The sequence below is a fragment of the Ostrinia furnacalis genome, unplaced genomic scaffold (assembly GCF_004193835.3).
Source record: "Ostrinia furnacalis isolate ACB-3 unplaced genomic scaffold, ASM419383v2 OfSCF4779, whole genome shotgun sequence".
Classification (NCBI taxonomy): Eukaryota; Metazoa; Arthropoda; class Insecta; order Lepidoptera; family Crambidae; genus Ostrinia; species Ostrinia furnacalis.
Window position 1 is genome coordinate 97,687 of NW_021135018.1, and position 144,179 is coordinate 241,865.

Below are 144,179 nucleotides of genomic sequence, written 5' to 3' on the forward strand. Positions count from 1 at the left end.
CCACATCACGACATAGCACACTCATACCACACTATACTAGCGATTATTGTAGTGCTAAAGATCGTATCATCCACGAAGACGCGCCCCACCACATTTTCTTTCGTTTTTGGTCGAGGGAAGCGCGGAGTGCGGGGAGTTTAATCGCAGCAATCAGAATGTCGCCGAGGGTAGCAGGAAAGCGCTGGACGCAGGCCGCTACCAACCGGGCAACATAGAAAGCATTGGGGGAGGCCTATGTTCAGCAGTGGACGTCCTATGGCTGAGATGATGATGATGAATCCGAGTGTCATTATTGTAGTGTGCATGTGCACTCATGGTTAATTGTATGAAACGATCTATACGTTCAACAGCGTTGTTTCCAAAGATCAGCACTCTATAGAGTTATTTTCAAAAAACAACCGATAATATCATAGCCACGATAGCCCAACGGTGAAGTGGTCGGACTGGCCGACTCGAGATCCGAGGAACGCGGGTTCGAATCCCACCGTCCCTCGACTATTGAGGTGAGCCCACTCGTAACACTAGCTTATTTAGCTTAACACGAGGGGCTAACGGGACTATTAGTCATTTGTGTAATACAAATTGCTAATAAACCTTTAAAAAAAAGGAAAGGAATATTCCTAACCCAAACCACTCATATATAGGTTATACTTATGGCGCTAGTGATAGTGATCCACTACACATCAGCCATGGTAATAGCGCTTAAATTATTCAGTCGTGTTTACTAAAGGCTGCCGGATTATCGATTCGCCCTATTGTCAGGTAAGCACGTCTAGGCAGACATTAATGAGTGCCGTACAATATTTATAATCTGGAAATAACCAGAGCTATGGAAACCTTATGGATTAAAGGTATCCTGGATTCATGCTACGTAGGCGGTTTACCTTTTCAGTTAACTTTTAACAGTCAATAGTTTTAACAAACCAAAGAATAAGGCTGATTTGCACCACCTTATTTTAAACGTAACATTTATAATAACCGGTGCTTTTTGTATGGAGTTTTTGAAGTTTGTCAAAGTTCATGTAAGAGGCTGTTGCACAGCCTAAATAAGTTACATAAAGTAGTAATAAATAAACTACAATAGAAAATGATTTAATTCTAACTAACCTGAACTTCTACTTAATAAACTGGATTTCCGTAGAAAAGGGCCCGGTTCAAATCATATCTAAATAGGTTCACACCAAATATCTTCACTTTAAAAAATACAAGACCCGCAAACTAGCCTATAAATGAATCAGACCAAGGTCGATTCTAGAACCAATTAACGGCTGAATTTAATTGAGAAACAAATCAATTTGTCTCGAGCAGACGTTAGAAGTAGGCCGATGACTCACCGATGATTCCAGCTGATAACTTGGAAATTGATGGGCTGACTTAGTAATAGGCTAGTTTCCTAAAAAATTTTTTTTAGTCCGTCATGTTTAATATCAAAAATATTGGACACGTCATATATTTTTATTTGTCAATCTAACAAATAATTACATAGTTATGGTGCGTTGAAGTTCCGCACGACGTCACAACGTGCGGCACTTTTATGCAAGCATTGACGTCACGGGCCTCTTCTTATGAACTTTGGCGCGCTTTATCTCTTTAAATTTTCATTAGTTTGAAAAAGTGAAAAATACGTGTAGAGTATTTTTTGATAAGTTAACTGACGGACTAATTAAAACTCTTGCTTTTTGACCCAGGAAACATCCCTATTGTTGGAGCAAGTTTTTGAAGAGGTAAACCGTAAATATTTGACTGTCGTAAGAGGATACTGAGGAAAAAAGTATGCAAGCATCAGGCTTCACCAACTTGTCACCGTGGAGACTGAGGAGTGTAGGTCAAATCATCCATTTGCCTCTGGTTAGAGTGTCATTGTCTAACAGTGGAGTCTGAACCTCCTGATGAAGAAGACGGATTCTTTTTCTAATTGATGCTTCTCATACCTGGATGGTTTAAAAAAAATATTTTTCCAAGAACGACTGGACCTTTCGTGATCTCTGATTTCATGGATTCCTCTCCGCTCTAAATATTAGCAGAATAATTTATTCTCACATTAGAAAAAAAAATCTTTTTAAAAATTAATAAGGTTGAAAACTCCCCTATCTTCCCCAACTGATAGCTCCTGTCAAGCTTAACTCTGTAGCATTATAGTAATAAAAATAAGAGCGATTTTGAAACAGAATTGCATAGTCTGGTGTGCTTATAAGAACTCCCTAACTTCCCCAACTGACAGCTAACGTCAAGTTTACTCTGTGGCGTTATAGTAATAAAAATAAGAGCGATTTCGAAACAGAAATGTATAGTCTGATGTACCTACTTCACTGTACAATATGTTGCACCATGCATTTTCCCATTTGCCCTGAAATGCCTCGCTTGAGGTCTATTCAAAGATAATCTCAGTTTTCACACAGCCATAAAGTGTTCATGGCGAAAACACATACATTCTTGCAAACTCATTTGCATACAAAGTTTCAAACTGTTTGGTTATATTTTTACTACAATTTTTTTTTCATTAAAGAAAACATTCAACGCAAAAATAAAAATAGCTCGAATAAGGCTAAATTAGTCATATAGCTCATACAGTCTTTAATCATTCAGTCAGTCAGTTCAGTCTTCATTCAGGGAGAAAAAAACAATCGAGCATCACTCATGTCAAAATTTAAGAAGAAAATCCTCATAAAGCCTGGTCCGTGAGCACGTAGAATTGTGTCCAATGACCCCAAGCTACTCATCCTTATCGCTATATAAGGATGGGTAGCTAGGGGTGATTGGACAAAATTCTACGTGCTCACGGACCGGGCTTTACCTATCGTGAATGTGAAATTGTGAAGTCACAAAGCCAATAAGTAGTTAAGTGTGGCAATAAATATAAGGTGAGTATATTCATAGCTTCTTTGATAAAGCATTAGTCAATGACTGTAGCTTTGCAGTCAAAAATAAATATTGACATGAACATAATAGAACTAAAATAACTATTGAAAGTTCTTTCATAACACACAGTCATAGAACCCCGTAAGCTGTCACATTACATCAATCCGTGGACCGTAACGCGTTAACAATAGAGGCTAATTTCGCAAAGCGTTGCGTCAGTGACGCAGCGACGCGTGCGCATCTTATACCGCATCTCCGCTTGCGTAAAGACACACGGGCATTGTGTTCAGCGAACAAAAGATTTAAGTGCATTGGGTCAAACTGAAAAGTGACTGAAAGTCTTGAAAAATGTCAATTGTAATTATATTGGGCTGTTAATTTGATTTAAATTCCTAGTCGTATGCTAACATAGAAAATAATCATTAAAGTATCAAAGAAAAAAAAAACACTTTTATTTAACGAACCCAAATAGTATTCAAACTGTATACAACATAGTTATTACAAATTTAAATTTCGCGCATTGTTATTGCGTCAAATTCACGCACTGCGCGCGCGCATCTCGCCGACGCATCTATGATACACACGGTCGATACGTTCGGCAAACATAATAAATAATATTATGATGATATTGATTACCCCTTCAAGTACCACCATGGTCTTATGCGACCACTTCGTTCCACGAGTTACAAAATAAATTTTCAACAGCACTTACCTATAAAGCTAATTTATTTAATAGTCAGTTTGAACATAAGGCACTGAAATCCCAAGAACAACAAAACCTGTAATATAAGTTCAGTCTGTTCCAAATCGTTACTCAGATAAAAAACATAAACTTCACTTACTTCCGTTAATTTTTTTCAACCACAGAATAATTTTTAAAATAACAGAAAATAGCTCTTTATTTTTTTCAGTGGAACTCAAAAACCCCACCCTGCCAGTTAAAAGCAAATTTTATGTTCTTTTGATGACTTTTATGTGGTTTTTATTAAGTTCGCCGGCTGTGTGTATCGTGTATCGTCCGTCGCGCATTTCGCAAAGCTGTCACGCGACGTTGCCATGTGGAGCGCACGACAACGTATTTCCGCCGATTGTCGGTGTAGGCAGAGGGACTGACACCCTATTCTGAGTAACTTATGCCCATTTTCACCATCAATTCCTAATTGTTAAGTGACCCCTATAAAAACAAAATTCCTGTTACACAGGGGTCACTTAAAAATTAGGGATTTATGGTGAAAAAAACGGGCATTAATCGAGTAAAAATCGGAAAACGCAGCGTCGGATATCCAGTCACAAGGTGGACCGACGACCTCATAGAGGTAGCAGGCAAGCATGATAATCAAGTACCTAATTGACGCACATTTTAAATATTTTTTTCTACTAGATCGACAGATGCCTAAAAATATTAGTATCCAATCCAGAAAAAAAGGCTCGGTTTTTGGATTGGAACGCTAAAATATAATTAGGCACAAACAAGTATTTCAGTCGGCTCTTCGACTATTTTCACTAGGATAGAAAGTAAAATCAGTTTTGAAAATGGTGTTTGTACGTTTCCACGCAGTAAGCACCGCCGCTAATTCTCGGAAAACATCACTACACGTAGTGATGTACTTGGGGGCTATTGTTCATTCTCTATACTCTATGGTATTCGGAACGCCGGACATGGCAGCTTTTGTAGGAAGTTTCTGGGTGAGATGAGAGAGTGATAGGAAGAAGAAGCTTGTGGCTGTTAAGTGATACTTAGTAAAAAATATAAAATCCGTAGTCCAATAGTACATTGGTTTATTCCACTTCGATCACCTGGGTTTGATCACCCAGGTGATCAAATTGGACTCCTGGTGACACGTTGGTGTCCTTTGATCACCCATGGATAAGATATCACCTAGGTCATCAAAATGGAGTTCTTATCCATGGGTGATCAAAGGACACCAAAGTTCACCCTTCGTCTTTGTATTTCCTGTTGTCTAGGAGCTTTCTATCCTCGCCATGCGCCAGCCAGCACATCTTGTTTTATTTTTGCTTTTTTTTATTTGCATTATTGTTTATTTTTGTAACCTAAAATAACAAATTACATTATTTATTCTGTTGTTCCTACACATTTAAATTAGCTGTGAGACTCTGTAATTGGCTAGAGTTATATAATGTACTACTCTATTACATGTAAATTGTCGACCAAGCTGTTGAGTTTCCAAATAAATAAATAAAAAAAAAAAGTGTCGCTTGTAGTCCACTTTGATCACCTGGGTGATTAAATCCAGGTGGTCAAAGTGGAATAGACTCAATAGACCGTACTATTATGATATTTTGTTCAGTCGTCGAATGCGTTAAGTAAAGACATAGTAAGTTATTGTCTTGTTTTGTTACCTTAACTTTACATTCGATGCAAATGAGTGTCAAATTAACGCATGCGTCGTTACGTAATTGAAATATAATTGCGAATGATCTCTGTGTCAGATGCGATTATGACAATATGCACTTGCGCAAAAACAAAAGCAATAAGTACTAATGGCCGCCATTTTCAGGTCAAAACGTGGGATTCACTTTTAACAATAAAAAAACCGCAATATCTTTTTATGTTTCATTTTTGGCTTCAAAGAATTTTCCAAAATACGAACAATTAAAAAAAAAATTTCAAGAGCCTAATTTTAATTTAATATAAAATTTTGATATAGAAATAAATGCCTAACTTTATTGCGGTATTTTTACTTTTTTAAGATTAAAAGTTGACCTTTATTAAATTGTAACGAGTTCTAACTCTATCTTTGTGGGCGCCTAATTTATTCTGCGAACTCTTTATAAATCTTACTGAATTATCTTTACGAAACAGAAGCTCGATACCGAGTTAATCGACACACCGACGATATATCAATCAAGCTGTCTGTTTGTGTATAATTTAGCCACAAACTATAGATTAGATAATTATTTGAGGATATCAAAATGAACGGAGTACCCTAAAATTATGCTGAAGGGCATCGATTGTGTGTATTCTTAGAACATAGTATGTCATTAGATACTGGCCAGCAATTTTAGGGTAAAAAAATAACCATAAAATTTTAAAAACTATTCGTTTTGTTCGAAAAACACTTTGAAAATGGAACAGCAGAATAAAAAAGTATTTCAAAAATGTATCAAACGTTTCCGATTTTTAAAAAGATTGTCATCGAATAATTTTAAAATTGGAATGACGTCAAACAAATGAATAACGACAACACTAGATTATATTCAATTGTTTTAGTTCTATTCTTGGAGGTAAAAGCTATTTGTGTCTTTGGAAAATTGGTTTCCTTGTATTGAAATTGGTTATGATGAAATAACTTGCGACGGAATGGGGAAAAAGTTAAGTTTGCCGTCCATTTAGCCTTCTTTTTGGATGTTAAACAATTATTGACTTCATTTGATTTAATAATAGACAAATATTTTCAAACATAGGGCTGGTTTTCAATATCCGGACATCTTATAACTAAACAATAAAATTATCATTTTGACACCTCTCCAATACTAAAACTGCCCATATACCGAAATTATTCTTCAGTTAAAAATTATTATTCGATTGTAAAATCAGCATTTAATTATTTAGCTACAGCTGGGTAGGTTTAATAGTTGCACGTGTTTTTAGGTTATTTAATTTTTAGATGTAGGTTAGACCGTATAAACTATTTTGCAATAAATTTAATATTATTATTGTAGTAATTTGTTTCTGCCTAACGAAATGAGATTTAGGTACTTATGAAATAATAACTTTTGAAAAAAAATAAAACCGACTTCAAATGCGTGAACACAAAAAAAAACTAAAAATTAAAAATATTGCGTATAAAAAAGTTCATCCCCAATTTTCCACCCTTGGGGGTTGTTTTTTCTATTATTAAATTTAAATGGGACCACCCTTGAGGTATTACCTATAAGCCAAAAAAAGATTTGTTCAAATCGGTTCATAATTGGCGGAGTTATCGCGTAACAAAGATAGAAAAAAAAAAAACATACGGATCGAATTGAGAACCTTCTCCTTTTTTGAAGTCGGTTGATTAAATAGGTAACCAGTTAGCAAACATAAACAGTTTACTCTCAATTTATGCTATTAATAAATAATTGCACATAGCGTTTCCCATACAAGATTATGTCTAGCACTTCCGCTGACGCTATAGCGTGAAATCGTATTGCGATATATTTCGACATCCCGGACAAGCCGTCCTAGTGGACATTTAGCACTAATGAGACTGTGTGACGGTGGAAATTGAACAGCCAGTACATTTTACAGACCTAGGTTACCTATCATAAAAATAACTCATAAAATAAAGCTCATTTATTTTTTGCAAGCAGGCTTTTAAAAAGCTCTATTTCTTTAACCCTCACTGTTTCGTGGCAATAAATGGCCAATGGAGAAGAAGCAGTGCAAGAAACTCGGTCACTATTGTCAATTAAAGTGAACTTTGATTAGTCTATTTTTTTTTGCTTTCGACGACACTTAAGTATTTTAGCCATTTAATATCTTTTTTTTTGCACACAGTCATTCGGTATCAGGTAAAAATGACACGATTGGGAGTCAAGCTGTAGATATTGGCTACCTAATAGCTATAATACGCCTTCCTGTCATAACTTCCACTACCACTATGGAAAACTATTAGGTAGGTAGGTACAGCATATTTTTTTAAAGAATATATTTCATTTGTATTGCACAAATCTGACAAAATAAGAAAACAGTAAGCTTTCATTATTATACAGGGTGTTAGGCAAATGGGTATATGAGCTGTCACTAGCCCATGTTAACATGGCCATATAAATGGTATGGTGAAGTCAGAAAATTGATATCTTCATTTGTATTATTTAAATTTTTATACAAATCGGAATTCATAAAATTTATTTTGTATGAAAATTAAAAAAAAATAAATGATGATATCAATTTTCTGACTTCACCATACCATTTATATGACCATGTTAACATGGGCTAGCGTTGGCTCATATACCCATTTACCTAACACCCTGTAGGATCGTTATTTGTTAGCTGTTCTCCTCCAGGCTGTGACCTGTATTTGAATACGCGATTAATTCACACTAGCACAGCATAATTCATGTGGTGCCGTGAAATAATAAAATATTCATTACGATAAGTCTAATGCTCGCTTAATGAATTTGTCGGAAAGCCGTTAATGATCGAGCTTGCTTGGTAAAAGACACCGCGGATCGTTTCATCATTTTAACTGAGCTTTGTGAAAGATGTGATATTAATATTTGTAACTTATATTTACATGGTTATTTTACTATGGTGAATTATTTTGTATGAAAAATAAGTCGAAAGAAATTGTTGAATTTGAAAAAATAAAGAGTTCCAGGATATTAAAAGGAGTACGCTGTATAATAAATGTAGTCTAAACTCTTAGGTTTAGGTGTTCCTCATGTGAAAAGCTAGCTTGATAGCTTTGCTAAGAAAAGCTCAGTAAAACTGATCTAGTTGACTTCATAGCTTTTTGATTGTAATTAATTCTTGATTTGGTGCTCTGTATTCCTACTTGATTAAAAGCTGGCATTACAAATAAACAAGATAGCCTAAACATTTATTGGTTATTTTGATTCAATGAGTCTATGGTTTGCTCAATTTATTAGGCCTTATTAACCTGCTAACTATTTTGCTCCAATATTTAAATGAAATTAGTGCAGCCTTGTAGTAAATGCTCGTACAGAAGCAGTTTAATAACCAAAACATCACATTTATCTTAGAATGAAGTGATTAGTTAAAAGTTGTATGGAGAGCACTTTTACATTACCTATATCTTTTTAATGATTTAGATTTTAGAAGATCAGAATTCTGAATAACAATTTTTTCAATTAATGTTTTTAGATAATATTTTAAACCTCATATTATTACAAGTATGGTTTATAAGGTTTCCCTTTAATGTAAGTACATATGCATACTGTTTCTTCAACTCTCATTACATGAACCTTTCGAATGTCCTGTGTATTTATAATATTCATTGTGCTTTTAATTAATATGTCTTATTTTTGTTCACAGGTAAGTCAGAAACAATATTTTAATCTTTTGGAGTCACTCAATGTTTATGTAAGTGTTTCTCTTGAATTGACTTTTTTGTAAGAACTTACTTAAGTTGGTTACTTGGTACTTCCAAGTTGCTATTTTGTGCTACGGGTAGGTATTTATGGGCGGCGGTATTCTTACCATCAGGTGATCCGTTTGCTTATTTACCTCCTATTCCATAAGCAAAATAAACTGGGTCAATTTTTAACTTACTATTTAAAAATCTAGTCAAATGTGAAACCCGCTTCCATATCTACCTAGCACTCTTAACATGACACACTGATAGAGAAACATTAAAATTCATTAGCTTCTATTAAATTTAGCCGGATCGCTAAATTAGTTGGCACACTTAGAGATAAAACTTAGAGATAATCAGTTGGGTGGTTTATGTATTCCACTTTGAGCACCCGCCCAAATAGCACCCGCACGAATAGCACCTGGCCTATTCCACTTAGAGCACATATTGATATTATGGGCAGGTGCTTTTAGTGGAATTTTTATATCGATAGGTACTCTAAGGCTGGGTTGCACCATCTTACTTTAACTTTAACAAACGTCAAAAATACATCAAAATCCATACAAAAACACCGGCTATCGGCAAAGTTACGGTCAACGTTTGGTGGTGCAACTCAACTCACTTCATCATCATCATCATTTCATTCATAGGACGTCCACTGCTGAACATAGGCCTCCCCCAGTGCTTTCCACGTTGTATTTTAAATCGAGAAGAGTTTAAAAGGGCTTTATTAGCAGCCGGGCCTTATTAGGTAACTCTACCTACAAGATAGAGAGCACAAATCAAACACCGATTATAAAATCAGTACAACGGTGAATTTAAGTTATACATACAGGGTGGAAACGATAAGTGATAGAACTCGATTATTTCTAAACTATACCAGATATCGAAAAACTGCACATTGAATTTTTGGATAGATTCAGTTTTATAGAGCTTGTGAAGTGCTTTGAGTATCAGTAACCAATTTTTCGATATCTTGCAAGTATATTAAAATTTTCTTAGCGATTAGAGTCGATTCTCAAACTAAACTTATTTAAAATCTTGTAAGTACAGTTTAGAATTGAGTGAGATCACTTATCGTTTCCACACTGTATTTACTTATAAAACAAGCCAGAAAATTACTGTGAAACACTTAAATGGTTCCTGCCAACTCATTAGTGCTAGTACTAGGTGATAGAGTGCTGGTTTGCGACAACTTGTCACAATGCGTAAGGCTTATAAAGCAACGGTGGGACAACCGTTTAGTTAATTAGAAACGGACAAGTGCGAGTTAAATTTGAGTAGAGGGCTCCGTATATTTTTTAATGTTTTCTACATGGATTTCATAACCAAGAATATCACCTCCGTTCGGGCTCTATCATTCCGTTTTTATGCTTTTTCTCGATGTTTTTCAGGATATTATGTCTATAAATTGTTTTCACCAGAACGAAATGTAACTTAAAAAGACGTAGACGTAAAATAAGTAACGAGATAACAAAGAATTAAGTAAATAATTTTGTTATTATTCGTTTTATTTCAAATACAATTTCACTCATAAAATAACAGTTGAATTATTGTTTATAAGTATAATATATTAATTGTATATCAAAAGTTATTACATGTGCGTGCACACCCAACCAAAACACCCTGTATGCGTATAACATTAATAATTAGTGCTCAATAAATTTAAAAAATTAAAATATTGTGTTACAGCTTTAATTGGACATAAAACTACTGGTTTTCCGTTCCGCCACAATATAAGTTAAATCAGTGCTTCCACAATTAAAACTATCGGCCGAATTACATAGGCACACACAAGGTGGACAGACTAACTCATAAAGAAGGAGCTGGATGGCTAACCTGGAAATCATTGAGAGAGGTCTATGTTTAGCAGCACGTCTACATTCCATTTGTCCCAAGATAATTTGTTTCTCCAGACAATGCCTTGGAGACCGCATAATGTGTCCAAAGAAACAGAGTGTGCGCTTTAGGCACTTAATGGAGAGCCGCGTGGTGCAGTCTGTGGAGGAACACTACATATCTGTAGTCTGTGAGTCAGTCTGTCATCTGTGAGGGACCGAAGAAGAAGAATCAGCTTTTTTTAAAATAGTTGTTTTCTTCACTATGCCGCACTGCCTGTTTTACATAATGCTTTGTTCACGTTTTTATTATTACAGCCTAATCCTTCTGTACCTTTTTCTATTGTTGACCCAGAATGTATTTATTTACTTAATAACGCATAAACATACGGATCTTTATCGGCATTGGGTGTTTGATGGTGTTGCTTATCGAAAACAATTTTAATTATTGAAAATGTTGATGGCGTGCGGTTACTACTGACGGATAAAGATTTTAGTACTTAATGCGTACTCTCTACTTAGTAAAGATGTCAGTCCATCTGTATGTTAGCTTAGATCTTTACTTTATAAAGTAAACTCATTTCTAGAGTCATCATCATCATCATTTCAGCTATAGGACGTCCACTGCTGAACATAGGCCTCCCCCAATGCTTTCCATGTTGATCGATTTGTAGCGGCCAGCGTCCAGTTCTAGAGTGATTAAATAAAATGGTTCGGGACGGATTGCTTAATAACTAAGCTAAAATATGTTTTTTTTTAATATAGTTTGAGAACCTCCTCCTTTTGTTGAAGTCGGTTAAAAACACATTTAATAAACAAACATTTTTAGCTTTGATTTAATTCAGTTCAACCGACCGTGTGTCAATGGATGTTTGGATTTAAGATCAATATACAGTGTGAGTCACGTTAAAGTGTACATATGAAAATAGATGAAACTAGACCTATTTTTATCGACAAAAAAGAGGTCAAAAATTTTTTTAGATTTTTTTTTAATTTTTTATAGAATTTTTTTTCTTCCAAATACTTATTGTAAAGAAAACGTAATAACTTTTAAACTAAACGGTATATCCTGATAAAATAAAAACATTAATAATGCTAAATAACAGGCGATACTAAAAAAATGCATAAAATACACAAAAAGTGCCAAAAAATAATAAAAAATGATACTTTTTGAAAAAAATCAGCTTTTAAATTCGTGTTTTTTTGGTTATTTGATAAATTTCTCCAAAAAATGCCCCTATAACAGGTGGTTTTTATTACTTTGTACTATTCTCTATCGTATTACCTTCGTAAAACCAAAAATAGCATGTCTCTATCCCTATCACAACGTTTGCAATGATCGTTTGAACTAAGCCTCTCCGGGCGCGCCATTCAATGCTTCGTTAACAACGAAACTGAAAATGACTCTAGATTTGTAATTTTGATAAAGACAAGTTAGATTTCAAATAAAAACAAAAGATTTCGACGTAAAATAAGCATTTTAGTTAAAATTAAAATTGTCTCTACCTGTAGCGGAGAATAATGTTGTGGCAGGCCTTTGTTCAAACGATCATAGCAAATGTTGTGATAGAGATAGAGACATGCGATTTTTGGTTTTACAAAGATAATACGATAGAGAATAATACAAAGTAATAAAAACCACCTGTTATAGGGGCATTTTTTGGAGAAATTTATCAAATAACCAAAAAACACGAATTTAAAAGCAGATTTTTTTCAAAAAGTATCATTTTTTATTATTTTTTGGCACTTTTTGTGTATTTTATGTACTTTTTTAGTATCGCCTGTTATTTAGCATTATTAATGTTTTTATTTTATCAGGATATACCGCTTAGTTTAAAAGTTATTACGTTTTCTTTACAATAAGGAATTGGAAGAAAAAAAATTCTATAAAAAATTAAAAAAAAATTTCAAAAAATTTTTGACCTCTTTTTTGTCGATAAAAATAGGTCTAGTTTCATCTATTTTCATATGTACACTTTAACGTGACTCACACTGTATTATAACTAAGCGCTACTGTACCTACACATTAACATCTTGATTTTGATATTGGCTCACATTTTATGGTCTCAGACTTTAGTCGATATCAAATGTAAAAAAAAATCCAATATTTAAAACTCCAGACGACAATAAAAGAAGCAGAATAATAAATGAACTTATTCTGGGAATGTTTGCGTGTACAAAAGTTATTTTAAGTTAATGTATTTGTTTTAGAACTTGGTATGCTTTGGACTTTAAAATACCTTTTGATAATTGTTGGGTAGTTCGAATGTTTTCATAGATAGTTACTAAGATTTAGTATGTTATGCCTAGCTTAGTACCTATCCATGCAGATTAAGAGCAAAGCAGTCAATTTTGTTGAAAAATAAGATGTAGGTATAACTCAAAATTGATATTTTGCAAGTAGGCTTTTAAAAAGCACTTAACACGTCCCAGTATTACCTTTAAATAATAAATTAGCTAATAGTAAGAAGGTATTGTACAGTAATAAGTTTTTTTTAATTATTACTCTCTCTACTACTCAGCACGCAGGAAGATTAATCATTGTTACTGGCATCGCCACTCTTGTAGCGGAGTTTTGGGCCGACACTGTTAGGTTTGTTGTCGAAACGACCAAAAGAAGACTCTACTTAAAAAAGTAGTACATTGTTATGTGCCAGCGACATAAATGTAGATTAAGAGTAGGCTCACACCGTTGATTTTTAGTTGGCCGATAGTTGTGCCCGATTTTAAATTGTATGAAGAATCGGCCAAATCGAATTGGCGTAGTGTGCGCACTCCCATACATGCCCATACTGATCAGCTGCCCGACTAAACTATCGGCCGACGAAAAATCAACGATGTGCGCCTACAAGAAGCCAGTGCTTAGCTTGAATCTTGATGTGATGTCGTTGCTTGATTACTTTGGTCAGTAACTTCACTGCTGATATTATCCCCCCAGAACATAATGTTTAAAAAAAAGTGTTAAGAATGTGTACGAGAACGTCATAACATTTGATATTAAACTTTACGAGGTAGGATTAAGACGTTTTGAGACGAAGTTTTGAACATATTTTCTTACGAGATTGGTTTTGAGTTTTGACTTATTTAATTCAGTCACAGACATTGTAAAAATAACTTATAATACAAAGTATTTAACGCCCGTATTCACAAACCATGCTTGCTTAAGTGAAGCAGAAAATTTAACGCACAGTGTTGAATATATTTGATGTACTTAAATTTGACTATTCTTACCGTTAGATAATTCCTGGCAATAAGTGGTGACTGAGTTTGTTCCGGCGTTTCTTCTCAGCACTTGCCATATGTTTGTCTCGAAGCGCTGGTAGGGCCCAAAAGATAAGGAGACATGTAAAGTGCCCCATAAGGGCTACCTTTTTCTTTTTTTATTATTTTCTATTGACGTTCATAAGTGCCACTTGTGGTCTAAACTGAATAAATATTTTTGATTTGATTTGATTTGATTTGAATAGAGCTCTGTGATTGGTTCGTGTGTCACCCTGTGCGTCCACGCGCACTGTGAGACCTCATAGTAATGTTTGTGAATACGGGCGTTAGATAACTTGGAAACCTCGTACAGTCAGCATCAATTCGTGACATACAAAGTGGCCAAAAAATGGATAACAACCTTAGTCAAATTGTAACTAAAACGTATTGTGTTACTAGCTTTCCGCCCGCGGCTTCGCCCGCGTGGAATTTTGTCTGTCACAGAAAAACTTTATCGCGCACGTCCCTGTTTCAAAAACCGGGATAAAAACTATCCTATGTCCTTTCCCGGGACTCAAACTATCTCTATGCCAAATTTCATCAAAATCGGTTCAGTGGTTTAGGCGTGAAAGAGAGACAGACAGACAGACAGAGTTACTTTTGCATTTATAATATGGCATGTATTTAAATGATCTTTTTAAATTAGCAAAAACGGCAAAAAAAAAATCTATTTGGTCATCTATTTTAATGATTGATCCTCTTTCTTTGAGACATAAAATAAATAAAATCGATCGATATTTTAACCTCTTTTGAACTACGCAAAAAAAAATTGAGATGTAAAAATTATATCTGATCGTTACTTGTTGGTCCTCAAAAATAAAAGAAATGAGCACCAAATATTCAATATTGTGATACTTTTTTAAATAATTCGATTTGTATAAATTATTTTTTGTCTATATCAAATAATCTTCAAAATAATTATGTTATGGTACTTATTGTTATTAAGTTGTAGTCAAAGGATGGAAACTATTTAAAGGCACTTGATGTTCAAAGATTTTTTTTTATTAAAAAAGCATACTTAACACGTTCACACTGCGTTATCGGGTCGAATTGACCTTAGGTGCTGGATGCGTTGGTGCGGGATGGATATATTCGGTATTTTCAGTAGTACGAAAGATAAATATTGTTTTGAAATTGTTTCGTCAAACACAGTAAATATTTGGAAAAAAAAACTTATCAGGTACTTACGACCCGATGTCGCACTAAAAGTAAACAAATATCGTTTAGTGCTTTTATCGTGTCTAATCGACCCAAAAGTGCACATACAAAAAAGATCAATTAGTTTTTAGAGGATCAAATAATATTGTCCCTAGGTAATTATCGGATGTACCGCGCGGAGTGAGCCAGGCCTGCCTCTAGTCCCAAACTAAGCAAAGCTTGTAATTTAAACAAACATGGCAATGTACCATTCTGCTTGCTTATTGGCCGCTAAGCCCTTGGCCAACTCAGTAACCAATGACGGACGATTGTCACTCAACCACAAAGTACCGCGTAAATTAAAAGATATTTTTTTAATAAAAATATTAACCAATAATATTTTTTGTTAGATCAAATATATTTTAAAGTTAAGTTATACATAGATCGAAATGTATTTATTAGGTGATCAATATTAAAAGGCAAACTTGATATAAAAATCATCAAATTAACAAAATTAAAGATCAATAACTAAAAAAGAGGATCAAATATTATTTTTGTTTACCAAATATTAAAAGAGTATGTACCATTCTGCTTGCTTATTGGCCGCTAAGCCCTTGGCCAACTCAGTAACCAATGACGGACGATTGTCACTCAACCACAAAGTACCGCGTAAATTAAAAGATATTTTTTTAATAAAAATATTAACCAATAATATTTTTTGTTAGATCAAATATATTTTAAAGTTAAGTTATTACATAGATCGAAATGTATTTATTAGGTGATCAATAATAAAAGGCAAACTTGATATAAAAATCATCAAATTAACAAAATTAAAGATCAATAACTAAAAAAGAGGATCAAATATTATTTTTGTTTACCAAATATTAAAAGAGTATGTTAAACATAAATATTATGTTACCTTTAATGAAGATCATTCATAATTTATCCGTAGATCAACTAATATAGACCCAAAAATTAATATAAAGATAAAATATAATAAAAAACATCATTTATTTTTAAAAGTGCACATACAAAAAAGATCAATTAGTTTTTAGAGGATCAAATAATATTGTCCCTTATAATATTAGTATAGATAGTATAGATTATGGTCTACTTTGGGCGTCACGAACTATTTGACGCTGACTGTGCCTCGCACAATTCTCTGTGAAATCGTATGGGCATATATCGATCGATAACTGGAATAGTTTCAAAGTTAACCCGATAACTGCCGGGTAAATACTTTCAGAAATTCCCATAAAGCCGGCGATAGTTAATCGTCAATTATTAAAATACGGAGTAATTAAAGACCGGCGCTGACGAGACAGGTGTACATCGAATATGGAAACTTGTAGATACATTTACGTCGAATCGAGCATTTTGTTAAACCGACACTATTTTCAGATAAGCCTGTTTAAATTGGTACTTATAAGTATGTCTTTTAATGACAGTTGTTTAGCCATAAGTATTCTGCGGGTTGTGCCGCGACTAAATCTGAATATTATATTCAAAAAGTATTTCCTAAAAAATAATATGTATTTCTGTTTGATTCAGTATCATTTAGATTCATACTTACGATGCTAATACCTTCTAGACTTGGATGTCAGTATTAGATGGAAAACTTTAACCTAAATTTTATTACTGGGTTTTATTAGTATAGACTAAGAGCTAATGAACGCCAGACCTACGTCATTTTATAAAAGCTGAAAGTTTGTCAGCGTATGTTCCCAATATAGTTTAGAATGTTGATGGATCATGAAGTTTGGGTCATCGTGGCTTTGGCAACTATCCTAAAAAAACTGTCTGGCAAGGAGTTGGAACTGTCAAAACTCTCTGATTGATCTGGAAACAACTTCTTAGACACCTTTTTAAAATCATCCAATTAGTTTCATTTTGGATTTCAGTTCATTACAACTGCACTCACCACCTGCGTAAAATTTTGAAACAAATCCCTCTACCTGCATCGTGACAGCGTACCCTAATATTCAGTCGGCCAATACGATCGCGTTCTAGGAACCACTAGCTCGATAGTCATGCCGCAAATGCCGCAATGCGCTTTTTGACGCGTGATGACATTATTATAATGCCCTCCGCAGATAGGGCAGATCACGGAATGGCTGCCCTGTAATTTGTAGGTGTGACACGGTCATGCAACTGCATTTCAATTTAAGTTGTTAAAGTTGTATTTGAGGGAAATTATGAAGTTGGCTTTTTAGTAAATTATTGCGGCGTGATTTATGTTTTTAAATACTTGGAATGATGTAGGTACCTATTTAAAAAGTCAAACTAGCCAGAATTGTATAATGGTACCCAATGGGTTATTTTTCATCGGTTTAAAACATGATAATATACTTCTGTGTTATTTACACCGCTATCGCTGGCAATTGATTGTGGACCATAATCAAAAAAACTTAACTATCGTAAGGGATCTAATGCCCGTAACTATTCACAAACATTACTACGAGATCTCATTGTGTGCGTGGACGCACAGGGTGACACATGAACCAATCACAGAGCTCTATTCAACGCTGTGCGTTCGATTTACTGCTTCACTTAAGCAAGGATCGTTTGTGAATACGGTGTAAGTCAGTATCTGTATTTCAGGGAAAGTGACGAAAATTCTTTAATTGTATTTTCTACTTTATTCTTTCAGGGAGTTTTCACGAAAATAGGTATTTCAACTTATTATATTTTACAGATCTGTTATAAAAATCTATGTTCTAAACAAAAAGAAAAGACAACTTGAAGATAGATAAAATGCATCATTCTAAACACCCAACTCTTTATTACAAATTAACAAGGAAATAAATTATAACTTACACACAAATAATACCTAATTAGCACTCACTAGCCTATTATTAGATAATTAACTGAGTTTCTATTGTCACTAGACGTTATTAATTACTATGATAATAATAGTTAAGTGGATGTTAAGTAACTATTTTAAAGAAATTAATTCCCTATGTGAATGAAAACTAGCATATATTAAACTCTTACTTTTTGAATCTATAAATATAAATAAAAATAGTTTCACAAAAGCACTTAAAAAGGTTTGTATAGAAATGTGTGCCATAGAAAAGAGTAACTATTGATTTTCGTAGAGTCAGATGTAGAAATGCACATATTATGTATTAAAATTGTATGTAAATATATTTAAAAATATAAAATTTACATACAATTTTACGCAATAATTAAATTTTATTGCGTAAAGATTGTGCTAAAACCTATTGAGTCTCTTAACCCTTTCGCTACCACGTTAAGTCCCAAACAAAATAATTTGACTTCCTGAACAATTCTTAATAACTACCAACAATCAAGACAAGTTCTAAATGGAAAATATTCCCATTTATTTATAACCATCCCCCCGTTCTAGACATTTCGAACCTTTGAATTGTTGAACTGGACAATCAATCACCCGCTCACTACATAATTAATAACGCCCCAGACTGAAATCACCACCCCACGTCAATTGTCGGCCCCACGAATGGTGGTGGTTTTTCTTATCGGTCCATCATAGAAACAAGGGTACGAAATAATCAATACGGCCCCACCCAACCCCACGCATGCGTGGTGGTTATACCACGGTGGTGGTGGCACGGCCCCACCGCCAGAATAAACCCACGCCACCAAAGGTTTTCACATTTGAGTACCACCAACGGGTGAGCCAACACGTCGGTATGGATTCGAGGATTGTGGGTGCCTGGTCTCTGAGACCACCATGTAAGTAGACTGGTTACGCAATTTTGGTTTTTCAATAGACTCGTTAGGCTTTTAAGGGGTTAATACTTTGAGTGAGACCATTATTGGAGATCGAGTACCTATTCATTTTTAATCAACTTTTTGGGTAAATTCAAACTTGTGCTAGATTCCTATTTCAGTGATGACATAACCCAGATATAATTATTTAAAATATCTAAAGTTTGTTAAATTGTTTAATCGATAAAATCAGTATCGATTTTCCGAAAATAGATTTAAAATGTACCATCGATTTTCGCAGAGTCCGAGGCCGCGCGTCGGAAGACGGTAAGACAAAACTAGAGTATTTTGAGGAGTACGCTTTTTTTTGTTTGAATTTTTGTTGGTTTTGAACGCTGTAAATAATTAAAGCTCACAAGCACAGTGAAGTGTAAAGTATACCACGGACGTGTACTAACATTTCTATGTACAGAGTTGAATAAATATGCTTTAGCAAACACACACGCTATTTTTTTGTGCCTCACCTCTCCGTATTACACCACTCACGCTCGTGTCCATTAGTAGGATTACGTTTTGTTTTTAAATACTACCACTGTTAGTCGTTTAGGAAATTAATTCCATTGTGGAGATTAAACGTTCCTTTTTCGGAATATTTTCTGAAAATAATACTTTGAAATATGTTCAGACTTCTAATAATACTTTAAAATATGTTTAGATTATTTGTACGTAAGTACCAATGTCGTAGATTTTACGTAATATGAAAACGTAGGTACTGGGTATTATGACAACATTTGATTACACCTTTGATCATTTACGTAGTTAATTAACATTTGAACCTAAAGTTAAGTTTGACAGTTAGATAATTTTATGGGTTTTCATTAACTCCATCTAGGTAGACCTTTATTGCAAACCTGCACATAGATTTATAGAAGCATTCTAGTGATTAAATTGTGTATGAAATTTAGGTTTTAAGAAGATCTTATTTATAAAATAACTTAAAAAAATCCAATTGCCTAAGGTGGGAATCGAACCCACGGCGAAGTTTTAGGCGCGACTCTTAACGCTGGAAATTCTTTTGATAAATAGTAATTTTACAGTTAAAGTAATTAACTGTAGAAATTCCTCAAACGATTTAATTATCTTAAGAATAAACAAATGTTTGAAACACAACGACAATAGATTTTTATATTCTCGGTATATGAACATTTAAATTTTCTTATAACTTACTTTGTTAAATACGTAATTTTAATTGACTGACGCCTACTTAATTCTAAGTGCCACCACTTTAATTAAATGTCCTTTCAAAATTAAAAAAAACTTGCGCCTTCGTTCGTACACAAAAAAAGCCTTTTATTTCGTTACACAAGTCAGTTTCCTATGCAAATAATGTTATTAAAACCTAGACAATTTTTAAGTATCACAATATTTGTGTCTAGCCGTCATACCTGCAATTTTAGTAGTTGTTTTTGTGTAATCCGATAAAGTGAACGGTTCGTTCTCAACTTCACCTGTCATCGATCCCGGCACTTAAGTAATAAGATTAATTTACTTTACTCATTTTAATAAACATCGTTTTGGAACTGAAATATAAAACCAACGCTCTAAAAGTTTTTCGGAAGGTTTTCGTAGATTCGGACTTACAAAATTAACCAATTTGACATACCTATTACAACAAGTAAAAAATAAAACAGAAATCTCTATTATGACTAATGTTCTAACTAAACTAATTTGGGTAGTGAAAAAAAAAATAGATCGATAATTTGAATAAATTCTATAATTTAATTCAAATTCAATTCTATATGACTTATATTTTGTCCTATTTTTACGGAGATACTTATAATTTTTGTACTTAGCAAAACAAATAGATTTAGTGCTTCTACCAGAACATACTAGAGAAAGTTATCATACCAAAAAAAACTAACATCTGAAGTTACGCAACTCTGCCACACGAGCTCTTTTGACAAATTACAGTTTAACTGTTAATTTTACTTATTTATAGCTCGACATTTGTAGAATTCGACCGTAAAAGAATTTTAACAGCATGTCAGCGTTCGGAATTTATTATTTTATTACGTAGGCGCGTGCCATACGTCGTGAAAATTTACGATCGCTCAGATTTCGTGCTGTGGGTCCGCCTACTCGGTCATTACGGTTTTGGAAGAAACACAATGAACAGTTAAAAAACTATTAGTGGCCATGTCTACCGGGTTGACAACAAACGAAGAATTGGACCTTTATTTTGCACCAAATGGTGGTAATTTGGTCCACGAGTTGAGTTTACCGTTAGTGTTTTGAGTTTAAAAAGATTAAGTGATTTCTGGTTTTTAGATTAGCGTTACAATAATGCGTTCAAGTTTATGTATTGTTGTAAGTTATAAGCAAGTCTACGTTAGAAATATTTTCTTTCCATTCACAATACCGACGACAAATTCCAAATTAGGTAGGTACTATCATTAGTAAATATTTAGTACAATGACATTTTTACCTAAAAGTCTTATTGAATTTTATCACGGATTCGAATATAAAATCAATTCGAAGATCGAGTTCACGCCAGATACGGATGAATCTTAATATTGATAAAAAAACATACAACAATGTGAAATACACATTGAACTGCGAACATTAGCAACAGAAGGCAGACAAGCAGGCAATGTAAAATACATTCAAATCCCTCCCCAACCTATCTGGTCAACATGGAGAGTGCATGCGAAATCCTCAATTTCCCTCTGGTTTTGATGGTCTTTCTCCTGTTTGGAGACTAAACTACATCATGCTAATGATGATGATGATGAAAACACTGTCAAACATTATAACACTGTTAAAACATGTAGGCACTGTAATTGCCTACACTCTCTTATTGGCAAGCAAAGTTATTATGTCCAACCAATAAATCAGTGTCCACCCAGCTTGTCAAACACCTATGGTTTGTTTTGTAACAATTGACCCAGATCTGGTAGATTGCAGATAATCAGCCAGTTTAGGAGGAGCTGCATCTTAATATCACTCTAGTGTGAACAGTTTCGTAGTGAAACCATGATAGGAACTCTACCAATACATCTGACATCTTTGCGTTAATTCTACGACTTTTTCTTCTTTTTCTGTGAGTTTTCTCATTTCTTCTTCTGTCTGTCTTCTTGGGTTGTCTGATTTGCTGCTGAGAATTGGGATTTTAAAGAAAGATAAATTGAACAGTCCACTGCAGTAATAAAAAAAACTACTTATAGTTTCCGAGCCCAGAAGTACTTAACAATGTTCCTACACATAAATAAGGCCATCACACTTTTTTTAACTATACATATTGCATATGTAGTTATAAGGTTGATGGCCTCTTTTTTAACTTTATACATAGTTATAAGAATATTAAAGAAGTCTGCGTAACTACCAAACTTTCGTTGAAACTCCAGGGAAGTGAGTTCAGATTCGTATGATCTGTCACGTCATAAAATGTCAAAATCACCCCTCCCATGCCGATCCCATATCTCAGGCACTAACTGAGGTAAGCGTTAGTAGCAACAATTTAGTAGACCAATCATGCTAAGAGCGTTCGTTCGTTCGTTTCAGCCGAAAGACGTCCACTGCTGGACAAAGGCCTCCCCCAAGGATTTCCACAAAGACCGATCCTGCGCCGCTTGCATCCAGGTACCTCCCGCGACCTTCACCAGATCGTCAGTCCACCTATTGGGAGGCCTGCCCACGCTACGTCTTCCAGCTGGTGGTCGCCACTCAAGAACTTTCCTGCCCCAGCGGCCATCAGCTCTTCGAGCTATGTGCCCCGCCCACTGCCACTTGATTTTAGCGATTCTGCGTTAAGAGCGTATTGTCACTTTTGTGACACAGTCCCAGGTCAAGAACTACTAGTAACTTGCAACTAAATCTGTCATTTTGTACCGCGCTGTTTTAATTATAAGACAAATGTTTTCGCCAGATCAATTAGATAACATAAAATAAGAATGGCTATCATTTCGCGGCCATGACATAGTTTATGGTCGCGCTAATATAAATTGGAAATTTTGTTATTATAATATGACTGTAAAAAAAATTAAAATGAGTGAATGAAAGATTTAACAGTATAACGTTTACTATGCAATTAAAGATCTTTACTCAAATCATTGGATACCCTTAGTAGACAGGAGTATTCAGCACGAGGAAGCACTTAGCCTGCATCTTACTTTATGGAAAGAGATGATCAGGCCGAGTTTCACCTGGAATCCTCAACCACAGAGGAACTGGCTATCTTACCTCCAAATGCCGAAACACAACAGTACTCGTACTTTTAACCTTGTTGCAATGGAATGGAGGATTCCATTTACCTTTACTTAGGTAAATGGAAGGCTAGGCAGAAGGACTTAGGACAAATCCACCACCAAACAAACCGAGCAGACAATTTTGCCCCCAGTTTTCTGAGTCTAAGTCAATTAAATTCCCAGTTTCTATTGGCACGGAGTAAAGACCCGTCTTTCTGTTCACAAGTATTATCTTTATCAAGATTGTAATGACTTAGAAATATGTCGTAGTTATTCTTTAGTCTTTGCATATTAAGTAGACAGTTTAGATTGTCTGCAAAATAATTGATGTGGAAACGTAAGCTCCAATATACCAAGTCCAGTAACTTACTGGTAGGCATACAGGGTGTTTTAAGTATGGATCAAACAAAAAGGATTGATTCTACTGCTCAAATGCTACAATTCTCCCCAAGAGAAGGAAGTTAAAATCTTTAAAAAAAGGATTCAAACTTACGTAGTTTGATTCTTATGTAATCAATTAGAAATAATGTTGATAAATGTAAGCATCCATGGTTCAGCAGTGGGAGTCGGATTCCTCTGTCTTAGAGGTCCTGTATACGGTTTCTAGATGGGACCAATTTATTGTGTTTAGATGATTTTTGACGCCAGTGATTTTATTCAATACCATAGAAGAATAATAGGCAATTTTCAGATCATAAAAATTATAATTACTTTATTACTAGGAAAATCATAACCATCGTAATTTTCAGCCAACATAACTAAACCTTTAATTTTCATGCTTTTCTAACAAGGGTTATCATCGATTTGTTTCTCAATCAGATTCCCTTCGGTTTGTGAAAACATCGATTAAAAATTTAAGCCCGTGCCGTGTTGTAATCGATTCTAGGTCGATAAGTGATCGCCGATCTGTCGTAATAACTATTAATTAGTCGACAAAAAATCGGCACCGAGTCGTTTGCGGCATTTCACCAAGGCTTCATGGTGTACCGACGGCAAAAACGATTGCATAATTTAGTTTATAGAAAACGAGAGAGTGTAGTTTTACTTTGTTGATTGTTTAAACTTTTGAAGCCTTTGAAGTATGACGGTTTGGTTTAAGGAGAAAATGTTTGAGTCTTCTTGTCTGAAGTCGTTTGCCTCCTCTTTAAAAAATCTAATTTATCCATCTCTCTCTCACTATAAGTAAGATACTAGTATGAGCGACAAGGTTAGATAGAGCCGTAAATATTGATCCTCCGAAATAAAATAGACCCTCAGCCAGGGCTTGAAGGTTTGTCTAACTACCCAACAGTATTTTGTTGTAATAAGTTCACTTGTAGAACAAAAATTTAGGTATAATTGAATGTGCTATGGACTTCATAAGCTCTACAAAGTTCATATAGCTCGATAAAGTCAGTATGATTGTTAAAAAAAATACTTCGTAAGGGATTTTAGGGAGCTAGGACTTGTCTAGTGAATAACTAGGTACTATTCAGTCTTACTTTGTTATTTTTACAGCAATGATTTGGAATAAAGGATCAATTTTATTGCTTTGTTAGATTCATGTAAAGTTGTGAGGGGCAAGTGTGTTAAAAATGTACTTATAATATTATGATAACAAAAAGTAATTACTAAATCTGCTGACCATACATAGATGTAATTAAAGTAAATAGCGACAATTAGGTCGTAGGCTGCCCTAGCGTCAATGAGCGGCTTGAGTGATGGTTTATGACAAACATGTAACGCAATGAAAACTTTTAAGTTATTTACTAATTTTGTTTGAACATATTTAAGTATAACTGAAAGAATTGCTAAGGTGAAACCAGCTTAATTGCTTTGTAATAAAGCCTCTATTTACTCGTATTGACGAGCCCATTCTATGTCCACTGCCCACTATATGTTAATTTGGGTTACAAACAATAATACTGTTAAGTTTCAATAAAATCCGTTCGTAAGTTTTTGCGTGAAACAGTAATAAACATACCTATATCATGACGTCCTAACATACTTATAATAATATTAGTAGGATAGTAGGATTTATATTCTTAACTACCTACGAGTATTAATTTATATATTTCTAATTTATACAAGTGCTGCAAAATTCAACCGCCAAACGATTTAATACAATTCACTACCATATTTGAAACCGTTATTAGAACGTTTTCTGTGATTTAGTTTGTGATAAATTATTGTAACTGACTCACATTTGAACCAAATAAGTAATACCCATTCAGTCATACTTATTATTGTCCTACAAGGAATTCTGGATGTATGTAATAGTATGTATGTTTAAAAATACACACAATATTATGTCCAACCGACTTCAAACAAAGGAGGAGGTTCTCAATTCGACTGTATACAGGGTGTTAGGTAAATGGGTATATGAGCCGACACTAGCCCATGTTAACATGGTCATATAAATGGTATGGTGAAGTCAGAAAATTGATATCTTCATTTTAATTATTTTAATTTTCATACAAATCGGATTTAAAAAAAAAAATTGTATGAAAATTAAAAAAAATTAAATGATGATATCAAATTTCTGACTTCACCATACCATTTATATGACGATGTTAACATGGGCTAGTGTCGGCTCATATACCCATTTACCTAACACCCTGTATATATTAAAATTAAAAACTTCAATTTGAAAAATTGACAGTATCAAAACGTGTAAAAAGAAAAAGTTTTTAACTTTTTCTATTTCTTTTCTCTAATAAAACTTCTTTGTTCACAGATAACTCTGGGAAGAGTAATCGAAAATGGTCCCGTGACACTACCGTGGCTGTATGGTAAGTCTATAATAATTACAACACTTTATAGAGTCAGGAGTAATCCTAAAACAAAGCAACGGTACTCTGATGGTGTTATGAAACTGTTTCCAGCTCTTGTTCTTACCGCTGCAACTCCTGTACAACCAGGATCTTCCAGGTTTGTTTCAAGGGAAATTTAAACTGTCATTAGACCTGCAACAAAATTAACCAGTATTATAATGGAAAGAATTGGAGAGATTTGTTTCTAGTCGCTACGGTTAATAAAGGTCATAGCACACTTATCAACTCGGAAAGGGATCGCTGCGAGGCGAGGCGTTTACGTTACGGTGAGAAGAAGTGTGCGTTGCAGTACGGAGTTTCATACAAAGAATACTGACCGCCTCGAGTTGATACGGTTACGATCCGTTTCCGGGTAGATAAGTGTGCTTCGTCCTTAAACCTCCGACCACACTTATAATATTTTACTTCACATAAATCACATATTCAGTCTAATGATATTACCTAATCCATCCAATCCACAAGAGTCGTACAAAAATAAATGTTTATTTATATCACGTTGTGTATGGTCAGTGCTTGACAAAAACTGGCCTAGTGGCACACTCGAGTGCTAGATACAGGTTGTTCTACTTAATTGGATATAGAATGAATAATTAATATGACATCTTATGGTTAGTTAGATGACAGATAATGGAACAAAAAAAGAAGTTTGATCTTCGCGTTACTTATTATTTTTTCACAGGATTCTCTCAACACAATAATTTGGAAACAATAATGGCTTAACATCTACATAAGCTTCTTCTTTTTCTACAAAAATATCGACAACAATTGTCATTAAAAAAAAAGTCAATACTCCTACCGTTTTAATGACGTTTGTATACGATTTAGACAAAAACACTATCACAAAATTGTTAATATTCTTCTATAAACTAAGGTCTGCTAAACATCTATGAGTCCATTACTTTTTGTAAACTAATAACGTCATGAAAATAAGCGAAACAAATCATAACGTCATCTAACATGCCTGATCATTTAAAACTGAGTTGCAGCACCTAACTGTAAGCTGAACTATAACGATAATCGGTGTTTTTTGTGTGGAGTTTGACAGTGGAGGTTTTTGACGTTTCTTGAAGTTAAAGTAAGATGGTGTAACCCAGCCTACATCTTTTAATTCTGACGTAACACCATGAATAAGCAATACCACCATAATAGGACACGCTGTACATGACTCTATGGTCCATCGAGCGTCACGACTCAGCGGCTCTAGCGGTCTAAACCGACTCTATGTAGGTTATGGGGTTCAGTTTTAATTGAAAGGAAAACTGATAGTACAATACCATTTTGAATTTATATTAGAACTAGCTTTTAGCCACGGCTTTGCCCGCAAATTTTGTCTGTCACAGAAAAACTTTATTGCGCGCGTCCTTCAAAAACCCGAATAAAAACTATCATTTGTCCTTCCTTGGGACTCAAAAAAAATCAAATCAAAAATCAAAAATGTTTTATTCGTCAACAAACCAACTTTTACAAAAATTGTGGTGACATACCTAGTAAGTAAAAGTATACCTGTATCAGGTAGTCACCGCCCATTCAGACAGTGCTAGTTTTGGGTAAGTTTAACAAACAAAAAAAACAAAATGGTTATTAATTAGATTACAAACTTGAAGTAGAAGGTAAAGAAAAAATATAAGGTGAATTAGAAAATATGGTGTTTGTAAGTGTGTGTGTGTGTGTGTGTATGTATGCGTGTGTGCGTGTGTGTGTGTGTGTGTGTGTGTGTGTGTGTGTTATGTTGTATTATGTTAAGTTATGATAGAGAGTGATTTTACGTTTTTATATGCCTTTTTTAACTTTCAGGTATTTTGATAAATTTTATATATTATTTTTTAAAAGTGTTTCGGTATCCAAATAGCTAAGCGATTTTAACCAGAGTGTAAGTTTCTCTTTACAAGAGTGAGATGTAAGCGGATAAATGCTCAGTATTTTGTTAATTTTATTGTACAAGAAACCAGCTTGTCTAGTGAATTGCCTGCTAGCAAAGGCTGTTTTGGAAGGAATAGTAGGAGCAGCTTTGTCCTTTCTTCTTTTGTTATTAATTTTAGGGTCATAGTATATACTTTTATGTATTTTCAATATGGCAGCTAATATATATAGTTTTCTTATAGAAAGGAGATCTCCGTGTTTATAAAGTTCTTCAGTAGAATGTCTGAAAGGCAGAGAGTACATTACTTTAAGTAACCGTCTTTGCGTTCTTTCTACCTCCAGAAGTTTCGTTTTAGTTGAGCCCCCCCAAACTGAGATTCCATAGCAAAAAACTGATTGAGCTAGAGCTATATAGATTTTATTTATGAGGTCCTTAGTTGTGACATGCCTAAGCTTTTTAAAAATCCATGTTAGTTTTCTTATTCGATTCATTAGCATGTCCAAGTGTGAATGCCAAGATAGATGAGAATCTATAATAACGCCTAGATATCGAGTAGTGGAAACTCTCTCAATACAAAGACATGTACATGTGTTTTGTTGGGAACTGTCACAAATATGTAGTTTGATTTGAAAGTTTTCTTCCGGTTGTGTGCGTTTATTAGGTGTGAAGCAAATAAAATTACTTTTTTTAATGTTTAGTGTGAGTAGGTTTGAGTTTAACCATTTTTTTATAGTTGTAAGTCCTTCAACTGCTGTCCCTTGCACATCGTCCCATGATTTTCCAGTAAAGATAATGGCTGTATCATCAGCATAAGAAATTATTTTTGCATTTGGGATTTTCATGTTACATAGTTCATTGATGTACAGTAAAAATAGGGTTGGCCCTAGGACACTTCCCTGTGGGACACCAAAAGACGAGATTTCAACCAAGTCACTCACGTTATCTGCTATCTTAACTTGTTGTTTTCTGTCTTGAAGGTAACTAGTCAAAAGGGCCAAGGGGACACCTCTAATACCATATTTTTCAAGCCGGAGCACAAGGGTGGAGACCGAGATTGTGTCAAAGGCTTTTTTTAGATCTAAAAATACTCCAAGACATTTATTACCTTTGTCTACATGTTCGACTATTGATGACGTTAAAGTTAGAATAGCTTCTTCAGTTGATAGTTTCTGTCTAAATCCAAATTNCTATCTCTATACAAAAAATAAGTGTAATAGACAGACAGAAGAGCTACTTTCGCATTTATAATATTAGTAGGGATGTTGTTTTTTAATTACATCACGAAAGAATGAAGTGTAGTCAGTATTTTTTTTAATCCACTACGAGGAAGCTCTTGGCCTGTATCTCATCTGATGGTAAGTGATGATCAGGCCGAAGGTGGAAGCGAGCTTCACCCGGAATCCTCAACCACGGAGGAACTGGCTATCTTACATCTAACTGCCGGAACACAACAATGCTGTTAACATTGTTGTTATGGCGACAGACAAAGGTATCATGGTGGTAGCTAGCCAGGCGGACTTAGAATAAGCCCTAGCACTAACCAAACCGAACAGAAAAATCTGCCCCCACTGGGAATCGAACCCGGGACATCTGCGTCTCTCGTATTTGAATAATATATTTTATTCGTTGTTGTTTTTGTCCGTCCATTGGTTGGTGATTTTATCTCTTTTAACACGTTTTTATAATCTCAAGACATGTATAAAAAAGTGTTAATATCGGAAGTCTGTGATTCACGCTACACACAAATTTTAAAAACTATACACAACATGCTATGAACTATGTTGGAAAAAACCCTATACAGTCAGCGTCAAATATCTCGCACGTGACACTTAGGCTGGGTTGCACCATCTTACTTTGATTTTAATAAACGTCAAAAATGTGTCAAACTCCATACAAAATACACGGGTTATAGTTACGGTCAAAGTTAGGTGTTGTAAGGCCGGGTTCCCACTATGCCGGACCGGCATTTCTGCCGGAAACCGGACACCGGACAAGGGTGTTCACATTAGACCGGATCACCGGATCCGAAATCCGAGCCGAATGAAATGCGGGGAACACGGGCGCGCGGGGCGGGGAGGGAAGCACGGGCGCGGCGGGGTGGGCCGCAACTCGTTCACATTACTCCGGTCCGGTGATTTTGCCGGCATTTGGTAGCGACAAAACGCTCGGTAAAAATGCCGGGCTCGGCGAAAAAGCCGGATCCGGGATAATGTGAACAGCTTCATACAATTTGTACCGCCGCTAGGCCTTCCGGCGATTTTACCGGACCGGGAGATCTGCCGGTCCGGCATAGTGGGAACCCGGCCTAACTCAGCCTTAAAGTAGCCAAAAAGTTACAATAAAATTAGAATTGGTTAGGTTTAGGTTGTGTTATCAACTTTTTGGTCACTTTGGATGTCACGATCTATTTGATGCTAACAGTACTCCAATTTTTACAAACAAATAAAAGTAAAATAGTATGTACCAGTAAAAAAAAAACAAAGTATAAAGCTACAATGTCGTAAAAATACAAACTATAATTAAAATCATTTACAGAACAAGATAAAACCACCTGCCACACACGACGCTCTATAATCTGTGACTCTGTTTGCTATACTTTTAACTATAATTGCTTTTAACTGTGGTTATTAAGAGTAAATACCCGTCCAGTATAGTTTTATCTTAATTTGTTTCAGCCTTATTCAAAGACATTAAAATGAAGTCACGTATGAAATTCCGAAAAATCTTTTTTTAAACATGAAATACTTTAATGGGCGGGTGTTCTTTTTAACCGACTTCAAAAAAGGGAGGAGGTTCTAAATTCGGGTGTATTTTTGTATTATTTTGTATGTTACTGCAGAACTCCGTCAATTGTGAACCGATTTCCAATTTTATTTTTGTTAGACAGGGTATACTCCCGAGGTGGTCCCATTGTCTCCAAGTCAGGATCTGATGATGGGATCCTAGGGAAATCGAGGGCAACCCTAGAATTTTATAGGCACGTACATAATTTTTCATGATTTTTCTTAAATTATTCAAGTTTAGCTTAGCGATTAGGAGTTGGAGGATAGTTCTTTATTTATTTATTTATAGGTACAACAACAGAATAAATATAAAATTATAGGTACAAATAGACCTACAGTTGTTTTCTTTCATGTTTTTAAGGTGGGCTGACGTTTCAAGGTTTAACTAAAAAGGGAGAAATAAGTAAATTTTAACAAAAAAATAAAACCGACTTCAAAACATGCATAAAAAGTACAAAAATAATTACTTAAGGACGAAATAATATATGTATGTATACCATGCTTGACACTTTTGGAGTCGGTGCCGGCGGTGGCAAACGTCATACGTTTCATAATCTTGGCATCGACTTCAAAAACTGTTTCTTCGAGTGTTTAATTTTTATTAGTGATGGGGTTAGTTAGTTATGTGATGTGTTGTACGAGTATGTGACCGAAAGTCATGCAAGCAAAGTCGGTTACAGAAGTAGTGCTCATTAATCCACTTTGCAGAACCAATGACAGCCACCGTTAATGTCCAGAAAGTATTTGCAGCAAAAATCTACACTATTCTACGGGATGCTCGCATGAATGAAGCTCGTAATTAAGTGCATAATCGATGCAATTTAATGCTAATTAAAGGCCATGATAGTCTCTAATTAGTGCTTAATTCCGAGGCAGGTCTATGTCAGAATGCTTCCGATCTGGCATCTTTAGTGAGAGATGGCAAAAATGTAGAGTTTGACAGATAGAGTTTTATTGAAGCGTAATGATCCAGCTTGAACTACTCGATGGACTGACGACCTCAAGAAGACGATTTGCTGTCGCTGGATGAAAACACCGCGTCTTCTTTGTCTTACATTCACCCAGCAGTGGGTTGTAAAATTATAATCTGAATTCTGGCTTTCTTCAAATATCGACCATAATCGAATTACCCTATATATTATTTTTTATTCAAATCAAATCAAAATAATTTATTCAATTTAGACCACAAGTGGCACTTATGAACGTCAAAATGTAAATAATAAAAAAAGAAAAGGTAGCCCTTATGGGGCACTTTACACGTCTCCTTATCTCCTTACCTTATTCTTGAAACGATTTTTTTTATCACGAGACGTTGATCATCATTAATTAATCTTAAACCAATTTGAATTTATTTCGTAAAGAATATTGTGTCAATTTGTAAACTGTAGATCTAGATTTGCCCATTAAAATGTGATTTTACAACATTCCATGCAACAATGTGGAAGAGATACGGTATATTGATTTTATTATGTTCACCTTCATAAAATAAGCAGTAAAAATTTTAATAACTTCACTCGTAAAATTCGTCAAACAAGCAATACCAATTAAATTTATCTTTATCGACATCTTAAATATTATTGGAGTATTTTAATAAGGGCATGAATTATATTGGTGTTGTAGTTAAAAAAATAGTGCAAATGGGATATAAAATGCGGTTTTTAGCAAAAGTGCGCAAAGAATTAACGCAATTTGTTGTAACAGTTTTGTCTAAAGCTGAGTGATCTAAGCCTAACTTTAACCGTAACTTAACGATAACCGGTGTTTTTGTAATGGAGATTGACAGATTTTTGACGTTTGTTAAAGTTGAAAGTAATCCAGCAATCCAGCCTAAACCTGTCAATTTTCAACAAGCAACTACTATCTAGTTGTCACTTGTTTTTAATTAACTATTGACAATTTAAGGACTCAGTGGGTTATGTAAGGTTTGTGTAAAGTCCATGACTCTAGGTATAATTAGAATACAAAAGAACAAAACCTCCTCCTTTTTTGAAGTCGGTTAAACATCGTTTTTGGCACAAAATTAAAATAAGCAACAAAATAAAACAAAGTGACAAAAAGGTCCCAAACCCAACATGACCCCAGCGGTAATCGAACCGGCAACCGTAAGTGACGTTTGGTATCCACCACGCCATGCGTCCGCTATAAACAATCTATGGACTAAGTGCTAATTAATATCGATAGTCCACATTAGATTTAATGACAGGATACACTCTCTTCCTAGTCGCAGATTAATCAGCCACATAAATTACTGCTCTATTTTCTAGTCGTTAATTTCTAGTTAGTATTCTACGAGTAGTAGCTCATCTGAAAGTTAGAAGAAATTAGAAACAAAGAAGCTCAAGCTACATAGTACATTATTTTAAATGATTTTTTTAATTAGTCGTATTTAAGTCGTTGACTGCCGAGACACTAGACACAATAGACATTTTATTTTTCGAGGCCCACCGATGAGCCGCGTGGCGTCCAAAGTTACTATTAAAACAACATTTATGAAACGTTTGGTCATTTCAGCACAACGAAATTTGTATTCGTTTGACGGTGAAAAACTTTCACTACGTTTCAGTTTCATAAAAAAGAGATGCTAAGCTTTTTTTAATACATATTACTTTTATTGAGTCTTAGTCAGAAAACACTATGAATATTTTGAAGACTAGTGTATAAAATTAAATCATCGAAAGGTAAAAAAAGATCATGGGAATGATATATTAGATATTAGATAAATGTTTGACATTGTAATCAAAATACGTATTTTAGAATTGCAAAATAGTACCTACCTATTTTAACTAAATTAGATCTACTACTACCTTGATGTGATGTAGTCTATCCTTGCAATCTCGAAGCGTGAAAAGTAGCACAGATAATTATGCCGTGGACTGTACCAACATCCTGTAACTTAATTATATTACGATAACAGTGTAATTACGCCCGTTAAGTTCGTCAGTTAAATCCTGGTTAGTTAAACCGATGCTTATCTTCTTAATCGACGATTAGTCGCGCGGACTGTAAACGTGTTAACTGTATATTGTGGAAACTTGCTTTTGGCTTTTTTATATCTTTTAATAGGAAAATCTTAAACTTAAGAGCGTTGTAGCAAAAAGTTGGCGTTCGAATTTTAGGTTTTTATTGCTTGACGTCGCGTAGTGAGTGCGCAAACTACATTTATCTGTACAATTTCAACGCTGCGTCGACTAAACGATCTTAATCCTTAGTTGTATCGTACCTAAGACAGTACATCATACATAATAATAAAGAAATAATGTATAATTTACCTATTTGATTTTTTCTCAGATCAGACTTTTAGCAAAATCAAGTTACGTAATTAATGTATTTTTTACACTAGTAAATCCCGCGACAAGTTTTTAATCTTTAAATTGAGTAAAGTAATAAGTTGATGGGTTTGAAAGAATTTATGTTTCATTTTATTCTTTTTACAGCATCAAAAGCTTGTTTATGAAAAATATTTACTATTTAAATTTTACTTTTGACTTTTTAGTTTTTATGATAATACAAATAAGGATGACGAAAATAATTGATAATTGATCTCACTCGAATATTTCTTATAGTAGGTATACAAGATGTCGAACAAATGGTTACTTACTGAAAAAGTGCTTCATGAGACCTAGCAAACGGCATCAATAATATATTTCCAGGTTTCATACATTTAATACAGTTACAAACAAACACGAAATCAATGGTTTCTGAGAATTCTGAGTGACTTAATGCCGTCCCCTTTATCTGTTTATTTACTATTTATTAATTAGTATCTCTTGATGATATTGTAGCAAGTTAAACCTAAAATCATGTTTTCCGTAAATAATTTAAATAAGAATGCAATTTACGAGTTTGTTGTTTATTATATATTACTCAATTAAAAATTCAAATTTAAAAAATTAACACTTCTAATACGGTAGGTATGGCTGGCGGCATNAAATTATTATCTAAACGTTAATAATAAATATTTAGTTTTTGTAAATCTAAACAAGTCAGGAAATCAAAGATGTAAATACTGATATCATTGTGATTTTATAGAATTTATTATTATAAACCACGGTCGTATAATGCTAAAAAATCAGAGGTAACTTTAAGATTTTTATCCATAGAGCAAAATTTATCTAATCGTGTTTTTAAACAGTTATCCCATTAGGTACACATGCGTTCTGTAATACAAACCCATCAAAAACAATACTTCTCAAAAAACCAAGTCTCACTACTCAGTTGTTCTACGGTAAAAAGTTGTGAGATCCATGTAATACCAAGTCCAGTCCAGGAAATCATTAACGTTTTACATAAATATATTGACTTGGCTTGGTTTACATAAATAATCGGTAAATTAAATTATTCAGTGCGAAATGAAACGAAATTTTGCATGCCTGTGTAGACATGCAAAATTTCAGCTCAATGGGAAAACGAGAAGTAAGTAAATTTTAAGTTGCAAGATTTTACAACTCCAGATGTCAAAGAAAATAAAAGCTTGTAGATAGCTTTACAAAGAAAAGAAAGATTTATGAAGATAATAAAAAGTACTGTCTACGATACATTTGCTAGGCCGTGTTGCACCGTCTTACTTTAACATTGACATCAAAATTTTGGATGTCAAAAATCTGTCTAACATAAAACACCGGTTATTGTCAGTTAGGGTCAAAGTTAGGTGGTGCATCTCAGCCTTAGTGTATTTTAATTAAATTTAATACAAATAAGGATGACGAAAATAATCGATAAGTGATCTCACTCGAATATTTCTTATAGTAGGTATACAAGATGTCGAACAAATGGTTACTTACTGAAAAAGTGCTTCATGAGACCTAGCAAACGGCATCAATAATATGTTTAAGAACGAACTGAATCTATTCAAAAAACCTATATTTCCAGCTTTCATACATTTAATACAGTTACAAACAAACACGAAATCAATGGTTTCTGAGAATTCTGAGTGCCTTAATGCCGTCCCCTTTATCTGTTTATTTAGTATTTATTAATTAGTATCTCTTGATGATATTGTAGCAAGTTAAACCTAAAATCATGTTTTCCGTAAATAATTTAAATAAGAATGCAATTTACGAGTTTGTTGTTTGATTATTATATATTACTCAATTAAAAATTTAAATTTAAAAAATTAACACTTCTAATATGGTAGGTATGGCTGGCGGCATACATTTAGTATGAAATTCGGAAACATTGAATTTTCGCATAGATCCAGTTTATTCTTTGACCTATTTATTGTTATTGTTTTAAAGAGCTCATGAAGCACTTACAGGAACAGTAAACAGTTTCTCGATATCTTGTATAATTAAAAATCAAGTGAAATCACTTATCGTTTCCACCCTGTACCTATACTTTTAAAAATAAACTCATTTTATACGTTCATTTGTATAAGTATCTACAATACAAATACCTAACCAACTTAGTTGACGTTTTATAAAACTATTTGTCTAAGTGTCATCGAGCGACCGCTGGTGGATTTGCCATTTACCTGACCTACCCCTTTATTACTAAACGTTTAATATCAGATGAATAGTTACGCACCAATTTCTTTCATTCAGTCGTCAGTAATTGAACTTTCGGAAAAACATGACGAAGCGTTGTGTGACCATACAGACGCTATTCAACTTTTATTAGTAAGGAAGAGTATATTTTATGTTGGTAGAAACACAATAGCATAGACTAATGTTTTGACACCCTGTTAAAATTTTTATTAGTCATTTATTTTTTCCTGACCAAACAAATACCATAATAATATATTTTATCTATTCTACCCATATTCTGTAAGTAAAATAATAAAAACTTTGAAAAGAAAGAAATTTCAAGTCCGATTTACCTAAACAAATAAATTAAAAATACTTGCGGATCAAAAGTACTCAATCATACTACAATTTACGAAAAAATCACGCGTGACGCATATACGTCAGTGGGCAGTCAACTGACATAGACCCGGCGTCTACGAGTGCCAAAGCACGACTGATTTATGCCATTTGATGCACCCGATTTTATAGTATTTTCAAATTAATTTTTCATTTGAAGATTGAAGATAGATATTTTTTCTTTTTTACACAATAATAGTACTATGTTTCTTCTTAAGTATAAAGTAGTTTATGTTGCTAAATGACTTTTAGATTATGAGATGTGACCTGTTTTCTTGCACTAATTTTCTCGAATTTTGACTATCTTAGACATGATAAAAATGCATTTTAATGAATTAAACATGAAAATTTTCTCAATACACTTTCTTCTTCAGGGTATGCTTATTCTAATGAATACATTCTATCTTCTTACTTAGAAATAAATTTGTTGTAATATTAGTTCAAAGTTGTGCCTTCGCGAGTTACCTGGAAATCGGGCTTTCGAAATTCGCTGTTTTCGTAGGCAAAAATCCAATTTGAACGATATTTGGTCAATAGACATTCCGTAAAAACGTATGATAATTACGATGATATAAGTATATATATATAAGTATATATATAACAATAAATTATATGACTAAAATCATTTCGAAATCTGCCAAATTCTCGATTTCTGCATGAAAAATGTGACAACGCTCTTAATGTAAACTAAGTTTTAATACGTATAAATGTATTTCTCTACTTTTATTCTATTTTTCAACTTTGGCATGTCAAATTCGTCTTAAAATTCCTCTTAATATGACAGATGTCAAAATGTCAATAACAATGCTGACGCTATGATAGGTCTTCCATTAAAGAATTGACCCATATTATAAAAGTAATAATTTACCTAATTACTATCTTCATTAAAAACAAAACGTACTTTGTTGTTTATACAAAATGGTGATAAATATAACGGTCCATCGATTTCCTTATCCATACGATAAAACCTTAATTAAAGGGACATCTGCTGATCAAAATATGACCTCGAACGGGAAGAAACTGGCTCACAAAGGTCAGGTTGGCAGATGAAACGGACTTGTTATACTTTTTAACATGAGACAAAGGAATTTAAGCACTTAATAGAGCATCAGAAGGAATGTGACGAATTTTGTATGACTAATTCTGGGTGGCACCATCTTACTTTAACTCAGACAATTAACGGCAAAAATCTGTCAAACTCCATACAAAAAGCACCAGTTATTATTATAGTTACGGTCAAAGTTAGGTAGTGCAACTGAGCCTAATATTTTTTTATCCACTATGAGGAAGCTCTTGGCCTGTATCTCACCTGATGGTAAGTGATGATCAGGCCGAAGGTGGAAGCGAGCTTCACCCGGAATCCTCAACCACGGAGGAACTGGCTATCTTACCTCTAACTGCCGGAACATAATAATGCTGTTACATTGTGGTTATGGCGACAGACTTAGGTAAGATGGTAGTAGCTAGCCAGGCGGACTTAGCACAAGCCCTACCACCAAACAAACCGAACAAAAAAATCTGCCCCCACTAGGTATCGAACCCGGGACCTCTGCGTCTGAAGCAGGTGGTCTTACCACTAGACCACAGAGGCGGTAGATAACAATTTTACTGTCACTATCTAGTTCGAACTCCTCTTAAGTTCTTCTTATTGATTTCGTTGCGGGTCCAATGACAGTTTAACTTTTCCTCGGAACAAACTTGCCATTCACTGTGTTTTTATTGGCGGTCAAGCAAGGAGTTGCAGCGGTGGGAACGAGAGGTGAGAATTGTCCAGTTTGTCATAATCTACTAAGAAATGTGATTCTAAAATGTACGAAGGCGGCAGATTAAGCTAAACGCTGTAGCATCTTAATATTGTTTTAATAAGTTCCATTTTGAACCAAAAATTTACACAATTTGCTGCCTATTGCAAAATTATTGGACTATTGACGTCAGCAATATCCAAAGGCACTATTACTTGTCTGAACGATTCATTTTAACCATGAAAGTCCAATTAGGTAATTTTCAATTAACTAGAGATCAACAAATAGTGAGCTACAGTAATTGAATAGGCTAGTTAGTGACGTCATTGGTCAGTAGGTATTCTAGTACAAACCTATGAGGGAATCGCGTTTCCAGTTCATTAAAAGTAGGTATGCCAATTTATTTGCGGTTTATCTTCCAAAGCACAAAACTAAGAAAATCAGTATTATACCACTAAATTACATAGGTACAAACATGCATACCTACGTTTTAATGGTATGTTATGTCGTGTAAACGTCTGACTCCGAATACATTACTAGCATTTGCCCTCTGCGAGATTCGTACCCGGGACCACACCTGGCGCTGTAATCAATCAAACCAGACGGCCTTGGGTATGTCGTCATTTTCTACAGGTTCATGTTACGAGGCCTTGGCCCATATTAATATTATTCTACTACGTATCTTTAAGTAGAAGCACACAACATTTACAAAAATGTAAGCTCTACACAAGAATTCCAGATGAAGTTCGCTTCGATTCGCTTCTTGATCATCATTTTCCATCAGGTGAGATGTAGGCTAAAAGCTTCCTCGTTGTGGATAAAAAAACATGTTTAACTTTAAAACGGTCTATTTATATCAATAGATTCATCATCATCAAGTCATTAGTTTTCACTGCAGGAGCACGACTCTAGTTTCCAAAGGCCATTGAGGATTTGGCCTACACTCCCCACGCCGGCCACATGGATTGGGGGTTGGGGAGGCCTCATGTCTGATATTAGTCTCTTTCTACGACATCCATTAAGAGTGGGATTGGTCCTATTCTTCTTCTTCTTCGTCGCTACACTTATGCCGTATTTCGTGGTCGTCACACCAGGTTTGGTGGCAAGCTTCACAATCCGTCGCCATTTCTCCCGCATTGCAAAGTTTCTTGTACACTCGTGGAGTGAACCGTTGTGTGCGGTTTTGACCTGCCGTGCCATGTGGTCTTATTCTGCTCTATCGGAATCACACAGCTAGTTTCGTGTCGTAGAGATTTTGAAGATTGGTGATTATCCCACATATTTCTGACTTTTTTACCTACTTCTGATTCTGATTTTATACTCTATGATTTGGAAATGGGTATTCGTGTTTCATACTGCATTAATACAAAACTAACGACTAACGATACCATCAAGTACATAGTTTTGTGATAAAATTGCATGTTCAAACACGATTTAGTTCATATTTCTGAGTAAAAAATACTGCATTTCATGTCGGTGCACAGCAATTTTAAAAAATTGGTCATTTTCCCTGCATTTTTGCAGGATAGCGTGTTGTAGTTTGGTTTCGATTCAGGTTTATGTGGTAATTACTGTAGTGTTAGTTTACGAAAATTATTTATTATACTGGCAGCTTTTCCAACACTATTGTTCTTTTTTGTTTAAAACAAAAAACAAAAACTTGTGCTAAATTGAATAATTGTCTATAAAAATCCTGCCTAAAGGTTTGGTGAGTGTCTCAGTTTAGTTTGAACGGAAAATAACATAATATTACAATTAAAATGTACCTTAAAGTAAAAAAAAACACAATTAATTCGCTCTAATTGCGATCAACATCATAATCTTTTATCATCAGTGTGAGAATCACATTGCATGTCACATGCACATTAAATTAGTATATCTTAATGCGTTGCAATTAAATATTTTTTCCCATGGCAGCGTTACTAATCATGGCGATGTGACATTCGAAAATGGGCGTTATGACATTTTAGACTATCGTTCATAACGAGTACTTAGTTGAATTACCTAATACAAAGTTAAAAATCTAAAATCAAAATCAGATGCACTTTTCTGTTTCCCTGTTCGTTTTTCCTTTTGTAATTTTAATTTCCTTATGATGCCTGGCCTACCAAGTGGCAGATGATCCACATGCATATAAATAAGTTAAGGCACATTGTGAGAAAAATGACCAAAGTTGCAATCACTACCTCCTACGGATCAAAATAGCAGTAGTGTCATTTAGGTACTCGTAAATGCCATAATAAATGAAATTGTAAATCCAAAAACGCTTGTTATTCCTACTCATCAGTTAAGAATTAAACCTATTCAAGCATTTCATAGACACACTCGTATAGACTGAAATAAAAACACATTTCATTTGAATACTAGGACCTATTTTCCAACAAAAATATAGCTGTATTGATGGCACATGTCTATGCGCTGTAGACTCTTATGCAGTTAAAATAGGGCTTGTTTTGCAACAAAAATGACGTATTCTGTGCTATCCAATGTTACCTGACTCAGCAAAACAAAGCAAAAGGTCGGTCTGATTCACGAAAATGAAAACAATGGCGAAGGGCATTTAGGTCAGCCCGTTTTATGGGGTCGCACACACCCCTGCGTTGATAGCGCCCAGATTTTAACACGCGAAAACAACATTACAGATCAAATAGAAAAGTCGGACTATTTCGAACAAACTTATCGCTCATGCAAAGATTTATACGAGTGCTTATAATAAAAAAAATGCTTTCGGTGTTCAAGTTTTCCTTTTTGTTTTTCGTCGGGAATTGCATTAAATATTTCCTACCACAGATCAAAATCAAAAATATTTATTCAGTTTAGACCACAAGTGGCACTTATGAACGTCAAAATATTATTATAAAAATAATAAAAAATAAAAAGAAAAGGTAGCCCCCTTATGTATTAAGGATGTTTTGCAGGCATCGTTGATCTGAACCTGATGTTAAGTGAGATGCAGACTAAGGTACCCAGTAAATGCCTGTTCACTTTCGCCTTGAAAATCAATAATACTTATTTGTCATAAGATCCTTTTACCTGATTGCGCCAGTAGGAGGGTTATTAAATATTGATACTATGTTACAACATAGATAAGAAAAAATCACGTAATGCTTTGTAGCAGAACTTGTGCACAAAGTCATAGACAACTTTAACCCATATATGCCCAGAACTATTTAGGTCCCCGATTTTTATGTAATTTGACATATTTACTCTATATAGGCCCATAATCATGAACCACGATGAGTTTTTGGATTTCAGGATTTGGAACTACTTTTTTTTCAGTCGGTCGAAAACGACCGCCTGGGCATATATGAGACTAGAATGTAGATGTTCATAGTATAAAGTGTTTTCAAATAAAAGTCGTATTTATTATAGAATCAGTTTTCAAATTTGAACAGAATATAGCAAATAGTGTATAATAATCATATTTGGTTTATTTAGGAACTTGAATAATAATACAGTTAGTACAATTTAGGCTGCAAAACATTTGCCATGGAGATTTACACCACACTTCTGCATTTCTTCACAGTTATGTGTTTGCATACTGCACAATTTCTACGAATCTGACTGGTGAGGATCAATCAAATGCTCAGCACCATAATATCGCCTTACACTTAGTGGTATATTAGACGGCACTGGGCGTGTTGAAGGTAAACTGAGTTCAAGGAGATACATATTTTGGAAGCAAATTTCTAGCAATTTATTTTCGAAACTCCAGATTTATTATTGACGGTGACACCATCAACCATATCAAAAACATTAGAACCATTTTTTTCCTTCCCATCAATAACTTTGCCATAATAGTGAGATCACTTGGAGCATCTGTAGACACTTTGAAGTTTCGAAGGTAAATTGCTAGAAATTCGCTTCTTACAAATGGTGCAAGAAATGGATTTTTTCCTGGCGGCTTGGTGACTGGGATTGAACCGCCACCGGTGCAGACGGAGACGATGGTGAATTGTCTGCACGTGAAAAAAGAGGTTGTCCGGCTTGCAGAAATTTATATAAGTTACCGTTCCTTGTGTGAAATTAGAAAATGTAAATAAAACAGCTCCCTCTCAATTGACACGATTTATTTTTATCACGTATGCTCGTATATAGTTAACAATTACGATATTATAATAACTACTGTAATAGTGCCAATCTCAAGGGATTCAGGGTCGTTAATTAGGTTCGGTTTGGTGAATATTATTGCCACTACAAATTTCTTAAAACTCAGCCTAAATATTAAAAGACTCTAATAGTTAAGATAACTGCACGATGTCAGGTCGGAAAGACTCCTACTTGAAGGATGGAAAAGTGGGTACCTTGGAAGCCATGCGGTTATAAGCCGTTACCCTGAACGTTCCTCTCTTCTTCCGGGGTCCAACGGGTCTCGCACACTTTTAGGCTCCAAGCAGCGTCCTCCACGGCCTCAAGCGCGCAGTGCCAGATGAAGCTCTTGTATCTCTTCGACAGGTAAGCGTTCAAACTCTTGCAGAGACAGAGGTTTGATGACAAGGAGGAAATGCGAAGAGATCAGCAGTTTAGAAAGGACAAATATTTGATACGAAATGAAGAGAAATTAAAATATATGAAATATCAACATGTAAAATATGAAATTTATGAAATATAAAATTTGAAATACGAAATTTGAAATTTAAACTTTGAAATTGTTTAAACTACAAAATATTGTGAAATCCCGCATCTGAAACGAAAAATACGAGTGTCAGAATCACAAGTGGAACGTGGCATTAGGTTATGAAAAAAACCGCAATGGGGAACAAATACTTACGAAGGCTGTTCACTAATTTGAGCTTCGCTCGCAGCCCTCAGCAACCCAATACCCTCATCCGAATATAATTTAGGGAATTTCTGAAAGAAACCATCACATAAAATACCACGTACTGGAATACGAAAAATATCAATCACGAAAAATAAATAAATTCTCCGACGGGAACTTACCTCATGTGTGATTATTTTAAATTATATTATGAAATTATCGTGGATGCATTCTGCAACACACGATTTAAAACACAGGGGATTACATCCCCGAAAATAATAAAATTGCGGTTGCGCACGATCGACAAATTCCTAAGTGATTTGACAGCTCCACTGACAGCCGCTCTGTCATAGACATCGCGATACGTTTCGTTTCGCCGTTTGAAAAAGTAAATACTAATAAAAACCATGAATCTCCTGAACACTGAAAATATTCTATTAAAAAATAGAATAATCAAAACAAAAACATTAGGAAATGTTTCAATAAAATATATTTGAATTGACCGAGCAAAAAGCGCCATCTATTGCAAATTAATTCAAAATCACGCCAATAGATGTCGCCAGTGGTATCCTAAATCCAAATATCGAGAAGAAATATCAATTTGTGAAAACAGCCAAAACTGCAACGCTACAATGGATCTCCTCGAACTCAGCCTGGACCTTCAACACGCCCAGTGCCCTCTAATATACCTCTAAAAGGCTGTATGGTGCTGAGCATTTGATCCTCACCAGTCAGAATCGTAGAAATTATGCTTTATGCAAAAACAAAGTGTTTTGCAGAATTTCGTGCCTAAATAATTGTACTAAGTGTGTAATTATTCAAGGTCCTAAATTAACCAAATAACATTATTTTACACTATTTGCTATAATTTTATGAAATTATAAACTAATTATATAATAAACACGACTTTTATTTGAAATACTTTATACTATAAAAATCTACATTCTGGTCTCATATATGCCCATGCGGTCGTTTTCGACCAACAGAACTTTTTCAAAAAATAACAAAGCACATGTTTATATTTTCACAACACTTCTTAGTTTTTTACCTTGGAAATATATTCATTTCAATATTTCAATCGCAATAATCGTTTAAAACAGAATACATAAAATAATATTTACATTTTTGTAAGACTGGGTGCACTAATTTCAACAACAAAAAAATCAGTGAAATTCAATTTCAAATTCGAAAAAAAGTGGCGGCGAATGATCTTAGTAACTGTTATATTTGATTAGGAAGTTCTTTCAACATTATATTTATAGCGCTAAAACAGAAAACAAACGTACAGTTTTTTTGTAATTGGCATCGCAAGAGAACATGTACTATTGGGTCGTTTTCGTGCCTCTGGGCATATATGGGTTAAAAAAATCTACGAACCATTTCGACAAAGTATCCAAACTTACAACTGATCTTTTTGGGCTGTGTCGTATGATCGTATCCAAAAATTAAAAAATACCTCTTTTAATTCCGGTCAGTAATCAATGAAGAGTAGTAATCAAATACAAGCACTCCTTATCATTATAGGTACTAATAAAGGACCAAGGGTTTTTTCCGCCGCGTTACATTGTAACAAAGTGGTGGTTACTACAGATTCCATTGCTGGATTAATCCATCAAGGTTTAAATACCGATTATTCTATATGTAGGTATGTATGTACAGTTGATAGCACAAGCTTATACATTTTTGTAGCAAAGTAACACCTGTTACAACTGGGTAAAATGATACAGTTATACATAATAGGAACCTACGTTAATGCTTTGTATGCTGTTATGTGTATAATAACTCATTTATTATAGGAAAAGAGACTTTACTGAACACTCTATGTTATTACCTAGTCAGTAAATTATTCCAAAATGTATTTTTTTTTACTTAAAGAGACCTGAGTTGACAAGCTTATGGTCATCAAGTGTCAATTGAATATTATGTAACCTTACGCTAAGTATCACAAACACCTTTAATATCAAGGAATTGAACCCTATCTAATTTTCTCCACACCTACGAAAATTTCTAGACATAATTCTAGGCTAAACAAACTGAACTTTGACTGAAACATAAACATCCTAAGTAAACACTCGAAAGGAAAGCTACAATAAAGCTCGATCGGGACTTTAAGCTCGCCTTTCAACTTAAATGTCACGATGCGTCGATTGTAAAGCTTTGTGCATATGTTACTGTAAAAGCTCGAATTGCAGTAAATCCTAAGATATTCCAGTAAAACCTAAGATCTACCAATTTCTAATGGTAAATGTCCCAAAAGGTTTGCGATTCGAACTCTTACCACCATTTCGTTGGTAATTCTTAGGATTTACATTAATGGCACGGTAAATGTTGAAAAACAAAACATGTCATAACGTGCTCAGCGCATCTCATCATCATCATCATCATCAGAAATTACTTCAATTGGAAAAAATCGGATCTATCTTAATAATGAAGTTGCCCTCTTTGTATTTCTAGTTGCTCACTTAGTAATGTAGTCGCACGGACAGAATTTTAATATCTAAAATGGATTAAACATAACCCACTTTTTGTAAGCTCGTTCTGCATTTGATTATATTAATCAATATTCGTCGTTAGTTAAGTTAATTTTTCGGTTACTCAAATTCATACCGCTCAAGTTATTAAAACAGTAAGTATGCCATCATCAGTCGCTAAGTTATTTTTTAGTCGATCGTGTTATAATTCCCCATAAAGAATTAGTCATTGTTTTACTCCTAAAACCAACATCTACCAGCTGGCAGAGGTAAAACCTAGCATATACTGAATTCGAATGGTAAAAGCTCGAAAAAATCGTCGTATTTTCAGAAATACTTACATTTACCAACTCACGTCGGTAAATCCTAAGACTTACACTTAAATCTTAAGATTAACCGTAGTTCGAGCTTTTACAGTAACACATACATCTTTATGTAGTTATAGGCCTAGCTAGGGTTGCCAGGCGTCCGGCTTTAGCCGGACATGTTTGGCTTTTTAGGGACTTGTCCGGCCAAATATTGCCTTGTCCGGCCTGTCCGGCTTTTGTTAGGCTTTTTATTTGGTTGCCGCGCCAGGCGAAAGTCGAGCCACAGAATCATAATTATGTAGCGCACGCATCAGGATGTCGGTTAGCAACCGATGATGATAGTAGGTACTCAGTCATGACCTGACACTAATTAAACCCCCCCCCCCCCGTCACATGTCCGGCTTTTAGGGTGTCCGGCCAAATGAAGCACGAAGTCCGGCTTTTGTGATTTTGGACCTGGCAACCCTAGGCCTAGCGCTTAACTGAGTCAGCGCCTGAGGTAAGGGAGCGGCACGGGAGGGTGGTTTTGAAACGTCAAAGGTCAGCGAGACTTCAGTACGGCTAGCACGAAAAACTTTCGAGTTCAAAACTACAACAGCGCCCTTGTGAACGTGTCGTAAAGTGAGCTTAGTATGAGATGTGGTTGCACGAAACTTATTTTGAGAATCAAAATTGTCACGTTATCGTTTAATTCTAAGATTGAGTATCGAATTCGCAAACGATTCGAAGACGAAAGTTGTTCATGCTAGAGGTACAGATCTCCGTCATATTTGTATGCTTTGTCACGTCATAATTATGTCAATGTCACCCCTCCCTTTTTGAACTTAGGTAAACCACTATTAACCACAATAAATAGTCTGGTAGTATTAATATTTCATAGATAGACTCATCAACTATTTGACAGGAAATAATGTTATAACAATTTATAAGTGCTAGACATATTTGTGCTTACTTTGAAAATCTATGTAAACATTACATAAAAAACTTACCTACACGTACGTAATATAAGTTGCTTTTATAAACGAAGCCACAAGGACTGATCGATGATGATTAAAACCTCGTTATTTCCCATGAAAACGTTAACAGCAACACAATTTCCTTAATTATTTGGTATTTGTCCGATTTCTTTTGTGTCCTTTCCAAACATTTAAATTGGTCTAATCAGTGTGCACTAACCCTAATGTTTATAGAGTAGTATACTTACGTAATGTTTTTTTAACAGCCTTATCGGTTGCCATGGTAACCAAGCATCAACAGTTCAACGGTGTTGAATACTAGACTTTACGGCTAGGGATTATGGTTTATTTTAAGTGGTATAGCAAACGAAATCCATTATTTTCGTGGACGATAATAATCGAGTAGAATTTTAAATGCAAGGACTTTTAGGGACGTGTGATTAGGATTGTTAACGATACCTATTGGGGTCTATTCTGATATGTTAAGAATTTTAGTTTTTTCTTTAGCTTAGGCGCAGACTACCTACTTTTAGTTAGCCGATAGTTGGATCGGGCTGTTAATCAGTATGGACAATAAGGACATGTATGAAAAAGCGCACATTACACCGATTTGATATCGGCCGATTCTTCATAGAAATAAGAAACTAAAAATCGGAGGTCTGCGCCTAGGCTTAGGGTTGACTGAAAAACAATATATGAATAAAAAATAATACCTACTTTAGGTAGATATTTTGAAGGAAATCATGGCCTTCTTGATGTAATGCTAATGAGAGTTCGACTTGGAGGGTCAGGGTTTCATTTCCAAGTGAGACACTATATCGGTCTCACAGTGCGCGTGGACGTAACACACGAACCAATCACAGAGCTCTGTTCAACGCTGTGCGTTTGATTTGCTGCTTCACTTAAGCAAGCATCGTTTGTGACTACGGGCGTAAGTGTAAATTAACTTTGTTCATACGTTCCCATTTAGGAGGCTTGAATCAACCTGAGAGTCTGTAAAGCCTTGTATTCATTAGGCAACATTTGTTGATAAACTGTTAATGACTAGTATGAAATAAGTTTACCATAAACACAGGTTTCTGAAACATGGCCGTCCACACTTGCTCTCCATTCATAGCGGGGAGCACGGCAACATGTATCATAAACAATGTTTCATCACCTATGTTTATGGACTGTTTATAAACTGTTTACAGAGATGATGAAACATTGTTTATGAACAGTTTATAAACAGTGTTTATCAACAAATGTTGCCTAATGAATACATGGCTTTTATGGTTCGTTAAAGAATAAAATTTATACTTTGGAGATTACTTTGGCAGTCGTAGTCACCTCTAAACAAAACGAGGCAAGCTGGGTACGGATAAATACCAACACTAGTTAGTATTTATCCGTACCTGTCTTACACAGAGTAATCACGTCGAAGCGATTTCGAATGAGGATCAGTACTGTTGTAGAAAATTCAATAAAAGTAGTATCTACGTTAATCTTTAAGACATAAGAAAGATATATCTTTTTGAATTATCCAAATCGGACCATTACTTACGAAGATATTAAGTAATAAACATAGGCCGTTTTTGCCGCTAAAAGTCAACGTACGCAAGGCCGCGTGACGTCATTATATCCGAATCGAGCGCAGCCGGCGTACTAATAGGATGGAAAATATTTTTTTCCGGCTAAACTATCAGTTTTAGAAAAAAACTTTTAATAACATTTATTCTTCAAAATAAAGTAACCTATCGACCAGTAATTTTTAAAAATAAAAATTGTGAAAAATAAGTATTGCTATGTCCAAAAACCACATTTTCATAGGATTCAATGCAATGCGGAGACGCGGTTGGGGTGAGTGTAACTTAATGATTGTTGGTATTGAACATAATAATCATCAAGTCATACCCAGTTTCTGGCATTTCTGGCATGGAGGGGGTTTCATACCCAGTCATGCCCAGCTTATGACCTGGGGAGAGGAGAGGGGCGGGGTAGTCATACCCAGCTTCTAGGCTAAGATTAAATAGATTTCCAGCACGGAGCGGCTGTCCTTTCCTGCAGCAGCTGGCCCGCCGCAGCTGGCGAATAGATAGGTAGGTGCGTAGGTTTAACTCAGAAAAACTAAATAACAGGTAGGTATTAACTTATTAAGTGTACATCGAAATGATTTTCATAGCAATGTCTTATTGTTAGAAGTTATACCTTATTGTTAGAAGTAAATAAATTAATACTTATACATTTTTATATTTTACTTGAAAGAAGATATGACTCTAACAACACTTATTATGTACACTTTATTTGAATAAATCGCCAAATATACCACCGCGGAGACCCCAATCGCATCTCTGCGTGCCATTGAATCGTATGAGCGTATGGATTTTTTGCGTTATTTTTCACAATTTCCATTTTTAAAAATTACCTATCGATAGCTTACTTTATTCTGATGAATAAATGTCATTACAAGTTTTTCTCTAAAACTGATAATTTGGCTAGAAAAAAATATTTTCTATCCACGCAGTACGCCGGCAGCGTTCGGATCGGATATAATGACGTCATCGTCCCCGCGCCGGGCGGTCAGTGAACTTTTTTAGTAATTTGGCCATAACTTCGTCAATTTTTGTCGTAGAACAAAAATTTTTGCACTGTGTATTATTTATTTTACGGTTTTCGACTATATTTTCACGTGATGATAAAGTATATACTATAACATTATTATTTTACTCATCTTCTTTACGAAGAAATGTTTTTACATTGAACTACACTCGGAAATATGTATCGTCTGCTTGCAATGGCAGCAAATACTAGTATGGGTGTGCACAGTGGCCAGTTGACAGGCCACCTTAAAAAAGAGCGCGAATTTTTGATTGCGTGCGACGTCCTTGAGCGCTGGCTCGTTTCTAGGCCAGCGTGCTTTATTGGCTATCGTTTATGATCATAAGGTTCGACATTGTTACAAAAATCATTGAATTATCGGCCGTAAAGTGACTGTCCAGTTTATTGGCCACTTTGTATGGGCCGTCCTATAAAGGGTTAAGGATTTCTTAGCCCTATAAATCTGCATTCACAGCTAAAAATCGAAATGATCCTCATTACAGCTGTCGCCCTTTTCTTTACCTAGGTTTTTTAGCCCTAAAAAAGAAACTAGTTTTGGACAGGCTTGCTTTGTCATCGCTGTATTCATTTGTCAAATGACGAGGGAGTGATTGGAATGGTTCATTAGGTTAAAAGGGTTCTGAAAGTCGATTGACGTGTGCTGTTATAGTTACATTGTGGTCTGTGAGTTTGAGGTAATCGATTGGTTTGCTTTCTAGGCAGTTGATCACTTATTAATGTGGGTACATAATATTTAGTTACTACGTCATCCAGTTATAAACTAAGCAAACCTTTTCCTAGCTTCGACTCGACTCTATCAAAACTAATTTATTGAGGCCCGTATTTACAAACATTACTATGAGGTCTCCCAGTACGCGTGGACGCACAGGGTGACACACGAACTAATCACAGAGCTCCATTTAACGCTGTGCGTTCGATTTGCTGATTCACAAGCAAGCATCGTTTGTGAATACGGCCGTGAGTCTTTCCAACTTTTAGAATGCAGAGGAAGCAAGCTAGTTCACAAGATATAAAATAAGGATTCTTTAACATCACATCCTTTGTTAAATCCAAATAGGTAGCCTTTGTTGTTCTCTATCCCTACACAAAAATTCATCAAATTCAGCTGTAAACCCTAAAAAATAGACAGAAAGGCAAGAATATTTTGCTTCCAATATGCGAAGGTATAGACACAATTAATCATGATTCCCACACCAACGTGTACCAATCAAATAAGTAGGTAGGTATCTAAATATATACGAGTATACTTTATAAACTTGCGGATAAATATGCATGAGACACTATCACCATAGATAATTAATGTTAAACGAGCTACACTAAACGATGTATTAATTTGTGTCTATAATTTGGTTAAACAGATTTTAATAGAATCAGATATGGTAGGTATGCTTGGACATGGTTTTTAGAACTGGAAACGTAACTTGCTTAAAGTACTTGGGTTGAATTCTAACTGATGTTTTTTTCTAGAGACGTTAAATGTATTTTTAGCTAAAAAAATTACCTACTTGTATTTTTAACACTATTTTCATTGTTTCAGAAGCGGTGAACCTGTACACAGCAGCTTACGTATGAGGTAAGTTAAAATTATTTTTGTATCTTAAGACATCATATATTTAATGTTAAAAGTCTAGTTAATTTTGACTCTATCTTATAATTTCTCTTTATAATCGACTTCAACAAAAGGAGTAGGTTCTCAATTCAGTTGGTATGTTTTTTAGCTCTAAAAAGGAAAATAATTGTGTTTTATGTTAATCATAACACCATATTTAAATAAAAATTTAAATACGGTAAAAATTTCAATAGAAGTTTTACTCAAAAGATAATTAAATTAACCATATTTCTGTTTACTTCCTATTTGTTATCAAAGTTTAGTTTAATATGTAGTTGTAATTGACTTTTAAATGGGCCTTATCAATTTCTGCTAACAAGCGCTTATAATTGCTGCCGCATTGAAATTTACTGGGTAAGCCTACGTGCGATACTGCGAAATAGTAGGTAGTCAATAATTTCTAGATATGATTTGAATTAAAGGTCGAAAACGTGGAGTCTAGGTGATTTACGCTTGGAACAATTTCAATTGAACTGATTCTTGACTTTCACTTTGCGTTGGAGAAATAGATAGAATTAAGTTATTTAAGTATTTATATGTCCACTCTCTTTTTAATCGACTTCAAAACGGAGGAAGTTCTCAATTTGATTGGTATTTTTTCGTAATCCAAACTGTGTATTCCATGTTTCGTAGGGCACGTTCCTTTCCTCGATGTGGTAATGTTATGTCAGATTCCTCAATATCTATGATGGTTACGACCCACATGATAGGGGAAATGACTTGAAGGGTACTTCTCATTTACACTCAAATTTGATGGTCACACAATAATAGTTCGTAAACGGTATAAGTTAGAACATTAACTTTGANACAAATAAAATTCGCCACGAAGGTGACGATGAGAACCGTGGCGATGAGAAGTACCCTGAAAGAAGGCAATAGAACAGACGCCAACTATACGATTTGACGAAGAAGGAACTAACTAACTCTCTGTCTGTTACGCTTTCACGCCTAAAATACTGAACCGATATTGATGAAACTTGGTATGTATAGAGATTTTATCCCAATTATTTTTCTGAAACAGGGACGCGCGCGATAAAGTTTTTCTGTGACAGACAAAATTTCAGACGAGCCAAGCCGCGGGCAAAGCTAGATCGGTATAAATAACTATCTTCAAATCCGCAACGAGTTTAAAAGAAGCAAGTAGAGGAAGTTCCAAGTATTATTGACTTCTTTCGATGCAAAATAACAAACAGTAAACCTAAAAGGTAACCGGTAAAGGTAGTGTTTTGATGAGCCGGAAATCTGGTCTAAATCATCAAAATTAGATCAGAAATCGTACGGTATAGTCGGATAAGCATCGGAAATTTGCGGTTAACCAGCGTCTTGCTGAAAAGGCCGCATTGTCCGCCATAATGCGACCACTTTGTTCAGATCTACCGTAAAAATTACGGAATGCAGATCCGCTAAGTTATGATACTGTCCAATAGGACTTGACACGAACAGATTAATATAATATTTGACACCATTCCCCAACATTTCGATGTCACAACTTTTTTAAAAAGACACTCCATTCTGTTCTTAAAATTTTAATAAAGTAATTTTTAATTACCTGTAAATTAAGATTTTTGGTTGCATTGTACCTAATTGAAAAAAGTAGTTTAATTCAGTTGACAAAATAGTGACATCACTTGCTTGTATTGCCATAAAAATCTATGGGAGAGTCTCGTTTTGACAGTTTTAAAAAGTACGTTAATTGATTGGTGGTGCAGTCAACACGTCTATTTCTGTGGGCTCGTTAACGTGATCGTAAAAGCGTAGTCTCGTAGTAGCTTTAGAATTAGTTTAGATAAGGTACGTATAAGGGAACGTTAGAGTAATACTTATGTAATGTATCATAAGAGAAAGCAAAACCGATAGAAGAACACAAGAATTCAAGAATAAAAAACAAAAGAAGAAGAGAAGAGAAGAAATGAGCACACAGTTCCTTGGCACTGGGAGAATTCACAGGAGTTGTGTAAATACCCGTGAATTTCCTGATGCCTCAGCTCTATGTGCTCAATACCACCAAGAAGAAGACAGAAGAAGCATTAACACAAGAAGAAATCAGAAAAAGGGATCCCACTAAAAACATTCTGTAAAAATCTAGCCAATTCTCGATGGATCTGGAAAAAGTAATGAAATCTAGACAAAGTCGTGCCAAGTCTATGGTTCCTTACTGCGATTTCTTTATTATTATAGTTAATGTTGTGTGACTTGGCCGTTGAAGGGTGACAAAACCAGGTGCTCCATGACACCATTGCACCAATCTGTCGCCAGAACCCATTGACGATGGAAAATTGCCACTTGGAAAACGTTGATTCAACAATAACCATTCAATTGTAGGTTCAGTAAAGCTGCGTATTTATAATACTTATGTATGATTATCTTAATAAAGATTGTTCAACGGCCAAGTCACACAACATTCACTATAATAATAAAGAAATCGCAGTAAGGAACCATAGACTTGGCACGACTTTGTCTAGATTTCATTACTTTTTCCAGATCCATCGAGACTTGGCTAGATTTTTACAGAATGTTTTTAGTGGGATTTCACTTCTTTTTGTAGAACGTGGCAAAATTATTTAACGTCGTCGTTTTATCGACATTTTTTTACGATATTAAACACAAATAAACTCAACGACCTTTAAAATGGACAACGAAACAGAATTGTTTTAATAACATAACCTTAGCGAACCTTACAATATAATAAACGAAATCAACGAAATGCAAATTACACAACATTCAACTTAATCGATGACTTTCTCTAGAAAGGAAACAAATCTGGACACCGCTTGCTAGTGCTAGCGCCATCTAGCGGTGAGCGATAGAGGCGAACACCACGGTGCCGGAGTAGTATTATGAATGTGGTGTTACTTCAGATCTTCGATTTTCCTAGTTTTTATAGTTTTCCCTTTATGTGGCTATTAAACCCTAACTCTGTACCAAATTTCAGCTCTCTGAGTTTATGGGAAGTACTAGTTCTATTTTGATGATCATCAGTGAGTGAGTGAGTGTCGTAAATGCGAAACTTTGCTTTCGCTTAACTTTGTAACTAAATGACCTACAGACTTGAAATTTTGGATTTTAAGTATGTGATTATAGCTTACTAGATGACGAAAATTTCTGCGTTCTGGTCTTATCCAGAGGTTCTCAAATAGGGGCCTGAAAATGCGGCGAAATGGTTCCAGTAAAGGATGGTACGGCAGTGTTTGCTTCGCGCTCGACTTGGCGGGGGCACTGCCGTGCCCCCAGATCACTAGTTCCTTCTTTTTCAGAAAATAAGAAAAAAAATTGAGTTACTTAGGCTGAGTTGCACCACCTAACTTTGACCGAAACTATAACGATAACCGGTGTTTTTTGTATGGAGTTTGACATATTTTTGACGTTTGTTAAAGTAAGATGATGCAACCCATCCTTAATCAATTTGCTAATTTGTTAAGATATTAAATCATCATCATTGTTTCAGCCACAGGACGACCGTTGCTGAATATAGGCCTCCCCCAATGATTTCCACATCGCCCCGTTGGTAGCGGCCTGCATCCAGCGCCTTCCTGCTACCTTTATGAGGTTGTCCAGGCTGCGTCTTCCAATATTTAATATTGTATACGAACGAGTTTATAGGTACTATGTATAATAAATCAGAAAGGTAAGCAGGAAGGCGCTGGACGCAGGCCGCTACCAACCGGACAACATGGAAAGCATTGGGGGAGGCCTATGTTCAGCAGTGGACGTCCTATGGCTGAGATGATGATGATGATGTATAAAAAAATAAGTCAAACTTACGTAATTTTGTAGCAGTAGTCATGTCAAAGGAGTTATTATAAGCCTTGAATCATATTTCTTAAAAAAATACATTAGAAGTTTTTTAGTTGCAGGCACGTCTAGTTCCTTATATTATGCTTAAGAAATCTTATTGCAATTTAAACCTTAAAGCTTGGGAATAAAAACGAATAGGAAGTGAATATCCAGTTGCTATTAATTTCACATCCATATGGATGGATAAAGCGTCCCATCTCATTGTCTTACAAGAAACGGATTATTCCTTCCTCATTATGTATGGTCTAAGTTGTAGTAGGAAATTACACCAGCCGGGCTAGGATGGCTGCCGTGATAAAAATATCGAGGATTTTAGATGAGACATGTATGGGCTTATCGCGAAAATTGATAAAATGGGTGATAAAAGCTTGTCGCGGCGCGCATCCTAGGCCTTCTGGTACCTACATCAGACTACTTGTTGTAAAATATTAACGACAAAAGATGCTATAGGTATTAGACTAGTTTGATGTGATGGCGTACGTACTAACAATTTTACTTATGTCAATATTAGAAATAAATACAATCAAGGTGTCTGTTTGCAAGCTTTTATGGGCTTTTTGGTAAAGGCGTTAGATATGCATGCACCGCGGCGTTCCGTCATCGCGCGAGTGTGGGTGTCGCGAGTATCCGGGAAAAATACTTCCTAGACCAACCTAAGATGTTTTTATAGTAGGTACCTAAAGTACCGTAGCCAAATGGCAAAAACGGAACCCTTATAGGTTCGTCATGTCTGTCTGTCTGTCTGTCTGTAGCTAGCTAGAGAATATTCCACTTTTAATCTCAGGGTACAACCTCATAAATTTTGCACATAAAAATAATCCGGATTTGAAAACTCATTATAAAAGACAAAAAAGGCATAAGACTCAGTTGATTTGAGGGAAAATAATAAGTTACGTTTTGTCTTGCTTTTGTTAAATATTAGTTTGATAGTTCATTCGAAAATACAATTTAGGTTATCTATATCTGTGAGGTTCACTCTACCCCATTCTCCTTTTCTGTGCAAAATTTCATAATGAATAGCTGTCATAAAATAGGACTACTCGTATCCTGCAGTAGAGATTCAATGACTTGTTGATGATGATACTTTTTTGGACCAAACTAAACTTTCCAGGGTCCATTGACAGTTTCAACTTTCCCCCGGAACAAAGTTGACTTCTCTGGATGGATTTTTAATGGCGGTCAAGCTGTAGATGCTAGCTACACAAGAGTTGCAGCGGTGGGAATATTCCCGTTTCCCGCTACCGCTCATGATTTAACCCTCAAAGCATTAGAGGGACAGTTATCTACTTACTTTGTGGTATTGTTACCAGATTTACTGTTTATAATGATCGGGCGCTGTAATCAATAGCTTCTACTAACGGATATTTATGCTATTAAAGGTCGGGGAGGTTGATTTTATGTACCTAACTTGTGTAATAAAAGCTTTTAGTGTTTTGGGAAGAATTTATTTTGTGTAGCAAAAAAATAATTGTTTGAAAATTTAAAGTTGAAGTTTCGTTTTAGAATGTTTCTATCGTTTGGGATCTTAAGCTCTTTGATGTACTACGCTCCTAGCTAGATTTAAAATCTCCATAATGTGTCCTACAAAGTATGGAATTAAATTTCGTTCAGTTTTAGGTTAACTAAAAGTTATTAGACTTGTAAGTATCATGTTCAAGAACTAAAAAGGTTTCTTTTTATGAATTACCCAAAACTCTACATTCGAGAAAATTTTGTATAGATAGGAAGATACTAACATAGTCTACGTAGTACCTACTCGTACCTACATAATAAAATATTATTTCAGTCTATCAAAGAAAGAAAATATTAGACTTAGGAAAATGTAGTTCTTACCTTTGAAGCTTTTTTACTACTTACTCGTATAGGTACTATAGTATCATTTACGTGACCAAATATTGTAATGTCTACTCTGTACCTTTCATAACAAGGTTCTCAAAAAAGTGCGCAAACGCACTAACCACCGTTAATTCTCCACGGAACCGAATCTGCGAACAAAAAGTTTGTTGCCAACAATCTCCGCATTATACTTAGGGCTTTATCTCCGCTAACGACGGCTCCCATTATTGTTGACGTCTCCCATCCGTCTAGGAGACCACAAAAAGGTTTTTAGAGATTCGTGGGGTGTGAGAATACGGGACCCTTCCAGGTGGTGATACCAAAAAAAGCTTTTTTAAGCTTTGGGTCAAAGAAGCAAAGTTCATAGATATAGTAAAATCATAAAAATAAAAAAACCGTTGCGATTTAAGCAGCCATTTTGGATTTTTTTTAAGTAATAAATACAGTAAAGATTGTAATATGCTCCTGAGTATTATGACCTCATACTGTGCAGAGATAAATATTTTTTCTTCCTTTCTTTATTTAAAAGTACCTAGAATGTTATTAGAAAAATAACTTACTTAAAATTACTAAGACCTGTAAAACTGCAGGTTAGGAAAATTACACAATCTATTAGAAATCAAGTGCCTAACGCAAAGAAAATGTACAGAACCATCAGCACGCACACTTGTATAGTTTTTATAGAAGACTAGCTGATAATTTACTAACGAGATTTCTAGGAACTTTGTGGGAGATTATCGCATAGTTGCAAGCGTTTGTAAGGTGATAGGTGATACAATACGAAATCACTATAAAACCACTACAAATTATACCAAAAATATTCCGTTATTCGTTGGAAAAGTGACTAGTATCGCTTTTAGTTACCAAAAATGTGTGTAAAAGGCCGAGTTTTTTGATCCGCGCTCAAAATAACCAATTGTAAAATTTTATGACTAGTGGTTAAATAAGTATCAGCAAAATGACGTTTTACGAATAAGTTTTTCGGATGATGGTAATTTTTTTAACAATAAAAAAAATAAGAAAATATTTTATCTTTCTTATTAGTTTACACTTTGTTAATATTTAAGTATCCATTGGTAACAAACTTGGACAATTGGTTATTTTAACTACGGTTCAGAGAACTGGGCCTTGCCTTGCTAGATTGAACACGTTCCTTTTCCTTTAAAGTCTCAGATTATCCCCAAAAGAACCAAAACTATCCAGTAAAATTACCACCAGTTCCAGGAATGGAATAATGGAGGTAGTTTGGCTCGTGCCATTAATATTTTGTAGCGGCAACATTCGAGGAAAAGTTACTTAGTTATTAGCGGAAACGATTATGTTATGGATTTACCGAAGTTAGACTTTCTATTGATTTCTCAAGTTGTTACCGAATTTTCTGAAAGTATTTTGTTGTCTAACATGGGAAATCTGTCTTTTCAATTTGAATCATCAAACTAAAATGAAATTGGTTTAATCTACAATTCACTAAACGACACTTAAAACACTTGAAAATAATCGTTGATAAAATGACAAAGTTATTAAAAAACAATAACAACTAAAATGATTAAAAACCGTAATTGAAGGTCGAAAAAATACTGAAACTAATTATGGTCTCATGGTTCAATTATTTTGTAATAAGGAAAGATAGGTCTAAAACTAGACGACAATATATTTTTAAAGTCTAGTCTTGCAAATGGAAACAGCATCTCTATTGTTATTCGAGATTTTTATTATTAAAGATTCGCGTATTTTAAATCACATCACACTAATATTATAAAGGGCAAAGTTTGTGAGTGTGTATGTTTTTTACTTCTTCACGTGTAAACGGCTGGAGCGATTTTAACTAAATTTGGTATGAAGTTAGCTGACACCCTGAATTAACACATAGGCTACGTTTTACCACGGGTAACACCGCGGGGCACAGCTAGTCCAAGAATAAATCATACAATCTTGTATGTAAAGCAAGATCGCCATCACAATGCCTGTATCATTCGATAATATATCACTAGGTTATTGACAACTTTATCGAGCGCTCGCACTTATTCCATCAACGACTTACAAAAAGAAAGTTAAGTGCAAGTTGACTGTGCACAGTGGGTTCCGCACAAAAAATATCAGAGACATACATTTTACTCGAACTTTTTTGAACCTAAATATCCTGTGACCCGTCGCTATAAACGACATGTAGACAATTTTAGGATGCGATCCGACGTCCAGTGAAATAATAAGTCAATTTATAACTTCGGTAGGTACAATGCGACGCGTTTGAATACTGCTATTACTTTTTGCGCACCTTTACCCTAAATTACCAATTTAACATTAAGAATTCAAAAAACAGGACCACAATCTAAAAGTCTACATATTAAATGCCACCTACTGGGAGTTCTTTCACAAAAAGTTCGGCTTTCAATGCTATAAAAATATTATCATTACGGAACCCTAAAGATACTGGTCGAAACCAGTCAGATAATCGGTTTAATACGACGGATGCATCTGCGCATCTCATACGGCAGATTAAAAAACAATATCTCTTTGTTTACAAGCTTTGTAGTTTATTTTTTGATTTATTTGTGATACACACGGTTTTTAAGAACGGTGAGCAAAGCTCTTCGTTTAAGCCAAATGACGTCCACAACATGACTTGAAAATGGTGCAAGAAAAATAAGAAAAGACGAAGAGTGACGGGAAAAATCACGATAGGATGTAAAAATACCTTAATAATTTTTCGTAGCATCTTTCTTTTTACTCGATGCAAATTCTGATGATTTCAAAGGCAACTAACCGGAAGAATCACGTAGGATGTAAACAGGCCTGAAAAAAAAACCAAAAAAGTCTGAAAAAAAAAACCAAAAAAGTCTGAAAAAATCCAAGTTTTTTTTTTCTTTTTACTCGATGCTAGTTTTTCCGCTCGCCATCCAGTCCAGCAGTGTGTCGCAGGCAATTTCGCACGTCCTTGCGTGCTGGCGGCCCGCTCCTGTTATTACGCGCTGCCGATAATTTGCTCGCTTTAGTGATGTCTTTTTGCTTATCGATAGATTTTAATGCGTTCAAATTAGCCAGATGGCGGCGGTCATTGTTGCGTGCGTCTCGGGCAATGGGTGATTTGAACTGATGTTACACTGCTTACTTAAACACATGAGACTGGGTAATGATTAGTAAGGTACAGGTATAATGCTCTAAATTATGAATTGAGAAGCAAAAAAACTATCAATGTATACGTAGGTAACGTAGATGCCTATAATATTTTTTTGTATTCTTTAAAATGACATGAAGAAGTGTGATAAACTGTTCTTGCGTTTATTGGGAGTATAATAATTATCAAAGCATTTATGTACATTATGGTATTGATTAAATAAAATAATCCAAAGTTATTTTAAACAATTATGATTACGATTACGACCATACAACAGCCATGTCACATTATTATGACTAAGGTAATGTATAGGTACTGTAGAGTTTGGGCAGTTAGAAGCTTGGCTCTACATGAGATCTAACTTTTTCACAGTGCGGGTGAAGTCTCGCGCTTCAATTTATCATTCATACGGTTCGTTTTGGCACCATGTTACATGACAAATATTTTGGTGGGAACATTTTTTATCGATAAGACAAATAAAACATGCCTATGATATTCAAAGGTAGATAATGTCGGTAAATATCGATAATCGATAAATCATACGCCCATCTCTACAGCTACCGTAGAGCCTCAATCTGGCTGCAGGCGTCGCGCCGACACAGCTTTTAATTCGACCACGAACGGCTTCTGTTTGCATCATACACACCTACCTTCATAGGTAGGTAGAGATATTAAGAGTCTCTTACACGAATCTATCGCCCGTATTCACAAACATTACTATGAGGTCTCACAGTGCGCGTGGACGCACAGGGTGACATACGAACCCATCACAGAGCTCTATTCAACGCTGTGCATTCGATTTGCTGCTTCACTTAAGCAAGCATCGTTTGTGAATACGGGCGTAAGTCTCTTACACGAATCTATATCTGTCATAAAACTAATACATAAGCTGCCACTTCTTAATGAAAATTTTCCAGATATTGGAAGATTTCATTATTGGTCTTCTACCAAATATCATTCCACTGCCAGATCTTCTTACAAATGTAAGATACAAGATAGAAAACGGGACTACTCCCACCTCTCGTTCCTACCGCTGCAACTCCTGTGTAGTCAGGGTCTACAGCTTGACCGCCATTAACAACCCAACCAGTGAAGGTCAAGCTTGTCCCGGGGAAAAGTTAAACTGACCCGCAACAAAATAAATCAAGAGAACATAGGAGAAGTTAAGGTTCGACTTCCCTCCAGTAAATAATATTACTTCTATTTTGTAATCAAGTCTTTAGGCCTTGTCCAGGAGAGCAAATTTGCCGCGAATGTCTTCGCGCGTAGAATCATACGAGCTAGCTGCGAGATACTAGCAGCCAATACATTGCGTCTACAAGACAAGCGCGAGTTGAAAATTCGACTCGAAGTCTACGCACGAAGACATTCGCGGCGAATTCGCCCTCTTGGTCAAGGCCTAAACGAATCGCGGTATCGAAGTTCTAAGGTGCAGTAGCACGGGAATAACCAAACGACATGCACCAAGAATAACTTTTTCACGTAACACCAAAATAAATTAATATTTTAGAACAAAAAGACGGCTTTTTCATGCTCAAAGGCTAATAACTACTTTATATTCAGCGATGAAATGCTACCAGTATCAGAGCCTCTTGCTTTTGTTTTAAACCATTTGAAATGTTAATTGTTATTATGTATTCGTTACAAAAGAACAAGCCAGGTTATTATTTCTAACAAGAACTGCCTCTTTCTGACATGTATTTTTTGTGAAGACTATTCACTATGCTTTTATTAAAGCATGGTCTTATTTCGAAGGAGATAAGATTCATTGTGCCACGTTGAATGGCCTTCCCAACCCGTCTGGCCAGTGTGGGGAGTGTAGACCAAATCCTTCATTTGCCTCTGGTAAATTAGAGGGGGTCTGCTCCTACAGTGGAGACAAAATAAATGACCTGGTGATGATATGATGATGATGATCTACCAATTAGGTGTGTATGATGTCTATAGCTCTTGATGACTGAAACCAGTGATCATGAAATTCAATAAATAATTCGGTACCCAATATGAATAACATTGTAACATAAGTTACACGTTTGTAGCTTTCAACAGACAAGTCTAGTTCTTACGTCATAAAGTCTTATTTTACAATGTTATCAAATTCAAAAATTCAAATTCAAATCTTTATTGCGTACTAAGTGACAATTTTTGTAATGGTGGAAATTACATACACACATTGAGTTATAATGTACTACGTACTAGAGAAGACATGTCAACTAGACTGTTTCTGGCACGTAAATAGGTCCACGGACCGAAATTCAATTAGTATGTGCTCAGCGGTTGCTGTGACAACACGCTTGAGTGCAGTTTTGTTTTTTGAAATATGCCATCCTATAGACGAAAATACTGTTCAAATAACTCCAGATACATATTAAGTAAAAATCAAGGAATGACTTTTTACCATTAAGTTGTGCATTTATGCACTTTAAAACACTAATTTAATTTTAATTTGTTAATTACAAGGCGTCACCGCGGCGGCAGCCATTTTACGAAAATTTCAAAGAATAAAAATCGCAGACTTGACACTGACGCATAAATTAGTATACGAAAGGCAAATTCAAATTCAAATTCAAATCTTTATTGCGTACTAAGTGACAATTTTTGTAATGGTGGAAATTACATACACATGGGCTTAAGACTTAGTGACCTAGGAGGTATTGCAACAGAGTAGGTGGCTATATACATTCATTATACATAATATTATGAGAAGTAACATAATTGCATACTTCGATGCTAAAAAATAACAAATAAAGCAGATTACAAATTAAAGTATCTAGAGAGATTTTCGGTGGTCAGTTGTTAGATATTCGTTAATTGAGTAGAAACATTTAGGTATTAAATATTGTCTCAGAGCTTTAGAAAAGCGTTTAATGTTAGGTTCGGTTTTTATGTGTTCAGGAAGTTTGTTGTATATTTTCACTGACATGTAGTAGGGGCTGGTATTTAACATTTTAATTCTTGATTGAGGTAAGTCTGTATTGAATTATTCAACTAAGTAAACCATACCTACTAAAGTAGCACAAATGTAGAGTCCTTAAAAACTGAAGAAAAACCATTAATATGTAAGGCTGGGTTATGCACTATCTTATTTTAACTTTAACGTTCAAAAGTCTGCCAAATTCCATACAAATATCACCGGTTATGGTTATATGTAGTTACTGTTAAAGTTTGGTGCAACTCGGCCTAAGTTCTGCGGAGCCTACTGTGCAGCAAAATAAAATAACGAATGCTGTAAAAAGGGTATTCCTTACATTAAGAGCAAACCTGCGCGTGCGCGCAAACGTACAATTTGCTTAATAATGATCTATTAGACCGGCGGATGCACTCCTTCACTTTTTGCACAGATTCCGACAAGCTAAACGGTGCAAAATTAGAAAATAATACACACCTGCATCTTTACTACATCTACAAACATTACTTTAGTCAGTGTTTCTTAATCTGTGGTCTGCGGACCCCCATGGGACCCCCAGGGGTCCACGAGAATATGTTTGGGGGTCCGCAGCCTTAAAACTCATGAAAAACTCATTTTATTTTTGCTAGTAGTCTTTGAAAAACACTTTTACACGTCCCAGTATTAACAATACCACTGCTTCGGGACAATAAATGGGCCAGTGCTGAGAAGAAGCAGCGCAAGAAACTCAGTCACTATGGACCATTTAACAATCATAAATAAATCATAAATAATAAAGGCTGAGTTGGCTGCACCACCTAACTTTGACCGTAACTATAACGATAACCGGTGCTAGCCGATAAGGTTAAGAAACGCTGCTTTAGTCAATATCATTTTTACTTCGACGTCAAAAAGAATGAAAATAACTTCGAAGATTGTAGGCCTCCCGGTGTGTGTGCGTCCTGTAATGGCACCTGTTTTGATTTTTTTATGATTTGCCCTAAAATTAAGTTATTTAACAGCCAATAATGCTGCCTAGAGTGGCATTTATCTGTGTAAATAGTAGTTCGCTGGAATTTTTGCTCTGTAGCTCGCTGGAATTATTGCTCTGATTTGGTTTTAAAATACGAGTATGTTTTGCGTTTATGTTTGCTACGAAAATTGAATTCTTGTACTTACATTTAGGTAGGTAGATTGAATTAAAAAGTTTTTACGTAAAGATAAAGTACCAGGATTCGATAGCAGATACAAGCAAAGTTAGAAAGCTTAGATACGACATCAAGCTTAATAAAAGCTTAACTCACAGTACCTACGATATTTTGGGCTTTAAGTTACCCTTCAACAAGGTGAAGCGAATGCCTACTGTACCTATTCTATTACAGAATAAGTACTTACCTACTAATAGATACAAAAATATGGAAAAGGTCAAAGTAGAGATAATCGATTATTACTAATCGATACGTCTCTATACTTATTTTTACTCGCCTTATGGTAATGAGAAATACTTGTTTATGCTACCATATTTCTAAATGTATAGCTTAACTAAGCTCGTCGTAGTAGACTTATGGACTTGAGATGATACCATCTTTCTATGGTTCACTAACCACCGTACACTGAAACACAATAATAAGTAAGTATTAGGAAAGTTTTAGCAAGCTTTCCGAATCGAAAATCAGTTTTTAAACATACCATACCATTTTATTCACATGCTAACGCCATCAGCCAGACTTTGGGTGCGACCAAAATGCCAAGGGTGTAAAAACCAGGGGTGAAAAGGGAGAAAGAGGGGCAGAGGGTGAAACAGGGTGGTTAAAAGGAAACGCCTAATGGTAGCTAGTCACGAATTCGACACTTAAATTTACGTAGTATGTAAGTTAATATTATTCGTAAAATAAACTGTGGTTTTATTATTTTATAACGCAGGTTTTACGGCGGGCCTAGGCACGCTATTCGTAGATTTAGAGAGATGGCACTAATGAAAAACTTTATGGGTTCATAGCTAGTATTTATTACTGAAATAAGGCAAAATGCTAGAGCCTAGAATAGAAATATACGGAAAATACCTGTAGACGTACCTTCTTTTCTCATAATAAATAAGTATGAGCATGAAGAAATAATTTTATTTGTAGCAAAAACATTCAAAGTGGGAAACGTAATATTTTTTAGTAGGAATTATTTTACATTATTCTTGTTCTTCTGATAAATACTAACAGAGTTTGTTTCAGAGAATGACCAATGCTATTTATTGGTATTAACCTTTACTGCATTTTTGCAGTTTACAAACTGTAGTTGAATTTGCAAGCTAGCCAAATCTCAGCGCTATACAATCAATACCATACCATCCGCCAAAATGCAAGCATGCAACTGCATGACGCAACGTTATTCGGTATTTACCAGAAATTACCGGTAATAACCAGTTTTTCCCCACCCAGACGTGCCAGGCGAGGCTTGGCGCCGTGCAAACTTGCAATCGCAACCCCATCGCCAGACCTTCGTGCCGACGAACTTTTGCCAAGCGTTCTTATGTAAACGCGAATTGGGTTTAGCATGTAGAATGTACGAGTAAATACGGTTGCTTTGGAACGAAACAGCAATTAGAAGTTTGGTTTGATGATGATAAAGGTGGTTAGTTAAGTCTGGGCTAAACTGATTTGTGTAAGCACCTAGTAAGTTACACATGCGATAGGTAAATTATACCTAGATGGATGACGTATCACGATACGCACAAAAATCAGTTATACCAGAGTACCTTTATCATAGTATATTTAGCCTAAGAAGTAGATTGCCTACTTACTCGTTTTGAGATCGGTCTTATTATTGAAGTTCAACCATTGAGTCTTGAATCTATGCTTGAGATTGAATACGAGCTTTTACTAGACTGGAGTTACTACTAGCTGTTACTAGACGAGTTAGACTTCTGATGAATCAAGTATCAAGCGATATCATTATTAGTTCCAAGTTAAACTAAAAGTATCAAAATGAATGCATCGTATTACAAAATATCCAAAAGAACCCTATCCAGGCCCACCCTCGGGAACTTGGCAATTAACCTAAATGGGTCATCGATGCCCCCCCAAATGACGCGGCGCCATTTCAGGTGAATAGGTAACAACGGGTCAAGCGTGATCGTTCCTTAACAACAATAAAACATGAACTAGTTTTTTTTTCTTATGCAAGAGAAGGCAGGTATTTGACCGCAATCGCACCTGGTGTTAAGTGTGATGCAGTCTAGGATGGTACATCGTTCGTTCGTTTCAGCCGAAAGACGTCCACTGCTGGACAAAGGCCTCCACCAAGGATTTCCACAAAGACCGGTCCTGCGCCGCTCGCATCCAGGCACCTCCCGCGACCTTCACCAGATCGTCGGTCCACCTAGTGGGAGGCCTGTCCACGCTACGTCTTCCGGCTCGTGGTCGCCACACATACATACAGTACATAGTATCTGCATAGTTTGATGTATAAAAGGATAAAAGTCACTTGCCAAACTCTTTTTCAGCGCGCACTTAACACTTAATGGTTTGGTTGTCGACGATTTAGGTCTGCTGCTTAAAGACTGAAATAAACTCTGAAAAATTGCAGGTTCAAAACATTATCACATAAGTTCAATTTATGTCACTTCCTTACTTATTATAAAGGACTTTACTCAATGATTCTACTATCGTAAATAGGTCAATAGGTAGGTATAGATGTCACCCATGTAGAGTACCTAGGTTGATACATTGGTACTAGGTAGGTACTTAAAAATTTCGACAAGTTTTCCAGTGCCATACTTAGCTAGATTCGTTCATAGTTCGGAGCAGTCGTTCGGCAAGCAAAAGGTGGATTTAAGTCCCACCATGACCACTTGACCAGACCATAAATCTTCAAGCGAAAAAAAACCGTTTGCATACTTTCTTGATCCTGTTCAATTCTCATGAAACCTGTGTATTGTTGCAGGTGACAATGGAGCCGTCGTCTTCGGACTACAGCGACGAGGAGGTTGGCGTGGTTGCGCGCGGTCAGAAGCTGTGGGTGCGTGGCGTGCGCGCGCATACTACGTGCGCGGATATCGTGCGCGCGCTGCAAGATGCGCCTGAAGGTAACCACAGAATAATACCTAATAAGTATGGTAAAACTAACATCCCAAGCGGTCGCATAAATATGACGGCGTAACGATTGTCTCAATAGGCTAGTTGCCTAAAAAAATTTTTTTAGTCCGTAATGTTTAATATCAAAAAGTATTGGACACGTATATTTTTATTTGTCAATCTAACAAATAATTACATAGTTATGGTGCGTTGAAGTTGCGCACGACGTCACAACGTGCGGCATTTTTAAGCAAGCGTTGACGTCACAGGCCTCTTTTTATGAACTTTGGGGCGCTTTATCTCTTTAAATTTTCATTAGTTTGAAAAAGTGAAAAATACGTGTAGAGTATTTTTTGATAAGTTAACTGACGGACTAATTAAAACTCTTGCTTTTTGACCCAGGCAACATCCCCATTCCCGTGGCTTGAAGGGCTGCAACTAAGCTGGCGCAACGACCCAAAGTGACTTTTGGCCTTTGACATTAAATCTCTATTCGGTCTGTTCTGTTCTGCGCCAACTTTCTATGTAGAGACCACGCAGCAGGTCCTTAGCGCCTTCGTCTTCCCAGCGGTATCTCAGAGGTTCTCGAGTGGCAACCACGGGCTGGAAGACGTAGTGTGGGCAGGCCTTCATCTAGGTGGAACGACGATCTGGTGAAGATCGCTGGAAGTGACGATGTGGGCGTGGTGGCGCGCGGGCAGAAGCTGTGGGTGCGCGGCGTGCCCGCGCATACAACGTGCAACGTTACAAGATGCGCCTGAAGGTACACACACAATTTGAATCTTTGGTGTTGGGCCCAGTTTTCATCCAGTTTTCCTGCGGATCTCCTCATTTCCTTGTGTACTTCGATAACGCAGGGAAATTAGGAGATTCGAGGAAACTCAAAGTAACCAACGTAGCCTGCAGAAGTGCCAAACTTAAGTGGCTATATTACTCCGTAGATGAGGTCTAGACCAAAAAATCGTTTTCATCAGCCTGATTAGAACACAAAACCCAGACTTCAAAAGTCAACGTTCATTGTTATAAAATAATTAATTAGCACTTCGTTATTCGGAGTCCAAACGTCGGACCCTCAGATCATAGAAGGGAATAGATGTGAAACGGGGGCGTGACGCGTGTCTCCGCGATATGCCCAGAAACGAACATCGGCCGCGTAGCTAGGTTAGTCGCGATTCAGTCGTACTAAGGAAATGTTCTCCGATATTTTGGATAATGCGTCGTTACGTGCAATAAAACAAGTGAAACGAAGAACTACAGGAACAATGGAGTCATTTACTACATGTAAGTATTGCAAATCCATTGGTATTTTGCTTATAAATAAAAAAAACTAAACATTTTCACGAACGAATTCAGTGCCGTAACAGTTACTGCGATATCGATATCAGTGGTGATAAAAATTCTAACACGCTTGTACATTGACGATTTAGTTAGCAACCACTTTATGTCATGCTCAACTACTGCGCAATGTATTTAATTTCTTCCGATATCCACTGTCGTGTGAAAATACACAGTACGGCCGCATGTGCCGGTCGTAACATAGTGCCGTGCTCGTGTTCTAATGCGGTTTCCTATTATCGATAAATAGAAGTAAATTATAATTTTCTATTTTGTAATTTTAAATAAAAAAATGATGTGTTACTTGCGATTACAAGATTTTACAAAAAAATAATAACAGTAGAAGTAATTAGTAACTGTCAACTATGTAATTACTATAAGAGCTAGTTGAAAGCCTAATATAGGCATTATTTTTGATAAAAATATGCGGTACGCAGATCGCCATAATTAAAAAATAAATGCGTGATATTAGTTAATAATAACGTATAATAATAAAAAGGTTTTCATACATAAGCATTTTGTGAAACCAGTTTCGAGCCTTGCCCCTAGCGATTTAAAGTATCGATATCTTGTCGACTCAATTTTATCTTTGTTCTCTCACTAGCGTTTTCAAAGTGTGCGTCACGTCACGCGGCCATTGATTGGCCATAAGGCACGCCTTCTGGCCAATCACAGCACTTTTAAGCCGGTTGCACATGTTGTCGTAGACTCTCAGTCGCTTTGTTTTTACACAGTTGAATGTGTGTGTGGGAGCTGTGGTGGGGGAAATGTGGGGACACTGGTTCTCGTTGTAGTTACGCGCGACTTCATATCTATTCTCTTTCTATGATCTGAGGTCGGACCGGTCATGGTTTCTTTTTTATTAAGGATTTGCCCAATACAACCGTCAGGTAGCGTGAACGTGAACCCTTTAATTTTTAACGCCGGCAGCAATCGTTTCAATTTGCGTGTCTCGCTTCAACTTGTTGGATATTCAATTCACTTTTGATGAAATTTTAAATTCTTGATCTTACACCCTCCTCTATTTTTAATTTCGCCATATCTCTCGTCATCTATGTAGTTACTGAAAATCAGAGTATTGCCAAATATCAAAGAAGGTAAGTAGGTATCTCTGTCACGATCACGACTAATGCAAAGTGTTGCCACACTTTTGTTGCAATTCAAAAAACTATTTCGTGGCCACTTCAGTGCGTCCAGAGCTTGAGGAAGATGCTTGCTGTATGACGTATTGTAATGCTGAAGATGTCCTTCTCCTTCACATTTCTCGAACTTTGAACTTTATGCCTTCGAATTCAGGTTCCAATTTTGTCCACAGCCGGCAGCGGAGTCTGCGACCCTAACGAGTGGGTGCTGGCAGAGAGGTGGCGAGGGGTGGAGCGACCGTTGCCACCAGATGTGCCGGTACTCCACGTCTTGGCGGCTTGGGGAGACGCTAGGCACGAGGTAACCCACCCCTGATCTCTTATATTGGACCCCTTTTGGGCAAAAAAATCATGTAATTGGCCAAAGCCTTCACTACCAGTCCCTCCCGGCGGCCGGGCCCCACAACTTAATCGTCGTGGGTATGAACAGATGCTCGATATAGTACCTACACCAATATTTGATTTTCATGAGACTCAAACCTGCAACGGTAGTTAGCGTGGTCTAGAGCAGTGTTCCGCAAAGGGTGTACTGCGGCTCAGTGGTGTACCGTGGTTAGATGGTGTGCCTCGGAAAAATAACTTTTTTCAGTAAGTATTGGTAAGACTATTTTTCATGTGTGGTGTGCCATCGAAAAATTTCGTTTCGATGTACCTTGTACACAAAGAATTTGCGGAACACTGGTCTAGAGCGCCACCAGGCTAAGCGGCAGTCATCATCATACAATTTCAGCCTCGTCTACTTAACTGTTAAAGTCTCTGTAAATCATAAAATTCCCATCACGAACCCAAACTTTCCTGAGGCTATAAAGTAGCATTTTATAGCCATTCCCTGATATTATTGCTGACTATCTAAACTTTGATATCCTCTAAAAAGTCCCTCTTAAACCCAATTTTTTCATTTTTTCTTTCTTCATCAGGTCCGCCTCTCCCTCCGAAGAGTATCCAGTGGTGGTGAAGACGACTCCGGCCGAGACAGCGACGGCGGCAGCCGAGCGGCGGGCCGGCGGCGGCGGCGGCGGGGCGTCCGCGCCGGTACCCCGCCGCCTAGAGCGAAGAGCGAAGACCCGGCGGCCAGGCTCGTCTCAGTCATACAGCACCAGAGCAAGACCATACACCAGCAGCTGGATAAGTTGAGGTTGGTGGCTGTTGACTTGGACTATTCACCAAAAAACGTTGCCGAGTTTCCAACTCATCAATTTTAGAACCTGGATACGACTTAAAACTTTGTAAACATTCAATGGTATAGATCGTTTCATCTACGAAGACGCGCCCTACCATTCTTCCGCTAATGTTTGAGTGTTATCCGTACACGATAATTTACCATGAGTGCACACACGCACACTACAATAATGACGCTATGCGATTTGCTCGGATCAAACTCCCCGCACCCTCGACCAAAAATTGTTGGGGCTCGTCTTCGTGGATGAAACGAACTATAATACCGTTTGTAAGAAAAAAGACAGAATTAGAATGATTAGATTCACTCTTGAGTAACAAACAATTTTCTAATTTCAGAGAACAAGAAAAACTCATCGACCAACTCGAAGACCAGACGCACAAGAGTCGGATGGAGAAACACGGCACCAACTATCTCCTGGAATCCTACCTTCGAGACCTGGGCCGCTGCAGCGAAGTCAACGACAGCCAAGCCGGGAACAGCGACAGCGGTGTAGGAGTCGGCAGTGGAACCCCACCCAGACGGCACACCAAGCACAAATCCAGAAGAGAACGGCACCTCATGAGAGAACACTACTTCACGAAAGAACTCACCGACATTTGCCAAGTGAACTCTGAAAGGCTCATGCAGACTCACAACGATACCGACTCCGATGCGTCCGCCGACGAGCTGACCAGGATACGGGAAGAAATCGAACTGCTGGAGAAACTCGCCATTATAAACAAAAGACTGCACCGCGAGGAGGAGTTAGTGGTCCGATTGACGGCGAAAGTGAAGCGATACATGGACGAAAACAAAGCGAACAGCTGCGAAAACGTCACGCAGGTCACGATGCTCATCGACAAGATAGAGGAGGAGTTAGAGAAGACTGCTAAAGAGATGCACGATAACGCGGTGGAGTTAGCGCACGCCGACAAAGAAATAGAAGTGCGGATGAAGTTGCTGGATGAACTGACGCTGGAATTGGAAGAAGAGGAGCTCCAGAACACTGTTCTAGAGAGACAGCTTAACGAGGCGTCGAGCCGACAGCCTATAGTCCTGCAAGATAGCTACGTACCTGTTCTAGACCAAGTCAACGTGTGTCAATTCTCGCACGGCGCAGGCTATGTCTTAGATACCCTTGTATGACGTAAGATTAATACAAAATTCGTCCCAAAGATGTACTGACACTTACCAATTGTAAATATCGCTCTAAAAGATGAGTGTGTTGAATGAACTAAAGATTTGACCACAAAATTGTATTAGAATATTTTGCTTCTCGAAATACTCCAGATTTAAATACACACTCATCACATTGATCTCCCAGGAGGACAGTGATCCAATCCAAAACGAATATACCCCAAAATAAATATTATATCTTGTATTTTTAATGTAAATATTATATCTAACATTTAGACAATAAACTTGGTGCTAAGTAAATAAACAGTAACGTTTAGTTTTACAAATTTATATTCGAGTCTGATGCCAAAAAGTATGACAAAACCACCAATTGCAGTATATTTAGTTAGGCTAGTCAACCCGACATCGGTTTGTCTTTTTTAACTTTTCTTGTGATTTTAACCAATATAGTTATGTAAATAAGTTCTAACGAATATATCGGTGCAATCTTGTTTTTAATGACAAGTTTATGTAATAAATAACATTTTCTTAATTATTCGTCCTTTTCTTACCCCTCTTAGTTAATATCTCTCTTCCTCTTTCGCTCTGCAATAAAGGAATTTAATTTGAGAATCTAGAGTAAAAAAACTAATCAGTGAAATTAGATTAAATTGAATAATAATTTCGCAATGTCTTTATTCGTTCATGTGACTGAAAGAAAAAGGAATATTATATCCTTGCATATTATTACAAAAATCCATTTGAATTAAATTAGCAACTGTATTAATTGGATAGTAAAAGTTTTGATTTCTTTGAAGAGACAGCTCTTCATTGTACAGATGCAATATTTTAGTGTTTAAGAAAAATAAACGATTACAAAGAAACACCTTGTTTTATTGAAGTTAAAATTATACTGAAAATAATAAAAATGCTGATTACACCTTTTTCGCCTTGGCCAGTGCACAGATTATTCCGATGCTATACAAAGTATAATCATTTAATTAAAAACTGACAATATAATTATTATCTATGTATTCTTTATGGCCCATGAGACATTTTTAGTAAACATTTAAATAAGTAAGGCTCGATTCGACCAAACTTTTATCTGAGAATAACTCCTAGAACTGGCACATTGACAGTTTCAGTATTGGAAATATGTCAAAATGTCAATTAACTGACGATTTATTCTGAGATTAATATTTTACTCTTGTTCGGTCGATTCCACCCTAATTTAAATGAAATTTTAAGAATGGTGTTATAGACAAAACATTGGAGAACATAGTTCTTTTATTTAGCTAATTTCGCTAAAAGGAGATTCATGAAGCAATGTGGCATACCCGGGCCTTTCTGAAATCTCATACAAAATTATAAATCCCGGTTAACATTTTACAATGATCATCTGGATATTTAATCCTAATGTGATAAAATGTGAAAGTTTGTTAGGATGGATGGATGTTTAAACCATTCACACTTCACCATTAAATCGATTTTTATGAAATTTGGTTTAGATAGTTAGAAATAACAAAGGATAGTATGGGACTTTTGGATGAGGGATTCGCGCAGAATAGACTTTGTGTCTGAAATTGCGGGCAAAACCGTATGAAAGAGCTAGTACACTCATACAGCACCTATTAACAACCTAAACACTGGCCAAGGCGGTTCTTTGCCGTGAAACGAAAAGAAAGGTAAAAACACCCGCTCCGCGAAACACCATGACGTCATTCCTGATGACCTTTGCTGTTCTTCCGAGGTGTCTTCGGGATTCGGGACTTGAAGACGCTCACCGGTTACTCCGTGTCCATCGCCACCTGGAAATAAACAAGAAATATATAAATACGAGCTAGACGAGCAATGGATGTTCGGTCTTTAGGAGCTACACTATTAGCTGCAGACATTTTTTATCCACAACGAGGATAAAAAAAAAACGAATTATTAGAATCGAGCCAAACTATCGGCCGACTAAAAGGCTTGGCGGGCGTTGATAGCTTTGAAGCTATCATGCGCAAAAAGTGCGCATCATTTCTGCACAGAAAGCGCGGGATTGTATACTGATCGGCCACATGCTCAGCAGGACGAAGTCTGTTTTAGAAATAAGATACTAACATAGCCTACGTTTTTACTAACATATGGATCCCTGTTATCTGAAATAAATACTTTTTATTTTTATTTATTTATTTATTATAAAAGTCTGTAGGCTGAAAATTTCGACTGGTTCAATCAGCGTATAATTTTAGGTAGCTCAGATGGAAGAGCAGTCGCCCGGCAAGCGAAAGGTCATGGGTTCGATTCCCGCCTTAGGTAGTTCGATTTTTTCAAGTTATTTATAATTTATGTATCTTTTATTAAATTATCTTAACCATGCACACTTAATTAACATTATTAGATGAAACGGTAATCTACATTCGTTTATTTGTTTAGACTATCTACCAGTGCTTCGGAGATAAACATTTGACAAAGAGAGCCGTGTAGTAGATACAAATTAAGATGACCTTGTCGACATAACCAATTTATTACACTTGCATTGTAACTGGGGATTTCCCTATATTTGTCCTGGACAATAGTCGGATCATTTCTAGGTGCAGCACCAAGAATAAAGCTGAGGCCACAGTTCTGTGCCACAAGAATAACATTAATTCAACAATAAAAGTCGAAAAAGTTAACACGAGATGTATCAATTAAAATATAATAAACACGAAAAGTCACAAGACGTTGGAATATACAATACACTGGAACATTAAAAGATTTGCTAACTCCAGAAAACGGCCGATGCGTTTTATTTCATAAATATTTTAAAACCGATTACAAACAATTTCTCTCCTCCGATTAAGAAATTATACAAACGACAATCGTCAAAAATATTTAACAAGACAAACTTCAATATCAATTATAAGAAAAACATCGAGCACTCTCACTCAACCGATAAGCTTGTGAACGCTTCTTATTGACATCGTCACATAATCTTTTATCGAGTAATTGGACGAGGTCAAAGGTCAGACTGCTATTGACACAATATACGACGCTATCGCAGTCGTAACGAGACGCCGGCGCACGCGCACGCTCCGCCATGGAGCTATACTTCTTACTGTTCCTCGCCGGGACTGCAGTCAACGCATTGAACCTAGACTACCTAGACCCAGTCAAGTTACAAACGAAAGCATCACCCGCCATACAAGAGCGCATAGTTTTAGGCGTCCTATCCAAATACATCAAAAACGTAAACGTCGAAATCAACCCATTGCTGTTCAGCGACCATAAAGATACGGTCTCTTTGCGCACCTCTGAAGGGCAACTATGCATCAGAGCCAGCTCAGGCACCGCCGCAATGTGGGGGTTCAATCACTACCTGAAGAAGTACTGCAATAGTCAGATAGCTTGGCAAGTTCAGCGAGTGTCCATCCCATCGCCGCTCCCCGAAGTAAACGAGACAATAGTAGCCAGTGACAGGTTCCGCTATTACCAGAACGTGTGCACTGTTTCGTATAGCTTCGTGTGGTGGGACATGCGGGACTGGAGGAGGCATGTCGAATGGATGGCGTTTAACGGAATAAACTTGGCTCTTGCACCGATCGCACAGGAGGCAGCGTGGGCGAAGATTTACCGGCAACTGGGCATGAGTCAAGAGGAAATTGATCAGCATTTCACGGGGCCAGCGTTTCTTTCCTGGCTTAGAATGGGAAACGTGCGCGGATGGGGCGGGCCTCTTGGTCAGGCGTGGCATGACAGGCAAAGGAGGATCCAGGGCCAAGTTTCGGACTACATGTTACAATTTGGAATAGTGCCAGTGTTTCCATCGTTCAACGGACACGTGCCGGTAGCATTTAGGCGTTTGTACCCCAATGCTACTTTTCACTCTGTAACCCCATGGAATAAGTTCAGGGAGGAATACTGCTGTGGTCTATTTTTAGACCCAAGTGAAGAAAATCTATTCGAACAAGTGGGAGGCATGTTTATGAGAGAAATAACATCCAAATCAGTTTCAGGAAGTATTTACACGGCGGATCCTTTCAACGAAATTAGGTTAATAGAGTGGAACGATAACTTTGTTCAAAATACAGCAAGAAGAATATTTTCGGTAATGACGAGCTATGACAAAGACGCCGTGTGGTTGGTTCAGAATTGGATGTTTGTGCACGATCCCATTTTGTGGCCTAAGAGCCGTGTGAAATCGTTCCTTACTTCAGTGCCAAACGGCAGAATGCTGGTGCTTGATCTACAATCGGAGCAGTGGCCTCAGTATTTCCTATACGAAATGTACTTCGGGCAACCATTCATTTGGTGTATGTTACACAACTTCGGAGGTACACTCGGAATGTTTGGAAGCATTCCCAGTATCAACAGAGATGTATATGCAGTAAGAAATCGAGTTAATAGCACAATGCTCGGAATCGGATTGACTCCAGAAGGTATCAATCAGAACTACGTGGTGTACGATTTCATGTTAGAAACGGGTTGGCGGAAAGATCCGGTTGAAGATTTGAATCAGTGGGTGACTGATTATGCGGCAAGACGATATGGATGTTACAACGCCACCAAAGCTTGGAAATCCTTATTGAAGAGCGTGTATAGTTTTGACGGCCTCAACCGTATGAGAGGCAAATACGTAGTCACTAAAAGACCCAGCTTACGACTCAAGCCCTGGGCGTGGTACAAAAGTAAAGATCTATTCGACGCATTCAGAGAGTTCGTTTTCATTGAGGATTCCAATTGTTTCTCTCCTGGATTCTATCACGACCTGGTGGACGTTACGAGACAAGCATTGCAATACCGGGCTGAACAGCTGTATATTAACATGGTGGACAACTTGAGCTATAACACATGGTCGTTTAACTCTTCAATTATCGAGTTCCTCGACGTTATGAACGACATGGAGACTATACTGGCCTCGAATGAAGATTTTAAAATCGGTAATTGGTTGCGCAATGCACGGGCGGTGGGTAAGACACATCGAGAGAAGTACATTTACGAATTGAATGCACGGAATCAGATAACGTTGTGGGGACCGAATGGGGAGATATCGGATTACGCTTGCAAGCAATGGGCGGAGGTTTTCCACTACTATTACAGGCCGAGGTGGGCCAAGTTTTTGTCAGCTGCCTTGGACGCCGCTATTAAAAAAGAAACGATACACGAGCCGACGATACAGAGGATCATAAAAACAACAGTCGAGGAACAATTTCAGTACATTGAAATAGACAATTTGCCTCAACCCGATACCAGAGATACAGCTTTGAATTTGTATACAAAATGGGCGTATGTTCCGGAGCTTCTTGATCTACCTTTGGCAGCAATAACACCGAAAAATCGGAGGCGAACCACTTTGGCAGATATTGTTGAGGACGACGATGTGGTTAACGAGCAGCCTACGGTGACAATGATTTTTCCAACTACTCCAGTGTAACAGTACAATATAATGTACAACTTTTCTATGATATTATTGTATTGTACTCCAAATAAATATTACTAATGAAATATATTTGAGGATCAAGTTTTAAGTTGTTATTTTTCATTTTAGAGCTTTGAATCTATTATTGTGATTAGGATAACAATAATTAAGTACTTATTTCAAGATTATAGCACTTAGCCTAAAATCTACGAGTATTATTTAAATTGAATCGAGTTTCAACAACTAAAATACTAGATATTGTTTTAAACTTTCATGGTCACTAACATATAATTACAGTTACTCCATGACCTTGCAACAGTGCCGAAATACCATCGGAAACTCAAAATTAACCCTTTACCTACGGGCCCTTGGAAACCCAAAGTCGCCTCTCAATACGGGGTATTTTAACCTATAAAATTGTTTGCTCCACTTTACATCAAGATATTTTAAAAAGTATGAGACTTACGGTATTGAAATTTGGAATATTATATTCTGCAACTAATGTAGTTTCATAATTACAAGCGCATTTTACGCTTAATTTGCAATTTTATTGTTTTTTTTTTGTCGTAAACCGTGATTTAGTATTGGCTTTGCCAAAATAACAATAGATACCACCCGTATTGAGAAGTGACTTTTGACCTATAGTTGCCATAGGTGCCTCCCGTAGGTAAGAGGTTAAGGTACATAGTAGAAACCCCGTCAGTAATAATAATTAAAATACTAGAATATGCTGAACTTCGAATATTAAATACGAGTATCGTGTAGTGTTACTATAAATATTATTTATTATTGAAATAGGCCTAAGCCCTCACCGCATACCTTACTTTGCTTGCAGCTTCAATAAAACTTTAATTCAATGAAAGGCCTGGACCTCTTCAGTTTGCAGTTTAAAGACTAAAGCCTGAGCCTCATTTTGGCTGAACCAGCTTCATATTTCACTCAGTCTAGCTGAAGCAGCTTCAGCTTCAGTGAAGTTCAAAGACTAAGGCCTGAGCTTCAGTCTGTCTAAAGCAGCTTCAACTGAAGCTTAAAGACTGAGACCTGAGCTTCAATCTGGCTGAAGCACAAAGACTAAGGCTTGAGCTTCACTCCGGGTGAAGCACCGTAACGGCTTGAGCTTCACCCCGGGTGAAGCATAACGACTAAGGTCTGCGCGCCTCAGTCTGGCTGAAGCAGCTTCAGTTTTAGTGGGGCTTAGAGACTACTTACCGCGACTTGCGGGTCCAGCTCGTCGTCGGCTCCCGTTCGTCCCGTGAAGCTTGCCTCAGTCTGGCTGCACCTGCTTCAGTTTTAGTGGAGCTTAGAGACTACTCACCGCGACCTGCGGGTCCCGCGGGTCCCGCTCGTCCCCCGGCGCCTGGTCGGGCGCGGCCGCGTCCCCGGTGGCGCTGCCGCCCCCGCGCCGCTCCTCACCCTCCACCAGAGACAGGAACCGCCCTAGCTCGGCCTCGTCGGGTGTGAGCCTTAGTCCGGCTGCAGCTTGATGACTAAGGCAGTCTAAAGCAGCCTCAGTCTGTCTAAAGAAGCCTCAGTCTGTCTAAAGCAGCCTCAGTGTGTCTAAAGCAGCCTCAGTCTATCTAAAGCAGCCTCAGTCTCTCTAAAGCAGCCTCAGTCTCTCTAAAGCAGCCTCAGTCTGTCTAAAGCAGCCTCAGTCTGTCTAAAGCAGCTTCAACTGAAGCTTCAATCTGGCTGTAGCAACTTAAAGACTACAGCTTGAGCCTCAGTCCGGGTGGAGCATCCTAAAGGCTTGGGCCTTACTCCGGGTGAAGCATAAAGACTAAGGTTTGAGCCTCAGTCTGTCTAAAGCAGCTTCAGCTTCAGCGAAGCTTAGACACTAAGGTTTGGTGGCGCGCCGAAACTTTAAAGACTAAAACCTGCCCCTGTCTGTCTACATCATAGAGACTAAGCCTTCACCTAGCTAGCCTCAGTCTGGCTGCACCTGCTTCAGTTTTAGTGAAGCTTAGAGACTACTCACCGCGACCTGCGGGTCCCGCGGGTCCCGCTCGTCCCCCGGCGCGTGGTCGGGCGCGGCCGCGTCCCCGGTGGCGCTGCCGCCCCCGCGCCGCTCCTCACCCTCCACCAGAGCTAAGAACGGCCCTAGCTCGGCCTCGTCTTAGTCCGACTTGAAGACTAAGGCTGGAGCTTCAGTCTGATTGAAGCAGCTTAAGGACTAAGGCAGAGACTCAGTCCGGGTGAAGCATACAGACTAAAGTTTGAGCCTCGGTCCGGGTGAAGCATAAAGACTAAGGTTTGAGCCTCACTCCGGGTGAAGCATAAAGACTAAAGAGTCTTTATGCTCAAGCTTTTGAGCCTCACCCCGGGTGAAGCTTAAAAATTAAGATTTGAGCTTCAGTCTGTTTAAAGAAACTTCAGCTTCAGTGAAGCTTAGACACTAAGGTTTGAGCCTCTTTCCAGCCGAAGCCTAAAGACTAAGGTCTACCCCTGTCTGTCTACAACATGACTACTCACCGCGACCTGCGGGTCCCGCGGGTCCCGCTCGTCCCCCGGCGCGTGGTCGGGCGCGGCCGCGTCCCCGGTGGCGCTGCCGCCCCCGCGCCGCTCCTCGCCCTCCACCAGAGCTAAGAACCGCCCTAGTTCAGCTTCGTCGGCTATGCGCAGAGGGGTCTTAGGGCCCACGATCGCGATTGACACGTTCTGGAATGGAAAACAATAGATTAATCTTCGGGCCGTTTTCTGACTTGTCGGCGCGGCAGCGACACGACATCAGCATGTTCGGCATACGCCTATATTTCAATGGAGCGTTCCTGATTAGCGCTGCAGCGGCGCGGAACAGACTCAGGACGCGGAACGCTGAATTATAAGCACTCAGTAAGCTTTCGGCACTGAATGCCGAGCGTGCTGATGTCGATTGCAAACACATTGCACGTCACAGTCAGAAAATGTTTACAATTTTTTTTATGCATGACAAGGCAGGTATTGACATGACATTGATATGACAATACTGGAGAGACAAGAGAAAAGCAAGTAAACATTAAAATAAGTGTATCAATACACTAATATTTTACTGCATTAATCATTCTACCTACACTGAATTAAGCCCCCAGGTGGGATAAGAGCATTACAAGCCAGGATCACCATTATCACCGGCATGACGCGACTATCGCAAAACTAGCCTGGCAGTACCAAACATTTTGCTGGCTTTGGTGTGCAGAAAGCTTTACTAATTTCTGTACAATCACAGCTGGCGACTGGATATGCACACCACATCATTTTAAAGACGCTTTTAATAAGCCTGAATTAATTGCAGAAAATAAATACCTTGTTATTCAAATCAACTTCATTAGGCAGTGTATCCCTCAAGGCTCTCAGACCGTGAGCGACCAGCTCCTGCAGATCGCAGTCCTGGAACGAAGCGAGGTGCTTCTCTAGGTAGGTCCGGGCAGACTGGGAGCGGGCACCGATGGCCATGGCTCGGCAGTCGAAGTAGTTGGCTGATGGGCACGTCTGGTAGATGTGAGGGCCTTGATCCTGAAATTTTGATGGTTGAATATTAAATATTTTAGAATTTGGAAATTTATAAAGAGTGATTCAAATCTAGACACTGAACTGGAAGTAATTTCACTTTACAATAAAAAAAGTTTATGCATATCCCATAATATCCCTCCCTATAGTCATACGGTAGACAGCTTGTTGTTCATGTTAGCATGGCTCAATAATAGTATGCACTATTGCCTAAGTTTAATAGCACAGGCTATGTGTTATTAAATGTAAATTAATTCATGGAATTTCACTTTTTACTACAATTTATTAATGTCTAGAAAACAATTCATAAACTGAAGCAAGCTATAAGATTCCTACACGAAATAAGAATTTTCTACCCTTTTTTATGCATAGATAAGTAAGTCACTTACTTATATCCAAAGTAGCACACTTGAATAAAAAGTATCACAAAGTAAGTAAAAAAAATACACAAATAATGCTCACATCGTAACCTGCGACAAGCAATCCCACGCCAAGGGGCCTCTTGTCGTACCTCTGGGTGCAAATCTGCATCTTGTTGCCGACCAGGCCGATCAAGCGACCAACGGGCATCGGAGCATCATGAGCGTACTTATGGTTCAGGCACTCCGTGCGCATGAAACGGCTGTAAATTGAAAACAAATACAATTAAATATTATTAATGGATTGTGTATAAATAAAGCTACTGTACTGTTTTTATTTTTTAAGTTCACATCTATAGTAATATTATAAATGCGAAAGTAAGTCTGTCTGTCTGTCTTGCTTTCACACCTAAACCACTGAACGGATTTTGATTAAATTTAGCATAGAAATAGAGTTCCGAGAAAGGACATAGGATAGTTTTTATCCCGGTTTTTGAAGCAGGGACGCACGCGATAAAGTTTTTATGTGACAGACAAATTTCAACGCAGGCGAAGCCGCGGGCGGAAATCTAGTGTATTATAATTCTGAATAATTCATGCTGTTTGTTTCCTAAATAAGAAAAAAGCTACTTTTGTTTGTCTCTACAACATGGTCAACATGCTTCATTGAATTAGTTCCACCATATTATGTGATTTGTATTTCTTTTTGATGGTTATTTTAGGAATATACCTACATAATTAATTTTAGTAAATGTAACTTTGAATATGGTTGGTATTACATGTTATTAAAGTCACCTGATAATTTTAAATAAATATAAATTGGTTTAAACTTTGAAGATAGACTGCAAAAGAAAAAGCCCAAGGGAAAACTAAAATTACAAACCTCAACATCCTAGCGTCAGCAGTCAGCCCAGAAATGGAAATGCCAATATGATCATCAATAGGAATAATCTTCTTCTGGTACGCAGACAGCTCACTGACCGCCCGTTTCAGAGCGATCAGCACCGCAAACTGTTTGTTCTTCAAGCCGATGGTCGCGGAGCCCAGCTTCACCGCTTCCATGGCGTACTCGACCTGGTGGAGCCGGCCCTGGGGGCTCCACACTGTGACGTCACTGTCATACTGGTTTCTAAACTGTAATAACGGAAAAAAAGTTGTTAATTTATTATGATTTACAAAATTATGAGATAGAAATATGTTTGTCAGATTCGTTGTTTTGGTACTGCTACACAACATAACTGATTCTAAGCGTAGTTTTTTAATGGGAACAAACAATACTGTCGAGTATCATTGTAGGTTATAATTTTGAACAAAACTTTAATGCAACCGTTTTACGGTTCCCAAGTTTGTGAAATCATGAAATATATGCATAAAATTAATGAATGTATACTTTTAACTCGCTTTTTAATTGATTCGTTAGCTAAACAAGGAAATAAAGCGTCCGGCTACTACAATGACATAGCAAATTCATCTAATGAATTTAGTACGTAAGGGATTTACTTATAACAATAAACATTTAGATAATGCAAAAAAGGGTTAACTTACCATGGTTATTTAGTAATATTTCTACAGTAAGCTCGTTGAGAAAATAGAAATTAATTTTTTTCTTGCGGGACGCGATGACTATGAAAATGTCAAACGTAAACGATTTTGACGTTGACATTTTACTTTTTATTATTGTCAATACGACAGTATGTAGTTTCGTTTATACAGTCATCGTAATTATTTTCTTTGAAATATGAAAATACATAATGAAAATTGACAAAAAAACAAAATTTTAAGATATTTTTTAAGCATACATAGTTGTGTATGTAAAAGCAAACATGGATTACTAAGCACCTTCTAGTGTGAAATGAACCGTATCGACAAGAGCGGGAAAACAGATGAAGTTTTAAAAAACTTTACGGTAGGATTATACGAGTAGTATCCACAGAAGTGGAGCTGCTCAAAGTTTAGCTGAGATACACTGGTACATACACCTCTTTCTTAGGTACAACACCGTGTATGTACCTAACCCTTCATTTGGCAAGACACAAATTGTTTGATTTTTTCAATAAAATCTATTTAGACCTAATTGTTACTATCAAATAAAGTTAAGAAAAATAGTAAAAAAAATATTTGGTTGGTATTTTCGCGAAAAACGATTGTTGCTTATTTACCACATTGCCAAATAGGGGTACTTAAATAAAACATTGAGATATATTATAGAATTATTTTTTTTATATGAAAATCTTAAAAAAATCAATCGTATTTCACATTTTATGCATTAAACTTTTTTTTGGCCATTTTCGCAAAGTCAACAATGACCTTTTTCTCCAACATTTGATAGATGACGTATGTCATCATACTTCACGATCAATATGCCGAGCCAAGGTTGGCTTTATATTTTCTCTTTAGCTTCTGAAACTGGTATGTTACCGTTATCTGCTATAGTTGTTGACTTCAACGCAAGAAAAATGTGTTTATCATTTAAATCAGTTCAGCGGTATAAGTGTGAAGACAGACAACACAGAGACAGACAGCAAATTCCTCCTCTCTCCTAATATGCTGTGCCCGACAGGGTCCATAATTGCATCAAAAGTAATTACTATACCATCTCTATAACATAATTCATGTAATACATGATTGATTTATTGTGTATTGACACTCTTTTGTATTAACAAAAAGCTAAACCTATTTTGTTAGCTGTTTGGCACTGTTGCTTCTAGGCAACATCGAGGTTCGGAAGCATGTCATGTATTAGAAAACACAGTTTCTACGCCAAATATTGCTTTATATGATTAGTTTGATTTATTATGAATGAAATTTAGACAAAACAAAAACAATTAGAGATGATAAAATAGTACAAAATCATAAAACTTCCGTCTTCGTTATTCTCATTGCGCGTCATCTTGGCGTCTGACAGAAATATGGATATGAAATCACTCAAAACTCAGTCGACGACCGATTTACTAGTGTTTTGCTGAACTAAGCTTTGTAACAAAATCGAATGATTTGCACAAAACTTATTATTTGGTGCTGTAGAAATATTCAAAGTGGTTGTTGCTTAAAAGCATCACTGCCAAATGAAGGGCTAAGAAAGAGGTATCTTAGATCTATTTGACATCAATCATACATAAATACCTAATTATTCGATATCTCAACTATTTTAAACAGATACTTCAATTTAGTTTTAAAAACTTAACTAATTTTCAATTACCTGTAAATGAAGATTTTTGGTTCCATTGTAATGGATAAGGCTCGTTTTATCAGCTATTAAAAAGTATGTCAATTGATTGGGGGTTTTAACATGTAGCTACTTACTCGTATTTGGCGCCATATTCTTTCCTTCTAGAACCTAGTCCTAGACTCCTAGAAGATAGAGCTCAAAGTTGCAAGCGGGCTATCTAGAGGACTATGCTCGCGCTCTTTACGAGATCGAATTTTATTATTTTCTGCCAAATATAGACTTTTAAAAGGCGCATAAAATACCCAATAAATAAACTTTTTTATGACAGTAAGTAAATTATAGATTCAAATCACAACATGATTACCTCAAATGTGCATGTACCTACCTACACAGGCTACATACTTGGGTACGTGCCTAGCTCACCTACAGTGGTCAACGTAGTAAACTGCTGACCGTAGAAATATTTCACTCTAATATAATGCGACAGATACGACACATATTGTGTGTTCTTTGAGACTGTCAGCCATTTTGAAAAATGGTAAGGCGTGTAGCGCATCCGAAACTAAGTTTTCTTTTTCACAAAAACAAGTTAAGTATTTTTTACTTGCCTTTTTCCTTTCACTTTACTCTTTTCACTGGGTTTTACAGTACCTATTGTGTATGAAGAATAGTACCTATTTTATAGACCTCTCAGATCAGAAATAAGGTAGGTAAGGCTTTAGGCACAACTTTAGGTAGGTATCTACTTTTTTACTTCAACTGAATGTCAGTAAGTTATATCTTTTATCATTAAAAAAGTGTTATTGACCAAGAACATCAGTCAAACTACTTTTGACAAAAGTGGTTTTGACCGATGCGATGAGTTTTCTGTAACATAATACCTACCTACAGGCTATTTGGCAACAAAAATGTATAGTCCGATGTGCTGTCGACTGTGCCTTAAATTATTATAAATGCAAAAATAAATCTTAGACCTATACTTTTAAGATTTTTTTTTGTGTTTTATTTCGATTTCCGCAACAAGCGAATTTTTTATTGAGCAATAATAACTTTTGTTTTATTTTGGGAGGATGAAAATCTTAGCTGCTTACCTCTTTGTATCTACCTAGACTATTATTGCCTCAGTTCTGAGAACAATGGAGCTAAGATGGCAGATTTCTCGGTTGCAGCGACACTTTCCAGCTATTGTTCTACAAAACCCATCGCAAGACAGGCCTGTAGGTATAGCAACAAGATGTGCTTTTAGTTACAAATTATTTGTCTGGGCCTGTTAACACTAGAAAGACCAAGGCAGTCAAATTGGCGGCAAAGCAATTTCATTGTTAAATATTTCACAAACTATGTTTTTGTTTCTTTTCATATTTTATGACTTTTCCTAATTTGCTTTTGTTAAGCTAAATCTTTATGAAAAAGAAAATAACAATATGTAGTATATGAGTTTCGATGACAAATACCTACTAAGACCGCGCACCGTCAATGTGACGGCATACATATAAAGGCGGCGATAAGAATAGTAAACAACGATCTTCAAACTAATGTGGGTACTTTTGTTTTTATTTATGTTGAATTGAATTCTGAGTAAGTTATTACTGCCTAGCTTGTTTACATTTTACAGTAGACATTGGTTTCGTTCGGTGAGCAGTCGTGGTTATGTGGTTTCGAAACTAGTACAACCCTATTTCCAAAAGGGCTGAAACGTAACCACTGACAAGTTTTTCACGTCTCTAAATTTGGCTAAAAAACGAATGGTCGAAAAGACTAGTATTGTTGGAACAATGCGGCGTGCAAGAAGAGAAGTACCACCGATTTGTAGAGGTATTCGTACTATAAGATATGAAACTTTCATAATGAAAACCGAGACCTATACTAAAATGTTCGTCACCTTCGTGGCATCACCTTCGTGGTGTTTTATACACGAAGGTGATTTTAGGCCACGAAAGTGATTTCTTGCTTTGGTTTATTTTAAAATATAGTGACTGGTGTTCATGTTTTTATAATATTTTAATAACTGGATTATAAACTAAACTAAATTATACGTGGTGCCTAAGTAGAGTTCAGTACATCAATAAAAAATAAGGGCCTCGTATTTTTGTTGTCTGTCTGTATGACTGTATGTATGTCTGTATATGTGACTGTGTATCTGTTTGTAAGATAAATTTAATCTGAAGTTTGAGTTAAAAGTTGTACAACAAAAATACGAGGCCCGCTGGCCTAAATAAAAAATATATTTTTGTTGAGGGACTGATAATCAGTTAGAGTTCTTTTTTTATTGAGGTACTGATAATCCGTTTTTTGCTTCTTTAGCATTTCAGAATGCCACCAGGGTCACCCTTAAAACCAATTGCGTAGAATCTTGTAACTTAGTAGGTGACGTTATAACCCTTACTACCTATCAAGGAAAACCAGTAAAAATTGTTATTATTTTGAGTACTCTACACCCCAACGTAAGCATAGGTACTGATAAAAAAAAGCTGCCTGAAACAGTTGAATTTTATAATGCAACAAAATTTGGTGTAGATATCATCGATCAAATGGCACGCAAATACACGGTAAGAGCTGGAAGTCGAAGATGGCCTGTTCACGTTTTTTTACAATATACTTGATTTAGCAGCTATAAACTCGTGGTTCTATATCAAAAAGTCACAGGAATAAAAATTTCTCGTCATTATTTTATCCTTCAACTAGTGAGTGAACTAGGTACGTGAAGAGTATGTGTGAAAAAAATCCACTTCAACTGCGACTCGGAGACAATAAACTAATTCTGAAACAAGTGAACCATGTACTACAAACAATAAGAGGCGGCAATGTCAAATCAATAGTAATTGTAAAAAAAAATGAAACATGAAAACTGCACTATCTGTAAAAAAGATGTTTGTGGAAAATGTACAAAAGAGTCTAAAAAAACTATCACTTGTTACAAATGTTACTAACTTTAATGCTAAATTGTTTACTAATATTAAAAATAATTATGTGTTATTTTTATTTATTTTTTTTTATTTAAAATCTGTAATAATTTCATAAGTATTCTCACTTAATCTCTAGTACCGTCAAATTGACCGCTGCGGTCTTTGAAGGTATAGCATGCAGCCCGGCCCTTCTAGTGTTAAAACGTTAGGTTTTTACCATAAATGACTGCTATGAAAACAAAAAACCTGCTATGTTACCATAGGGATCACTTACAAATTAGGGATTGATGGTAAAAACGGGCTTAAGGTTACTTACTTACCTAAAATAAGAAAAAAATACCAAAGCTGCAAAGTATTGAAAGAAATATTTTTACAAGCTTTACGAGTATAAGTGACTTCACTTGTTATTTTCGTGTTTGTTTCTTAAAACACCATCAACATGTTGTAAGTGCGTTTTCTTTTAAGAGCCTGCAATTTTGAATCTATAAAGAGACAAATAATGTTACTATTTAACTTTTTGCTTTTTAAATCTCTCTCAAAAATAAAACATTCTAATGTTCGTAAATAAATTAAAAATTCAGTAAAGAAGATGTTACTACAAGTCCCCCAAAATATTCAATACATACGCCCGTATTCACAAACATTACTAAGAGGTCTCACAGTGCGCGTGGACGCACAGGGTGACACACGAATATGGGCGTTCGTTTGTGAATACGGGCGTAAATGTTGTAAGTAAAAATATTATTAGGGAAACCCTACCTTCAGTATGGATGGAGGCACATCTACAAGTCCGATAGGGGGCAATTCTCAAAGCAAACTACAAATTGCCAGTCACTCGAGAAGTACTCGAATTATAACGCACTATTATTTAGCAATAAATATCGGACTAATAGTGGAGGCTGGGCGCCGAGGAGTCGCCATCGGATCCAGAGTCATGTTTCACTCTATCCTTCATTATTATATGGGGAAACTAAGATTGTCATTAATTTTGCGATCGTTTTACAAATAAGTAGGTAATGCCTAGGTTATTGGTGTCGATCTTAGGCCCTTTATCTTTGTTTTAAAATGGAAAAATAACGTCATAACTAGGTACCTAACTGCTAACTTATCAAATGTACCTACGAGTACTTACGTGGTAAAATCATATAGGAATAATAAAAATTACTTTATGATTTTTTAAGAGGTGATAATTTTAAACTTACGAAAAAACATATTTATTAGGTGTTATTATTAGGCATTTAACAGTAGCTAATTAAAGAACCTCCAAGTTGGAAAAACAATTTGATTCAATTGCTTGTAATTAACTGTAAAAATTGATTTAAGTCGCTTTGAAATAGGACACCTACCCATTTATAGGCCAAGAAGTAGGCGAACAAGAAGTGACGTAGCTACGTATTTATTTTTGTGAAAATTATTTTACAAAATAATAAATTAATATTCCACACTGTGACTACCTACTTACTTCGTTCGTTCGTTCGTAAAAGCCGAATGACGTCCACCAACAAAGGCCTCCCCCAATAGTACCTACTTAATTCTTCAAAATTCAAATGATAAAGATATTTTTTTACTTCTTAGATAGAAAGTGAAGCGTCATATTTAACTAGTAGTTTTGTTGAGTACCTTAAGTGTTCGTGAACGTAGTAAATGAGTCACTTTTGAAGTTTTCTCAAGAAATCCGTGTCAGATTTCAGTACATAAAAATTAAATGCCATATCTTTACTGAACCTCAAGAGAAAGGGGGGAATTTCATCTCATTTAACTTCATCATTGTGCTATGCCCCGCGATGTTACAAGCTGTAAAACGTAGTCTATGTGTTTTAATCCAGGGTGTCCGCTAGGTAACTTCATAACTTTGATTAAAATCGCTCCAGCCTTTTAGACGTGAAGAAGTAACAAACATAAATACTCACACACTCACTTTCGACCTTGGCACTTTCTATCATAGTAGTATTAGTAGGTAAACTTGAGTGGCAAAAAAATCTATACAGATCTCAGACCGCAACCTTTTTGAACAAAACATTTCAAATCGCCTTGAGACTTGAGACAACTCCATTATTTTCCCATTGGATTCCCCGCGTTCCTGTCCGCCATGAAATATGTGAGCATTTCGACAGCGTTTTATTATGATTTACAACCACGAAAATATGTAGGTGGTGTAATACAAAACAAATGTTACAACTCTTCGGATGTTCATTTCAGGTTACACTACTTTTCGTTTAAGCTTAGGGCGTATAGGTCACTTAAACACAGCCTTACATGTCTGAAAATATTTATTCAGGGGTTTAAGGCTCTATATTATAATAATATGACAAATAATAAATAATCAGTTAAGTTGATTTAAAAAGTTATATTCAATCGACAAATTATAACATAGAGTTACGTATAGGCATCATCCTCGCACTCGGTGGACCGACGATCTCGGGAAGTTCAGTGCTTGATAAGGGCATCGCAGTCAGTACCAATCTTTGTGAAATGACTTAGTTGGGACTTGGGATAGGGAGAGGCTTTTGTCCAATGCACATCTTTTGATTGAAACTCACCTTTTGGAACTAGAATATCACTCTGTTATTTATAAATATTTAACTACATGTTCAGAGCCGTCGATCATTGTGACAAGAAACCCACCTAATTTGATGAGAACGTGAAAAACGACGGCAAATCAAGGTAAACACTGTGATATCTTAAATCTTTGTAATAGGTACTACTTTTCAACAAAAATGTGTACTATACAGGGTGTTAGGTAAATGGGTATATGAGCCGACACTAGCCCATGTTAACATGGTCATATAAATGGTATAGTGGAGTCAGAAATTTGATATCATAATTTTAATTTTTTTAATTTTCATACAAAATTAATTTTATAAAATCCGATTTGTATGAAAAATAACATAATTAAAATGAAGATATCAATTTTCTGACTTCACCATACCATTTATATGACCATGTTAACATGGGCTAGTGTCGGCTCATATACCCATTTACCTAACACCCTGTATAATATGCTGTCGACTGTACTTAGTTGGCAAGTCTATGTCGTAAAGCTCGTTACATACAGACATCGTTACAGAATGATTTTGTGTCATATGCAGATCTTCGATATTCAGTAATGATTGACAGCAGGCTTCAAAGAATATAAGATGACGATATTTTTTTGATATAGAGCTCAAAGAAAAGGGTTTTATCTGAGGTACATTTGGATAAGCACTGAGGTACCCACTATGTCTAGCAGCTACACATTACGTGTTTCTGTAGAAAAAACTGTTCGTTCGCATTCAAATACCTACTTTATTAGTAACTAACTAGCGGCCGCCCGCGACTTCGTCCGCGTGGATCCCGTTTTACCCCCTTAGGGGTTGAGTTTTGCAAAATCCCGTCTTAGTGAGCACCTACGTTCTAAAAGGAATCCTCATGCAAAATTTAAGACTCCTAGCACTTGTAGTTTCTGAGATTTCATGATTGAGTCAGTCAATCAGTGACCTTCGCTTTTACATATCTATGTAGATGCTATGCATCTATCTACATAGATGCTAGGTTATTTTCAGGGCACCTAAATGTAGTTATAATGTCCCAAATATAAGTAGCTTACCAATTTAACTCCAGTTCTATAAGTTAATTTCTTAAAAACTAAGGCTGGTGCATTGCACCATCTTACTTCAACGATAACAAACGTCAAGTCTGTCAAACTCCAATCAAACAAAGGCGGTTAAAGTTAAAATAAGGTGGTGTAACTCAGCCTTAGTAAAAGTGTTAATACGCCAAGATGAAACTTGTTATAACGCCATTACTTTCTTAACACTACTGAAGTTCTTTTATTTTTAAGCTTGCTGCAATAAATTGGCTCCTAAATTAAGTTAAATGCGAAAAGAATATCCGTAAGTAAATACAATGAAGGTGTCATCCATGTTGTTTTCCGTGGGTGGACACAACTTCTGGAACGCTGCCAAAACTCAAGCGACTGCTTATAATACTGCTAATTTCAATTTGCTACTACCAATATCAATTGCTTGTCAGTTTGTTTATTGACATTCTATCGTATCGTACTTTTCTTTCAGAGTTTTTGTGATAATAGGTATCCTACTCAACCTACTTTTTTATTTTACTAGGTTTTAGAGAGTTGCATCATTAGTTATTCCATCTCCCTTTCTTTTTACTTCTTTACCTTCCCTCTCCTTCTTGCATGACGCTTTAATGTCCTTTCCCTCTCCACGGTTTTGGTTTTAAAAAAAAAAATTATTTTATTACTGGTCAAGGTCATATTTTGTGTAACGATGTTTACTTTACCATAAGCTCGAGAATGTAAGAGTCTATTCGGTTTTAATTAATAACAAATTACTATTAATTTAAAAAAAAATAGTTTCATGCCTCTGTGTGCTATTTCCCCATGACAAACATTTTCCTCTTCCATTCTTCTTACCATAGATATATTAACCGTAATTATGTACCTAGTGCAAGCATAGCCATGGGAAAAAGCCAGTTTACCATGGTGACTTGTATAGCGATTAAGCCATAAGCAGAAATATTGTCACTATCATTCTATTTACATCTCCCTACCCACAATATTGTCTCGACTCACCCTACTTCTTTGTCGTCGTAAATTCGACCTTATGTTAATATAGCAAAGTTTACTATTGCTTACATAGCATTGTAGGGTAGTTGTACACATTACGCACGACTTACATGGCTGATGTACTTATGACGCGTGTAAATAACAAATAATAATTATTAGTTAATGGTATTTGGCCTTTCGAACAATAGAAAATCTGAAAACTGAAAGAAAGAATACTGAGTCTAATGCTATGATTCAGCATCTTTGTGACGAATTCGCTACAGAATACTCCTTAAAATACGAATGGCTTCGTGTATTCCATTCAATTTCTTGGATAAAAGTAGATACCAAGTTCATTAAGAACTTAAAAAAAGTTGTCTTATAGGTATCCTAGACAGAAGATGGATTCTATAGAGCTCTGGGACGTTATTATTTTAAAGAAGGATACTCACATATTCCAAACATTATTTTTTGTTCTATCAACAGTTAAACATACCGGTACAGAAAATCTTTTAAGTTAGATTTTATTGGTGGTTTCCACCCTAAACGTCGCCGGCTTATCGTTGAATTTTGGGATTCGGTGTATAAGTAGTAGGGGTGCGTTAAATTTTGAAGATTTGAGTTGAATTTGTTAGGAAATCGATTTACCTAGTAACCTCGGTTCGACATAAATATTCTGCTATTTGGCAAATTCCTTAAAATTTTGACGTCGAATCTCTATAAGGTCTATGGACCGCCGAGACGGACTTAAAGCTGTAGACCATGGATATTATTCGTACAAGGGAGTTTATAGGTACAGTAGGTACGCATGGGTGGAAAAAGAGGTGAAATAAGATTTTGTTTTCATGATTTATTTGTTTGCCAGATGAGCACTGCATAATTTGTTATTTGCAACTTCCACTTCTGCTGTCATGTGTAGATTGGACACAAAACTGCTCAGCAAGGTTTGATAAACTATATTTTCAGAAGAAAGACATTTTTGTAATATGCGTGGGCGGTTGCTTTAAGCAGTCAGTCTTATAGACGCCATGCAACCAAAATAGTACCTTTTACAGCTACATAATACTACAGTATTTTGCTTGATGGGCCGTCGTTTCATTGGTATTACTCGAGTGAGTCAGAAATTCGATCAAAATATATCCATTAAGAATAAACAGCTTAAGAAATGTAGTAGATAAATTACCAAACTTGTAATACAGTAGAGAGCGATACAACGTGACGTCATTAAATAAAAATACCAAGTACTTATAGAATTATTATTCTGTGCTAATAATATAGTATGTGCTAAATACTTCTTGGTGATTGTGAAACTATCACTCCACTAGGAACCGAGCCCGGGATCTCTAGGTCTGAGTCAGGTGGTCTTACCACTAGACCACAGAGGTGATGTATGTGCCGTATTGTATGTAAGATGAATCATCATCATCATCATCATCATCATCATTTCAGCCATAGGACGTCCACTGCTGGACATAGGCCTCCCCCAATGCTTTCCACGTTGATCGATTGGTAGCGGCCTGCGTCCAGCGTAAGTGTAAGATGAATATGTTCAATAAATAAATGTAAACTAATGAGTTGTAAACGAATAAGGTGTTTAATAAATAAAGTGTTTAATAAATAAGGTGTTTAATAAATAAGCTATTTAACAAATAAGGTGTTAAGGTACAATTTAATGAAGCGTGCAGTATAAATGGTAGTTGTTCGTTGAAGTCTTTTGCAAGGAACGCGGCTCGCGCCCCCAAGGTCGCGAATCGCATGGCTTTGTTCAGTCGAGTACAGGCAGGGGCATAAGTATGTATTATAAGTAGTTATAATCTTCACCTGAAAAATATATGAGACATTATCTTACATGTGCATTTAGCAAAATTTTTCATCAGTTTCTTTTAAAAAATCAGATAGTAATGAAACTTACAATGTACTACTAGCGGCCGCCCGCGACTTCGTACGCGTGGATCCCGTTTTACCCCCTAGGTGGTTTCGTGAAATTCTTTCTTAGCGGATGCCTACGTCATAACATCTACCTGCATGCAAAATTTCAGCCCGATCCCTCCAGTAATTTGGTCTGTGCGTTGATAGATCATTATGTCAGTCAGTCAGTCAGTCAACTTTGAGTTATACAGGGTGTCCCGTAATGTAACGCCAAGCCGGAACTGGGTGTTGAGGCAAGTTATGCTGGATATCAGAAAAATATAAAAAAAAATCTATGTGGCATTTTGTCAAAATAATAGGCATTTAAAAAAAATCAAAAAATTCTACTCCCGGTGACGGTCTATTTACTCGTGTTGCCACAAATCTTAACTTTTTCCAAATTTTTTTTTGTTATTTAACCCTGAATAATGCTTCTCTAAATTGTTATCAAAATTACAAAACCAGCTGCTCCAACTTGGATGAAAAAAATACATTATTCCCAAAAAAAATATCAAAATAAAAATATTGCCTAGTTTAAACTGACTGTACTGAAAACAAGTGCGAGTCGGGCTCGCGCACAAAGGGTTCCGTAGCAGCAAATATAATAAACTTATTATGTCAATTTATACACCTGGTGAATGGAGCCTAAACTCTCCCGATATTTTGCCTTGTACTTTTATGTATGAATATTAATTTTATATATGTATTTATAAATATTCCGAGCTAAAGAGGTGGCAAAAGCAATGGCAAACAAACCACAATCAATAGTATTCGGTTGTCGCTGAACACTTGGAAACTGNGCAATATACACGCCGCAGCTGCAATGCCGCGCTGCCGATTTCATAGTTTTGCAGTTTGCGGTTGCAGTTTGCGGACTGCGGCCCGTCTTGGAATTGTACCTTAAATCTTAATATTTGTTACCAACTTATCTGGCATTCGCTGGCACCATCTAATATGCCAGCCTGTTTTACCTTTATCATACATAGGTGTCGTCTTAGTTGGTACATAAAGTAGCTATGTGGGTCACGCTCACGCAGCATCTTGCTATTTGTATTATACCTACATTTTTGAAATTCTAATAATTCCGTAACCGAAATTATCCGAAACTTTTGGATAATCTGAAATGATTTCATATCCGTGACCGTAACCGAAACCGGTATAATTTATTATTCTAATATCCGTAACCGTATCCATAACCGAAACTTCATATCCTTATTATCCCTGTTGCCAAGTACAAGTGCAGGCAGAGCAGGTAGTAAAGGCGCGCGCGCACGGGTGACTTTTGTCACAGTATGTCAACTACTAATTACTGTCATGGTGACAAAAGTTTCTGTGACTGACTGCACGGTAGTCAGTCACAGAAACTTGAATTTTGGGCACATTAGAATAATAATTTTTAACCAAGGTAAATAAAGTTAAAAACGGGACTATTTCCAAAAAACCAAAAATTGTCGACAATTACAGCAAAAATTTACAAAGTGTTATACAATTTTGGAATCGTTACTAAATGCGCCAAATTATGACGTCACTTGCCACACTCGCGTAGTACATTTTTTTTTCAGTACAGTCATTTTAAACTAGGCACAATTTTTATTTTGAATTTTTTTTTGGGAATAATGTATTTTTTTCATCCAAGCTGGAGCAGCTGGTTTTGTAATTTGATAACAATTTAGAGAAGCATTATTCAGGGTTATATAACAAAAGAAAAATTTGGAAAAAGTGAAGATTTGTGGCAATACGAGTAAAAGGACCGTCACCTGGAGTAGAATTTTTAGATTTTTTTAAATGCCTATTATTTTGAAAATATGCCACATAGATTTTTTTTTTTATTTTTCTGATAACCAGCACAACTTGCCTCAACACCCAGTTCCGGCTTGACGTTACATTACGGGACACCCTGTATATATTTAGATCTAAACATTAATAACGATAGCTGATAAATCGAGGTTGGTGGTTCGCAATAACTATTGTCAGATGTCTTTGTTACAGACCTGTAAACCAAAGTTATTGTTTATCTGACAGATAAGATCCTAATAGGATATGGATCTTTTAGAAAAGATCTGATATAACAAACTATAAATTAGGCCACAATGTCGGTCCGCCGTGAAATTTTTTTTATGCATAACAAGTTGCCCTGTAAGTGCCTATTCACTCTCGCCTTGAAAAGGCCCGGATTTTAATCTTCAGGGAAGACAGCAATGAAAGCGCCCATTTATTCTTCAACGGTTTTATTAAGCTTTTGCTACTAATGAAATGATAAGGGTTGAAAAGTGAAAAAATGTGTAAATCTTCATAATTTTTTAAGTGTGGACCATTCACTTTCGAGCACACCTGTACACCGATCAGTGTGCTTACCATGAGTTTACGTTACGTGTGCTCGCTAGCGACTGTGTAAAAAAATGACATTAATTGTATGGCATATTGTGCAGCGCCCCTAGCGGCTACTTTCAAGAAACAAAATCTTCATAGAGATTTTTGACGTACTCGCTAGCGAGCACACCTAACGTAAACTCATGGTAGGTACACAGCCCGCAAACCTTACTATACCAATCCAAGTGTACAATGTACTACAATACATCCCACGCCATGGCTCATCTTCAGCCATGACGTCACGGGTGCGCATAAAACCATGCCTCGGCCGCTACGGAGCGCAAACTCTGCCGGCCTCCGCTACGGCGTGGACGTGCGGCTACGCGCTACAAACTTCGCGAGTTTGGTTTTGAATAGTGTTGGGTACGTACTTTTGTGAGTTTTAACTTTTAGTTTAGGTTTTCGGCTGTCTTTGGTAGGTTGGTTACATGACTTATAAAATTTATTTAATTTAAAAATATATAAAATATGACTAAAATTATTTTGCTTATGACAAAATTAACAAATAAATAGGTAATATTTTACTATCACAAATTCATATTACGAAATATTAATTCGCGTAGCTGTGAAAGTTCATAAAAAATCTCCAAAAATTACTTGAAAGTTAAAGTTTAAAGTACAATAAAGTACTCGACTCGTATAGATACGTATAGATTGATAAATACTGTCTTTTGTCTACTAGATTAATAAATATTAAGTAAATACTTTATTACTTTTGTGGTCAACAATTAACTACAACTTATGGATCAGTTTGCTCAGCATACGGTTTAGTATAAACTAAAAGCCATTTTTATTATATTGTACTACGTATTTACTAAATACTTTTATAGCTCTGAAAATTCTGTAAAAGTACATTAAATAAAAAGGTGTAAATCGCTTTTAAAACTGTTCTGGAAGTTTAAAAATTCTTCTGGTGAAGTATCGAATGCCCGTGTAACAATTTAACTTCGTTAAAGAATGCTCAAAGGGAATCGCTACTCAGATTTCAAGATTAGAATAACACTTAAGTACAATCTAGCTGTGTTTGAAATACTTTCACAAACCGAGTATTTTAATTTAAATGTAAAATTTATTACATAAAGCTTTAGGAATTCAAATTGCCACAAAACTTGTAGAATACATTTTATTTGAAAAAGGGTTAGTTTAAATTCAATTTTAAATCTTGGGATATTGAATTGATATCTTCATTAACGAAAATTATCAGTTTCTTCTCACTGACGACTGAATGACATTTAATTGTAATATTAGTTTAATTAATGTGGAGGAACACTATCTGTGGTCGCGATCCTCATCAGTGAGGGACCGCGGAAGAAGAAGAAGAAGTTTAACATCTTCCAAGTCTGAATCACAAAACCAGAAACCTTACTTCAATCAAATTGAAATTTAGCTGACATGAAAATACACACACAAATATTGCTATAGTTTCAGAAATAAAAACAGGAGAGCTAAACGTGACTGTGATTCAAAAGATTAAACTTTTACTGAACTGCACTAACTAAACTTCATTCTGAGAATATTGACAAGCAAGTTCATCTGTAAATGAGTATATTCGTACATGAGTCAAAATACAGATAAAATAATATTAATATAAATCTTTTGCTTAATTATTGTCTTGGTTCGTACGTCGATTAATCTGCACATCATTATGACTCCCATAACTTCCATTCTACACCACCACTCCCGTAATATTAAACTACCTACACCAAGCTTGTAAAATCAGACAGATAACGATCCTTTAAATGATCTAATTTCTACATGGCAGTCTAAATACTTTTTTTTTTTTTTTTTTTTTAATTTATTGTATTTTTTTTTTGTTTTTCCTTTTAATGATACTTGCTCATACAATAATAACCCCCTAGGAATCGAACCTGCAACTCAATTGGTGCTGGTGTACGATACGCGAACCTCTGTGCCTAGAGGCCGTCTTAGAATTATTATCTTTGTTAATCTACACTTATCGCTATAAAATAGTGGCAAAACAATACATAAATTCTGCATAATATTAGGACAAGAAGTTAGTTATATTAATATTAATGTATTAAAAGTAACTCAGTCTGCGAAACAATTTTGATTAACCAAGATCTCAGATCACATTCCCTTCTATGATCTGAGATCAAGATGAAGATGGAACTTAAAAGATGGACATATAAGCTTCCTTTTGAAGACCTAAATTAATTTCTAGAGAGATATGAAATCTGTACCTAACATTTCAGTGCCAATACATAAGTTACATATGAAATAGTGTTCTTTTCCAAAAAGTTTACATTTTACAGCTTTGTTTTTGTCGTGAGCTTTCTCACTGAGCTAAGCTTTCTGTAATAGGACAGAAGTTGGCATATAATTTACAGTCAAGCTTCAGCCGTAGCATCTCCAAGCAAACCCGTAGCACTATTTCGTAGTCGTTTATTTCGTAGCTACGAAAACTAACGTAGGCTGAGTTGCACCACCTAAAAGACAATGCCGGAAATTGGCGTCTTTTTTTTTCGCGCGGCCATCAACCAAACGTTTTTTTTTTATTACAAAATAGTGTAATAGACCAAACTTACTATTACATGTATACCTCTAAACTCAGTCTGAACTGAGTTACGAGCTTTAGAAGTTTGATGATTTTACATACTAGATTTGCTTTTTGCGCGCAAATTTTGCAAGAAATTGCAACAAAATAGTGACATTGTATGTGTAAACAAACAATACCATCCATTAAAGGCTCCAGACATCAGTGTGGAGCAGAATCAACGCAATAAAAAAATAGCGCAATATTTTGTTGCAATTTCTTACAAAACTTGCGCGCAAAAAGTAAATCTACTTAGTATGTAAAATCATCAAACTTCTAACGCTCGTAACTCAGTTCAGACTGAGTTTAGAGGTATACATGTGCTAGTAAGTTTGGTTTATTACACTTTTTTGTAACCAAAAAACAAAGTTTAGTATATGGCCGCGCGAAAAAAAAAAGACGCCACCTTCCATACAAAATCTGGCATTGCCATTTGATCGTAACTATAACGATAACCGGCGTTTTTGTATGGAGTATGACTGGTTTTTGACGTTTGTCACAGTTAAAGTAAGATGGTGCAATCCAGCCTTAGTGAAGAGTAGCGATTATTGCATGTCACATTCAGCTGAGCACGAGATATTTTTATCACTGTTCTTTCCTTTTTATCACTATAACTGTTCCATTCCGCGAAAATTAACTATTTTATGGAATGTTAAGGGCATAAGTGTGGTAATAGAGTCGCTATTCCCTTGGGCAACCAGAAAACTATTCTTGTGCTGGTTTAAGTGTCTTTTTAGCTATTGTTGACCCTGTAGAATGGTTTTTATATTACACTTTTAGAAATCGGCATTACCATAATGCAATGTCAGTAATGTTTTAAACGTACAATTTTGTGTCATAGATATTTAGACTGATAACATAATTATTCTTGTTGCTGATGCATTCAAATGAATACCAATGAATTTTTATCATTAAGTTAAATTCAGTTCAATGAGACGCTTTAAATTTTTATGGACCTAAATGTCCTCATGAATGCAAAGAATTTCAGTAAATGGGGTCTAAATTACAGTCATAATGGATACTCGTCGTGTGCACATACGCAATTTCAAGGTATAAGCATCGTAAGTGTGTAATCTATACTTATAATAAATCTGTAGAGAGGTCAATTCTGTACATGAAATATATTTTCAAAATAACTATTAGGGAGTGATAGTGATCGATACTGATGCCAAAAATGCAATCAGTAAAATTTTTGTCTGTCTGTCTGTCTGTCTGTCTGTCTGTCTGTCTGTATGTTCCTTATAGAAACAAAAACTACTCGACGGATTTTAACGAAACTTGGTACAATTATTCTTCATACCCCTAGGCAGGTTATAGAATACTTATAAATTCCCACGGGAACGGGAATTAGCGGGAAAATCCTTTTGTATGAAAAATCTAAATCGCTTAAGTTAGACGCTTGTAATTTGGAATCCAGGTACCTTAGTAAACTTAAAGCATAGTTACTACAGGATATTGCAAAATTCCCACGGGAACGGGAGTTAGCGGGAAAAAACATTTGTATGAAAAAATCAAAACCGCGTAAGATAGATGAAGGGGGTAAAACGGGATCCACGCGTACGAAGTCGCGGGCGGCCGCTAGTTTTTAATAAGTAGTTAAAAAAAATTATACGATCTCAACGAACAGCGGAGTTCAAAAATGTAGTTTTAGATCTTTTACACGCTATTAACTATGTATGGAGAGGAAAAGTCTTGCTTCATAAATTCTTGATTATAATTTGCTTCCTTGTGTTTAAAGATGCGGTTTTAAATAGGATAGTACGAGAGCCCACGACCAAAACCATGTCTCATAGCAATACGGCAAAAACCCTATAAAATCGTTAGATTGTATGATTCTGAACCCGACTAGGTGTGTAGTAACGGTCGAAAGTGTAGCAACTGCGTTTCTGCTGTTTCAAAAAAAAAAGACAGTCGGTATTTATAGCAATACGTCTGATAGTGAAAATGTACATAGATTTTATAATTGTATTACGAAAAAGTTTGTTTTCAGACATTTTGCGCGTAGCATATAGCCTGAGCGAATTTTTGAAAATGTCAACAAATTTAGCCGACCTGTATACCTTTACGGGTTTGCACTACACCACTAACGTCTGAAAAATATGTTTCCGGTATCTCAGAACTATCATTCAACTACAGTCTGCAAATCAGACATATTGCTATGATGCAGTTCGGTAAAATTCTTTGACAATTCGGTCAGATCAAACGCTACGCGGAAAATGTCTGATATTGTTTTTTTCGAGTTCAGGATAATCGTATCTATCGATTTGATGCGGTTTTGGCCGTATTGCTATGAGACAAAAATTTTGGTCGTGGGCTCTCGTACTATGAGACTTATTTCAAAAATATACCCTAGAGAAAAACGTTCAGTGAGATGTATAGACAGAAATTAAGTAAGAAGAATATTTGGCTTTGATTTCCACGAAAGAAGACTTATTATTTCAAATCCAAGACAGTGATTTGTGTTCACTGTTCAAAAGTATCTACAAGTCTGAATGAAAAACCATTCGTCTGTTAACAAATTTATCTTTGAAAAGAAATAAAACTGTACAATCATAAAGTAAAAACTTCGTTAAATAAATCATCCAAACATTAACCATTCGCGCTAATGGCAGAAACAAAAAGAGCGCCTGGCCAAATGCCAGAGCAAAAGATTCACTTAGCAAAACCTTGCGTGATTTGTAAAGTGACGACACTTTTCCGACTTTTCAGTACGCACAGTAAATTAAGGTGAATTTTCAAATAAGCTTAGTTAACTGAAAGTTTTTGAAGCATCTTCTTTTATCTTTAGGATTATAGATTCTGAGGATTTCAGTAAAAGATTTACCTACTTACTATTTAGTAGCGAGAAAGAAGCTGACCCAGCAAACGTTGTTTTGCACGTAGGTGTAATATCTTAGTGCATACCCTACGGGTATGAAAAATAGTATACATCCTATTCTTAGACCTACTACTATACACATATTTCATAAGAATCGGTCAAGCCGTTTCGGAGGAGTTTTGTTACAAACACTGTGACACGAGAATTGATAAAATCAAGAAGTAGGTACCTAGCTTTCTTTTATAGTATGTGGCTAATATATTTTTAAACTTCCAAAAGAAATAAATCAAGGTTTTCAATAATGTTTTTGAGCAAAACCAACATATTTTGAACGCAACCTATTTTCGCTTCATTATCCTCTCCCGTTCAAAATAAATTAGGAGGATATCCTAATTTTCAAGATTTCAGTGTTTGAAGGTAATTCTAAAGTACCTAAAGGTCCCACTCTGTTCTGAACAATGCTGTTTGTGCTGCATTAGTGCTAAACAGCTGTTAATAGGTTTTAAATCCTTGAAAGCTTTTAGAGAAAACCTACTTGATTCAAGTTTGTAGAAACTAGAATGTCAGTTGATTAGTAAGATTTGTTCCTACGGTTCAACCTAGGTGTTATTTAAAAGTAAATGTAAATGATTAATAACAAAGTCGCAGTGGCTTGATAACTAAGTTCAGGTTCTGGTTCAATTGGGTTCAATCAACAAACAAGTCTGTTTCTAACTGCGATCTAACTGAGAAAAATCTAATTCGAAAAATAAATCAATTTGTCCATTGTTTACGATTACTCAAAATTAAAAATTGGTTACCTACTTTAGTTAGTTTACTTTGCGAATGAATTAGTAAAACTAACTTTGTACCTACTGTGTTTTAGTGTAAAGATTTACAGACACTCTTTACTGATTTGTTCATTTTCTAATCTATTGAAATAATTTGATTGGATTATTCGACTCTTCCATGAATGGATCTTCATGAACATAAACTAGATGGTCTTAACAAGGGCACCTTCATAGTAATTGACATTTGATTTTGAAATCTAAGTTTACTTAAAATCAGTGGGTATTCTTTATTTCTAGTTAGAACTTTAGGAGCTTTTAGCTAGAAATTAATATAGAGTAGCTGCTATTGAAGTACCGGCGACTGCGAAATACTATTTCTGTCATATAGATAATATTACCTATTTGAGACGATCAGAAACTGAAAATCTTATTTTTCTATCTATATTTATAAAAGCGAAAGGCTGACTGATTGACTAACTCATTTACTCACTCATCACGTAATCTCAGAAACTACAAGTGCTAGGCGTCTCAAATTTTGAATGGAGGTTCCTTTTAGAACGTAGTTACTCACTAAGCCGGGATTTTGCAAAATTCAACCCCTAGGTAAGCGCCTAAGGGGATAAAAAGGGGGTTGAAAGTGAAGTCGCAGGCGGCCGCTAGTAAATTATACAAATGTAAATGTGGTCTGTGGTAGATTGAATGTGGCCAGTTAAATATGAGTAGACAAGATATCGATAGAGGGTTTCAAATTCAAATTCTCTAGTAGTAAGTAGGTATAAGCCCTTTTCAAGGCGCTTATACATGTCCCAAATAGTTACGTTGAGTACCTTCTTACCTATTGATGGTGATTGATGTTGAATATACTTACTTAGGTATTATTTATAGATTGTTCATAGAACGTATGAATATGTTCTTAAAACACGGTTTTTCATTTCCGTAATAAAGTGATAAGTTCACTGATGAATTGCTACGACTCGGTTTCACTTCAAATAATGAGTCTTCTGGTGCATACTGTAATATAATAAAAAATACTTTATAACTTTAAGTTTAAAGTTCATTTCGTAAATTAGAAACACGCGTTGAGAGAGCGCTTGATGCAATTTACTAAAAATATCGTGAGTAAGTTACAGGTTGCCGTTGCAAACTCAGACTTATTAAAACCACATAAAATATAACAGTTTTAACCTTCGTATACTGTTGTTTGTAGACTTAAAAGACCGTAGAACCCTCTTCCGTGATACTGGGATAATCTATGCTTTTAACATTATGAGACCTTAAGGCTCCTTGAAATGACAATCCTCTACGAGTATGTCTTTTTTGAATGAGTTTTATTATTTTTGACATTTATTTTCATAAGTAGACATCATCATATGATAGTGACGCTCTACCTCTGGGCTTCGGCTTGACACTACTTTTTGGGACACCCTGTATATTTTAACTTAACGAAAAAGAGAACTACGTTGTACCATATTCACGTCTCAGCCAATTACACTAACCACAAGAGTCAAACCCATATGCTATGTCTGTTTAAATGACTAATTATAGGCTTTGAAGTTTAATCGCGTGTTAAATGTATTTCTTTTGTTTAATTTACGTTTAATTTGGCCAGTTAATTTGTCGTTAATTACGGATCTAATTTAATGAGAATGGTTGACGAAAACAAACGAGTCGGTAAATTAAAAACATTTTACTTATCAACCTACTTAATATAGAAAGTAAAAATTACCTCAGGCAATAAATTGATACGTCGTCCGGATATTGAGAATTTATGAAACTTTTCTCATCTTTGCCAAATAATGTATTATGGCCGAAATATGGGAAATGAGACACAGAACAAAAGCCATTTTTGTTTTATTCCAAGAACTGCTGGTATTTTCAATGTATAATTGGTCATGATTTACAAATGTTAAGAATATTAGACCGAATCTTTGGTGTTTTTAATACGAAAAGTAGGTTTCTAGTACAAAATAATTTGTATATAATGTTATTTCACTAATGATTGTGATGATGTGAAGACACCCGTATTCACAAACATTACTACGAGTATGAGGTCTCACAGACGCACAGGGTGACACACGAACCAATCACAGAGCTCTATTCAACCTGTGCGTTCGATTTGCTGCTTCACTTAAGCAAGGATCCTTTGTGTAAGTATTTTCGTAATTAGAATTGTGAATTAGGGGCAGGAAAGTTCTCGAGTGGCGACCACGGGCTGGAAAACGTAGCGTGGGCAGGCCTCCTACTAGGTGGACCGACGATCTGGTAAAGGTCGCGGGAAGAGCCTGGATGCGGGCAGCGCAGGACCGTTCATTGTGGAAAACCTTGGGGGAGGCCTTTGTCCAGCAGTGGACGTCATTTGGCTGAAACGAACGAACGAACGAACGAACTGCATTAAACATCTTACCAGACGTTTAACTTAAAGCTCACACACAATGTGAAATTCATTCGATAGAGCCAATTCTTTCAAGAGTAACATTAATTGGATTGATATACGATTGAGTTTTGCTTGGCAAGTGCAAAACTAGTTAATGAAATATTACAAACCAATTGTGTGACTAATAGGGTCATTTCTAGATCAATTGTCTCTAGGTACGACGAATGAGACTAAACTTGGTGGAGACAAGTTCCATTGCGCTCGATTGGTCAATAAGTTGAACCCAATTTTAGTAAAGTTTATTCGAGTAATTTCTACATTTTGATCACTATTGTGTATTAAGTTACGCAAGAAATGACTAAACAAGATCTTGGATATGAATACACACTTTATTACAATATTTCCTAGACAGGGATCTCTTTTGTGCTGAGAAAAAGGCATTGGCATTGGTATTTAAATCCAAAATACTGACTTGTACTTACTTGAAAATTGACCTTTTATAACTCCTAGGAAGAAATAACAATACGGTGTTTTTATACGATAGTGACGTCATTTCAAAACTTGACGGTAGTGCATGAGGCTTACGCCCGTATTTAACAAAGTCTGCAAATCGAACAGCACAGCGTTGAACTTGAACAGAGCTCTGTGATTGGTTTGTGTGTTATCCTGAGCGTCCACGCGCACTGTGAGACCTCGTAGTAATGTTTGTGAATACTGGCGTTAGTCTCAAACATAATACCTATCATCATTTGAAAATTACGCAATCTGCATTTCGCAGAAAAAACGGCTGTTAACCAATTTTCTAAAAAGTCAAACATAATAAAATATACTTATAAACACATTCTGGTTTATTATCTCCTCTTTACCTTGTTTAAGGAAATACCATGTGTTTATTGTGTTGTGTTTTGCTTAATTTCAGTAATAACCTGCGGCTAGCTTGTTTTCTTTTCTCGTTTATAAAACAAGCAACGTCTCTCCTACGCGTATCGTCTTACTTTTTTGATTTGCTAATAATGTTCATTCTAAACCTGCAATTAATTAAAAATACAGGTTGTTCATAGATAGAAACACTTGGAAATTGTGTTTATTGGTACAATAGGACACACGTTAAATTAATTACAAACGATTTTGGGGTGGAGATTATAAACTCCAACGTGGCACGTCCGATTTTCTCCAATAGGAATAGAATGGAAGAAACGAATGAGTGAGTAAGAATAAGTGACTGATATTTGCATTGAACACAGGAATACCAACCATATTAGGTAGGTACTGGTAGGTTAGAGCTACGGGTAACTTTCTGTAATGTATATTTCTGAAAAACTGCTGCTTGTTTTTCAGTGATGACAATTTTCAGTGTTTTCTTTTATATTATTTTCTTCATTACAGATATCTGTGCTGTGCAATAAAATTATTACGAATCACTAATTATTTTGACTGGTCCGAACAACTTACTTGGTTAATACTTAAAATTACCACATAAACTATAAATAATAAGGATGTAACAACTGCATAATAAACGCTAGAACATGTCTATTTTTACCTGTGTAGTTCAGGAACAGTAAAGGAAACTAATTTTTCTTCCCACACGAACGCAAACCTACACCTCACTGTAGTATATTAAATCCAGGAAAATACGGATCCCCTGGGAATTGCGTCCCTATTTTTCCTTGAGGTGGTGATGAAGCCGATTTTTTATTATTTAATAAGCGTCACACTGAAACAAGTTGGGATATGTGTGCGCCTTCTGCTAAATGTAGCAAATATTTTTTCAAGTTCTATTACGATACCTATAGTAAAATTGTTTATTTGGTGTTTATTTTCTACAACATAATATGAACGAGTTAAGTAGGGAAAATAAAATGATGATGATGATGACGATGATACTATCTTTTATCACTTTCCATTGTCAGGCAATAAAGCTTACGTTTCTACGAGTAATAAAACTACATAGGTGCAGTTTTTACAGAACATTATCCGAAACAGCATTTATCGGATTTCTAATATAATTCCATATATAAATGTGTAACTTTTCTCAGGAGAAACTTAATGCCTACGTAATTTCAATAAAGTAGCATTTATGATTTTGATGTCTATTCTGTAAAGAAACTTTTTTTAAATAAAAGCCTACTTTTAACAATAAATAATCGTTCTATAAAAGCACCCTACATAGGTAGATGCCTCAGGCGTAGAGTCGAACTGATCTTACCGTTTCTTTGTTTTGTAAATTAGAATCTAATAAACATCACCACGCAGTATTTTCTTTACAAGTTTTGGTGTGTTCTGAGAAGATCAGTTTTTCTAACATAATTTAAGCTTGTAACTTTGAAAACTTACGGACTTTGACGGCAGCAGATATTATGGTCAACATCCATCATATGAAAAGGCAAGTTTTTAGAAAAGTAGTCGGTTATTGGTAAAATTACATGTGTCACATTTTATGAGAAACTTTTCAGCGCCTGAAATAGCTCAATCGGTTATTTTAAAGTGCCTTCTGTAATGCAGAAAGTCATAATAAATATGATTAATTTCTTCACAATATAATTGATTTAAGCCTAACCATAGTTGGAGTTCTAAGTTTGATTAGGCTTTTATCAATTGAATTTATCAATTTGCCTGCAAGCTAACCAAGGGCTTTCTGATTTACAGACTTAAAACTATTTAACCACAAGATACCCAAGGGTTTAAATATCACGATATTGCAAACGTAAATGGCAAAATTAGTCAAGAAATAAGGTTGTGATGAAATGAAATAGATAATGCACTCCAAAGTGTTTAGTTTTGAAATCGTGAAGCAATGTTTTTATTTCCAACGCAATACAGCCATCGAAAGCAAAGTTTCTATTATGCTAACGCACTGTATAATGTTTTTCATCTGTTTTCTTTCAACCACTACCAGCCATTTCCATATAGTTGAAGGACGTCCTACGCTTTCCAAAACAATACTGTCACTGTAGTAACTGTATTCTTTCTTGGTAGTGTCTAATATCAGTTCCATTATTTGGGAGGTGCGACTGATCGTTTCACAGGCCGAAATAGCAATTTTTCCTTCAAATCACCGATAAAATCTTGCTTGCAGCATCTTTTCATACATATAAAGGTTCTTATTAAAACAACCTTGGGTCAAACAGTCCCAAAACCATATTAACGGTACAACAGTAGAATCTTAATGCAGTAGAGTAAAGGTACGCCTTTTTTGACTCATATAGGTAATTCCAGGATACATGCCCCAGTGGGATAGGTGCCGCGATTTTAAGTACACTATGTTACAAACAATTTAGCCTAAAGTTATAGTACGTATAATAGAAAGGGACCTCCCCGTACCACTTTTCGCCTCGAAAACCATCAAAGAGTGCGTTCGTTTAGCCAGTGAGAGTAAAAATCTTCCGCGGCCAGACCTTAGCGAGCGTCGAAATAATATTGGTAAGTATCTTTAAATGGATAATTTTTTTGTCAGCTGTAAAATGAAGCAGATTTTTATATAATTTGATAGACTATTTTATAAATTATACGGGATAGCTATGTTCAATTCGATTTTTAGTGTTATTATACTTTTTATTAAAAAAGGCACATATCCTGTGCTAAAAGGATAGTTGCCTAATTTTTTTGGGTATAGATGCCCTTAGGGCCATGCCCCATGCACCTATGGGCATCTATCCTAACCTGCTCTTTTTGTCACAGGTAGCAAGTAAGAAGAAAAAAAGAATGTAGTACGGCTAACCTTAGGAAAGTAATAAATACGGTGCCCTTCTGATCGAATTACCTTTTTACCCGACTGCGCTAGAAGGAGTAGTATTATTTTTAATAAAAAATATTAAATTTTATTTTTAATTCATTTAATAACAAACAATCTTAAATAATAATACTCGGCTTGTTTGATTTCAAAATGCATTTGATCCTTAGAATTCAAAAACTATATTAACGAGTCATCTATCCCTGCATCAGGCATCTATCCTTTGAAGCAATCATACAGTGAGTCTTCTATCCCCCACATTAGGCGTCTATCCCACTTTTTAGTGGTCAATTAAAATGGTATTTTCTCAGAATCGGTATAACTTAAACTAAAATAATTATAGTAATATCATAGACGAAATACCAAAGTTTACAGATACTAAGGTCAAATTGTTGATAAAAACTTACTGACTGAGTTACAGAGCTGTTTCAAAAAGTGGGGCATCTATCCTGGAGTTACCCTAGGTATTTTGCAAAATCGACAAATCAGAAATCTTTCAGAGTCTTTGATAGCAATTCAGATCGCTTCCATTTTTGGCCTTATCATCACTTTCCATCAGGCCAAGTTAGATAAATGTTAATCACTCCATTTATCAAAAAAAATCCGTTTACTCTAATGCCTGTGATGCACTTCGACATTTTATTTAGTAGTAATTTTGCAACAAAGATGTAGGTATTAGTTTGTTAGATGAACTTAGGTACTTAGTTTAATGTGCTATTGACTATCCCTATGGCTTGTCTAATAAAAACAGCAATTCCTTGAATTTACTGGTGTGAACCTGCTCTATGTATTTTTACTGTACCGATACCGATTCAGTATTCGCATCGTAGCGTTTTTAGAAGTCCCCGCATGCTAAATTAAGGTATCTATTCGAGCGTGAAGCGTTATTTCTCAATTTCCTTAATTGCTCGTTCTTTTACTTTTTGTACGTTCAATAAACTAGTAAACAAGAATGGCCAAACATTTTTGTTTTGTTTGTGTTTAATAGATTTTTTTAACAATTGATTGAGTTGTAATTAGAATGTTCTTAACCAGTAATCAGAATAATGATTACTAATCATCTGTATTAAAATACAATTCAGAATCAACTACGAGACCTGAACAAAACATTTAGGCTGGGTTGCACCATCTTACTTTGACTTTAACAAACGTGAAAAATCTGTCAAACTCCATACAAAAACATTGGTTATTGTTATAGTCACTCTTAAAGTTAGGTGGTGCAACTCAGCCATAGAGCAGTAGTGCTGAAACGATAGGAGTCGTTTTCACGCAGGTTTTGTGTAGTTTTATAACTATGAATTATCTAGCATTATCAGAAAACTATCTAATTTTTTTATAACTATCATAAAAATAAAGCAATACTTGCCAGCTTTAACCTACGTAATAAAAACTGACGTACCAAAAGTGAATCGAACAAAAGTTGTGCGTAAATTCGATTTATATCAACCTTCGACATCAACCGAGGAATATTGCCAGATCATAAAACTATCATGGCACTACTAGTGACATTAAAAAGCTTTAAAGTATAAAGTTCACCTTTCAATGCAATTGAACAAACCAAGAACACCCTTGGTAATGTGGCTGTATTTTATTTATTGCGAAATATACACGATACTTAGGTATTTTATGGTTTTAAGTGAAACTTGTGAGCAATATCCGCAGTATAAAAGGTAGGGCTTTGTCACCTGTTTGCGTCCGCGTTACTTTTTCGAGTCCAAACGACGGATAGTGATCCGCAACTTTTAAAGTTAAAAAAAAAATACTTAAGAAGTACGTGTCACACATCCAGGCATTCATAGATAGTTTTTAGTGTGTCGCTAAGTTTATTATTTCGTTTGGACTCGAATAGTAGTAGGCGGTGGGCGATAATAGGCGATATGACCCTAATCGTAGTTTTCTTTACCGCAAAATTTCTGTTTTAGAGAATCAAAAATATCTCATGAATCAGATGATTCTTGGTTGGCCTAACGAAAAAATTAAACAAAAGTTTATTAAATTCTTCTGAGGTACTTCGTCCAGTTAACGCGTCAATAAGCTCTAATTAAACGCTTAACATTTGCTTGAGTAACAACCTAAACGTAGTTAACCCTGGATTAAGATTTAAACAACGCATTAATCTCGGGTTATGAAGTTCTGGGTCTGTGAGTCAGTTTTTAACATGTAGTAAAAAAACTTTTATTGAGCCATTATTTAGTTTAAGTTTTCAGTAAATACAATTACCTACTGCTGTTCTGTTTTGTACCTAATAGCGTGATTGGTTTAAGTCAGAATAGAAATCAGAATAAAATAAGCATGTGACTCTACTTTTCTTTGATGTGAACACAAAGAAAAATTTTTTTTTGTTGATTTGTGACTCGTAAGCCGCAAGAAAAATATTTCCTTATGTACGTTTCTTCTGTGTATTTATTTAGGTAATGTATGATTTAATCTATTTGTTTACCTTGAAACTGTTATTCTTAAAGCCTGCATTCTTAACCTGTCTGTCCAAAGCCAAATTCTCCAGTTTCCTCTAGTAAATTAGTTAATTAGACAGGAATATTGTTCCTGCAATGGAGATTAAATAAGCTAATGATGATTCTAGGAAGATTAGCATTCTTGGATCTCATTTTTAAATTAACTTTATCTTTTAAAATACCCCTTTATGTCCTTCTATTGCCTTATAAGGGCTCTAAATTAAAAGCTTGTGATCACCTCTTGTTCTTAACTTGAAATTAACTTTAAATATCTATATTTGTATCGCTAGGCTAAATGGAAAATCAATTGAGAGCAGCAGTCATAGACAATGAGAGTTCACACGTCACCCGGACAGTATCGGCTTCCCGGCGGCCATTGTAAGTCAAGCCTGGTTGTGCAAGCTGCATTTATACTGTGTATTATTCTGAGCTAGCACACATTGAGGTAGCAGCAGCGGATATTTAAAAGCGTCATTAAATAAAAGGACTAACACTAAGCGCATAGGCATTTACAGGGCAGGTATGTACCTAGACGGCATATCACCTAACAACAGGTCCGATTGCGGTCAAATATCTGGCTTGTTCTGCAAAAAAAAAAACACCACGCGCTAATTTATAAGGGACTAATATTTTACATATTAGGACAATACCACACCTTATAACCATACCTTATTAATAAAAAGTTACACCTAGGATGAACTCTGGATTAAAATGACACATGAATTTAAGCCAGAGTTCAACTAGGGTCTAACTTTTAATAATAAGGTGGACAGATTTTAGTGACCGTATCAATATTGTGCACTGGTTTGCTTGTTAGATTACAATCTCACGCATATAGTTATTAATTAACAAGCATTTAAAATTTACAACTCAATCATTTTTTTAAACTTATAATTTTTGTGGGTTCTATACTCACCTGAGTAATTTCTAAAATTTTAAGGATTAAAATCGCTTCTTCGTCCCAGCATAACCAGCGTCTTACCTCCTGTCCTCTGTAACTTCGCTCGTACACTCTAATCAGACCTCTTCCAGCAGATTAAACCAAGTTTATTTCTAAACTCCGCGAAATAAACACTCACTAAGTTACGACGAAATAAGGACTGAGTATTTAATAAAAAGGGCTTAGGAATCTAATATCAAAATAGCAATGGCACCAGAAGAAATAAGTTTTTCGTAGTGGTCCCACTAATGGACAAAATACCACAGAACATGAGAAAACAGGAGGAATTTTTCTATTTCTAGTTTTCTAGGTCCTTATTTTGACGGATTTGGATCATTCAGAATTCAGAGGTAGTGCGAAACCTCTCATAGTACCTACTAAATCCTAATGTAAACCTATGCTTCAAGTATTTTAAAAATAGCATTCTGAAGTTAGACATACGAGTACGCTTACCTGTGTATGGATGGCCATTTATAAATGAATGTGCAAAATATCAGGATTCAGGATATACATCAAAGGAAACTTTCCTACGAAAGAAGATCTTGTGTAAATATGGCTTATGTATGTGCTGTAAGTTGCAGGTAAACATTCTTTGCTTTTAACTTGACTTAAGTATGTTTGTACATCTGCATTTTATAAATAGCCCTTTGGCAATATAAAACCTTAATTTGTTGTGACGTTAATCCAAATTAGAATTACTTTTCTAGTACCCTAAGGCTGGGTTGCACAATCTTAATTTAAACTATAACTAACGTCAAAAATCAGTCAAACTCAATACAAAAACACGGCTATCGTTATTGTTAAGGTAAAAATTAGGTGGTCAGCTTTATTAATTAGCAATAAAAGACAATGCCGGAAATTGGCGTCTTTTTTTTTTCGCGCGGCCATCGACCAAACCTTGTTTTTTGATTACAAAATAGTGTAATAAATCAAACTTAGTATGACATGTATACCTCTAAACTCAGTCTGAACTGAGTTACGAGCATCAGAAGTTTAATGATTTTCATACTAGATTTGCTGTTTGGGCGCAAGTTTTGTAAGAAATTGCAACAAAATAATGACATTTTATGTGTAAACAAACAATACCATCCATTAAAGGCTCCAGACATCAGTATGCAGCAGAATCAGCGCAATAAAAAAATAGTGCAATATTTTGTTGCAATTTCTTACAAAACTTGCGCGCAAAAAGCAAATCTAGTATGAAAATAATTAAACTTCTAATGCTCGTAACTCAGTTCAGACTGAGTTAAGAGGTATACATGCCATAGTAAGTTTGGTTTAAAACACTATTTTGAAATCAAAAAACAAAGTTTGGTCGATGGCCGCGCGAAATAAAAAAGACGCCACCTTCCATACAAAATCTGGCATTGCCATTTAGCAAATCAGCCTTAAACTGGCCGTTATGTTTTATTTCTCTATCAATTTACGAATATAACACTTTCTTCTATCTAAGGGTTTAATTTTATCAATGTAAAATAAAAATAAATATCAATAGGGTAAACCAGAGAGTGATTGCCCACTGGTAGTGATTGCCCGCTTTAAGAATAATATTGTCAGGTGCTGACTTTGAATCACTCTAGTTAGATTTGAATTGACTAAGTAGATGGCTCCGTGATCAATGTACAGTAGATTTAAAATTTACAATAGGAAACACTAAAAACAAACAGTTATGGCGGATTTTGTCAAGACGGGTGAAAATTTTACTCAAACAGGTAAAGACTTTAACAATTTTACTAAGGAATTACTTGCTTAGAGGTTAATTTTTTTTTCCAAGTTATTTAATATTCAACTAATGGTGTATAGTCATGATGAAATTATAAGTGTTTTCTTCATAATCAATGAAAATAACTGATAAAATTTGATTTCTAACGGTCATTTTAACGGTGGGTAATCACTGCACGTAAATCTGTATATTTTTAGTTATTGCCCACCATCATTTCAGTTATTGCCATATGTTAATGTATAGTTATTGCCCAGGGCAATTATTATTAGAGTGTTGCCACCATGCAGTAGCAGTGTTTAAGTTGCTCATTGCTAGACTTGTTTTGCAATTTACAGGCATAAATATTGAAATGGCTTTTAATGTTTCATTTTCAGTATGCCAAAGACTCCAAAAGTTCAATATAGCANATTTTTTTTTCCAAGTTATTTAATATTCAACTAATGGTGTATAGTCATGATGAAATTATAAGTGTTTTCTTCATAATCAATGAAAATAACTGATAAAATTTGATTTCTAACGGTCATTTTAACGGTGGGTAATCACTGCACGTAAATCTGTATATTTTTAGTTATTGCCCACCATCATTTCAGTTATTGCCATATGTTAATGTATAGTTATTGCCCAGGGCAATTATTATTAGAGTGTTGCCACCATGCAGTAGCAGTGTTTAAGTTGCTCATTGCTAGACTTGTTTTGCAATTTACAGGCATAAATATTGAAATGGCTTTTAATGTTTCATTTTCAGTATGCCAAAGACTCCAAAAGTTTAATATAGCATAGAAAATTTGCAAAAAGCGAATGAAGCTGTACAAGATGTATTATATGCTGAAAAATATGGTTTGGCTTGAAACAATTGATAAAAATTCAAACGCAAATACAAAAAATGAAACAGCTACGTTAAATATACTAGTGAAAATGTTAATTGTAAGGAAATAGATACAACTTTAGGGAAGAATAACCAACAGCTAATTGAACATTCTGAGCAAACACTTGAACTGATATCAAAGAAGATAAAAAAATAAATACATATAAAATTCAAATTTTTGCGTCATCTATGTTTTGATGTAGATGATTCTGTCTCTACCGATTCTGACTCATCAACATCAGCTCAAGAAATATTTAATAATATTTATGTTAATAAGGCCAAACGCAATTTATTTTGAAATTTTGAAGACTACTACTAGAATTTAAGTTTAATGTTTTGTTTTGTTTATTTAAAGCCTTTTTTGTCATTTTAAAATTGATTATTTTGTTTTAAGATACTGGGCAATTACTGTGCTTTGATGTGGGCAATTAGTGTAAGTAATGGGCAATGACTGTACTTTTTGGAGGATTTTAAATTAATTTCAATATTTTCTAAGTTACGTAAGTTTTAACTAAAAACTGTTAATATTCTGTTTAACAGTTTATTGAGTTATTAGAAAAAAGTCATAAATGGTCGATAATTAAAATACTTTCTTTAATTTTTCATCTCAATGTGTTTGAAATCTTTAAGTGGGCAATAGCTATACGGTTTACCCTACCTTACATTTTGAATGAGTAATTTTCCACATTTTACTTAGTTATCTATTTTTTATTTCGAAAATTATTTTCAATTTAACGTGTTACTAACTTCTGGAATTTGTTATGCTTTTTCCCTTTCCGAATAAAAAACTCTACGAAAGTTGCGCGATTCTGCATAAGTTAACAAAACTGGGGACGAAAAGAATCTTGTTAATTTGAGTGACAGAATAACTTCTTTTCTGCTTCAGTGATATCTTTTTAACTATGTTACAAATCTGCATCGAGATTATTTTAGTAAGTACCTACTTCTACTTTTTTGGTGAGAACTGGATGGTCAACTTTGGTTATAGTTTTTAACACAGCGGTTTAAAACCCAGCTACCACTCCAAAGATTTCAATGCACATTCATTTTTCTGCATGAGCATATCATTTGAACATGTTTGTATCGTTATTGACTATAATAATATGTTAGATTATACATTCAGGTACATTTTACGGAAAAAGATTAAAGCCAGTAAAGTGCAAGTTAGTAGCCGACTCCACATATCAGAAAACGACGTGTCGCTAGCAAAAAAATACTTATTAACTGAATTTAATTTGAGATCCACCACATTTGCGATTTCAATTACATTGAGCAATTACCAATATCATTTTATTTTTAAATCAACCTAATATTGGACGTGACACTAACAATTTTATGGACGAAATCTAAACAAAACATTTGTGGTCTTCATTTGGCAATCAAAACCATATTTTCCATTTAGTTATTGTTAGTTTTCGATACTATGTATTTGTTTAAAATTAATTTATTATTTGCAACAGTGCTGATATTTAGTTTCGTAGTATGAACGTAGCTACAGTAGCTACGATTTGCTACGAGGACTACGAAGAAGCTACGATGCTACGTAAGTGACAGATTATTATAATAAAGTTATTACGATTTCTGCATTTTAGGTACTTTTATCGTACTTTTAAAAATACTAGTAGATACGACTTCTTTTTGTACTACTTAGATGGTTTTGACCCACGTAGGGATGGGCTGAGATACGTTTTCATGTTTTTAAATCGAAAATTCAGTAGGCTTCTTTTACAGTCCGGTCAAATTACATAAAAAAGCTACTGAAGAGACTTTAGAATAACTCTACAGTGGAGTGTAGTTCGTAGTTTTTCGTGATCTAAGTACAACATTTTGTAGGAAAAAATAATGAAATTGTTTTTTAAATCGTCACCTCTCGGGTGTGAACCTATCTAAAAATAGCTTCAAATCACGTAAGCATAACGCGCACGTAAATAACGACTAGGTATGTTTTATAGGTCCTGCCACCTTTGTAAAATCTCCCATGTTGAGTTGAGAATATAAATTAGGTAGGTGTATTATCCCGCTTTATTGTCAAAAAACGATACTGAACATTGTAAAAACAGTAATAAACTCGTGTTTGGTATCAACTAGTGACCCGCCCCGGCTTCGCACGGGTGCTAAGTATACAAAACTTTCTCTTGAATCACTCTATCTATTAAAAAACCGCATCAAAATCCGTGGCGTAATTTTAAAGTTACATACATAGTAGGGTTTCTGCTCGAGCTTTCTCGAACTCGAGAAAACTCGAGAAATTTGGCTTCATTCGAGACGAGAAAAAAATTACCGGAGCTCGAGAATTCTCGAGTTTCGATTTTGAAGCTTTAATATTCTTGAAAGCCTATTTTCTTAGACAAAAGTAAGTTTTTAATTATTTAATAGGTCAACGTTGCTTTTAGACTGGCCTAGTCTTTCTTTTTTTAACTGATTTGATTTGCAAGTAGTAATGATCTCAATCGAAACTAAGTAAAAATGTTCACCAACGAGTATGCTATATTTAATTTTATTATGTATGTTTAATCTGACTGATTTAAAAACTGAAAATTTTGTTAACTAGACAGTTACCTTACCTAACAGACGTTAGGTTAGGTACTCGTGCCTCCTCGTAAAGTTTATTCAAGTCGTTATCTGTAAGAAATTTAAAAATTTATTACAAAGTTTTTTTTGTTCATAAAAAAAACTTTATCTTACTTAAGTACTGAGTTTTACTGAGTTTTTTATTGTTATTTGTCCTTAATAACACGCGACTTTATGACTTTTGCTATGATTATTATTAGTAAATATTAATTATGAAAGAAGATTTTATTTTTTGTTTATTTCCTTACCAAAATAAGTGGTACTTAATTCTAATATTGATTGTTGTGCATAAAAGTAGGTATATTAGTTTTAAAAAACCTGTGTTTTGATTAAATTTCAACCGATTTCAGCAGTTTTCATCAAAAGACTCGAGACCCGAGAAAACTCGAGACTTTGGCCTCGAGAATTCTCGAAACTCGAGAAAAAAAATAGGTCGAGAAATCAGAAACCCTAATACATAGGGACAGACAGCGGGAAGCGACTTTGTTATACATATAGGTACTAATAGTGATGGAAACTAAAATATATTTTTTTAATTTACCTGTACTCGTATGCTTTATAATATAATTTATTCATATATTTGTAAATATTTAGTCTATGTAGGTTAATTATTTGTATTATTCTTAATTTTCTCTCACAATAAATACTCCTCTATTAAAAAAAATAATCCTATAGGGTGAAATTTAAATCATTGGCATCTTTTTCAAATAAGACTACTCATGATACATACCTAGTAGAATTGGATTTGTCTCATATTTGGGGTAGTTACTATTCATGTATCATGAGTAGGTCTTATATTAAAAGGATGCCAATGATTTAAAATTCACCCTGTACATTCGAAAATAGACTAACTGGGTTGCATTATCTTACTTTAACTTTGACAAACGTCAAAATTATGTCAAACTCCATACAAAAAGCATTGCATTGCAAATAAACCATATATCTATCTATCTATAAAGCACCGGTTATCGTTATATGTAGTTACCTAGTTAGCCTGAAAAAGCTTCAAATTACAAATTCAAATTGTTTATTGCATGTTACATTACAAAGAGTGGTGATAGATGTATTTGGTTTTATTTTAACCGTTTATTTTCGCACATTTCCTATTATATTCCGGAATACATCTTGTTCCGAGTGATGAAGACGTATTATGTGTAATTAACGCAATTAATTTGTAATTAAGAAGAGGTTGGTCCATTTATTTTGTATTGATAAAGTAATTAATTTATACCAAAAAGGTTCTATAGCAACAATTAAGCGATATTTGTAAGTAACAAGAAACTAGTAAGGAGTTTGGAAGAGTTAGCAATGTTTCTGGAATACGGTATTCAGAGAAAAGTATTGCAAAAATATGTGCTATGGACAGAAAAGTAGGTATTGCTATTTGTAGGAAAAAATATTTGTTATCTTAATAATAATTCGAGGAAAAATCATATAAATATTGACTCCATAATTAACAACATCCAATAAGTAACAAACAATATTTGCATTTAACATAAGTACATAATCTTCTAAATATATAAAAGGAGAAACTGACTGACTGACTGACAGATCAACGCACAGCCTAAACGGCTAAACGTAGGCACTTGAAATTTGGAAGGGACGTAGCTTAGGTACCGTAGAGGTGCACTAAGAAAGGAATTTCCGGAATTCCTACGGGAACGGGAATTAGCGGGAAAAACGGGATTCACGCGTACGAAGTCGCGGGCGGCCTCTAGTATACTATAAAAGTATCAATAATTCTCATTAAGTAAAACATTAAGGTCACGTTCATTTTGTACTTTTTCTAGTCTAGTAGAGACTAGTATTTATGTCGTAGAAATAAAATAAGTTTTAAAGTCTTTATTTCTGTCTACATTATGCCCAATTTATTGTCTGTTGCCCTTATATTTGGATATCATATTATTAGATGGATAACAAGATGTTGCAGTCTCGAAAATCATTAGCCGATAATAACTACCGTTAAAATAATTATCTCAAAAAATATGATTGTGACATCGCGTGCGAATCAGTTCGTATAATTTTTATAATTATGGCACAAAATCATTATGTTAGAGCCAAAGCACACGATGCGCTGCAGCGCCGCACCTAGTCCAGTCATTATAGTAAGTTCACCTCGGAATTCGAGATACCCAGCTGTAAGTCTGTAAATACGTGTATATTGACACCCTAAAAGTTGTCTCAAAACCTACATATGGTAGGGTGTAAGCAACTATTAAATTTCAAGGTCAATGGTCACAAAAATCGGTTTTTTGCGCTTTTTTTTAGAAATATCTCATTTCCTATGGGTTTTTTGCTATTTGTATTTATTATCAATATTGTAGAATACTAAATTCTCTACAATTTTTGTTTAAAAACTTGTTTTATACGGTGAACCGTTTTCGAGATAGAGGGTGGAGAGCGCGCGGTCACTGCATCACTTCAGGTCTACTTAAGCGGTTTAGATTTTTCATACAAAAGGATTTTCCCGCTANATGAAGAATAATTGTACCAAGTTTCGTTAAAATCCGTCGAGTAGTTTTTGTTTCTATAAGGAACATACAGACGGACAGAATTCTATACATGAAATATATTTTCAAAATAACTATCAGGGGGTGATTAGTGATCGATACTGATGCCAAAAATGCAATCAGTAAAATTTTTGTCTGTCTGTCTGTCCGTCTGTATGTTCCTTATAGAAACAAAAACTACTCGACGGATTTTAACGAAACTTGGTACAATTATTCTTCATACACCTGGGCAGGTTATAGTTTACTTAGGAATTCCCACGGGAACAGGAATTAGCGGGAAAATCCTTTTGTATGAAAAATCTAAACGCTTAACGGAAGTTAGACGCTTGAAATTTGACATGTAGGTACCTTAGTAAACTTAAAGCTTATTTACAACAAGTAATTACCTAAATTCCCACGGGAATTAGCGGGAAAATCCTTTTGTATGAAAAACCTAAACCGCTTAAGTTGACCTGAAGTGATGCAGTGACCGCGCGCTCTCCGCCCTCTATCTCGAAAACGGTTCACCGTATAAAAAATTTTTTTAAACAAAATTTGTAGAGAATTTAGTATTCTACAATATTGATAATAAATACAAATAGCAAAAAACCCATAGGAAATGAGATATTTCCAAAAAAAGCGCAAAAAAACCGATTTTTGTGACCTTTGACCTTAAAATTTAATAGTTGCTTACACCCTACCATATGTAGGTTTTGAGACAACTTTTAGGGTGTCAATATACAAGTATTTACAGACTTACAGCTGGGTATCTCGAATTCCGAGATTCTTACCTAATTTAAGCTTAAATGACTGGACTACACCGCAAAGATTTCGCCGTATCGCGCAACGCGACGCCGCTCGTGTGCCCGCCACAGATATTTCTATGTAAGACGACGCAGCGACACCGCTCCGGCGTCGCACCGTCGCAAAGCATCGTGTGCATTGGCTCTGACTTGCTTATTACAGATTCCGGATATATGATAGCTAAACACATAATTCTTATGTATTCACAACAAAAATGTAGGTATAGTCTGATTTGCTGTAAAGTATGTAATAAGCACTAATTACGTTTTGGGAATTCTAAATAATTAAACTCTAAATATTTCATTAAATTTTCCTTCCATCCCTCGTGTGTAAGAGTGTTTCCAAAAACCTGCGATGCATTTTCTTGCCAAATATGTATACTTATTTATACACTATTCTACGAGCAAGGACAATGCATTTAAATCACATGTTGTTTTCAAGTTGTTCGTTGCGAAAATTAGAAATTGGAACTGGAGTAACAATACGTCAAGATGGTATCGCTGAAACGATTGTAAATAGGTGAGGAATGCGAAATATTCTGCAGCAAATATTATGCGTAGGTTTAGACTTTAGATTGTTTTTAATGACTAAAAGACAAATTGCTGTATTTTGGAAATTATTTTTGTATTCTTTTATAGAGATAAGAATCAGAGATTATTGCGAACTTACCTAAATTAGATAAACAAACTTACTTAAATACTTTTTTTTGTAAATACATACATATTATACATAGAAAACACCCAGACCAGTCACAGAAATTAAAATTCATCATTTCAATTTCTGCCCGGCCGAGAATCGAACCCGGGACCTCTCGGCATAGTAGTCCGTTCTGAACCACTACAGCAAACGGTCAACGAAAAATGTGTCAATCCGCCACTACATCCCATTATCATATCTCAATCTCCACTCTTGTCTCAAGAACTGAATCCCAACTGAAACCCCTAGCCATTGATTGGTATTCATGTGATAACTTTTATAAACAAAATCGATGAGCCATCTCTGTCGAGATCAAGTCATTTTACGCCACCATAAAACAGCCGTAAACAAATTGTGCTAAGAAGGTTCGATATTTTATGGGCCATGTGAAGTACTGTCATTTACAAAAGCCCTTTTACAACCCTATTGAGCACCCTTTTATTTAGAAACACAACTCGTTGAGCGACTGTCACGGAATAGGTAGCGTTTATTTGTTTATGTCCGAAACGTGATTTGTTGCTGGATATGTAAAATTGGAAGTGTAGATTTGTACAGTCAATATGAGTGACGCCGGTATTCACAATCATTACTATGAGGTCTCACAGTGCGCGTGGACGCACAGGGTGACACACGAATTAATCACAGAGCTCTATTCAACGCTGTGCCTTCGATTTGCTTCTTCAATTAAGCAAGCATCGTTTGTGAATACGGCATCGTATGTGAATGCAGCAAATCGAACGCACAGCGTTGAATAAATGTAATATTCAACTGTAATTGGTTCGTGTGTCACCCTGTGCGTCCACGCGCACTCTTACTTAATAATGTTTGTGAATAGGTACGGGCGTTTGAATCATCCAGTGTTTTGTTTCATTTGCACGCTCATACTCGTTCACGAACAATGGTTATAGTCCAGTCAATAAAGCATTATAGATGGAAAACTGTAGAACACAATTTCTGACTTCAGGACTTTATTTAGACTAGTTAGGAGGTGAACATAGCAAAAGTCCCCGCCCTTAGCCCTTGAGCCGGCGGGGTGAGGGGGGTTTAAAGGTGCCACTTTTTGGTTTTTCGCTTAATCCTCGAAAACTATGCGTCCTAGTGACATGACTACTATGAACCAAAAAATGCAAATTCAATGTGCTTCAGGTGAGATAGTCAAGTTTTTCTATAAATTGTATAGTTTTCGCGGCATCTGCTCTAGAAGGTGTGTAATATTGGAAATTTAATTTTTGTCTTACATGTTCCCATCAGGAGAAAATCGACTAAATCAACATTGAGCAATCATTCTAGACATGCGGGAGCATGTTAAGCCTAGTTCCAGGGAGGGGACTGCACCGTGCGTATATTTAGACGAACCACTTTGAGCTACTTTTGACTCCTCATCACTCAAAAACTACTGTGCATTAACACTTCAAATTTGGCTCATGTGTTGAGACTTGCAAGATATACATCAGCTTCAAATTTCATAAATATGCCTCAAACGGTTTTTTAAGTATTGACGTCCAAAAATCTACATGTCTGACCTAAAGACCAAATTATAACCACTTCCAGATGACCTCGAAGGTTCAAATTTGGCATCCAGGAAGGTAGTTATGTAAATACAAAGAAACAAATAAAAATCCAGTAAATTTTAACATTTCACAGGTGATAGATAGATTTCAGTGTTCGAAATGTCGATTTTTGAACGTCAATACCTAATTAACCGTTTGAGGTATATTTATGAAATTTGAAGCTGATGTATATTTTGCAAGTCTCAATACATGAGCCAAATTTGAAGTGTTAATGCACAGTAGTTTTTGAATGATGAAGAGTCAAAAGTGGCTCCAATTGGTTCGTCTAAATATACGCATGGTGCAGTCCCCTCCCTGGAACTAGGCTTAACATGCTCCCGCATGTCTATAGTGATTGCTCAATGTTGATTTAGTCGATTTTCTCCTGATAGGAACATGTAAGACAAAAATAAAATTTCCAATTTTACAGACCTTCTAGAGCAGATGCCGCAAAAACTATACAAGTTATAGAAAAACTTGACAGTCTCACCTGTAGCAAATTGAATAAGCTTTTTTTGGTTCATAGTAGTCATGTCACTAGGATGCATAGTTTCCGAGGATTAAGCAAAAAACCAAAAAGTGGCACCTTTAAACCCCCCTCACCCCGCCGGCTTAAGGGCTAAGGGCGGGGACTTTTTCTATGTTCTCGACCTAACTAGGCTAAATAAAGTCCCGAGGTCAGAAATTGTGTTCCACGGATTTCTCTCTACACCGTCGTTAAGGCATTCATTGACTGGACTATTAATAATCCACCATTATTACACATTATACTCGGCTGAACAAAATAATACAAAATGCTAAATATGAAGCTTCACTTTATCGTCAAGTACTTGTCTCATAAATATGAAATAAATCTTAACATAAGCTGAATAATGTGGCTGAAAGAAATAATGTAAATATCAAAAATAGGATAGTCATCTGAACTTTCTCTATCAAAAATCTACACGTTTCATTTATTTTGTAAGAATAGAATAGTAACTCTGCGCCTTGAACTTGGTTGGAAAATCTGCTAGCGAATAGAAAACTGTAGGTTAACATAAAGTAACTCGAAGTCTAGTGATGTTTGAAGATAAAAATATTAATTAATTAACTAAGTTTAACCCTCAGTTTGCATGGTGACTAAAACTTACGTTAAGTGTAAGGTGGAGACCCAGGGACTCCATATTTCAAATGAAGAAAAAATATACTATAGCCTGACCAGGAACATAAAAACCCTGGCACAGAGGCGCTTCAATTGCATTTGATAGTGCAACACTGAGTACAGTCGTACATGTGTTAAATTAATAGGCTAAATTTATGTATCAGGATTCAGGATTACGGGCTAATTTGATATTTTCATAAATTAACGAAAAATATTATTAAAGATAACCTGGTTTAAATAAATTAAATGAAACCATCAATCGAGCTAGTAGGATTTATTTTATTATTCATCAATAATCAAATTCAGAACATGAATATTCAACTGCAATGTCTGCTCATGAACGCTTCAAACTCGGTACTTCTTTCCCAATTCCATAAAATTCAAAACTTAGAAAGTGACAAAAACTTTAAAATAGGTAGTTGAAACAGACTACAGCTAATTTTCATAGTGGACTGTACCATACGATAAACATGTCAGTCAATTTGACAACCTTTGTCGGAAACATTATTCAATGAAAATATTGTCCGAACCCTTAGTATTTCTCTTCGACAAATACATTAACACATCGTGAACCACTTTTCTTTCACGATTATAAAAATATTTTAGCAATTTAATTCACGAAATCAATTGCACACATTTAAAATAAAGTTTGTTTACACTTTGACAACAATAGACTGACATGCATGGTGACATGTGAATGAAGTTTTCAGTTACTGTTGCCATTAAAAGAAATTAGTACCATTAGTTTTCCGCAACATGGCGAGGGTTTTTATGTTCCTGGTCAGGCTATAATACTTATAAAAGTAATATATTATTTATTTGGTAACATAATATGGTTAATATACTATGAATTAGAAACAACAGAAATGGAAACATTAATTAAAATTCATTTAAAAAATAAAATTTTCATGAAGTCGTAAAAATCACTTAAAAATCGACATAGGCATTTTGTACCTCTTAAACTTAGAAAAAAAATTAACCAAATTTTTTTTTCTTTCTAAATTATGTGGACATAACAGTCTTCTTGATAAATAATATGTAAAATGTTAGAAAAAAATTAACACGAAAAAACGTGCAATGGCTTAGTAACTACTACGAGCAGCACATTGCCTGCCAAACTTTTTCGAACAATACAAGCATATTTTTGTGAAATGAATTTCAAAATAAGCAGTCTTTCTTATAAATCATCAAAACACATCATCAAAATACAAAATCATCAAAACAAATCTTTCGGGACATAAGATGTAAAATCCTCTTCTTTTTCTTCATCGTCTGCATTTTCTTCTAGACTTTCTTGCCAGTCCCTCAATCTGAGGCCTCATTTGCATCTAACGTATAGATAAAGCATGTATTGTGACTGTTTGATGCTTTTTTGATCCACTCAAACCGTAAATAAACCATAATTTAAAAAAAAACATAATATCATAATACAGTTTTTTGCTACGAAAAGTGTATGGTGGAGTCCACGGGACTCCGCAAGTGTCAATTACTCAACTTTCTGTGATGCGCACGCAGACGACCTCTCGCCCCCGAGTTGGCCACGACACCAAAGGAAGCTACTCAAGCGCACAGCACTTTATTCGCGTATTGAAAAAAATTATGAACCAAAACAGTTTCACATGGAGTCCCTGGGACCTACCATGCAAATTGAGGGTTAAATAAATGCATCTAACGGGAATGGGGTTTCGTATTTAGATCTCAGAATAGTTTTACAACTTAAATGAAAATCATTGACGTGATATTTGTGAGTATGTGAGCAGTAGACCTTAAAATTATTGCCCACCAATTATGAAGGGAATCTCACTAATATTATAAATGCGAAAGTTTGTATGGATGTCTGGATGTTTGTTACTCTTTCACGCAAAAACTACTGTACGGATTTTGATGAAACTTTACAGTATTATTGTTTATAACCCAGAATAACACATAGGCTATAATTTATGATGATCAGTGACAAACTAAATTTCATGCGGGTGTCTAGTCAGATATAAAATAATGTTATCTTTTTTTGCAAGATTTGTACGTAGATACGTAGATACCTAAGTACATAGATAGCTCACTAACGTCAAAGTCAGTAGCAGTTTTTATTCAACGCTGTATCGATAGTTGCATATAACTTGAATCGATAACTGTCTACATCACTACAGCTTCCCGAGTGGCGCCGGCGCGTCTGCGGCCGCGGCCTTGCGTTCTACAAAGGCTTTGTGACTCTGCTAATATCGTAATATCGATTATACAGGGTGTAAGAGAAACTTAAACGGTGAAAGCAAGTACAAAAAAATAAATGAAAACTTTCAATCGGAATGTTTGCAATATTCTTAATTTATTTTTCTATCCTAATCTCAAACTTAAAGAATTGCTACTGCTACTATAATAGACCGCTGTTTAACTGAACATTTTCAGGTAGTCAACAGGTGGATTTAAAATTTGTAGGCTGAGTTGCACCGCCTAACTTTGACCGTAACTTTGACTAACTATAACCGGTATTTTTTGTATGGAGTTTGATATTTTTTGACGTTTGTTAAAGTTAAAGTAAGATGGTGCAACCCAGCCTTAATGCTCTAGGTATAATGATATTACCTAGGTATTAAGCAAAACTTACATAATTGGTCTAAATGCTAATCATGCTTTTGAATACAGTCTCATTTTAACATTTTCTGTAAGACGACAAAGCTGAAGTTTCATAATCAATTTTAATCGAAATTTAACTTAATTGATAGTTGATGACATTTTTAGATATAAAATTAGGTCCACCTAAAGAGATATCTTAAAATGACATGCTTTTGACTTATTAAAATGTAATCAAATCAAATTAATCGTTTTGATTAAGAAAAGTTGTTTGTCCTTCATTCGTCTTCGTTGTTACAAACTGATTTAATAATAATGATTGATTTCGTTATAAAATCGTTTTGATATTGCTTTCTAATAAATCAATCATGGTGTTGAACTCAAAATACATAGATAGAGAGCAGGGTAATAAAGGATTTGCCGTGAAAATTAAACATTTTCATTCACGCAAAATGTTTGTATCGCATCTATGAATAGAGGGTAATTGCATTGGTCCAGTCAAACCACTAGTTTGGAATAGGAGGTTTAATCTTTAAAAGGACACCCAAAAAATTGTATATCACTCATCTAATTGAACGTAGTGTTGTGACATTTTGGTATCGTTTCGCTTCGCTCAATTATTTATACACATTCGTAAAGTTATTCGAAGTTTGGACGAAACTAAAGTAATTAGTAAAAACTTTATCCACAATTAACCAGAGGTAGTCCACAGTTATGATTGAAATAGACCAGGCAGATTAATTTTTAATCAAAACAAATCAACTCAGAGGTCCGCCCTACTAAACAACGCGTCGCGACGTTCAAATATCTAAGCATAAAAATTAACTCAAGCCTCTGATTAGCTTGAAGCTATCGAGTTTCACCATCTTGTTAGTGTTAGAGCCTGATATTATTATCTTGACATTAGTTAAGACGGTGTACAGACGATAGCACATCAGTCTGATACATTTTTGGTGTAAAATCACTCCTTTTAGAAGTGCTTTATAGGCTACAGTGTGTAACTTGATGTGCCGTCGTATGTACCTACACAATCATTATCTTGGGCTTACATTTCGGCTAAAATTGTATTATTAAAATAAAGTGGATCATACTCGTAGTTAAAGCATAAAGATAGCATGAAGGCGCCTGGATGCAGGCCGCTATCAACCAGTCATTGACCGTCCTATGACTGAAATGATGATGATATTGGTTGGCCGTGGGTTATTTTTTCGGCTTTTATTTCGGCCAAAAACATACTATTAGTCAGCACTACCTAATCGTAGACGTGTGTAAAGTATTTGGGATTGCTTTCGCGAAGCCCCGCATGGCCGGTCACGGGCGCGGGCGAGCGTTCTCACGAATATTTATTTGCACATGTGACATTGTATGTTTTGGCTTTGAACTGGTTATTTGGCCGGATGATATAAACAATTTTTTCACAAAGATTGAATTTATCATAAGCTACTTACTAACTACATATAATAATTACCTGACTGGCAAAGGTGACTGAGATTCTTGCGCTGCTTCTTCTTAGCACTGGCCCATATATTGACCCGAAGTAGTGTTAGGATTAAAATAATACTGGGACGTAAAAGTGCTTTTAATGAAATCACTTATGAATAAGATACCTACCATTGGTTTTCTATTTAATATACTTATTATTAAGTACTAATTAATGTCTCTGCCTAAGACTACAACAGGCATAACAAATTAGATTAATTAATTTTTAATTTATCAATTTCCATTTCCTTTGAGTGCCATGTTTATGCTCTAGTTACAGTATTAACTTTATTTCTTTTCATGTGATAGTATCTCTGGACAGTGTCCTTGGAATTCAGCCAAGTCCAGAACCAAGGCCATGCTTTGCCAAGCAGGATATATTAGGTGACAGTAAATTTCAAATTGGAAAAATTTGGTCAAACTAATAAATGCTCTGTTAAATAGAATATTTGCCAATAAATATTTTATAGTCATTGTCATTATGGATTGGTGGTTATTTTATCTAACAATAATAACTGACTAAGTACAATCTTTTCTAACTTATTCCATTACTTCTATCCAGTGTTGTTTATGTGTTGGCGCCGCTGTCTTCGCCAGTAGCAAATGACAGTGACCTTACTCTACAGTGGCGCCAACTGGTGAGCGCTGAAACGATAGCCCTCATTGTGTACATGTCTAAGTTTCCAAGCGACGTATTTCTATCTTCTACCAGTAGTGCCTAATCTCACCGTTTGTCCCCAGATCCTCAATCATGAAGAGTTACTCCAAGAGCGTGGTGGTGCTGGCAGCCGTGTGGCTTGTGGTGGGGTCTACCGCCTCGCCGGTGCGGCGCTCTCCAGACCTGGAGGCTAGACGGAGGAGCGCCATCGACCGCAGTATGATCAGGTAAAGCGATCCTACAATGCAATTTTTACACGCATTATTAATTCTTCTTCTTCTTCTTCCTCGGTTCCTTACTGATGAGGATCGCGACCACAGATAGTGTTCCTCCACAGACTGCGGTCATAAGCTGTGTGGACCGCACGATGCAAACTCCCGCCCACTGTCTTCCTCACCGTCTTCAATCACCTCAATTATTAATACAGGTTACTTAATCTTCCATTTGGGGTCACTTGAAAAAAGACACTAACTTGCGATTTTGCGAGTGATGATTAGACATTAAAGTCCGCTTGAATAGAAAGGTTTTCTTATATTCTGTAACTTCTCTCCTTTTCTCGTTAATTTAGTAATTTACATACAGAGACAATTTTGTGATGTGAATAATAAACTTTTAGAATCCCATTTGCTAAATGAAGACTGCGAACGTCATAGTGTCCTCGTACGTTACTGTCGTAATAACTGACAATTCTGCTTCATACATAAATTCTGGGACGAAAAATAGACTTGTTCAATATTAATAAAATATCTTGTCCCCAGATTCGGCCGATCGTACCCCCCAGAGCCATCGGCAGCTGACATCAGAGACACCCTCCCCCGCCCCTCCCGAAGAGGCAACAGCTTCCTCCGCTTCGGAAGATCGCAGCCTCTCGCTCTAACAGCCGACGACCTGTTCACCCTCCTCAGAAACTACGACGAAGACTACGATACCCCTGACAAGCGCTCCTCCAGCTTCCTCCGCTTCGGAAGAGGCCCCAGCTTCATCAGGCTAGGCAGGTCTGCAGAAGACGACAAGGCCACCTACGAACAGACCTCGGATTTGGTCGTCAGCGGATACCCTCAGAGGAAAAGCAGAGCGCGAGACCACTTCATCAGACTCGGCCGTGACAATGAGGAGCTGGATAAGGGTGAAATGGAAGAAGAAGAAAGAAGGAAGCGCTCCGCAGATGCGTACTGCCACGACTGTCAAGCGTAATGTGATTTTATCTATGGTCAGAATTCCTAAGCATTTTACTAGGATCTAGTTCTGGTAAAGTGCTTGGATTTCTAAGGCTGTTTTCCATCTGTTCGACTTTTATGGATACAGCGTTGTCTATGGAAAATAACTTTTCGTATTCTTATACTCATCTTCCTTTAATCTGGGCTCAAATCTGTTGCTTTTTGTAAATCTATTTTCCATAGACGACCAAATTCTTCCTCCCACAGTTTTCTAACGGCTAACGATTCTAAAATGAGGCTAAGTTTGTGGTGCATTGATAAATGTATATGAATTTTAATCATACGTACTATAAAGTATATTTAATTATGTATTTACTATAATAGATGAAAATGTTAATTATCTAAGAATATTTTTCTTCAGATTTCAAAATAGAGTTATTTCTATTTTAAAGCAAAATACGCTTAGAGGTACATTTACTTATTTTAAATCTTTTGTAGCTTCAATTTGGTGAAAAAAAGACGTTATAACTCCATAAGGCCACCACAAAATGTCCAATTTCTTCGGTTGAATTTAAACTATAAAATATAAGGTTCCAACATGGGGAACAATTTAAAATCTATGGTGGAAATTCTTCATATTGTGGTAGCTTACTGAGTTTAATTAGCTGACAGTCGTACAAATTATTATATTCGCATCTTCGTTATATTTAGGCTCGTTTATTTTAAAAGAACTGACCACTAAACTCTACTTTGAAGTTTAACTATTCACTAATTCTAATGTAATAGATAATTTAAGTACATTTAACGGAGTGCAAGTATCTGAGAGATAGTTTTTAAGGCTGGGTAAAAATCTTTACTATCAGATACTTTCATGTAAAAGTCATTTACTATAGTTTAATGTGCGTTTGAAACTTGCATTATTTAATGTAAAATGTTAAATGAATCGATGTTATAATAGTTAAATGTAAAGTTGTTGCAATACCAAATAAATGGCATTATTATGTAATTAAAAGACTTAGTTATTACACTCATTTCTTTTAAATTTTTTAATAAACATGATATACGTTAACTGACTGTCTGCTTACATTCTCCTTTCATTTGTTTTTCCTTGAATATTATTTCAATCTATACCATGCCATGGGACAATTGGTCAGTTTTTACGATCTGAAATCAATGGGTTATTTATTAGGAACACATTAATCTAAAAATTGCCGACAGACTAACTATAGGTACTTCAGAGTACTTAATAGTATTCGAGACATAATAATATTCGTGATGAAAGATAGACAAAATTATCTTAAAATATAAAAGTGAAAAAACATGGTTTGCTTTCCTTTGTCATCGGATTTAACATTTGTTTTCGATTACAAAGTAATTTAGTTAATTAACCCTAAATATGACCTGTATTTAACTTTTAACCTATGTATGTATACCCTGAGGATGAACATGGACAAAACGAAGCTTATGTCGAATGTCCATGTTACGCCCTACCCAGTTTCAGTTGGGAGCTCAATTATCGAGATTGTCGACAAGTATGTCTACCTCGGACAAACGATCCAGCTAGGTAGGTCCAATTTCGAGAAGGAGGTCAATCGTCGAATCCAACTCGGCTGGGCAGCGTTCGGGACACTACGCAACATCTTTTCGTCCAAAATACCTCAATGCCTGAAGACTAGAGTGTATAACCAATGTGTGTTACCAGTGATAACTTATGGCTCGGAAACGTGGCCTCTCACTATAGGCCTTATACAGAAGCTCAAAGTTGCACAGCGTGCTATGGAGAGGGCTATGCTTGGTGTTTCTTTGCGAGATCGAATCAGAAATGAGGAGATCCGTAAATGAACCAAAGTCGCTGACATAGCNCGAATCAGAAATGAGGAGATCCGTAAATGAACCAAAGTCGCTGACATAGCCCGACGGATTAGCAAGCTGAAGTGGCAATGGGCAGGGCACATAGTACGTAGAACTGACGGCCGATGGGGCAGAAAGATTCTGGAATGGAGGCCGCGTACCGGAAAACGCAGCGTGGGACGTCCACCTACAAGGTGGACCGACGACATCGTAAAGGTAGCAGGGAAGCGCTGGACGCAGACCGCTGCCAATCGATCAACATGGAAAGCATTGGGGGAGGCCTATGTTCAGCAGTGGACGTCCTATGGCTGAAATGATGATGATGAAAATGATGAACCCTAAATAAATCTTAAAGATTTAATTAAATGAATGATGAAATCGCATTCGGAAGAGTGTCAAATTTAATGAAAAGTTCTCAGACTATTGATTTTTAAAATACAAAGATAAGATACTTAGCAATAATTTCTTGGAAATGGATTCGTTTATTTATTTAAAAGGCCATAACTACCTAAGTGGCATCCTCATTTATTAAAAGTTCATCATCATTTCAGCCACAGGACGTGCACTGCTGGACATAGGCCTCTCCCAATGATTTCCACATCACCTGGTTGGTAGCGGCCTGCATGCAGCGCCTTTCTGCTACCTTTATGAGGAGGTCGGTCCACGTTGTTAAAAGTTAAATACTTCAATATCTTAGATAAGTGTAGAGACGACTTGCAAAAAGTCGCTTACAGAAGCTGTATGCAACAAGACAAAGGGTAAAATAGAGCATATTAGGTATTATTTTTTAGAGGTTCCTATGTCCAACAATGGAATCTCTAAAAAATATGTCATAGAAACACGGCGATGTGAAGAGTCACTTATTATTATCGACTTCGATGTCGATTAACGAATATTTTCTAAATACATATAAATACCAGATCGTCGGTCCACCTAGTAGGAGGCCTACCCACGCTACGTTTTCCAGCCCGTGGTCGCCACTCGAGAACTTTCCTGCCCCAACTGCGGGAAGAGCCTGGATGCGGGCAGCGCAGGACCGTTCATTGTGGAAAACCTTGGGGGAGGCCTTTGTCCAGCAGTGGACGTCATTTGGCTGAAACGAAGAAGACGAAGACATATAAATACAAGCTCTTCGAAAACCTTAAGAGCGCTGTCACATTTTTCATGCAGAAATCGAGAATTTGGCAGATTTCGAAATGATTTTAGTCATATAATTTATTGTTATAGCTTCTTTTGACTTATATCATCGTAATTATCATACGTTTTTACGGAATTTCTATTGACAAAATCTCGTTCAAATTGGATTTTTTCCTACGAAAACAGCGAATTTCGAAAGCCCGATTTCCAGGTAACTCGCGAAGGCACAACTTTGAACTAATATTACAACAAATTTATGTCAGTCGCGGACGGCGCTTCGTAGCGAGCGTACGCCGAACGTTCGTTAGAGCGTTCGAAATGGACGGTTCAACGACCTCTAAAATGTTAAAGTGCGCGAACTGTAATCTAGTAATTAGCGAGGTTCTGGCATTTATACAGAACAAGTGTGATGTGATGGACGAAGATGCAATGATTAGATTGTGTATTACTGCTTTTAAGCCAGAAGACATAAGTGCAGCAAAAAATCTATTGTTTACATCAGTAAAGACATCGAAAAGGCAAGTGAAGCGAAAAAGGGAAGGCAAATCTCAACGTGAATTAGAAGACATAATTTCATTGATTAAACAACAAGATCCTGAAGAAATGCCGATCTTTGTCGCTCGTGACCTACACAAACTACCCCCAGTCACTTTCGATCATCTGGATGTTACACGACTGTTGAAAGATATTATTGTACTCAAACATGAAGTTGAAACTATCTTGGATACTTACACACCTATAGACCAATTTTTAAAATTAAAAAATGAAGTCATAAATTTGCAACAAACCTCCATAGTCAACAACTTCGGGCATAATAATGATAATAACTTTATTAATATGAAGCGAGGCACAAACCACGTATTTGATAACTCCGAATATAACTGTGACAGTGGCCCGTCAGGATTCATACACTTTACCCAAGAGGAGACGGTGAACGTAAACAAAAACTCGACCGTTACTGATAAAGCGGCCGGGTGTATTGCGCAGGCGGATCACTCACTGTCCCTGTCGCACGCGCAGTCAGGCGGCAATCTAGCTGTCGCCGCGAGCCCGAACAGTGTGCGCGTGGAGGAACCTACTGCGGTTTCCACCGTCGAAACCGCGGTACAAATGAACGGCGCCTCAACTGCCCCGATGACTAATGCCTCCGTACGGGTCGTCGCTAACGATCAGCTAGTACAATCGCCGCAAATACAAAATGCACCGATAAGGCATGAAGAAGGCTGGCAAACTGTACAAAGAAAGAGACGACAAAATAGATTTTTAGGTAAAAAAGGAACTTGTACCATAATTGAAGGAAATTTTAAGGCTGCAAATTCCAGTGTGGCTATTTTTATAAATAATGTGCACCAGGAAACTTGTGAAAAAGATATAATATCTTATATAAAAAACAGAACTGAGGTGGAAGTGTCATTGCAAAAGATTAATTCTAAACAGCAGAGAGAATACAACTCATATAAAATGTTTGTACCAAGACATAAGCTGAGTTTGTTTCTGGACTGTAACCTGTGGCCTGACGGCATAAAATTCCGACGTTTTATTGAATTTGGCAAGAGAGCCTCTGACAGACAAAGAAGGTCTGATACTGGTGCAATTTATTAATTTGAATGGTTAGTACAACAAACAATGTAAGTCTCAAATTAATTAGTTTTAATTGCAAATCCTTCAAGAGATCTATAGACTCTGTAAGAGTGCTTTGTCAAAGTGCTGACATTATTGCACTGCAAGAGACCTGGCTCTTGCCGCACGAGATACCGGAACTAGGTAAAACTAGTAAGGACTTCGGTTTTTGCGGGAAATCGGCTGTTGACACGTCGAGCGGGATACTTCGTGGGCGGCCGTACGGTGGGGTGGCACTCTTATGGAGAAACAGTAAGTTTAAGTGCGTGACAGTGATTCCGTGTGAAAGTAATCGAATTAGTGCTATTAAGGTCTGTGCATTGGACCGGTCTGTGCTCGTTTTTACTGTTTATATGCCTACGGACTCATCTGACAATCTTTTAGAGTACGTTCAATGTTTGAGTGAAATTATATCAATTGTTGAGGATTGTAATATTGAAACTGTATACATTTTGGGAGATTTTAATGCTCACCCGGGGGAACTCTTTTGTAATGAGCTTCTAGACTTTTGTAATGAGCAAAACTGGTCATGTGTTGATATCCAAATGTTGGGTCTAAACTCTAATACTCACACATTTGTCAGTGAAGCACACGGCAGCCACAGATGGCTTGATCACTGTGTTGTTACAGAGGCTGCTCGGAGTACGGTACAGTCAGTAGAAGTACATTGTGATGTTTTCTGGTCAGATCATTTCCCGCTAGAGATACGTTGTAACCTACAATCTATTTGCCAAACTGTTGAGCTGCCGCGTGCTAAAATAAATAAGGTTCTCTGGGGGGATAAGGACCTTAGTCAAATAGAAATATATACAAAATATTGTAATAATAAGCTGCGACACGTTGGCTTTCCACATGAGTTCCATCAGTGCGGTGACTATATGTGCAATAATAGTGATACGTCACACTTGGCCGCGATAGACTCTCTCTATATTGGAATTATAACGACGCTGCAGGAGGCCGCTATGGTCAGCTATGGTGATTGCAAGGGAGGTGGGAAACCGCACCGTGGTCNATATTTTTTCTTTTTCACACAGTAATAGTACTATGTTTCTTCTTAAGTATAAAGTAGTTTATGTTGCCAAATGACTTTTAGATTATGAGATGTGTCCTGTTTTCTTGCAGTAATTTTCTCGAATTTTGACTATCTTAGACATGATAAAAATGCATTTTAATGAATTAAACATCAAAATTTTCTCAATACACTTTCTTCTTCAGGGTATGCTTATTCTAATGAATACATTCTATCTTCTTACTTATAAATAAAATAAAAAAAATAAAATAAAATTCATTTATTTCAGGCCAGGGCCCATAAAATTTCAATAATAATAATAATTGCATTAAATAATTAAAATCAAATTAAAATCACATTAAATCAATAAAAATAATAATAATGGAGACAAATAAATTAAATTAAAAATTAAATTGAAAATTAAATTAAACATTAAAATAATAAATAAAATTACAATCTAAATTTAATATAACTTTGACCCTAACTGACAATAACCGGTGTTTTATGTTAGACAGATTTTTGACATCCAAAATTTTGATGTCAATGTTAAAGTAAGACGGTGCAACACGGCCTAACAAATGTATCGTAGACAGTACTTTTTATTTTCTTCATAAATCTTTCTTTTCTTTGTAAAGCTATCTACAAGCTTTTATTTTCTTTGACATCTGGAGTTGTAAAATCTTGCAACTTAAAATTTACTTACTTCCCGTTTTCCCATTGAGCTGAAATTTTGCATGTCTACACAGGCATGCAAAATTTCGTTTCATTTCGCACTAAATAATTTAATTTACACGTGTTTTCATGCGATGGCCAAGTCAATATACATATTTATGTAAAACGTTAATGATTTCCTGGACTGGACTTGGTATTACATGGATCTCACAACTTTTTACCGTAGAACAACTGAGTAGTGAGACTTGGTTTTTTGACAAGTATTGTTTTTGATGGGTTTGTATTACAGAACGCATGTGTACCTAATGGGATAACTGTTTAAAAACACGATTAGATAAATTTTGCTCTATGGATAAAAATCTTAAAGTTACCTCTGATTTTTTAGCATTATACGACCATGGTTTATAATAATAATTCTATAAAATCACAATGATATCAGTATTTACCTCTTTGATTTCCTGACTTGTTTAGATTTACAAAAACTAACCCCCTTACTAATAAAAAGTTACACAGTTGTTGATCATTGTTTTTAAATGACATTTCCATACTAAACGTCACTTTAAAACACTGATCAACGAGCGTGTAAGTTTTATTAGTAAGGGGGTTAATATTTATTATTAACTTTTAGATAATAATGTGAATGGCGCTTACGATGTTTAGTTACGAGCTCTCTGATGGACACAGATATTATAGATAACGTTTAAAAAATGGCACGCTCGTTTTCATACATTTCATTCTATTTATTTAACCTATCCATATTTATGTGCGGAAACGTCATAAAATCAGAATAAATTTTAATTTTTCCATCCCGCATCATAAAAACTAAAAAGTCAAAAGTAAAATTTAAATAGTAAATATTTTTCATAAACAAGCTTTTGATGCTGTAAAAAGAATAAAATAAAACATAAATTCTTTCAAACCCATCAACTTATTACTTTACTCAATTTAAAGATTAAAAACTTGTCGCGGGATATACTAGTGTAAAAAATACATTAATTACGTAACTTGATTTTGCTAAAAGTCTGATCTGAGAAAAAATCAAATAGGTAAATTATGCATTATTTCTTTATTATTATTATGTCTTAGGTACGATACAACAACGGATTAAGATCGTTTAGTCGACGCAGCGTTGAAATTGTACAGATAAATGCAGTTTGCGCACTCACTACGCGACGTCAAGCAATAAAAACCTAAAATTCGAACGCCAACTTTTTGCTACAACGCTCTTAATTTAGTTTTGTTCTTAGTTCATCAGCACTAATTATGACAGTAACTCGAACCCCAATTACAATTACCACTTAGTTCATTAATTGATTGACACTTCACAAATAAATATCGAAAAATGATATTCCCTAAGCTTGTTGTTCGTTATTTATTATTCCTTCGTTAATTATTTTTTGTAACAAGTTTTTTCTAAAGCCCGGTGTCAGATGTTAGTTGAGCTTAGGTAAGTAGATGCCTTTCATTGAAAGCCTTCCTTATCTTGAACAGTCTCAGGTTCAATTCCTGACCAAGGCAATTGAGGAAATTATGTTTTAAAATAACTTATATGGTCGTGTCTACGTGAGGAGATAGCGAGACAAAATGCAAATCTTCATCATTATTCATCCTTTTAATTGTTACTTTGATAACAATCAGTATATTCTGTGACACATTTATTGTTAGGTAACTAGCTTTTGCCCACGGCCTCACCCGCGTGAAATTTATCTTGTCACAGATCGTTATAATATTACTGTAATGTTTCATCAAAATCCGTTCAGAAAAATCCGTAGTTTTGTGTGAAAGAGTAACAAACAAACTTTTGACATTAAAATTTATAATATTATATTATAATTTGAAAATAACACCGTTTTACCCTTTCAGCTTGTTTGAGGATTTATAAATAGAAAAAAAGACCCATAAAAAAGAAAGATTTTCCATAACTTATCAACCGTAGTTTCAGGAAACGTGTCATGGTATTTGTGTCTGAAAAGCATCATAGGAATGCGGTCAACCCAATTTCATGGCAACCGCAAATGTTCAAGGGATTTCTGCCTTCTGAGGTCCTGTAAAACTATTTTGATACTTCTGTTTTATCGGGTAAAATGTCGAAGAATCATCTCGTGAGTAATTCAAAGATTGAGCATTAGTTTTTCTCTTAGGCCTAGTAATTAGAAAAATTTGGATTTTACTTAGAGATTCTGGGTTCGATACCAGGAGCATCACACGTAATGATGGTTTTAATGCTGACTAATTTGTTGTTAGAATCATCTTAATTATTCTTCAATGGCAATGTGTGATACCAGGTTTCAAAGGGATTAATAGCTTACTTAATTTAAGCCCTTATTTTAAGTTAGCCTTTTTCTACGAATGAATGCCCACAGAACTGTGATTATAACCATGGATTCTACGTACGTAATAACCTTTGACTTCTGTTTCATTTTCAGCAGAAAGTTTATTTGTTTGAAATAATATCAGTTAATTTAATTGTTTTTTTTTATAAACTAGGTTTTGTTTTTATTTCTTTGAATAATAAAATAATATCAGTTACCTTAACTTTAGTGTTAAAAACCGGTAAGCAAAGACGGCGTCATCGCCAAGGACGTTAGACTCGTCTTACTCCATAATTGGCCGTTCGCCTTAATGCGGCCATGTTGCCGGCAGTTATCTAAACGACTATGAAATCATTTATTGAGTTTATCTTTATGCCTGCTAGATGGGTAAAGTAAATTAACCATTGAAAAAAAGATGCTGAAAGACATTGCCTATTTAACACGAAATGTTGCAAGCTTACGGAGCTGATTTAAGGCTGGGCTGCGCCATCTACTTTAACTTTGACAAATGTTAAGAATCTGTCAAACTTCTATACTAAAAACACTGGATATCGTTAATTATAGTTACCGTTGAAGTTAGGTGGTGCAACTCAACCTATGGATTACGTAAACTATAAGCTAGTTTAATCTTTATGCCATGGCTATACATGGGTGTGAAAATGAATGGAATGTTCACTGAAAATTAAATAAAAGGGATGCAGATTTCAACCCAATGATTTCCACATCGATCGGCCGTAAGTTACTCAAAATCTATTAATATCGCAAGAAAAATAGATGCCACATACCAAAATCTAGACCCAAATAACCTGAAACCTACGGCCAATATAATGGATTAACCCAGGCCAGAAAACGTAGGTGTGGGATAATAACATTACAGATCCGGCGAACTCTACCGAACCGATTATGGGCAATTCAATATGTACGAGAACTCTCTCTTAAAGTGTTAAATGTCAATAAGAGATCAAGTTTAGTTTTGATTGATTCTACGAGTAGTAGCAAATAAAACAGGAAAAATAAATAAATAAATATCCTTGGACATTTTACACTGCGCTTCTAGTCCCAAACTAAGCAAAGCTTGTACTATGGGTACTAGACAACGGATAGCAACGGAACATTCTTAACTACTTTTTTTTTGTAAATACATACATATTATACATAGTAACACCCAGCCCCATCACAGAAATTAAAATTCATCATTTCAATTTCTGCCCGGCCGGGAATCGAACTCGGGTCCTCTAGAAATAGTAGTCCGTTCCGAACCACTACACCAAACGGCCGACTGAATGATTTTAATGTCGTCGGTTTAGTAATAGAGATACCTTCTTGGACCATAGTGGATGGCGTTTACTTTAAAAAGTATGTGGTAAGTATATTGATTTTGGGTACAGAGCTGATGATCGATTCGGCAGAACAGTTCTCGAGTGGCGACCACGGGCCGGTAGACGTAGTGGAGGCAGGCCCTCCACTAGGTGGACTGACGATCTGGTGAAAGTGGCGGGAAGTACCTGGATGCGGACAGCACATGACCAATCGTTGTGGAAATCCATACGAGAGGACGTCGTTTGGCTGAAATTAACGAGCAAACGATGCTGTTAATAAGGCTGGGTAGAGAGAAATCAAAATAATTTATTTGGAAGTAATTTTCCGATTGAAACAGTCCTAAAAATATTTCTACAATCCCTTTTACAAACATTCAACACAATTACATCCTTTGTCTCACTCACACAGGATATTAACGTGGGGAAATGAAAAAGGAAACCAAGATTAAAATATTTCGCAGCAAATGGCGGGGCTCGGTTATTTTAGGGCTAAGACTGATAAATGGAAATAAAACCTTTTTTAGTGAGCCGAACGTGGACCTTTAGTTGTAAAAATGTGCCTGTTTAAAATTTTGACAAACAAAGATGATAGCGACATAATATCGTCAGTTGCAGCTTCACTTGGGGTAACTGACAAAATACAGTTTTTCAGTAGAGCCGTTTAAAGTTTTTTTTCGTCTTAAATCGAACATAACTTTTTTCCTATTTAACCTTTTTTGGATCTGTTTTTACAGAAATGCTTAGGTTTCTACGCGGTTTTAGATTAAATAAAAAGAATTATCTAATATGTTTTAGTAAAGGAAATAAATTGCAGTTACACCAATGTATTTTTGTACTTTTGACAGTTACACTAATTTTACACCATACTTTTGGAAAAAACATAGGTCAAATTGGTGTAAGTACTGCCCAAATTAAAATAATTTGATGTTTTTGCTGGGTTTTGTTTACTTAGTTGCTGTATAATTTATGTAAAAGTATAAAAAAAAAAAAATTAATGAAAAAAATAACTTTTGTCGTTTTCTTTGTTTTTTATTATATTTCATTAGAAGTAACTTTTATTTTATTCATTAAATAATGTTAAAAAAGCCATGGGAATCAAGAAAATATGTGTATTTAATTTTTTTAAGACAGAAATATTGAAATAACTAAAGTATTACTGTGAAACTAAGTAATTTTAATATTGTTTGTAGCTTTGACTTACCAATACCGTATTTAGCTCTACAGGGCAACTTAAACTGAAAACAAAATGGATTTAATTTCCCACCTCTTTATAGCAATGTTGAATTAAGGTCATGAGTACTACAACAGTAAAAGTAACAGAGTAACAACAGGTTAATGTTAGCAACGCGCAGTGACGCCTAGTTGGCTGGATAGTTGCTCAATTTCAATTNAAGATAATACAATCTATAACTACGAGTATAAATATGATTCAGAATGTTAATGTGTTTTTAATTAGAGTAATGGGTACTTAATGATGTAAATCATTTAGTTTAAATACTTATTTATATTACACGTGCGACGCTAAGGATGTGATAAACCGATTAAAATTGACCCATATTTGATTAATTAATTGCACCAATAATCAAGTTAATCTGTGGTTAGATAGTTGTAAATATTACTCCTGACAGTAAAAGTATGAAGATAATGATAATGAGTAAGATAATAATCAGAACTACCGTTACTGTGAATTTTGATTAGATTGAATATTTGACTATAAAGTTAATATTTGAAGAAAGTGCGAGTTTGAATCGGAACACCAGTTATCGTTATAGTTACGATCAAAGTTAGGTGGTGCAACTCAATCTAAGGTCGTAGAGATGGACAGTATTTCTACATACCAAGCCCTAATTAATAGCCCTTTATTTCTAAAGAATATTTTTATGAGCCGTGAGAACGTGAATCTTCCACAAATTTTAAAGACCTATACAATGAACTCATTATTTTGTTAAGCTAATCAACAAACTTTTTTCAATTTCAATCCAAGTAAATTTACTGTTGATTAAAAATTAATTGAGTTTTTATGAATAGAATTATGCCCTTTGTTCTTTTAGAAAAGTTTAGAATAATTGGTACACATTTATTAGGAACTAGCTTTCCGCCTGCGGCTTCGCCCGCGTCCACTACATTATAAATATAGCCTATAGTGGACCCGCCTATTTTTTTTTTCAAAATAAAATGTAGTCTATGTTGCTCGTGGTTAACGTAGCTTTCGAATGGTGAAAGAATTTTTGAAAACGGTCCAGTAGTTTTTGAGCCTATTCATTAGAACCAAACAAACAAAGTTTTCCTCTTTATAATATTAGTGTGGATAAATTAATTGAAAATTGCTAACAAATCTTTAAAAAATAGTAAGTATTTGCCAATAGATCTAACTGATTTAATTCGCAGTTTCATTGATTGTCGGATGAGCCAAACAGATCATTAGTCGGCGAATTAGTCGCCATAGACAAAACGACAAAGCGAAACCAGCGACAAAAGACTGGCCACCATTCATGCTACACACTGTCCCGATGGATAATGCAAAACGAGCGCAAAGTTGTTCGGTGTACACCCGCGGCTTGACTTTGAGCGGGTTAAAAGTCATTTATTTTCTGCTAATAGGCTTTTAAAAAGCGCCTTTTACTTAAGTATTTTAATAGCCATAACTATAACTTCAACCTTAGCATATACACTGAGTAGGTACTAATCAAGTCATGAGCTAAGGTGGCAGTTGGCACATGTTAAATAGCAACAATAAACTAACAATTTTATTTCTCTCGCTCTCTCTAAGGTTCTCAAACCTCTTTTTGTGTATTTTTAGAAGTGATGTCAAGCGTAAACTGCGGGCACTTTTTGCTTTAAATAACTATTTTTTTTTACAAATTCTATTCCTCAATCTCCGCTCTTGGTAAAGCTTAGCTTAAGTTCTCTGGCTTTTTAATGTAATTAAATTATAACTTGTGAAATACAAATTATTTGCAATAATAAATGGGGCGTCAAAGTTGTTACATAAGAAGTTAACTATTTTTATTTACAGCACTGAATTTGAAAAACCTTTTAAAATACCTTAACGTTTTATAAAGTAGAGTCAGAGAAAAAAAAAATGATTTTTAAGTTTTTTGTCTGACTACTTTTGGTGACCACTCGCACAAATTCAAAGCTCTTACGCCTCGCGAACTGTATTTTATTCTAAGGCAATCTATTTTTACAAGTTTAAAATACATATTTGTAGTCTCCTCGTCTGAAGCAAGCCTTAACCACTATTTATGCGGTGAAATGTCCATCGTGTATTGAGTATTGACCGTCATTTGCTACGCGTAATACTGTACTAATTACTTTCAGGCGATTTCGTTAAATCCTGAAACAAATACCTATGTAAAACGTTTAAAAGTTATTACCAAGTATCGATCGGTATTCTCAAAATGACCTTACCTATAGGTAAACTTAAATAACCCTCTTCCAAACACCCTGTATATTTAAAAAACATCATCATTTTAGTCATAGTTTAACGATGAACAATAGACCAATTTATGTATTAAATTAATGAAATAAAACGTTAACTAACCGTCCAATTTCATATGCTGACAATAAGTCATTAGTGCGTAATGTATTGCAATGATTTAATTATGACTGAACAATAGTTCCAGAAGTAATTTATTACAGTTTACTAAGCTTCCTTTGTCTGACTATAACTTCGAGTATTACTAAAAACTAGCTTCTGTTCCCGGCTTCACTTGAGTGGTTTTCGATCTGACATCTACTGTTCAAAGACGCTTTAATGCTAACAAAACTGTGCTATTTTATAAATTTAACCCATCGAAAAAAACGCTATATTTCTCGCAAAAGTATACATATGAAAAATTTCATGAACCCCTAATTTTTTTAATGTTACAATATACTCTTGTCGTTTTCCATCCCGTTCAAGTATTTTATTCGCGACAAAAAGTAGACAAGTCCTTCTCAAAATTCCAATCTCATTGTACTGACACCAAAATCATTAATTGATTCAGTGGTTACTTCATTGAGTCCTAAATATCCTTTACAACTTTATTAAGCCTTACGCCCGTATTCACAAACGATGCTTGCTTAAGTGAAGTATCAAATCAAACGCACAGCGTTGAAAAGACCTCTGTGATTGGTTCGTGTGTCACCCTGTGCGTCTACACGCACTGTGAGACCTCATAGTAATGGATTTCACTTCTTTTTGTAGAAAGTGGCAAAATTATTTAACGTCGTCGTTTTATCGACATTTTTTACGATATTAAACACAAATAAACTCAACGACCTTTAAAATGGACAACGAATCAGAATTGTTTTAATAACATAAACTTAGCGAACCTTACAATACAGTGTGAGTCACGTTAAAGTGTACATATGAAAATAGATGAAACTAGACATATTTTTATCGACAAAAAACAGGTCAAAATTTTTTTGAGATTTTTTTTTAATTTTTTATAGAATTTTTTTTCTTCCATTTACTTATTGTAAAGAAAGCGTAATAACTTTTAAACTAAGCTGTATATCCTGATAAAATTAAAACAGTAATAATGCTAAATAACAGGCGATACTAAAAAAATACATAAAATACACAAAAAAGGCCAACAAATAATAAAAAATGAAACTTTTTGAAAAAAATCTGCTTTTAAATTTGTGTTTTTTTTGTTATTTGATAAATTTCTCCAAAAAATGCCCCTATAACCGGTGGTTTTTATTACTTTGTATTATTTTCTATCGTATTACCTTCGCAAAACCAAAAATCGAATGTCTCTATCCCTATCACAACGTTTGCAATGATCGTTTGAACTAAGCCTCTCCGGGCGCGCCATTCAAAGCTTCGTTAACAACGAAACTGAAAATGGCTCTAGATTTGTAATTTTGATAAAGACAAGTTAGATTTCAAATAAAAAGAAAAGATTTCGAAGTAAAATAAGCATTTTAGTTAAAATTAAAATTGTCTCTACCTGTAGCGGAGAATAATGTTGTGGCAGGCCTTTGTTCAAACGATCATAGCAAATGTTGTGATAGAGATAGAGACATGCAATTTTTGGTTTTACAAAGGTAATACGATAGAGAATAATACAAAGTAATAAAAACCACCAGTTATAGGGGCATTTTTTGGAGAAATTTATCAAATAACCAAAAAAACACGAATTTAAAAGCAGTTTTTTTTTCAAAAAGTTTCATTTTTTATTATTTGTTGGCCTTTTTTGTGTATTTTATGTATTTTTTTAGTATCGCCTGCTATTTAGCATTATTACTGTTTTTATTTTATCAGGATATACCGCTTAGTTTAAAAGTTATTACGCTTTCTTTACAATAAGTAAAAGGAAGAAAAAAAATTCTATAAAAAATTAAAAAAAAACTCAAAAATTTTTTGACTTGTTTTTTGTCGATAAAAATAGGTCTAGTTTCATCTATTTTCATATGTACACTTTAACGTGACTCACACTGTATAATAAACGAAATCAACGAAATGCAAATTACACAACATTCAACTTAATCGACGGGGGGCTCTCTCAGACTAAGGATAAAA

General features: G+C 35.7%; 4 protein-coding genes across 6 annotated transcripts; 3 read left to right on the forward strand and 1 right to left on the reverse strand.

Annotated features, from left to right (window-relative positions):
* Positions 1–18,764: 18,764 nt before the first annotated feature.
* On the forward strand, positions 18,765–71,836 carry LOC114359973 (apoptosis-stimulating of p53 protein 1). 3 transcript variants are annotated; one of them, XM_028314519.1, is made up of 9 exons: positions 18,765–18,853; positions 19,131–19,156; positions 25,790–25,844; positions 50,760–50,795; positions 66,401–66,521; positions 67,274–67,294; positions 69,182–69,309; positions 69,926–70,143; positions 70,524–71,836. In XM_028314519.1, exons 5-9 carry the CDS (start codon positions 66,407–66,409, stop codon positions 71,311–71,313), a joined length of 1,272 nt encoding a protein of 423 aa, XP_028170320.1. In that variant the 5' UTR covers positions 18,765–18,853; positions 19,131–19,156; positions 25,790–25,844; positions 50,760–50,795; positions 66,401–66,406; the 3' UTR covers positions 71,314–71,836. The 3 variants fall into 3 exon arrangements, with proteins under 3 accessions (XP_028170320.1, XP_028170319.1, XP_028170321.1); XM_028314518.1 differs by lacking the exon at positions 67,274–67,294 and having other exon boundaries at positions 66,401–66,542; XM_028314520.1 differs by lacking the exon at positions 67,274–67,294 and having other exon boundaries at positions 50,763–50,795; positions 66,401–66,542.
* A 159-nt stretch (positions 71,837–71,995) lies between these two features.
* Prosalpha6 (Proteasome alpha6 subunit) lies at positions 71,996–82,152 on the reverse strand. The gene is made up of 6 exons (XM_028314522.1): positions 82,054–82,152; positions 81,392–81,642; positions 80,612–80,771; positions 79,946–80,155; positions 79,136–79,321; positions 71,996–73,091 (listed from the first exon to the last, which is right to left on the reverse strand). Exons 1-6 carry the CDS (start codon positions 82,054–82,056, stop codon positions 73,071–73,073), a joined length of 831 nt encoding a protein of 276 aa, XP_028170323.1. The 5' UTR covers positions 82,057–82,152; the 3' UTR covers positions 71,996–73,070.
* Positions 74,279–76,846, forward strand: Naglu (N-acetyl-alpha-glucosaminidase). The gene has a single exon (XM_028314517.1). It carries the CDS (start codon positions 74,348–74,350, stop codon positions 76,679–76,681), a length of 2,334 nt encoding a protein of 777 aa, XP_028170318.1. The 5' UTR covers positions 74,279–74,347; the 3' UTR covers positions 76,682–76,846.
* A 13,553-nt stretch (positions 82,153–95,705) lies between the features above and the next one.
* On the forward strand, positions 95,706–129,585 carry Fa (FMRFamide). The gene is made up of 3 exons (XM_028314531.1): positions 95,706–95,770; positions 127,674–127,817; positions 128,349–129,585. Exons 2-3 carry the CDS (start codon positions 127,684–127,686, stop codon positions 128,782–128,784), a joined length of 570 nt encoding a protein of 189 aa, XP_028170332.1. The 5' UTR covers positions 95,706–95,770; positions 127,674–127,683; the 3' UTR covers positions 128,785–129,585.
* Positions 129,586–144,179: the final 14,594 nt, after the last annotated feature.

Excerpts from the sequence above, each read along its gene's own strand:
- Fa (XM_028314531.1), top strand. The coding sequence starts at position 127,684 with ATGAAGAGTTACTCCAAGAGCGTGGTGGTGCTGGCAGCCGTGTGGCTT. Across the intron at positions 127,818-128,348 it reads ATCGACCGCAGTATGATCAG|ATTCGGCCGATCGTACCCCC; the intron begins GTAAAGCGATCC and ends TCTTGTCCCCAG.
- Naglu (XM_028314517.1), top strand. The coding sequence starts at position 74,348 with ATGGAGCTATACTTCTTACTGTTCCTCGCCGGGACTGCAGTCAACGCA.
- LOC114359973 (XM_028314518.1), top strand. The coding sequence starts at position 66,407 with ATGGAGCCGTCGTCTTCGGACTACAGCGACGAGGAGGTTGGCGTGGTT. Across the intron at positions 69,310-69,925 it reads GGGGAGACGCTAGGCACGAG|GTCCGCCTCTCCCTCCGAAG; the intron begins GTAACCCACCCC and ends TTTCTTCATCAG. Across the intron at positions 70,144-70,523 it reads CAGCAGCTGGATAAGTTGAG|AGAACAAGAAAAACTCATCG; the intron begins GTTGGTGGCTGT and ends TTCTAATTTCAG.
- Prosalpha6 (XM_028314522.1), bottom strand. Across the intron at positions 80,156-80,611 it reads TGCTTGTCGCAGGTTACGAT|GATCAAGGCCCTCACATCTA; the intron begins GTGAGCATTATT and ends TCAAAATTTCAG. Across the intron at positions 79,322-79,945 it reads AAGTTGATTTGAATAACAAG|AACGTGTCAATCGCGATCGT; the intron begins GTATTTATTTTC and ends TTTCCATTCCAG.